Below are 144179 nucleotides of genomic sequence, written 5' to 3'. Positions count from 1 at the left end.
CCACCAGCCTAAACTTTGGGCTGCTGCCACTTCAAACATCGGACCAAGGTGTATGGTATGGATCTGGGAACCCACTGCAGGTCCCGGTAACCATTTTATTTGGTCTATAACCATCACTAGCTGAGGACATTACTGCTCCAGCTGAAAGGAGGATAAAATCTGGGAGGAAACAAAACCAAATCTTCCAACCTCGACAGTTCCTCTAGAACAGAGGTGGGACAGCATCAGTGTTAAGAGGACACAGGATTTTCCAGATGTTTCTCTGCCTTTTTCTACCCTGAGACCCATTTAAACAGACCCCCGTACCATCAGCAGAGCTTTTGTGTACGCCGCTGCAAGCCCAGAGCTGCAGCATTTCCATTCGCTTCTCTTGACCAGTTCAGCTTCCTTCCAGCCTTCTTTCCTCTGGAGCCAGAAGGAGCTCCGTCTGTATTAAGATGGCAGGATCGGGCCTTTTTATGATACTGCCAATATAGAGTAATTAAAGCAAACTAAATGAATAATTCCAGCAGATGAAAATTAACTCGGTCACATAGGCAGATAAAAGCATTGCCTGTTATTTGAAGCATCTGTGGAGCGGTACCTTTAAACGCCATGGCAACCAATGCTATTACTGAGTTCTTTTTTAGATCTCATTTAAAATGTAGGAAAATTGATGCTTTATTCACTCAGAGTAAGGTGGGTTTTCTTTTTTTTTTTTTTTATATGAAAAAAAATTTGAATCTGGTATGGCCCTGCTTTTAACAACTAAATCCCTTTTTCTGTAACAGCTTTTCTCATCCTTCCTCACACAGCTTTTCCTTCTCTAGCTCCCTGCAGGTTGACCATTTAACCGGCACCAAACATTCCCCTCCCAGAACCACTTATTGATCTGTTTTCTACTCTTTAACGTATCCTTTCCCAGCTCTAAGGGCTGCATCTCCACTCAAGGCTAAAAGCACTGGCTTAGTTTGTTTTCTTCTTGGTACCCAATTCTCTCAACAGTCCACAAATGCCGCATGTTTTTCATCAATGAAACAATCTTTTGTTAATCCTGTTTACTAACTTACACCCAAATATTTCCCTTGGCTAAAGGACAGCCACGCCATATCCCCTTTCATACACTGCAGGTGCTGGGAAGGGTCTTCCTTGGCAATCAGACAGTTCTGTTCTCCCTGGTTTGGATGGGTGGGTTATGGTCAGCCATTTCCTTTCAGACAGGAAATCTGAAATCTTCCTTACAGTATAGGCATCAGCAAATATACAGAAAACTCTGGTTTCTCGCAGACTGGTCTAGCTTTAAGCACAGAAAGACTGAAGACTACATGGGAATCACCAGGTGGGATCAGCCAGCCCAGGCAAGCATCTAGAAACCAGTTCCAGAAAAAAAGCTAACAATTAACATCTGCCACAGGAATATGCCAGCAACTCCTCCCTCATACTCTGCTACACGCATTTTCACTTCAGCTCTGCTGGAAAGCCCTACGAGATTTAAAAAATGTGTGAGAATTGCCAGACTGTATGAAGCCTCTGGCTGCTCCTGCTGCAGGACACCACGCAACTTCAGATCCGTCAGAGAAAGGCTGCAACATCCCCGCAGCAGGGACAAGGTGATAATTTTCTCATGAGAAAAATGCTTCATTCCAGCCACTAATAAAGTTTACTCCATAATTTGATGGATGACATAATAATTACCTTCCAAAATTTGCTAACATCGCCCTGCTGGATGTTCAACTACAAATCTAGTCTCCTTTTTATCCTTGCTGTATCTTGGCCCCAGTGATGTTCCTCAGGACAGCTTTAACGACCCTGCTTCCATTCTGCTTGCTGTCATGATCTAAGTGTTCACATCCTTTTAGAAAGGCCAGAAACCAGCCATACCACTAAAATATACAGGAGGCAATTTATATCTGACGCATCTAGCTGTGAGATGCAACAGAGGCACCACGCTCCTGAGTCAAACTGTTCATTAAATGACTTGTTCAATAAATTTAGCTATTTTTCAGCTCATTAACTGCCCCTCCAAAAAACAGATTAATTTTTACAAGTTTGTTCATTACTCACAGCTGCTGTTTAATGTATCCAAGAGTGTAGACTATTCACAAGGTGGCCGTAGAGAGAACTTAAAGCGTTAGTGGCTATTTGGAGCTCTGTATTTAGCTCTGTCTCTCTGTTGGGTATTGATCTTCTCAGCCAAATTAAACATTTCTGATTATTTCAAAAGTAATGTTTTGATTGGTCCTTACTCATATTCTGCTTCATCAGACGCATAGATAGAAATCACCGTTTCATGAAAAATTACCTAACTAAACTTCAGCCAGACAAGTGTCCATGAACAGTAAAATGGAGGAGGAATGAGTCCCCAGGTATTTCTGGAGATCGTAAGACTCACCTTAACACTGCCACTGACTTTCTAGGTGATGTGAGGCATATCATTTTACCATTCTGCTTCTATTCTCCACATTTAGGACGTATAAAAGATCTTGACTGTTGCATAAATCAGTTAGGATGATAATTCGACCATGTGAAACATTAAGTAAATACCAGGTACAATTAATGGTGTTGAACATATTAAATCCATAACTCTTCCCACCAAAAAGTTTTACTTTGAACAACCTTTCCACTGAATTGCTTATTGTAAACGTGCCATCACAGGAAGGGCAGGTAGTTAGATCCTTCTGAGGAGTTTAAATAAACAAGTAAGTTCTGCAAGCTATTTCGTTTCATGAAATTTGGCTTCATCAGCAAATAAGTTACAGCAAAGCTTGTACAGATCCATTTGGTCCTCAGGAGAGTTAAAACTGCTGCATAGTCCATGATTTGCACATTTTCACTCACTTAAACATAGAAGTAATGACATTTTCTACTCCATTCTATACACTTTAACTTAAAGCAGCAAAGGCAAGCTTTGAGCTTTCAGCTCAAAATGTCCCTTGCCATCACAGATACAGCAACAGAAATTTTCAGGGATGCAATTTTTACTTGCTGGGTTGCCTTTTCCACTGCCTATTAGTGCAGAATATATATTTTATATATATCTATACACACTGTTGGGAGTACACGTGCTCAATCTAAGATGAGGTTTAGACCCTTCACTGCAAGGTTTGTGAAGCATTGGAACAGGCTGGCAAGGGATGAGTCACCATCCCTGGAGGTATTAAAAAAAAAAAAAAAAAGCATAGCTGTGGTGCTTAAGGACATGGTTTAGTGGTAGACTTGGCAGTGATAGGTTAGTAGTTGGATGTGATGATCTTGGAGGTCTTTTCCAACCTAAATGAAAATATTTTCAGTAGCCAGAATTGTCATACACGGTACCAGCAATTTTTGTTCAGAAACAGCTTGTTTACCAAATGAGTTATTGCACCCAACTACCAGCAACACCTTAAATTCATTGTTAGCCTTTTTATTTTTTCCCTTTTTTTTTTTTTTTTTTTTAAGTTGTTTAATTTAGTGACCTAAAATATGTTTGCAACCACCAAATGGAAGAACAGATGAGTTATTAAAAAGATTTTAAAGAACTGAGGAAAATTTAAATATTGTACTATAAGCCAAAATGCTATCTTCACAGACACCATCTTATTAAAATCTGAGAAGCAGCCCTTTTAGTACTATTCCTTCTATTGCTATATGAAAAAGTGCCTACGATATCATTAGCTTTCAGATTCACCCACTTTGTTGCTTCTATGTCAGGAGTGGCACTCCTCCTCCTACGGCCAAACAATATATACTCTATTTACATCCTTTATATTGTGTGGGCTCATATAAACAGTTGGCCAATTTTTGCCCCGTAGTAAGTATGCCATTACAACTGCGAATCATCAAACCTTTCTCCTCCAGAGAATAATTGTCCTTTGTGTCCTTAAAACTGGATGTTTTTGCTAGAAAGTAACATGCTTTCAAGGAGCTGGCTTTGACCCCTTGACGGGGGAAAGAGGAAAAAAACAAAACTCCCACTGACTTCTGTATACTGCTGGTGAAAAAACAGGATGTATGACATATTGATATTTGTTTCCATTTGAAATTGAATTAGAGTACAGAATATGCAGTAAAAGGAAAATTCAAGAAGGTTTCACTCCAAAAAAATACTGACATATCTGATTGTAAAATGCCTGGGACTGTGCCCATGGTGGCTGTTAGCTGCATACCTTCTGTCCTCCATCTCCTCTTCAGTCTGGCTCTGCTGCAAGGCTGCCATCTCCCAGATGAATCACTGACACACCAGTCCTGCAGCTCCATGAGAAGAGAGAGACGTCCCAGTACCAGGGGAGCTGTACATGAGCTGGAATCCTTGTCAATGGAGAGGGAGACACCCATCACTAAAAATGCATTATCTCTGGCAGCTCGTGCTAACATTGAAATGAACCACAGCATCTCCTTCCAATATTTTCTGTAAAGAAAAAAAAAAAATTGTCAAAAATCAGAATTTTCTTCTGAAAATATTTTGACTTTGTTGAAGTAGGGGTAAGGGGTTGCTTGGGGACTTTGCATTTGAAATTTACAGGAAACTTGCACCAAGTGAATTCCCAGCACAACAGCAGCAAAAGCAAATAAAAGCCACAAAATACAGGAAGGCATCCTTCAGTAAGCTGGTCCAAAGTAATTTATTATAAACCCCACACACACAATCTTATAATATGCATACGTTTTTGTAGCACAGAAACTCACAGACATTGCTGATGTGCCCATCCTTTTTCAAGGCATTACGTTAATATGCAAGTCAATCACTCAATTACTTTTGCCATCAGGTGCACACATCAGTTGAAGTTTCATTACAAAGAGACTTCTATAATAAATAATTGACCTCCACAGAACAGAAAAGATTTCATCCTTTGTATATAGAGCCAAGCTGTATGGATGCCCTTAATGAACTCCACAACTGCACTTAGACAAAGTAGAAAAGTTCCCATAACAATTAAGACTCCTATGCCCAAAGCAACAAAACAGACATCAGCTGAGGTAAGAGAGTGCTGAGATTTTACAGGGACACTGCAGGATACATAAATGGTTCTCCACTCTTCCCCAGTCCTTGATAGTATCTACCTCCGCAACTCTTTACTCTCCATCGACAATTTGCAGAATACATTTGGTTTATGGAATTTCCAAGATTAAATTGCACCAGGAAGTCTTGGTCACGCTATTAAAGTGGTACTTGACCCTGTTGTTTCCATCACTTCTCAAGAAGGAGGTATATCTTTCAAAGACTTGCTATTGCCAAGATGCCTTCGCCAGGATCCTCATTTTAGGATGCTCATGATACAGGAATGTAATCTGATGAGACCAGCAACAATATATATATATATACACACATATATATACATATACAAACACACACCAACTACCTTTTGGGCCCCAAAACAAACCAGTTTAGCTATCAGAAACAATGCATCAGACAATAACCAGCCTTTATATTCACATACTCAGAGCATGCAAGAAGGCAGAGATGTCAGCAGGATACAGGTCACAGGCTGGGTGGAGAAGGCAGGGAGCAGCTCACATGGAAAGAGCCGGATGAGAGGCTGAGGGCTCCTCCTCACCTCCAGAGAGAGGTCACCACCTCTCCGGCAGAAATAGGTCTGATTCTGCCCTCGGCGCAGTTCTGCAGCCCTCTGCACCAGGCTGTGTACCGCCTTGGTGCCTAAGAGCACCTCGGCTAATTTCCCTGCCTAATTCACCGTCTGACCACCTTCTTTCTCCTTTTTCTTTTTAAATCATTCGCTTGGCTTTCTGCTGCTGCACACTCACAACCAGCCCTGAGGAACAGGTCCCTTCACAATGGGATTTTCTGCCCTGACAGCTCGCTATAAAGATCCTCCTCAGCCTGGCTCCATAGTGTCTGTGTCACTTCACATTAGAACTTAAATAATAGGAATAAATCAAGTAAATGAAAATATGCATCCTGAAGGCCTAACGTAAGTGATTTCATCCATTTTAAAAGCCACCAGCCCTAATTTACCTTAGAACCTTGCACCTTCCTTGAGGGTGCCTCTGAAGTACCCTCTGACTGATGTCCTTATTTTTAGTTTTGTAGCAGAAGCCAAGGAGAAATTAAAGAAATAAAATGGAAAAAATAATGAGAGCTCATTTCAGCTTATAATGGTATTTTCTCAGGTGACTAAACATTCATTTGACTTTTGGTAGTGTTGAATTTGTTCTCCATTAGGGCAAATACGATTTGGAGGCTAACTTGACCTCTGGAGTGTAGAATTTTTCTTTATCTTTACTGCTGGCTTCAGTTATTTATCAGGTCAGTGTGTGCTCAGATTCCAGGAAAACTGAGCAAAGAAATGAAATTAGCACTGCAGACAAACACAATTGGAGGAGCTGGCTGTTGACTCAGATGAGCAATTTCTTTCAGACTGTCACTAGCCTCAGTACAAGATGAGATGTCTGTCAGAGTCCAGTATCTGTCATCTAACGGTTCATTTCACTGTATGACAGGAATAAGAAAAAGCATTAAAAAAAAAGTCAAGTCTGCAAGAATTTGCAATGAGTTCCTACGAGTACCTACTCTCTTCTGCATGACCTTACAGTGTACAACTTCCATGGCAGAAGTCTTAAGAGAAGAACTAAAGTTTGGATATATATTTTCAGGAAATAAAATTGCTGTGGAAAAGATGCCTAGTAATAAATTTAATGTAGAAGAAACAAATGGTCTTCTAGAAAGGCAAAATCAACTTTCTCTTTGAAGAAGAGCAGCAAACTATCTGTGAGAGGGAAAATGAGGGATCGCTTTCAGATTCTGTAAGGAAATAGATTTTCATGATTTAGGTCAGAATATTCGTTTATCTCCCTGGCACATCTGAGTCCGCGTGTTGGGTAACGGCTGCATCAAGGTTTAACCATGCCAAGTGCCCTGCTCCTCTCCTGGCATTGCTTAGATTACCTTTGCCACAGCCCCGCCATAGTGTACCAGTGAGTTTGCACCGCATCCATAAGGGTTAAGAGATTTTGCTAACTAGAGCATTGCTAACTTATTTAGCAAAAAGTCATCCAGGACAAGGACCTTGCTCGAGTCTGTTTTGCTGAGCATTCGCATTATGAAGAGAGAGACTAAAGTGGGTTGGAAAGCTATTAGCAATCCTTCCTCTGTCCCCTGAGAAACACTGAGCCAGATTCAACAGGGCTCAGAAGCTCCATGATACAAGTAAAAATGGCTTCGAGCTGCAAAAAAAAAAAAAAAAAACCCTAGCAGGACTCCTACTCTGTCAGTGGAAAGTGCTCCATTTAACAAATTCAATTCTTAGAAATGCAAAGTGCAAACTAGAATGGTCCCTGCTGAATAAACGGCACAACTGGTGAAGTTCAGCCAGCCTACATGAAAGGTGACATTTTGCTGAGAAACGTTTCTTAGAAAATGAAGGATTTGGGGTGATTATTTTTTCACAGATCACAAGGGGAATTTCTGCACTAGTGAAAGGTGCCAAAAGCAGCTGCAGATATTCGAATGCTATTTATTGCTCAGCTTGAACAGCAAGCAGCAATGCAAGCCTCTTGGAAATGTCCTTGGAAAGGCTATTTCCAGCGGCGAGCAGGAGCTGCAGTTCCCAGTTCCATCAGCATCCATCTCTGGGAGGGGTTTGCAAACACAGGTGCCAAAAGCAGCCTCTGCAGGACATGGACACAGTCACACAGGAACAGGGGGACAATACAACAAATTCCACCTATGGGGGAACAAAGGCAAAGTGTTTGCCCATGCACTATCCAATCCTGCACGAGGTGGACTCACAAGGCAGGGGCCAGTGGCAGGCCCAGGGTCCTGAGCTGCCGCCCTTTGCTGAGCAGCAGGTTGAGAAACTGCTGAATGTTTGCTCCTTGCTCCATCTCACCCTCCCTCACCTTAGAAGGGGAAAAAAAACAAATGAAGCTGTGGCCACGAAGAAAAAAAAAAAAATCACCTTCATTAATTTAAAATAATTTGCATACATTATTTCTGAGTAGCTGTGCTTTTTTCAGTACGTGTTAGTTACCTGCTTGGCCCTGCTGTTAGAGCTGAGTGGCTCCTTTAGACGTAGCACTTCCCATTTTTGTTTTTTGTTTTTTGGTTTTTTTTTGAGGAGATACATTCCTATCATATCATTAGCTGGATATCATATCCCAGATCCCTCTTCATTTTCAGTCCTACCAGCAGTAAAAAAAACTGTCACAGTTTCTACACGATGGTGTGTCCCTATGCATCAAGTATACTCAGCTGTATTGTTGATGAATAGGAAACATCCAGCCTTCTTCAGCGAAGTGCCACACATGGGAGCAGAGCCTTTTCGTAATTAATGCTGAAAGGACAAGGGGATCAGCTCAACTGCTGCAGCAAGGACCAACACATGACAGAGCTTTGTTTGCTTTTCCCACTTCAATGGAAGAGCAATAACTTGCTTGAGAACATCCTGTTCGGGACATTGGAGTGATCATACTGGCTATTTCAGCATCCTGTCCCCTCAAACTACAGCAGTGCATGGAGAGGGAATGGAGAGAAGAAGTGTAAGAACCCATACTCCAAGGATAGACCCAGAAATAGCAGAAGGGGAACAGAACCAGCAAATCCTGAAACTGGGATGGGTGCTTTTTTAATGCCTTGCACAGAACTGAGGATCCCTTGCAAAGAACCAAGGATCCCTTTCTATGAAAAGACTAAATTCTAGCTGTTGTTGTTTTTTTTTAAATTAATCTGTGAAGGCTGCTGTTCTGCTTTGGGTAGGATTTCTGGTTGATAGCTGCTCCTTCCAGTTGTTTAACAATTTAAATTACAGTCACAGCGCCACGTCTTCATTCCACCGGTCAAAGGATTTTGCCTCCCACAATGAATTAGAAAATGCACATTAGGAAAAAGCTGGCAGACAGATTATTGTGATTATCTTAGCAGCAGGTATTTAAAGCTCATTGTCGCTAAAGCTCCTTGCCAATGCCCAGATTCTTTGTCACAGTCGTAAGGCCTGTGCTGCTGGGACAGTCTCTGACAGACACCTCCACCGGTGACGGCTCTTGTTTGGACTTTGCGAGTGCAGCTCAGCATGCGCTGAAGTGGTGCCACGGTGACATCGGCCGTTCATGGAGAGGAGACGCGACCTGCCATCTGCTCATCTTATATTTTATGGTCTTTAAATTGCGCTGTAATAATTTCCTGGCAGTCATCCTGGAAGGAGAAACAGGCAGCGTGGGTTCAGCCAGCCAGCAAGGCAGAGGTGAGCAGAGCTTTTGGGTACTGAGGAGGAGACTTAGTTGAGCATCAGGTGTTAGGAAGAATATTTCACAGTATATGTGGCTAAAGTGGGAGGAAAGAAGTCTTCTGGCACCTGTCTTTCTCTTCAGTATTTGTTCTCTTTGGACAACATTGTAATACAAGGTGTTTCTGAAGGCGGACACTCGGGGACACTCAGGACAGGTGCAGTGACAGAGCGCAACTCCTTGGGATTCTGTTTTTTCAACCTTTTACATCACTCAATTATCTGGAGCTTGAAAGCTTCTTTGCTCTAAAACTGCAAGACGTACAAGACAATACAAGGTGGTTTAGGGCTAGCTCTGATCACGGGACCACCATCTTGCAGTACCCACCTCTGAGGTTTTGCCCACCGAAGCTGCACCCCCAGGCCTGGGATGAAGGGTGAAGCTCCAGGTGAAGCGTGACAGCCAGGCCTCCTGGGCGCAGGAGGCTGAGCCAGAGGATAACTGCGGCTACCGAACACAAATAGGTCAAAAAGGCAGCAGGAAGGGCAGGACACCGAGGCCTGATGAGAAACAAGAGGAAGGCTGTTTGCCTCTGCAGGCTGCGGTGGCTGCACACACGAAGAGCCACGTGCTGCCGGCAGCTGTCCTCCAGGCAGGAGCCAGCATCCCAGGGGTGGCGGGAGGCCCTTCGCAAAGGGAAGGTACTGGGGTCACAGGCTGAAGTCAGACAGACCAGATTATAATTTCTTCCCTTTCTGTTATTTTTCCCCATTGAACAAATTAATAGCGATTATGAAAGGTTAAAAACCAAAGGTCACATTTTTAAGAAGGAGAATATAGAAGTAACTGACTTCCAAGGGAAAGCACTGTTATTAACAGTGCAGACGATGCAAGCGCTGGAGCCAAGCCTAAGGAAACGTAGGATGCTGGCAAAAGAGTGAACTCATTTGGGGCTCCTTTAATTTTTAATTTCCTCTCTTCTCTGCAAAGGCCAATTGTCAGCTCTTAAGGATGGGAAAAATATGTTTGTTTGCTTATCAAGTCAGAGAGAAAGAAGGCTTCCTGAGGCATTTTTCCAGCGGTACCCAGCGCAGCTCCCCACGTGATCCATCAGTGACTGGGTTACTTGCAGACCTGCCCCTCATTAATTCTTCTGCTTCTGCAGGTCAGCACACGTGGTGTGCACAGATTCAGTCAGTGCCTGCCCCAACGTACCCTACTCACCCCCATAGCAGCTTTGGTGGCTACTCCACACAGAATTGGTGGCTCTCATCTCCTGGCCTTTTGGTTACACAAGGTTGTCAAGTCACTAAAGATTTTTGAGGCAAATTCTCTACCAATATAGATTAAGTTTTCCTTGGCCTTTTGTTTTGCTTTTAATTAAAAAACACAGAAAGGAGGTAAAGAGATCAGATGATCAGTCTTGATAAATTAAACTTCAATTAAAGCAAAAACAAATCCAACAGTAATTTTAAAATAACTTCAATATTTCTGTGAAGACAGACCACAATTTATGTTCCAACAGTGGCATGGACAATAGGCATGATTTTTTCTCCTGTTGTACTCAGACTTCACATCAACCTGCAAATGAATTTGACGGAGAAACCACTCAGGTTTCAGTTACCTTCACTCACTGCCCAGCTCTGGACTTGGAGAGTCCTTCAGACAAAAGGCTCCATTTCTTTGCAATAACCTACCCAGCAGCCTGTTTCTTCCTGAGCCTCGTTAAATCCTGACCTGGAGCTGGTACAGAAGGCTGTTTGATCACCATGCATCACCTCCTCTTAGCAACGATCCGCAGCACCACATTTCCCTTCCACAGGTATAACCTCTGTTCAACAAATTGTATTAAAATTAAAAATAAAATAATAAAAAAAGAAAACACCATAAGAAAACATTCCCTTGTATTTATCTTTCTATCTGCATAAATCAGATGTCCCTCAGCAACTGAAAAACGTGAAGTGGCAGAGCATGCCACCACTGCTCTTCTCAGGGTATGGACATCATCTCACTAGCAAGAAAAAGGATCTTAATGTTTGACCCATAAATAAGGCTCCAATTGAGTCTATGAAAGAACATCAGATAATGACACAACTACTTGACATATCCCACGTACGCTACAGCAACTATTCAAAGGACAAAATATTTAATCAGAAATACATTCAGTACATTTAGATTAATAAAACAGCAGTTTTTCTTTTGGCATCTATTCAAACTGAAAATATGTTCTTCAGACCTCAGCTCTGGTTCTTTTATCGTTATTTAAAATACCAATCCAATAGCCACTGTATATTTTTAGTAAGGCTTCATGAGCTAGGACAAAGCGACCTGCCATTACACCCTGTGTCCAAAGACCACTGCAATAAATATAAGTTTCCCAAACCAATTGCAAAAAATCCCTCAGTTTGGGCTTGTTTCTCCTCCTTTTTGTGTTTTGTTTTGCTGTACATTCTAGGTTCACGTTGGAACAAGATTTTATCTCATACTGATGTAAAAGAATCAAGAGGAAAATAATCGCAGTGTCACCCCGGGGTAAGGCTGGCATGGGAGAAGACTCAGACCCAACAACTGCAATAATAACGCTCAAGTTGAGGGCTCTGTGTGGGTGCTTCTGAAGCTGAAGTGGGCTCTGATAGTTCAAAGGAACCCCCTGCAAGGACCAGCTCCTCCATTGGAGCTGAGGGTGTTTTTACCACAGCCTTTGCCCATTAACAACATCTGGCTTCCTCAGGCAGGAATTCAGGTGAAGTTTATCCCCGTTATCAAACAACTAGAATCAAATCAGTAATAAAACCAACCCCGACTGACAGCCCGCTGCTCTTCAGGGGGTTACAGCACCTCTTGCCAGCTCCCTGCTGGGCTTGGGGGCAGCTGGGTTAAAACAAAGGCAGGGTTTCAGAGGGAGGAGAGGCAGATGTAAGTGGTGTGGCCACTGGAGTGGGACCAGATCGCAACAGGTGCTGCCTCCCGCAGCATCGTGCAGCTCCCCCAGCCAGCAGTGACACCGGGAAATGCTGGCATGTGAGCTGCTCCTGCTCAGCGAGACTCTAATTTCAGGCAAATGAAGAAAAACGCAGAGCGAGGCCCCACGGGTTGTTGTAGCTGGGATAACTCTTTACCTTTCCCTGCCAGAAATGTCAACACAAACAGGGTGAGCTACGAACTCAGGAGAGCTGCTGGTGTTTGCCAGCTGGCTGCATCCAGCTTCCTATGAGATGTGATAAGAGACACAAGGCGCTGCCTCCCGTCAGCCTCGCTTGTCTGTCAGCCTCACTGCAAGCAAGAATTAATGCTCTTTATAAAAACAAGGGCATTTGTGTTACTTCCTTTTGGGAGGAAACAAAGAAACAGAGAGCAGTTTGCCCTGTTCCCGCCTTCCAGATTTCAAGAAAACAATAGGAGTGAACGAGACTTCAATGAGAGGCATTTGGTCACTGCGATGTAGAAATTGCCTGTATTGTGCCTGATAAACATTTAAAAAGAGAAGTCAAGGAGTGGGACTCAGCAACGGCAAGTGAGCCTTTCCTGTCAGATGCAGAGGGAGCTCCAAGAGGGTGCTATACACCCCTGCAGGGGGCTGCAGCACAAAAATTGAGGATTTCCACCACCACCCCAGCACTAAACCCCTCCAGTAGACTCCAGGGCATCAGGCCATACCCTAAATTACATGTTGTTTTGTTCCACATCGCCATCCACTGACGTCCTGTATCCTTCCCAGGGTCATCAAGTGTGCCCCCATCTCAACAGGCGAGTAGCTTGTGATAGAACCAACTGTTCGAATGAATGCATTATTCCTGCATTTATTAATTTGGACAGTTAAGCTGTAAAGGAAATTTACAGCTGGAGGTAGCATCATTTGTTTGTGCTTATATTCACAGAATATGCTATGGTGCACTGCTGTCTTCCTAATAAATCAGCCCAAACCGCTGCTGTTCTCACACACCCCGATACGTTAAATGCAACAGGCTCTTGTGCATTCTCCGGCACAGAGGGTGTCTCACATTGGCCAGGGAGATTGCTCCAAATGTCAGTGGAAGTCAGCAATCACAAATCCCCGAAGCACTGAGTGTCCCTGACAGCGCACGGGCAGCTGAGCACCACGCTGAGCTCGGTACCTGCTCCAGCAGCGGGAAGAAAAGCGCTGCCTGGAGGGCAGGAGCCCGTGCAGGACGGTGACCGTGCAGCGAAGGGATTCCTGGAGCGGCTCCCATGATAACTATTAAACCACAAAACCTCATTTTGCAGCAACGCTGGTTAGTTTTCCAGGAACCAGCCCTTAGGAGCTGCGGCTCTCTCACCAGAAGCACAGAACAAGCCATCCTTCATCAGCCCACGCCACAGTTTGGACCCATGAGAGCTGCTGCCACGCGCAACGAGCCAGGCTCACCCAGCAAAGCACGCTGCTGCCGTGCACACCGCACTGCCCGGCGCCTCCACCTTCCCTGCCCCTTGGGAATACCACAGTGACCCCCCCCAGAAATCACAACCAGAGCATCACACCGCTGCTGGGCACCTCCACAGGTGGCTTTGGAGGGAGGAAGATGTCTGTGGGGCTAACACTGCCTGCCTGGACCGACCCGTCCCCGAGCAGAGGTGCTGAGCCAGCCAGGGAGGGTTGCCCCTTCCTCCCAGCACGCAGGGCAGCCCAGAGCACCACCGAGTGCACCCCCAGGCTGCCCAGCAGGCAGCGAGCCGGGGGCAGAAGGCCGCCTGCTGCTCCCCCCTACTCCGCAGAGGGAAGCCCAGCCCCAGCCCCAGCCCCAGCCGGGTCCAACGCTGCCACCTACCGACCCTGCCCGGGCGGCCACCGCAACGCTTCCCAGGCCAGGCGGCGGAGGCAGAAGCTGCCACCGAGCCGAAGACATTTTAGGAACAAGAGATCTCCTGGGTTTCGCTGACTGCCGCCCCTTGCTCGCTCCGGATTTAGCGGGCATCCCGCAGACACGAAGCAGGTCAGCGAACAGAAGTCAGCCATGGGGACGGGCTGACAGGCACTGGGATGCCGGGGTGCTTCAAAAAGCCATGGTACCATGTGATGCTCTCAGCTTATTAACCCAGAATGAACTAATTGTTGTTGATGCCAGCGCAGTTGGTCTGGGAGCTGTGCTCGTTCAGGACAGCCAAAATGTGGACAGCGCGAACGCTGCTGTGTATGTGACCAGGCGGGCTTTAACAGGGCAAGGGGGGGGCAGTCAGACAAGAGACAAGAAAATCAGCACCAGTCCCACCTTCATCAGCCGGTGCCCGCTTCTGTGTTAGTGGGGCCACAACACAATTCTTCCTAACGAGAGGAAGAACGGTGTGAACGCAGGATTTAGAGCACAGAGGAGAAAACGCTCCAGCCAGCCTTGATACCAGGTCAGGCAACAAAACCACCACAGCCGGATACCAGCAGAACACAATAAAGCAAAAATGGGCATTTTTTTCATCCTGCACAGTCTCCCAGTACAGCAGGCGGAGGCACGCAGACAGTAGGGCCCGACAGCTGCCCGCGAGGTGCTCAGCCACGGGACCGCAGCGATGATGGTGAGGGCTGCCAGCAGCACAGCACCAAGCCCGGCCCTCCCAGCTTCTGGCGGTCAGCAATGCCTGCTGCTGTGCTCGTGCCCCTTTCCCAGCCCCTGTGCCACTGCCCAGCTGGCCAGGCCGCTGGCGATTTGGCAGTCGGGAGCTCTGCCCTTACCAGCAGCGCCAGATACAAGGCATGGGGCCAGCCCCGGTGCCACTGTCCCATTCTCAGGCTGCCTTGTACCTCGGGTCCTGGTGGCACTGCGCTGAGTTTGCTCCCTCTTCCTCCTCAGTCAAAGGCTTGTCTCTAGTTTTGCTCCTCCGATCTCCTCCCACTCACATTATTTGGGAGTTTTAAAGAGATCTTTCACAGGGGCTAATGCCGCCCTCCCCAGCACACGGCCTGACTTCACACAGCTGCCTCCCCTCCGCAAATACCCACAGCGAGGTTTAACCACCCGCCCTCAACTCCTTGGGCTCAACCCCTCAAGAAAATGAGGGCTCAGATCTGAACCAGACATCTCAGAATTAAAACACAGATCGACAGCAAATTTTCCGCCACATCTTCTGCTGGCTTGTGGTCCAGAGTGAACGGCAGCCTCCCTCTGTGCACCAGCCACTGGAGGAACCGGGCAGTTCGGAATTGCAGCCACGCGTTGTGAACTGTTTGTTCTAGTCAGACCAGGAATTAGTTAGGCAAGAAACTCACAAGCAATTTTGTTGTAATGAACCGTTTGAGAATTTAGCAATCTGCTCACAGGCCATTTTCAGACAGAACAAAAGAGGAATTCATCCAGTAACTTAATTGCAAATTATTTTCTCATGTGTAGCAGAAAGACATGGCACTGAACTGCAGCTCCTATGCAGAGCTGTCAGGGCGCTTCGCACACAGGAGAGCAGCCGTACGACTGTGCTGTGAGGGGAGAACACTGCTCTGCTGTAGAAACGGAGAACAAAGGATGGGAGATAGATGCTAAAAAAGTGGCTAAAATAGCCAAAGGGATAAGCGACCCAACTGTGGCGTTCAGATAAGGATGGCCCGATAGATATGTGGAAAATTTTTTGTCCTGGGGTGGGGAACAAAACTGAGACTTGGTCCTTCTCCAGTTAATCCCAAGAAGCAAGGTAAAGATTTCTACATTTTTACATGCAAAAATAAGCAAAAAAAAAAAAAAAAACCCACAAATGGAGGAGTTTCATATGTTATCCTGAATTCTTTGTTATAGAACTAAGTAGATTTGTAAAACGTTCTAAAATGGAAATTTAGAATCCTAATTCTGCAATTTCAGATGGTCCCCAACAAACCTCACTTGGGGAATCTCGTGGAAGCCAGCACTTTCCTGTGATGTCTCTTTCCATAAAAATTACTGTGTTCTTGACCGCTGATCCCAGGGAAACCCTCACCTCCCTCCCTGCTCACTCTGCACCATGCCCAAGCCTTGTAACCTCAAAGGCAGCTGTTCTTGCAGGACGCTCTGCTCAGAGCGCCAATCACTCCAGGTCTGATCTGTTCTCCACTTGTCTGTTCCTCGAGGCCCACAGGGCGTTTTTCTGCTCTTTTGCATTTTGGCTTCAACTGTCTAATGCACTGCAGCAAAAGGATCAGAAGAAATTAATAATTGATAGAGGAGTGTCAGAGGGATTGGGCTCCAGTACACAGCAGCATCCTCAGGCCTCCCAGTGCAACGTGCCCTGAGGACAGCCACGGGGCATCAGCCTCCGACCCCGAGGGCAGAGCTCCCAGCCGGGGCGAGGTGTGCAGAGGAGCGGACTCAATGCAGCGCAGACACTGCACGCAGCCCCGCAGCACAGGAAAGCAGCTCACCCAACTCCTGCTGCAGACAGCAGCCCTGCAGAGGAGAAGCCTGCCAAGCTCTCTGCCCGCTGCCCCGCAGAAGATGCAGTTTAGGGGCACAGCCTGCCCATGCCAGGGTCAGGAGCACCCTACACCCGCAGGCCTGAACCACCCGGCCCACGACGTTTCAGCTGAGCAGTCAGCCCCAGCAAGGGCTTTGCTCTTCTCAGCACAGTCGAGGTGAGACACCAACAGACGTGCCCGGTCTCCTGGGCTAGCCAGGACTGGTGGCTGCAGCTGGCTGCGATACGCGCAGGGCAGGTTACGACAGCTGTCAGTGCTAACCACCCAAAGCAGCTATTTACAGCTTCTCTGAACTGTCAGAAACAGCGAGCCCTTAGAAATAGTTAGAGCAAGTCCCTCTTCCAAGAGAGGTGGTACAGGACAAGAATATAACAGTTGTGCTCACAGCTTTGTGCAGCAACACAAGCCAGACCAGATGCAGCTCAGTTGCTTTTTTTTTTTGCTTGCTTGGAGAAAGAGGTTCGTTCTTCCTCTGTGTCACTGAGGCCCACTCACTTTCTAACGTGATAATGCCAGCCTGGTGCTGAGCAGTTTTACAGAGAGGTGACACCACCACAAGCACAGCCCAAAGGGCTTTCGTACCCCTTTGCAGTGATGCTCCAAAGCAGTTTGGCTTCATTCAGGCAACTCTGAGCAGTGCAATCCAAAACATACATTAGGATCCCCTGTCTAGTCCAATTAAAATTCTTCCAAGATTTCCACTGTCAGGCATAAAATAGAGCTTGCATGGAAAAGTATTCACCTAGAATGCATCCTTACATTTAGCTTATTTTCAGAAATGCTCAGCTAGAACATCACGTCAGAGGATCATTATGCTTTCAGCAAAGTTAAGACTTCAGAAGAGGCTGTTCTGGTGTTTTAATCGCCTCCTCCAGTTCCAAGGTCCTATTGTACAAATAAAATATCTTCTAATTGTGCCACATAAATTAACTCCACATACAAAAGGGAAATCAAATACTTCAATTAAGGTTTGTGAGGTACAAATATCCTCATCTAGATTAGTTCAAAGTAAGCTCAAGACTTGGAAAATCGTTTTCATTCTTTATCTCAGCATAGGAAGAACATCTTTGAGATGGGGATGTGGGGGGATATGTGCTGCTCTAGTGATTCAGGACATCCCCTGCACTTGGCAGAAGCACTCAGCCTTCTGGTCTCAGTTCCCCATGGCTCCTCTGCACCTGGACGCCCACCCCAGCCCCTTCTTCCTCTTCCTCCCTGCCCTGCTTCATGCTGAGGCCAGCCCTCCTTGCCTTCCCCTTGCTGCACTGAAACCTGTTCATGCCCAAAGCGCTGCTGAGGAATACTGGGGACAAAGGTTGTTGTCCTTCTCTCCTTGGGGTCAGGGCACAGGGTGCTAAGGTTTGAACCACCTCTCACGGGACACATCTCCCCATGGACGCTGTGGCCGCCTTCATCCACACCCAGCTCCTCTCTCAGCCCCTTGGCCATGCACACATCAGAACTTATCTGAGTGAGACCACTCAGGAGCTCTCTTACCACTTTGAGATTAATCCTACAGAACTCAATCCTTGACCCAACAGAACTCCCAAAGTGCCTACAGCCTTGGCTAAGGTTCCTATACAGCCATCACCTCAACATTCCCAGCTCAGAGAGAAATCCAGTGGTTTTCTGAGGAGCTACCACAGGACTATGTCAGAAACAAAGCACAGACGACATCCGTAGTCCAAGATATTCCATAGATTGCAATAAACCCCCAGAATTCAGCCCGGTTCTGGCTCTCAGAGCAGCTGCTCTAGCAAGGCACTCTCAGTGGCTGCTTAAAAGCAGAGTAAATTCCAGTTGTCACACCATCAGCACAGCCGATTGAATTAGAGAAGCATATTTATGTGCCTAACAAGTTTGAATCTGCAGAAAAACCTGCTGGGAGTGATTTGAAAAGACTAATGAGACTTTTCCCATCAGCGGCCCGGTATACTCTCCTTTAAAGGTTTATGAGCATGTCATTTAGTTTCACTACAGCTTTTGCAAAATCATTAATGAACTTGTGAAAACAATTAGAGAGATAAAAGGGCAAGAAATGTGTGTGTTAGCTCAAAACCTGTGATAATACAGAGCAAGTGAAGCAGAGAAGAATGCACTGCTTTGAAGGCATCAGACAAGATCCTGATGTTTTATGCCTGTTAAAATTATCATTCCTAGCTTTGCTCCTGCTAATCCTAAGGTGGAAAAATATCTTTGTAGAACATGATCTTGGAGTTTCTGTCGCTTATTAAAACGAGAGGGACAGCAGAACCATCTCATTAGAGTAAACAGAAGACATGGATGTCAGGCCATATAACTGCACCTCATTAATACCTGCATCAACTGAATGGCAGAGCTGGGAATGCTGTAAGGACTGGACCTGACTTTGATCTTTGGAAGCTACCTTTGAATAACTCCCTGCCAAATCATCCGCACACTGCAGAAGAAAACAGACTGTTGAAAGGGAGAAAAGCCCTAGAATTACAGGGATCTTTTCTTGCTTTGGGTGCTCATGGGTTATTTTGGCCTGCAGACCCAGCCCACACCACAAGCAGTGAACACACTGACATTTTTCCCTTGGAAAGACATTTTCTCCTCCTGTGCCAAAGGGAAGAAGAAAATTACACAAGTGAGAACAGACATGGAGGTAGTCCATCTCAAACCAGTTCTGCTTTAGAGCAGCACAATCCCCCCACACAAGCCACCCCAGCTGCCCAGCAGCACGGATCTCCCATGGCTTCAGGCAGCAGTCTGCCTGCATCACCACTCGAGTGCCAGCCCGTCCTCACGGGGCCGAGGGGTTCCTGGGCGGTGGGGAAGGGGCTTCCTGGTGGGAACCACGCACAGGACGGAGCAGAGCACAGCAAGGGATTGAGCTGCACAGCAGCTGCCAACCTCCCTCCAGCTATCAAACTGCTTCTCCGCCAGCTCCCAGCTGCTTGGCAGCCCCCAGCGTGTCTCTTCCAGCAGAGACAGAGCCTGCTCCTCAGCTCAGCGCCTGGGCTCCACCCACGAGCATACACCTCTCCGTTCATATCGATCTCCATGAGGAAGGAGACACCAGGCTGCAGTGACAGCAAATGAGAAAGCAATAACTAACTTAACTCCTACCACCTTTCTCCTCTGTACAGCTACTGAGTTCTTAGCCCTTTGCAACTGGCTGTGCTTCCACCCAAGTGATTCTCTTCTTCACTGGTTTCTGATTGGTTTTCTGGAGCTCTCAGAAAAAGAAGTGCTAACTTAGAAAATGGAGACTGCAAGATTCACTTCGTTCTTACCTTGGAAGCACTGCAGGTTTGGCCATCTATGCAGCAAAAATATAGCTAAATATAGGTCAAAAACAATGCCAGTTCTGGATGATTTGTAGGCTAAGTTTGAATGTTAACTGCTACAGAAAGTTGCTGTCTCTGGGAAAGTCTGCAAACAAGTTCTTTCTCCGCACATTAACGACCTGCAACTGGCAAATGGGATCACGATAGTCTGTCCCATCCCAGCCTGACGAGTTAGGTAATGTCTGGAAAGCACTTGGACCTCAGGAAGGAGAATTTCAGCAGTTTCACTTCTTAAGTGACTAACTCACTTTTAGAAACAGAGCTTGGCTGCCTCAGCCGTGGCATCATTTCTAAGTGGTTTAACCTATGTGCTGGGCTCTCTTCTCCAGTAGCTGCAGAGAGTTCCAGTTCAGGCCTAGAGTCGCAGAGCCTGGGACAAAGACAGAGCACTCCTGGCTGTGAGTCAACCCGTCCTGGAGAAAAAGCAATCTGTACCAGTGGCTCAGAGTCAATATACACATGGAGAAAAAAAATACTAGGATGTGTCTGCCATCCCCTACACCCACACTAATTGGACTAAACAGAATTGATCCACAGCCCAGAAAAAGTACTGGAAACCTTTGCAATGACTTCAGGGAATTTGAATCCTGCTCAAAAACTCACAGGTTTTGGTGGTATGAAACCCCAGCTGGAGTCTTCTGTCTCTAGGATATGCTTCTAGGAAGAGCTGCATTGTGCCTTTTCCTGCAATGATTGGCATCTTGCACAGACTGCCCTGTGCACAACAGCCGAGACTGCAATCCCTGCTGCCACTCCACAAACCTGTGCACTCGGATATTTGCTCCACTGTATTACAATTTGGCCCAGTCCCTGCGTCTGGCAGGGAAAAATGCATTTAAAAGTTCTACACAGCAGCCATTCCTCCTTTCCATAACATGCTCCAGTCTTAATTGCCTTGTTTGGATTCTCCTCTCATCCCTCAAACCTTCCTGATGGGAATAAAACACACAGTAGATGACAACTTTCAAGTAATTTTCATGTCACATCTGATAACTGCTGTAGTAAGGTTATTGATACTGTTATTAATTCTTTCATTTCAATTTTCCCTATACATTTCTGCCCCCAGCAAACCCTCAATATGAAATTATTTTCTGAACTGTTTCCAGCCTGCTCTTGATGTTGCTCTCAGAACGATCCGAAGACAGATAATACAGCTGTCATTTCTCAAGGCTCCCCTGCCATGCTTTGATAAAACCCATATCGTGGTTTTGATGGTGCCAGATTTTACAAGCCTATTAAGCTGTCTCTGCCAAGCGATGGTTTTCCCTTTACAAGCCCTGGGCTGACACAGAGTTTCCAGGCTCTCCACAATGTTTAACGTCCCATCTCCACCCAACTGCCTCCCATTTTCTCTATTTTTTTTTTTAATCTGACTGCCCATTATACCAGAAGATTCAAGTGAGGAATCCAGCATAGCCACAAGGAGCAATTGCCTTATTTGTCCTCAAACAGGATGACGAGGAGAAATATTTGCATTTAAATAGAAAAACATAAACTCCTTTATAAAAAAAAAAAAAAGATATCCTGCATTCCATTTCTGATTTCTGTGCCTCTTTTTTTTTTTTTCCCCTAACAAAGAGATCTCCATTCACCAAAGCATTTAGCACATATTTCAGTCCCTCCTAAATCTGATAAATTAGAAACTAAACACATGCCCAAGCACTTCATGGAAATCCCATCAGCTCTAGTGAGAGTCAGCCATGCACAGACAGCAGAGACGTGGCACAGGTGGGAAGAAAGAGCTGCTCACTCCAGCACTGCTTGGTACTGTCAGACATTGGCTGTTCTGATGTGCAGATCGGGTCTCACAGGTCGTATCTGCCCTTCTGCAGCCCTCCCAGATTTTGCTCACGTGGGTCACTGCACAGGGGAGCAGACGAATTAAATCAATCTTTAATTAAACACTGACTCCCCATAACGTTGCCCACTTTGAGTTTTCAAGGGCTCATCAGTTCTAGTGGTAAGTAGCCAAATAACAGAGTTCAGAGAAGGAAATATTCATCATAAACAGAGATGGCTCTTCTGGACAGCAGCACAGCCTGCCCACAGCAGATGGTTGCTCTGAATCACAGTCACTGGCTTCTCTCTGCAACTGCCTATAAAAGCTAACAGAACTCAAACAAGCCATCTCGGTGGTACCCTAATGCCTTCACGGTGGGCAGCAGACCCAGCTTCCCCTCCACGTCCCCATCCTTCTCCTGATACGCAGCAGAATCCCAGCAGAGTGAGTGGGAGCAGTTCCTGTTTCTCCACCCTGCTGAAACCCAGCCAAGCCTGAAGAAAGCTGGTTAGAAATTTTCTGATGTTGACAAACGTCAATTAAGTTGCAAGCAAACTGTTTTGAAATGGAGTCGTGGGGAGAACTCTCTCATCTCCATGAGCACTAGTAGCACGCAGACAACTGACCTGGCAGAAGACAACAGCTTGGCAGCCTGTGCCGATGCCCACGAGTCTTGCAGAGCCCCAGCTCCCACAGCCCCAGCTGCGGCAGCAAGCACGTGCTGCACGGGGGTGCTGCGAGGCTGCACGTTTGGGAACCAAAAAGACATGGCTGGATTTGCAAGACAGAAAACAATGATACAGAGGAGAAAACAATGATCTTGGAAAATAATTCTCACTTAAGCTCTCCACAGTGCTGATGCCGATCTTGCAGAGCTAAGTGTTGGGCAGCATGAGGGCAACCTCGATTTTGTACAAAGACCTGAAAAACCCCTAGGGGAACTGCATCCAGACCAAAGAGTCAACTTTCAGAGAATGAGAAGACACAGAAATGAGTTTAAACAAAAGCCAGAAGAAAACCAGGACCCGGAGAACAGAAAAAAACAGGACCTGCTGAGACAGACATAAGGTATTTAATGTGTCTGAGCAAAACAAAGGGACAACTCAATTGATGCTCACAGGTACTCGCACACAAAAAAGATAGCCAGGAGTAATCCTCACCAAAACAGGACCCAATGAGCAGAAACTGAAGTCAAATACATTTAAGCTTGGAAATAAAAGCTTGTTTCCCAGCAGTGAGAGTAATTAAACCATTGGAATAGCTTCCCTGGGGAAGTGGCAGACTTCCCCCCCGGGAAGCATAGCACTGCTGGGCAATACACTTTAATCTGCTTCATCTGTCCCTGCAGACCCGCGCGTGCCAGGCAGACATATCGCAGCGGTCCCCTCCCACACAGCCTGCCACAGGGCTAAAGGCCCTTGGCTTACATCTGTCCTGCTGGGAACCAAAAGCACGAAGCCAAGGAGCTCCTTCCCAAGCCAGGGCTTGGCTCTGGCTCTCCTGGCAGGGCCTGTGGAAACCCAGGGACCTCCAGACCATGCCAGGCCCAGAGCTCCCAAGCTCTCGGCTAACTCCCAGAGCAGCAGTTTCCACCCCCAAACAGGGAGCCTTGGTGCAGGTATCCAACAGCTCCACCGCACTGCAAAGTGCTCTAGTTTTTCCCCTCTGCCAGGGAGTTTTGAGCTGTTCACTTCACATTCAGAAACAGAACCTGCTTATTTTATCATATTCTAGTCAAAAGATCTCTAAGAGGACAGTCCGTTGCTGAGAGGATCTCCACTCCCAGCCGGGCAGTCCGTGAGCAGAGCTCACCTGACAAGGTCCCTCCAGCTCTGCAAGCACAGAGCCCAGAGCTCCGAACTGGCACGAGCAGAGAACAGACTGAGACAGCCACCTGCACCATCTATCGCCAGGCCACAGATCATCCCAGAGCGGTGTCACAAAATGGGCTTGGTTTTCTTCAACACTTTGCACTGGGACTGGGACCACACTTTCCAACCAAACACATGGGGCACCAGACCAGAAACCCATGGTGTGAGAAGCAGCACCAGCGTGCCTTCAATGCGAGGGTGAGGCAACACAGCTCTCTTTGAATTCTCCCCTCCCAGGCTTTCCAGACACCTGGAAGGGGGCAGTTCAGCAGCCAGACAACACTGCTCGTTCCATTCATTATACGTCTCCAACCAAGAGACTTTGCTGCAACCTGGTAAGCACCTGAACCCCATTTGCACTTGCCTGCACATTGCTGACTCCCCAATAAACCACCTTAAGATGGTGAGGACACCGAGTTCAGTGGCAGTTGTTTTCCAGCACAGAGAGGTGAGGTCAGTATGGTCTACCTCAGATCTTCCAGTGCAATGTGAGCCATTTCTTTTTATGCACTGCAGGCGCCTTTCAAGCATACAGTAGGTTATTTTCTAACGAGCTGGAACATCTTGCTTGATGAGATCTCTGTTCAAATTGTTATTTTCCTCCAGCTGGGTCAGAGCTTTTTGGCTTTGGCACAACAAGAAAAGCACACACATTTTCTGAGATTTATGTATTGTAAGGACTCAGGTGCCCACACGGGCAGAAGCAGGGCTCAGCCATCCACCCTGCTCTGACAGGTTGCTTCCCATTCCTACTAAACACTGCCTATGAGGGGACATTTCCCCTGCCTCCACCCCGATCCCACCAGTCTCAAGGGAGCAGTCACGGTCCTTGCACTTGTCTACAAGAGCACTGTCACACCCACCAGGCAACGTGACGGAAACACGGCATGGTACAAAGAGAGGAGCAATGCATGCATGAGGTGCACGGTGCAGATGCTGCTCCCAAGAGCAACCAGCAGCGTGCAACGCAGCAGTGCAGCAAGGCTGCAAGCGTCGGTGCCAGATGAGTTCACCCGTCACGACTGACGGAGCTCCTTTCAGCACTCGGCCAACGTGCAGTTATTTGCTTTTATAACATCCCTTGTTTGATGACAAACCTACCCACGCTGCTGCTTCAAAAAATGAGATGTTTCACAAATAGCCATGCAGCGCTTTTATCTTCAAAGGCAATTCCCAGCGAGGCCACCGTTTCCACTCCACTACTCTCCCTCCACTGCCACCAGGTGTCCACCCTCCCCAGCACGCAGGGAGCAGCAGATGTGAGGCAGACCACATTGTGCAATCTGTTAGATCAGGGCTAGAAAAACAATAATAATCCTGCCTGAACTCATGAATAAACAGACTGGTTTAATTACGGGTATGCTCTGACAGAAAGAATTTCCCATTCAAGCCTTTCATAGCACTCTCCCAAAAATACATGAGGACCTCAAGAATATCAACACGTGTATCCTCACATTACCCCGATGGGCAAAGCAAAATCCATTTTTACAGAGGATAACCTGAAGTAGGGTTTGTGTTTTGTTTAAAGAAGTCTGAGGCCTATGATTGTCTGCCAATCTCAGTGAAGTGACAGCAAGAACCTGATGGTGGAGAGCTGGACTTTCCATCCCAGGCAGGCAGCATATGGCACTCGTGTGCCATATTCTGCCCAAAATGCCATGGTGCTATATTAAGTTTTGTGCTGTAGTGCTTGATTTATAACCAGGAAAAAAAATAAGAGGCGATTCCTACCTCTTTCCATCCTCCTGGCCCACCCTCAGACTATTCAGTACCTAGACTGCAGAACACAGAAGCTATCCTGTCTTTCCTAGCCATGTTCCTTAAAGCCACCCAGCGTGCCGGCTCTGGGCGGTGTTGCAAGTCCCTGCAGACCCGCAGCACTGAGGTTACTGGATACACCCCTTGGTTCACTAGAAAGGCTTAAGGTCAGACACCTCTACAAGCCTGTCCCACTGAACTGTAGGAAAACTGCTGTCCCTTCAGGCACGGAGACACGTGAGAAGACAGCAGAGCCATCATCACCTGACGGATTTAATTTTTACTCATGCTGCAATTTCTGCTGTCCTCTGCAGGCAGCCCATGCATAAAAGAAGAAATGCCAGACAAAACCTGAGTATCTAGGGAAGGAGATAGAACCACCGCTACCAAAAATGCCCAAGATAATGCTGCAGGGAAGGGGAAGCCCTGAACAGGCCCTGCAGAGACAGTGCCCAGGTGTGCACAGAGGAAAGCAGTGCCTTATTCACCAAGGATTCAGTCACCCCTCACCCTGACTTCACTGAGGTGTTCATATGCCACAGGAATAGAGAAATGGGAATCTGGGTCTACTTGAAAGTCAATGGTCAAGTAGATAGTCAAGTGAAAGCTAGAGCAGTGCTTCAGCTGGCATTTAGGGGCTGGATGTATGGGCTCTCACCCATACATTGGAGCACCAAGAGCAAAGAGCGGGACAAATGCGCTCCCTGCACCTCATGTTTCTGGCCAGGCATTATTTTGTGGCCACTGCCACCTCGTGGCGCTGTCACTGACAGAGGGGCCCAGAAACAATGCGGGGACTCCTTCACCCCCATTACAACTTAAAACAGAGGAGCTCTCTGGGCTTCACAAGAACATAGAAGCAAGAAGAGACCAGGCTTGAGTGTTTTTACCTGGCTGAAACACCCTTGCAAAACACTGTCCGCCTAATTCCAGGCCCATTAATTCAGCCCAGGCCTTTGAAGCCCATCCCTGTCCACATAGGTTCTGCTTCATTCAAAACAAACCTGGAACTAAAATATTCTCTGTGTTACAGTTTCTCCTTTAATAATAATAAATAATAAAAAAAAAGGCCTGGATATAATTGAAGTTGTCTGTTCTGGCAGGTGGCTGATAACAAACAACGCTCCTATCACCACAAAAGTTGTCTGGGGCTTACTGGATAGTACCTCCCTGCTGGTAAAGTGTGATCTGCTTTATTCCTGCTGCCTCTTGCTATCTGAGAAGCTGGTCCAACCAATTTCCATCCATTACTGCTGCCCACCAACAGATTGGTTTCTTTAGGTCCAACACCAACAGCCCAGGCTCAATGATCCAGGCACCCCAGGTACAGTGTGCACCCGCAGCCCCCTCTGAAGGCTGACATTTAACACCTCCAAACTGCTGCTACAGCCCGTTTGCACACAAAGCCAAGGACAGACTCTGCCCATGTCACCAACAAGCACCTACTGTGAGGCTACATTACTTTCATCGTGAAGGCAGGCCCTGGTTCTCCCTGCAGACTGACGCTCAAATGTCCTCACAGCCTTCCAGCTGGAAGTCCTGTTTGCCAAAGGTGGCCAACTACCACTAATGAGTCTTCCAGGGCAACTTGATCACCAACCACCATTACAATATGAACTTCTGAGGACTACCTTTAAATTTTAGGTCTTAAAATTCAAGGCCTAGTGCCATTTGTGCATGCTTTCCACTATGTTCTTAAAGAACACTGTGCACATAAGCAGAGTGAGGCCTAAATCAACACACACAATCAAACTACAGATGATATTGCAAGAAACATCTCCTTGAAAGTGACTTTCTTCCTTATAGGGGAAAGAGAAAAGCTGAGGTTTTATTCTTAACAATCCTGAGCTTCCCTTCCCCATAGCTGAACAACCACTTGACACCATTTGAAAAGATCCAATGCAGAGCCCTTGTTTTCATTGCCTGTACACAGTCCTTTGGAGAAGGATCACCATGGGTTAGTCCAGACAGCACAACACATTTCCACCTGGGACACACAACCTTCCCCAAATTTCCCCTCTGCAACTTCAAAACACTAGCAAAGGTGGTGTAAAAATTTGTGTGAAATGTGCAAGCTATACCTTTAAAGATGAAACACCTGCTTTCAGGTGCCAGACAGAAGACAGACCCATTTCTTACTCCATCAGGTACAAGCAGATCTGGGAGTACATGCACTGAGCCAGCACCCCTGCATGCACACAGCCTTAATTATAACTTCAAACTGCCTTATCCCCACCCTCCTGCATGTTAGCAGGAACCCTTCTTCTCTCTGCTGTGTGACCTCTGCCTATTGTCTGTAGTGACATCTACAGTAGCTTTTGTTTCCCCTGCTCTGTAGGCTGGTTCCTAGAGCCTTTTCATACTTGGAACGTGTCAAGTAAATAGAAACACTGACAGGGAGACTAATTTAAGCATCAAGGAACCAAACTACCATTAAAACACTAACACGCACAGGAACACATTCTAATATGCTAAGGAATAATAGCCAATCTGAAAAACAATAGGTAATTTTCTTCTGCCTCCTGCTCTTTTTATGGTTCATACTACCTGCCATAAGTAGCGATTACAGAGCCCATAACGCGGCATGGAGGAGAGGAGGCGGGGAGCCCAGCGTACACTACAAAACACTCACCCTCAAACTCTGCCCATCAAAGGGAATTTAATCTCCAGATGTCTACCATTTAAGAAATATCAAGCAAAATGGTGCGAATAGACTGCAAAATGCCTTTTTTTGCCATTATACTCACTACTGAGGGAAAACATTTTTGATGGGGTGACCTTTGCATTGAGCTGTGTTCATACTGAAATGCATTTTGCAGACCGTGAAAAAAGCAGCTCTTTTTGACAGCTGAACTCAATACATAGGAACTATTTAAGAGAAGCTGCTTTACAAACAGCAGGCGGCAGATGACAATTAGTTTTATTCTTCTATTATGGTACTGATAGGAAAAAAATTATCTCCATTAGTCACAGTGTGCTTGATACTACAACAAAGAGAGACCAGACTCTCCCTGTCTTCTTTCCCGTATTTTATTTTCTGTGTCTGCCCGCATCGCCTTAATTCCATCCTACGCATACACTTACATTTACTCTTCTGTCTGTTCCCAATTCTGTCTCCCCTGGGTTTAATTCAGCCCTAAATATATTGCATATTGAAATGTGTTAAATGCAAACCCTAAACTATAGCAGAGCATTGCATTACTCCTCGAAGACCAAAATACAACGCTAAATCCAAAGAAGACAAGCACTGAGAAGGAGAAGTAAAGCAGCACAGAACAATCCTTTTTACAAGATTATTTTCTTTCAAAGCCTCACCTTTTACCTCACAGTGGTGACTCCAGCAGCTGAGGGAAGGCAGGGGCCATGGCTGGACCCAGACCAGAACCATTACTTCCCTGGGGGGAAGCCAGTTTTGCCGTTCCTGCTTAGAGCTAGAAGTTTTGGGGCAAACCAGCATTTGTGGCTGTACACAGGGAACACACAAAGGGCCAAGCCCACCAACACCCCATCAGAACCCCTCAGAAGAAGCACCAAGACACCCCACCACACCTCCTATCCCGCCTGGGCCCTGCCACCATTACATGCCCCTCCTTCACACAGCCACCCCAGCCCCACAGGGAGAAGAGCCCCTCACTCACCCATCCTCACAGCTAGAGGTGGTAACAGTCGGCAGCTGCCCTCCATCTCATCACCAGCCCGCCAGGAGGGGCCAGGCCCAAGGCAGCCCAGCTGTGAGCTGTCCGCACTGAGGCAGGGCCGGCAGCCATCTTAGCTGGCGTCCCTCAGCTGCAGTGCCCTCCTCAGCACGGCCCTGTCAGGCCGCTGGGGCTGGTGGAAGCTCTCACCTATTTACTGCCAAACACTGGGATATTTAATTCCTTCAAAATATTCTCCAGAAATGCATCTTCCTCCAGCTGGTTAACGGCTTCTCACTGATGGCCCAGTGTGTGAGGAGAAAAGCACGTGGCTGTTTCGGTAGTGGCAGCATGGCTCTTGAAGAGCTCTTAAAGCTTGGCGTCTATGTAAACATCTTTCAGCAAACACAAAATCATGAAAGCCCAAGTCTGGTGGTGATTGCTGAGACAAAAGAGGGAGAAATGGGACACTGAAGTGCTTTTGGAAGTAGAGCTGCAAGAGCATAGGGTATCGACGCAATGTTTGCTGGCACTTGTGCTGTATATACCACAAGGGCCCGCTCCCTTTCCGTGCTCATCATGTTACCGAAAATGACAGCCAACTGCTTTTGGAAATAAAAAGAAACACAGACAGACTTTGCACCCACTTCTGAGTACCATTTGGGGAAGCACATGCATCTGGTGCCTCTCTGAAAACCCAAAAGGTGAGGACAGGGCACCAGGACTGCAGCTTAGCAAAGAGGGAAATGTGCAAAAGCAGCCCAGCACCGCCAGTCTGGGCCCTCTGCACGAGGCTGAGGAGGGCCAGGAAGGCAGCAGTCTTTGTCTATGGAAAAAAAAACAAATGTGGGTGTTGCTTTGCCACTCAAAGGCCTGGCTTTGGAAGCACCAGCTCCTACACAGGAATCCCCCAAACCCCACTATTACCCTGATCTGCCCCAGCTGCCAACCAGCACAAGCATCACAGGCGGGAGCAGACATGGATCTAGAAATGCCTCACCAGTGCTCAAGTATTCCCATCTCCCTGTCATTCCCAAACTAGACAAAAGGATTAACCCCACAAGCATGGACACCACTCTGAGCTGGTGTCCTCACTTGTATCCAGTAAACCAGAAAAAGCTACAGCACACACTTGCGCTTGTTGGTGTTTTGTTTCATAACTTGTTTTGTTTCTTGTTCATATAAGTGCATAGTAAATTTCTTCAGTGATAAGCTGAATTTGAGAAGAAAGAGTTTTCAGTCTCAGGCTGGTCTGGGTATGCAGCATCATTTTGCTTCAGAAGGGACTAATTTCACTGCCCCATTTGCAGAAAAGTGACCGTTTTCCTCAGCTTGTCAGACACCTCATAAGAGTGATGGAGCAGAGGCCACAAAGGTGGCAGAAGAGCATTTGGTGTGGTCTAGGGCCTGAGAGCGCTGTGTGAAGCACCAGACAGTGACCCACAAAGACAAAGAGATTTACAGAACCCATTCCCATCCAGGCAAGCGTGTAAATGAAAGGGCAAACAAAACTAATAAAAATATATATCTTATAAAGAAGTTATTTGGCCATAAATGAACACCAGGGTGGCAACATCAGGCACGACAGTTCCCAGATATGTTTTTTCCTGAAGGTCAGGCAGCCCTTTGACTAATAAAATTTGAGAAGCATGCCTATAAAGTCTATTCCTGCCTCTGTTCTCTGCCTGCAGAGAGAATATATGTGCACGAGCCTGTATTTCAGATAGCTGTGGCCAAGGATAACTCAAAAGATCTTCCTGATAAAAATATCCTTTGTTGTATGGCAGTTCCCAAACAATGATTTTGGTAGAAAATAGGCACAGTCACATGAAAAGCTACACACAGGATACAAAAGGCAACAAACAACAGTATGTGAATTCAGACTGTTCTTTAAACATTTTAATATCAGCTGAAGCATTGAAAATGTGATCAGCATATAGTTAGGAGACAGTTCTTTGCATCTAAAAATACCATGCCAGCTCTGGAAGAGAGCAGTCATCAGCAGACAGGAAAGTTACATAAGCCTTTGTGTGCCATTGTCTATGAGAAGCAAAAGGGCCCCAGGTGCTTTCTTGGTGTGGGAAATAGCACATAGCTTATCAAGCAGTTTGATTTTTATGACAACTAACGTAACAAATCCATCAGGGTCATCCTGAAAGAACCACAAGACGCAGGTATTCACGCTATACATTGGCCTCCTTTGATAAAAGGCCAGGCATCACCCGTAGCACTTAAAAAATAATACCTATTTTTAAATGTACAATCTCCAAATAACTTCGTAAACCCTGAAGTGAGAAACAACATTTGGGGCCAATTTTGTGACTGCTTTGCATGAGGCCATGCTCCCAATACAGCAGAAACAATAATGAACTCCATGGACAGCTTCCAGTTGGATTTACTGGGCAGTATTGCCTCTCGGAGCCATCACAGCCTGGCGGTGCTTGGATCTGTGCCAGTGGAAATCTTCCCTTCAGTTGTTTGAGCTTTGGATCACGACTGACTTGCACAGACCTTTAAATGTGAGCTTCAGTGAGATTCACGGAGAAAGGTGAATGCAGCACATATTGCCTATTAAAGGTCACTGGTTCAGGGACAAATTTGAGCAGGCAGCAGCCAAGATCAGACATTATCCTCAAGACTGACCGTAAATTACTTTATCCTTCAGATCAGCTAAAAGCAAGGACCTGAACATCACCTAGACTGCAAGGGACACCTGAAATCTGGGTCCTTCTCAGGCCTACACAGAGGTTTTTATCCTCCTTTCCTTTGTGGCTGAGGAATGGTGAGCACTGGCACGGCTGCACACCAGTCCTGCTGCAGTCCCGACTCAACCCCATTCCCCACACCCCCATGTGCTTCCCATAGAATCTCTGTTGTTGTTCCATGCAGATGGCTCTGTTTTTACTTAAGGCAATTCCATGCCTTTCATTGTGTTTTTAATGCTCATTTCACCAAGATTCACTCCCACAACTGTGCTTTCTGGCTTCTTCCAGCTTTTGTCCTTTATTTTTACTGCTGGAGTCAGAGATGATTATCTCTAAGAAAAAAAATTCAGCTGAATTATGCTGATGGTAAGCGCTGTTTCTCCTGCTCTGTCTGATTTTCCATGCAAGATGCTTTTCGTACAGCTTTAAGTGTTTTATTATTTGGAAATTGGTAGCCACACCTCCAAGTCTCCCTCCTTTCCCTGCTGTGGAAAGCTCCAGCATTGCTGCAGGGAGGGGCTGTAGCCTCTGGCTGGCCTGGATAGGAGAGGACCACAGAAACATTCCACAAACACAGGCTGCTCCGGGGCACTGTCACCTCCTGTGGAGGCACTGAGGTGGCTCTGAGCACCTCTGTGTGCCCCTGGAGGCAGGGATCTTCCTGCACCAGGGCACATCTCGCTGAGAGGCAGCAATAGCAATGCAGGCTTGCTAGAAGCAGCATGTGCTCCAATGTGACACGGAGATAGATCCTCGAGCCATCTCTGTTGCTGCCGGTGCTGGGAGGTGGCCAGGCAGTGGGGAAGCATTGCTGAGGTCCAGAACTGAAGAAGGATCCTGATATCACCCAGAATCAGCATGAGTCAGGGGTGGACAACGCTGTCCTTCTAGAGCATCCTCTTCCCCCTGGCACGAGGTCTCAGAAGATGCTACATGAGTCTCCAGCCACAACAAAGGTCCTCATGAGAAGCACTTTGCCATCCTTTCAGGCAGAAAGAGCCAAGCCCTCCCCAGCTGTGCTCTGTGTTAGACCTCCCCACGTTTTCTTCCCAACGCTGTTGATGTCTACTCGCTATTTGGACCACCAGTTCTCAGCTGTTTCTTCAGCCACTTTTCACGCATCCACAGCAGCCTTGCTGCCCTACCAACCTATTGCATAGGACCTGGCAATGATGTAAGCCCTCTTACATCACTTAGGGGGCTAGCACCCAAAGCTAGTAGAGCAGATGACCCTGTAAGGGAAGGAAAAAGCATTAAAAGCTTCCCCATGTTGCCACAGCCTGCCAGCAGGTCCATCGAGGTCCATGTCCCCTCAGCTGGCCATGCTGCCCAGGCACTACAGGGGAGACTCATCTACTTCAGCCAAATCACTGCTGTAACCCAAGCATCTCGGTTTTTATTCCCTGCCTACTCGTTGGATCCCTGCACCAGTATAAATTACCTGCTTATCTCACAGCATGCTGAGAAAAGGCAGCTTCATGCCCATACAAGACCTCCATGCAACAACCCATGGGCTTGTGAAATAATATATGGTCAGAACCATGAAATAGAGCAAGAACTATTGAAAGCCACTGCTGGATCAGCTTTTTTTTTTTCATCAAAGCAGCAGGTTTTTTTGGTAATAGTTTTTCCCCCTTTTGGCATTTCCATTAGAAAACCAACAGGGGAAAAAAAAGGAAAGGAAAAAAACCCTCAACAATCTCTGAATAAAAGTTATAAGCAGCCTGACACCTAGTAATGAGATATTTCAAGCCATGGCCTGGCACTTTTATAGTATTTCTAAACTATGCACTCAATCAAGTGAAGTTCGGAAGAATGGAAAGTCTGTTACTCCCAGGCATATGTCTTAAGGTTTTTCATCTTATGCCTCAGCAATGGAAGAATACAGTACAAATAAGGCAGGCAAATAACTGGCAAGTAATTACTTTTGCCACACTATAATTATTTCCCTCAACAAAAAGACTTCCAAGACAGCTCCTGACACAGCCAACCTGAGAAGCTCTTGGCTCCTCTCATTTGAAATACTTCATGACTTTTCTTAAGAAAACAGAGCTCAAACATTCCCTTTGTCTGTCCAGCCTGTTGTCTTCCCGTCCCCAAGCAAATCTGCAATCCACTAGCCAATTTCACTCAAAGTTTAAATATGGCACTAGAGGTCCAAGATTTTCCATTTCTGCATGTTCCCATGAAATCATATGCAGAAGAGAGAAGAAATCCTAGTGCCACTGCAGAAAAGCAACTGGAAGAGGGGTACCCGTGGAGCCACTTGTCCGGATTTGTCCAGAAGCTGTTGCAAAGGGACCCAATGCCCCACACTAGTGTGGGCACAGCAAGGTGCCTGGCTGTGGCAGGGCTAAGCTCTGCTCCAGAAACCTGGAAACAAATGGCAAGTATAACAGCAAGGCCTCATTGAACCAGGCAGTACTTTTAAGGTTAATCTCAGGGATCAGGCCAAAACCCTGCAAAACCAGAAGGGGCAGCTCAGCAGCGGGGCTGCCAGACCCCAACACAGCCAGCAGGACTCAGCGGGCTCTGGGCACGCGCACAACAAGCACCTACCTCCCTGTGGGGCCCCAGCACCGCTCCTGGCTGCTGAGCACCAGGGACAGGGACACCTGAAAGCACCCAGAGAAAAGCAAGGCAGGGAGCAGGAGATGAGGAGGTTCCATCAGCAGAAACACGGGCAATGGGCACACTCAAGCAGCCAGCCGTATCTTCATCAACAAACTCCACTTGGAGCATCCAACTCATCATAAGACTTTTTTTTTTTCCCACAAAAATATTTGTTTTCTCAAAGCACAGCCGTGCCTAGGCCACTTGCTCAGCTCTCCCGCGTGATGCCATCCATTGGTGCTAATTGTGGAGACAGAAAAATCATCCGCATTCTGCCCATAATGATCCATTGTTATTTTTATGCATGCACACACAGACACGAGTAAAGAACCCTTCTCATTTCAAGCTGTGCTATTATGCTAACTACAGAGAAATAAATATGCCACACTGTAGCTAATAAGTGTCATTCACATCAGTATTTATTCCAAACATGTTTCCCCCATCACGTCTGCTCTGCCTGGAACTGCTCATCACTAAAGAGGAGACCTTTCTTTCTAGTGATTTAAGCAAACAGGAAAAGTTAGCAATTAAAGCACTCTTTTGTACAGTTTAACACTTTTTATTTCGGCTATGAGGGAGTGTCACCTGCCATCACGGTATCTTTATTTTTGAGCCATTACCTACCAGCACTGGGCTCTCATTTTGCTGATTTGCAAGTTGGGTTCCCCCACCATGCCTGGGTGCCCACCAAGCAGGTAGGCTCAGGGTCATTTTTACCCAAGCCCTGGTACATTCCTCATACTGCTGCCACCACCTCCCTGTCACTAGGACATTGCTTAGTGATTCCCTTGCAGGGTTACTTCTCCACTCTTCAAAGGCTTGCTGGCAAGGACTGACCGTCACTCAGGGAAAGTGTTTTAGAGCTGAAAATAGGATCTCCTGATTTTTATTTTCTCCCAAAACAGTCTGCCTTGCAGGTAGCAGATGACTTCAGCGGTTCTACCACAATTGTCTCATCTTTTGCCTGACGAAAACTCAGAAATTCCCTTTGCCCGGACTAAACTATAATTATTTTTTCGTTTTTAAAATAGAACCAAGCCAGAAATCTTCCACCTGGACAAATGGACAGATCCACCTGCCCATCCACACCAGAGCAAGCACCAGCCTCTGCAGAAACACAGCTCCTGGATCTGCAGCCTGCCCAAATGAAGTAAAAATGGCTTCAAAACTGAGGACAGCAGATGCTCAACTCAGGGGCTGATGCTGAAGCCCTAAGAAGTGAGTCCCAAGGACTGAATGACAGCCAGCACTAATTACCTGCTCAAACAAACTTGTGGATTGTATATTGAGGATCCTGTTAGGCAAGAATGTAGCTGAGCATGTTGCTGCAAGCGAGGAGACAAGCAGCCATGGGAACTGCAGAGGTGTAGGGAGAAAAGAATAAAAATGTTATGGGGAAAGTGATATTTTTTTCTTATTATTAAAGGCTTGATTTAAAAAGGTACTAAAAGGTATTAAACCCCCAAATTCTCATTGATTTTCCTGGACTTTACTTTTTAAAACAAACTCACTGCATGAATCAACAGACCAAACTATTAGGTTAGGCTCCATCCATAGTTAATGAGACTGGGAAGTTCACCAGGGGTGGGTTTCAGCAGCAGCTTTTGTTTTAAACTCGCTCATTGACTGCTTTTCTCCTGCTGCTCCCAGACATAATCCTTGCTCCTTCCTGCTCACAGCCTCGTCCAGCTGAAAATACAACCTCTACGCTACGTTTCTTCGCCACAACAGAACAGACAAATCCCACCCCAATCTAGCTGTGGAGAAGACAGCCAGATGTTGCACACACGTTTCTATCCAAGACCACTTACCAAGTGTTTTGCTAGCCCTGCCTTTTTCATATTTTCTTGTGTTGGGGCAACAGGGACATCTAGAGATCACAGGCAGAGGAGTGCAAGCTTCTGTAAAAACAGCATTTTCTGTGGAAGTGGTAGCACAATATGATTACAGAGCTGGAATAACAAATAAAACTAGTGCAATTTGAAAGAAATCAACTCCTGGTTATAACCAATGGGACTCGTGGCTTGCCCCAACGCAGCACTACACCCAAGCTGTGAAGAGAAGCACCCCCCTGGCAGACCAAGCTCAGGTTGGGTCGCTCAGTGCACATACCCTGCTAGGGAGCCCTGTCCAAAAGCAGCTGATACAAAAGGAGTGCAAATGCAATGAAAAGTGCAGCACTAGTAGACATAACACCTGATAAAACTTAGCTAAACTAGACTCGGTACTTGAATCCTGCCCTTTCAATTCCAGTGCATCCCTGAGAGCATCCCTTTGAGCTGTTGTTTTCGAACTGAGGCATTTTCACATGACTTTCTTGCTGGATCCACATCTCCGCTGGTGGAAGAAGCCCAAAACTCTTCCAGAGCCATTTCGCTGTCACCAAGTTCATGGCATGTTAGTGCAGATGCAGGATGTGAGGGGTGAGGATGCACAATGGGACTGTCACGTGGGGCCAGTGACACCCCACAAATCCAAGCCTGAATATTTCATTGTCCCTGCAGGGTGCTGGGACTCCTCCATGAGCCATAGGAACTACAGAACTGCGAGCTGCCAGGGAGGCCTTAGCACTTATGAAGAGCACAATCGTTCCACATGTAATATTTTGCAAGCAGTCGTGGACACACAGCCTCATTTCCAATCAGCTACTGGGTAGCCAGATACATCTGAAAGCTGAGCATGAAAACAAGTATTGCTGCAGTGCAACAGAGTGCTGGGCACCAAGTAATTACATCTGCTTTTAACTAACTCAAAGAGTAAAAACTTCCTTCAGTTTACTTGTTTTTATATGCCTACAGCCAAACTCACAAGAAAAGTCATCATGCAGCACAGAGCAGGTAGAATACGCTACCTATTTCATTACAATATGCACCAAGCCTGTTTGCTTTTATAGAGCGTTCGGCATCGGCTTTAGCAGTGTTTTATGTCACTATAAAAACCTGAGTGGTGATTGCTGATCTCAAGCGCCCTGCATTATGCTGTTGCATGGCACTAAAATTTGATCAACTACAACCGTACAGTGACTGTAGTCCTGGTGGCAGCCCAAGAACAAAATACACATCCCTGGAGGTTTGTCTTAAGCAGCCACAACCAGCACATGAAGGAGCAGAAGCTGGGCTGCAGGACACACAGCACGGCTACAGCACAGACAGCTACAGCTAACCCAGTACAGAAAGCAATCTTTGATTACCTTGTTAGACTGAAACTTGTCATCAGCACGTACAAGACTTTCATAAAGGGGTTTTAACTTGCTTGAAGCTTTTTGTGAGTAATTCTTGTAGCTTTGCTCTGCTTGTGAAGGTGGCTTCACCACTACACTATCTTCCTGATCGTACTCACACCTGTACAGCACCAAATGGGGTAAAATTCAACAGGGATGAGGTCTGGTGCCTTTGTTACACAAAGTCAGAGAAGGTAACCGAGTGTCTCTTCTGGACTTACTTCCCAAATCAGATTTTAGAAGGTGAAACAATTATCCTAACGACATAAGTTTTATTTTCCCTAATTTAATGTGGTGTGCATTTTTGGCCTGCTGTTTTCCTTCCTCCAACCTCAGTAAAACTGCAGCTGGAATGTGCGGCAGGTGGCGAAGTAACCCCATTTCCATGCTTCAGGAGAACTGGCACACCAAGGAGTCAGCCCTGCGGAAGCATCAGAGGCCAGCTGAAACTGGTGCTACACAGGCTGAGCTTGATGAAAGTACTGTCACATCACAAGTATTGCATTTTTCCAGGTTGCAGTTTGGTTGTTAATCAAGTATCTGCTCATCCTTTCACTCCAGGTAAGGCATGGGGAAAAAGCAGCCCCAAAGACATTTTTTCACTGTTGTTTTTAAAGCATCCAAGCAAAGCGCACATCCTAACCACACGCACAGCACCGAGTTGTATCACAAACTCTCACAACGTGCGGTCCCATCTGTTTCTAATAGACACAACAATCCCGCCCTTCTCCAGCTAACGGCGGTGCCTCCCAGCCTTCCCAGGAACAGGCCCAGACACTCAAACAACACAAATGAGCAGGAAAAGCTACCACTGTTAGCTGCAGCCTGTACAATAGGGGATGGAAAACCCTCCTGATGTTCAAGCAGCTGGTTCTGGAGATCACTGACCCAGACAAAACAAGCCCCTATACACAGGAAAAGCTGCCTCCGTTTTGAGACCCCTGTGCTTTTGCCTCCTGGTGCGTCTTAAAAGCCCTCCTCACTGACCAAACTCTAAAACTGAAGACTATCATGAGCAGCCTTCAATGTTTTCTGCTGCTTACTCCAGCTGCAGCCACCATCCACCACCTCTGAAGCATCCCCTCCACGACAGCTCCCAGGCCCTTCAGAGATAAACAGAGCCCCCTCTACTCCCCCATCAGGTTCTCCTGCACATCTCCACGACGTGCCCAGCACTGCACCCTGTTCCTGCACCCTTCACTTGGTGCTCCCCACACCAACCACAAGCAACTTCTGACTCTTTCACTGCCACAAAATTACTACTCGGTGCCAAATCTGCTGAGGCAAGTTATAAAGCCTCATTTGTTATTTCAACCCATTTTCTCTCCCTACTTTTGGTAGTGTAGCAACATGCGTACTTGTCTGTCACTGCTAGGTTTTGTCTCAGCTCCAATAGGCGTAAAAGAGTCACTAAAATAACTGCAGACATCCATGATCGAGGTTTAATTACTGCTTGCATTTCTGTGCAAATAATTGACACACAAGTTTGAGAAACAGAACACCCACGCTCCGCTCAACTGAGCTGACCGAATTACCTGTTGCAGAAAACAAACACAAGGGACACAGAGGAGAGAGGGCATTTCAGTGAACTTATGTCACACACAAGGGTTTAACCTGGTGCAGGATTTTTAAGGTCCATACTTATCTCTCATATTATCTTAAATTAGGCTCTGTTGCATTAAAAAGAATACATTTCTTTGTAAACCCGAGTACAGGCCTGGATATTTAGCTCTGTACAGAGCAGAGGCTGGCAGCAACACCAAAGCCCTCTTAGGACTCCTCTCAGGACAAACTGCCTTCAAAGACTCCAGTGATACAAAGGCAGATGCTGCCATCTGTTGACAACTTCCCACTGCAACAACAACGATGTATTTCTCTTAATGCACGGCAGGCTGTTCAAACATGTTTTATTCTGTTCTTAAACAGCAGCAGAACAGGAAACAGCAATCAGCATCAGGAAACACTGATCATGTATCTGACAGCACGAGCGTGGCTGGGCTGTACGGGTGATGGATCACCAACCCTCTCCCAACTACCCCCCTTAGTAAGCAGTTTTCCTAACTCAGACCAACTTCTGACCCCATATCACCACGTGGGGCTCAGGCTGCTGCTGCTTACTTACCTTGTGGTGAGGCGAGCAGAGCAGACAAGGAGGCACCACAGGCAGCACAACGTTGTCACGCGCTGTCTGCAACGCAGCAGCAGCCTCTCCCGCAGCACAACAGCTGGGCAAGCAGGCACTCTGCTGTCCTGCTCGCACAGAGCTTGGCGTTGAGTTTGGGCTTAGCAAGTAGAAGCAGCACTCTAGCCAAAAGGCTAAGACCTCTCTCTACATCTTGAGGGCATGGAGGTGAAACAAACGCTTACAGATAGCCAGGGCAGCACCAGAAGTAAAACTGTTAAGAAAGGGGCTTGCAGCACATGCACTTTCTGCAGCTGTCACTCACTCTGCCAGTTTTCCCCATACGAAAGTCGACTGCATCTGTCCCACCAGAGTCTCCTCCATCAGCATCCCCTTCCACTCCGTAGGTACCAAACACCTTCTCTCGAATTAACGCTTTGCTTTCACTGCCAGTTGTGACCTGTACTGAACTTTCGGGTTTGTGCCATGCTACCTGTCACCTCTCTGCTAATGCTTCTGTTACCCCAAAGGACAATGAACTTTTACCTACAAACACTGCTTTCCCAAGGCATGCAGCCTCAGCTCAGAAAACATCACTGAGGCTTAAGATACCACTTTCAGGTTTTAAACACCTGAAATGAGAATTTCTGCCAACCCACATAAAGCAGCTGCATTCCAGGGCACGTCACAATCCTGGCGTCAGCGCCTGAACCCCACTTGAGAAGTTTCCTGGACCCCAGCCAGCAGTCATCACCCAGGGGCAGAGAACTCTCACCAAAGAGCTGCAGGCAATGTACTCAGAGAACATCTTAGGAACTCAGACCAGCTGCATAAGCTTCCACATGTGGCAACTCAGCATATAATTTAATTACCTTCATTTGATACACTGAGGAAAAGTTGCATCTGCTGCTGCATGCTTCCCTGCAAGTCTTTCTGTTCATACTGGAGCTTTCATTTCCATTTTCTAGTTCTAAATAATAGGAGTTGCGCTGGCCTGTGGAAGAAGTTAACACAGATTGGTCAGCTGAGGGTATTAGAAACACTCTTGCTTCAGAAGTCTCCGTGCTGGGGTCCTAACAGTGAGTGTACTTGTGCAGTAGCAAAGCACATAAACACAGGTAAAATTATTCAGAAAAACTCATGTGTTGTCACTAATTGGTTTAAAACATGAATGTCAGGGAATCACAGAACCATCATAAAGGGGCTGGGTTGGAAAGGACGTTAAAAGTCACCTATTTCCAACCACCTTGCCATGGGCAGGACACCTTCTAGCATGTCCTTCGAGGAACTTGAAGCCCTAGCAAATTCCTCTGAAGGAAGCCTTCTTGATGCATCTCTGATCTTCTTTCATCAGGGGTCAGGAACATTTGTTCTCTTCGGGCCTGATACAAATCAAGATTTTATAAACAGGAACAGAAGAATCTGAGTAAGATTTTCAGGGTTACTTTAAGCAAGAAACCTAACAGCTCAGCTTGTATGTGCAGTCAATACTGCAGAAGTACCCCTGCTGTGGGTGCTGAGACAACAAAGAAGTACCAACATAGTTTGATTTTGCAATAAAAAGGACCAAGTGTATTTTTTTCCTTTGTAACAACTCTGTAATATCTTCAGCTAAGCAAATTTGTCGCAAGTTAAACCAAGAACCATACTGATCACATCTGTGTGTTCTGATGCCATCTGGAATTCAGACTTTGCGACCTTTAGCTGAATGTGACAGACAAAGCAGGAAAACCAGCCTTTTTAATCATTTCCCTGCTCTTCCCAGGTCAGTTGCAAGCCCCTACTACAGGACACTAGTGTACACCATGCTATTATTGTAAGCATGCTTTTGCAGTTCACTTGCTAGCTTCTTGTTCCTCAAAGATCCACATTAGGCAAGACTGTATGATTGCCTGGGAAGAATTGAGACCAGTTTGTTCATCAGCCAGCCATCACATCCTCCTCTCCTCTGTAAAAAACAACAAAAAAAATAAGACTAATTTGAAATAGGTTACGTAGTTACAAACTATAGAGTTTAAAGGGTTGTGCCTACAAGCAGTTGCTTCCATCCCAAGCCTCTCTGAAAGCTTTGTGAGGAAGCATTGCCTTCAAGGCACAGTACATCTACCCAAGGAATTGTACTCCTGACCAGAACTTATCATCAAGAAGGAAAATTGTGTCCAATGGTTTCTATCAAGAACCACAAATTCAAGTTGTTCTAAGCTGTTGAAACAGGCTTGCTACGTTTCAATATGAGCATTCCTAACAAACACTCCAAGAAAGCAAAATAAGGCACAGATTTCCAACTGTTGTTGAAGAAGCCTGCTTCCCATTCTCTACCATCTGCAAGCAGCTCTTCAGCAGCACTCATCTGCTGCGTGTGCTGCTTTTAAGGAAATTTGCTGGTATTTCTGTATCAAGCACACTACGCTGTCACACATCACACACTTAAAATGAAGACAAACAACTCATTCCATACAAAACACACTTTCTTCCTCACTATGACAAGTGACTTACAGAAATGCCATTTTTTTGCAATCATGCAAAGCAGCTGCACAGCAACTGTCCTGCCCAAATTCTGATGTTTCAAAGGACTATCGAACCAGAAACACAAAGGGAAAGGGACAATTCACCCTTATACCTTAATTACTCTTTAACACCGTATGATTTAAGAATTCTGTGATCTAAAGTCAAACTTCAGTCATCTAACTACTCCACAACCCTACATCTTGTAACTTAATACGTAATCTTAAACCTCAAGCAGTAAATAGTTTCTGGCGAGGAATCTTCTATTATTTGGCCAAAAAGTGAAGCTATGGAGTTGCACTTTTGTAACTGTGGTGACCCACGTATCTAAGAGCTAAGAGGTGATCTCACCAGCGGGTATCAAAGTACAGTTTAACACAATAATTTCTCTACTGAGGATATTCTGCACAACTACCTGTAGCCGTCATCCAAAACAAATGGTAACTATTAGAAGTTTGTTGTATCATTAACAGAAACTAAAGCTGTAACCAGGAATGTGTGGAAACCAAGTGTCATTTGAAGTACAGGCAGAGCTTAAGCACTGTTGAAGAGCTTTCTGTTACAAGCACTATTGCAGGTACCGTTACAAGTCATTAAAATACCAAGTGGAAAGACCAGAGTCCATTTGAACAATTTATTAGTAACCTCTTTTACAAGTTTTAGAAAAAGAATCCCAGGATTTTGCCTCCTGTGTGTTTTCGCCTAGCCTCCTCATGGTCCATGATGCCAGCTGAGGTTGTCAGAACAATGTACCTATTAAGAAAGAACAAACATTCAGTTTATTGTCAGTTTTGTCCTGTGTTCATGCAGAGCTGATGGCACTAACTTCATTTTTGTATTACAATAGTAAGATTTGATTCTTTCAGTAAGAGCCTAACATGGCTAAGATCATGTTATCAATGAAAAAGGAACTTCTCTCACAACTCCGAAACACACAAAGCACGTCCACAACCTTCTGTTCTCCAGTGAGGTTTACTCACACGTTCCTACCAGAAGTCAGGTTAGCTGTTTCAGCAGTAGCAAGTAACAGTTCTCAGACAAAATCTTCTTCTATTTCATAGACATTTTTCCTGGGAGCAGGTAGAGTTGCCATGGTGCCAGACAGCTCAGCTCTGAATGCTTTGTCACTCACTGTTTTGAACACTGCTCAGCCTGATGCAGATGAATATCTGGACCCAGACTGACAACTGAAGCAGCCTGAGTCATTTCTAATGCCATCATTTGGATTATCAGCATACTTCAAACATCTTCGTGTTTGAAAACCTCCTGTCCTACCACTCTATAAATACTCTTGAAAAATCTCCATATGACAACACATGCTAGTCAGCTATGTAGGTACAGCTCAACTAAGCAGCTTATCACCAGAGCTTTAAGAAGAGAAATGACAAGGAACTGTTAATCCTGCCTCTGATGGGGCAGAGTGGCTGAGCTACTGCAATTTATTACTCTCGACTTAGTGAGTTTGGGGAGGGAAAAACATACTGTAACATCTGTGTTTCAGAGGTTCAAAACTCATTGAGTCTTGCACCACTTAATATCTTATTCAACTTGTACACAATCAGGAAGTGTAAAGTACTGCAACCCTACTGCAACTCAGTCATCTACTGACTTCCCTTACTCCTCTCCCGTCTCTAAAGAGCAATTCATAAAATTAAAATGAGCAACAGAAAAATCTTGTTTTCTTGGTAAACTACAGAAGTGGTGAAACCAGGATGTACCAAAGCCAAGCAAAACAAAAAACTGTTCTTGGTTCATAGTGCCCCTTTAGAACTGGTTAAAAGGAGTATTTGTATGGAAGTTGAATTTTTAGGCTCTTATCTCCTTTTAGACTAATGAGTCAAGTATCACAGGACTCTAACTCAGGCAGTATCAAAGTGTAATTTAAAAAAAAAAAAAAAATCAGTTTCACATATGCCAGCCACGGATTCACCTCCTCTCCATACTCACCCAAACTGACGCGAAGGCAGTAGGTTGTTCTGCCACTTTTCCAAATCCTTCAGCTGAACATCAAATCTGGGACTGATTACACCACACTATAAAACAGAATTCCATTATAAACTGGAGAACTGTATAAAGTGCATTTTGTACACCTGTCATTCTAACTCATTATATGAAAGAATTAAACAACTGCAATTAAAATATTCTGGCAGCAAAAGATTAGAGTATCAAAAGCATGTATCATCACTGTAGTACGAAATAGCTTTCTCTCAGAGAAACCACGTCTCACAGTTCAGCTTTTATTTCCTTAGCCTCACCTCCTTCCTCTTGCCTAAACAGAGTGACACAACACTGCTGCTAAACAATTTAATGACTAGACCTGGGAGAGCACAAAAGCATGCTATAAACCATTAAAGATTAAGTAGTATCCTACTTCATCAAAAAACTGAGATTATTCAAGGACAGACTACTTCTAATCATCATATGGAGTTAGCAAAAAAACAAAACAAAACAGAACAAAAAAAAAACACTAGGTTTTAAACAGGGAGAAAGTAACACACACAAAGTTACCAGCATCGCCAAGTTAATCGTATTACTTATTGACCATAACCACGACTAGCACCTCTAGTTACCTCACTGGCTCCAATTTTCTTAACTTCCAAGAGCCAAACAGGACATCTTACTGCAGTGATGGACATTTTCCTGAACCAAACAACTGTTCTCTTATTGCAGCTGTTGAGAGAAACATCACATACAGCTGCACCCTGCAAGATCTGCTACAAAATCGTCCAGAAAGAGTTCAAGAAACACTATTCTCTAATCTGACACAGATTATTTTTATGACAGACACATAAAACTAGTAAATGGGGGTTGTGTCAGATTCTTTGCCACTACACCGAGGCAATTTTCAGCTGCATTATCTGTTCATCATGGAAACAGACCTCAACATGTTTTTGCAAATTAACTTTAGCTTTCTTTACTTAAAAACCACCTCTCATTCAAATAGCTTAACTAGAAACAATGGCGCACAGCATGTCATCACAGAAGTAGAAAACTACTCAATATCTTAAGTCAAAAGCATTACAAAAATGCCAAACACCTAGAAGTACCTCGTACACCCCAGGAATTCACAAAGCACTAATTAATGTAACATTTACCTTTCTCTCAACCACAAGCAATGCTCATCTGGCAGCAGCAGGGGGGGTTGGCTCTCACCATTTACAGGTATTAAACATCAACTGGAAAGCAACTCACTTGCTCTCTCCTATGACAAAAGTCTCCTAGATAACTACGGCATCAAATAAAGAGAAATCACGAGATAGCAAGGAAGTCCTTAAGAGAAACACATGGTACCTACAAGCTGACTTCCCCGAAGATGTGGCACAAAGATGTGGCATGGTGTGTTTAACAGAAATGTAATTAGCCAACTGAACTATTATGAACCTAAAGTTTAGTATTTGATAACTACTGGTAACACCGATATTACTCTCGTTTACATGGACTTAATTAAATACCCTCTTCTCACGAGTAATTCATTCAGAATTGGAGCAGACAAACAAAAAAGCCTCATTTAACCATCCCCCCAGAGAAGTGAATTCAGGAAAATGAATCCTACCTTGTTGAGTCTGCCTGTGAGATTGACAACGATCTTCCCAGCTCTGTGATCGTCAATTATCTCAAATTCACCAATGTAACCTAGAGAAGATCAGAAAACGGACAAATCAAAACATGGTAACAAGATACAGCACAGCTTGCTTGACTCACTTCAAGCATCTTAAGTCAAAAAAAAAAAAAAAAAACAGCACCGTAACACTACAGCATCCGCAAAATTCCAGAAGTTTTTAGCAATTATGCTTTAAGTTACTTTACGTGTGCCTCTGATATGGCTCAGTTGCACCCAAATATCAATTGCTGTCTTTAGTTACACTCTGTAAAGGTGGAACCCATCTGAAATAGTGGTTGGTTTGGTGTTTTCTTCTCCAGAACTTGTCCTGGACAAGGACACTTGTGGTAGTTCTAATGTTTGGACTTCCTTTATAAAGAATACTGTAACAGTATGTAAGAAGTAATCAATAAACTTATCCCCCCAAAAACAATTAACAGCACACTCACCTAGAAACATGCCTACGTTCATAATTTATAATCATTTTAGAACAACAATTATCACCAATTCACTGTGAAAAGTCTGAACAGAACCAAATCAACTCCACAAGATGCTCAAGTTTACCTGAAAATCTCAGTCACTAAAGCAAACCAGACAGAAACCCTGAACCAGATCAACATTAGCACTGCGGGGTCTCCACTCACCATGTTTCATCATCACAGTTAAAAACCGGACGATTACTTTGGAGCATGGTCTGATGAGAACTTGGCGTTTCCCACGTTTCTCTGCATTGTTGATGCTTTTGAGAGCATCGGCCAGTACGTTCATGCGCACCATGGTGCCTGGGGGGAAGGAGAGAGCCAGTTACGTACACCAGGTTTCCATCAGGGCCACACTGACAGAAGGATGCCTTTCTAAGGCTGATTTTAGATCTAAAAGACCTAAGACTGACAAAAAAAAAAAAAAAAAAAAAAAAAAAGTTGTGCTAAACCTCAAAAGGCATTCTGAAACAAAAAAAGCAAGTCGATACACACTCAGGTGTGCTCAAAAGAATGCACAGCTGCTGTAACAACTTGGGAAATCTTGGGAAAGAAAAACTTGGGAAAGTGTTGTTTAAACTTGAACTTTACCAGTAAGCACATGTGAAGTTGTGAAGGCCACCACGAAGACATGTCATCCGTGTGACATCTCTCCCAGGTGAGCGTTTGGGGTTTTATAACCCAGTTACGCAGTATCAGCCCCACTCAAGGACCAGCCCATGCATGGCATTAACCATGCTAGACGCTGCTTAGCTTGCTCACCACCAAAGGAGTTACAGGACGACAGTAACGCGCGGCTCTTCCACCCAGGAGCATGGGCACCAGTTCTTGCACTCCGGGGACGAGGACAAACGCCCCGAGCCGTGCCATGCCCACCGAGCCACCCCCAACCGAGCCAGAGCGGCCGCAGCCCCCCAGGCAGCCCCCAGACCCAGGGGCCGCTCCCCGCGGGCCAACTCCCGCCGCACTCGCGGCTTCAGGCCGGAGCCGGGCAGCCCCCCCCGGCCCCGGAGCCGATCGCGCCCCCCCCGCCGCCCGCCCCGGGCCTCCCCTCACGGCCCCGCTTCCGCCGCCTCCCTCAGCGCCCTCCCGCACCCCCCCCCGGCTCCCCGCGGGCTCCTCAGAGGGCCGGGCGGGGGCGGCGGCGGCTCAAAGCGGCCCGGGCGGGTCGGGGGCAGTCCCCGGGGCCCGGCGGGGCGGGCGGGGGCGGCGGCAGGGCGCGGATGGCGGCGGCGAGCGGCGGATGGCGGCCGGGGGTGGCGGCGGCGCCCAACTCACCGGCGCCGCAAGATGGCGGAAAAGGAAGGGGCCGGGCGCGCCGCGCGGAGTTATGGGAAGGCCGCGGCCGCGGGGTGGCGAGAGCGGCCCGGAGAGATCTCGCGAGAGCCCGCGAGACCCGGGCGGGAGGCAGCGGCGCGCGAGGCTCGGCCCCTCCCCATTGGTCTGGAGGCGCTTCCGGGGCGAGGCGGCTTCTCGCGTTCCCATGGCGACCGGGACGCTGCCGCTACGGCGGCCCCGAAGGGGCAAAAGAGGCGGCGTTGCGTGAGGGCGGGGGCAGGGGGCAGCCCTGGAACGCGGCACAGGGCAGGGCGCGGGGCTCCTCCTGCCCGCAGCCGAAGCACGGGGAGGCTCCTGGAGCACGGCTCCCCCCGGCTCCCCCCGAGCTCCAGGGGGGCCCCGCACGCCGGCAGCACACAAACCGTCACCCTCAGCCCGTCAGCATCCCCATGGCAAAGCTGCAGCAGGAGTTCACGCCGGAATTTACACCTCCAAAGGAACGCACGGCTCCTGCTGTAACGGAGCTGCCTCCCTCTGAGCCAGCCCCAGCACGGGGCAGAGGTGCCAGCAGGGCTCCCAGCACCCGGCCCCCGTTGCCTTTTGACATGCCCCATTTCTTCCACCAACAGCTCGTGCCAGTTAAGCGGAGCACTTCCCAAATGAATCTCTGCAGCTGAGATCTACTCCAAGATTCACTTCCTGAGCCTGACTGTCCACAGCCCCGGGGGCTTCCACCAGTGTTAATTAACCACAGGTGGCGTTACAGCCTCACAGCCCGCCCCCCTCCAGCAGGAGCTGGCCCCACACCACCAGGAGCTGTGCGGATCTCAGGGAGGTGCTGCAGGAGGATGCAGCCACGCACAGGACTGCCACATGACACAAACACCACTTCCTCCTCCAGTTCCTCAGATGCACACACGGGATTTTTTGTATGGTCAAAGAACAAGTCTGGAAGAAGTTTCTTACTCTGTATTTGCCTATTCAACAGGTACAATACACCAAGAGTTCATTTTAAAACAGTAAACTTTTAAAATGCATTAACACAGGTTTTAGCTTTCCAAAGAAAAAAAGTTCAGTTTTTAAAAAAGGAGGGAGGTCATAGAAAAGCACAAACAACTCAGGCTTATTTACAACAGACAAACTTAAGAAGTTCAGGGTGATATGGTGTACAGACAACATTCATAAGACCAAACATGCTACATGGCTCTGTGACAACAGCAGTTTTAGAACAATCAGCTGTTAAGGTAACACACCTTACCTCATTGTCTACAGTCTCAGTGCAATAAATTGAGGTTTACACTACAGCTACAGAGCTACAATTTATATATCCAGACCCCAATCTAGCAGATGATCTGGTCTATGCAGCCAGAAAAGCAAACAGACAACTAGCTCACCTTCTGCCCCAGATGTGGGTACTCCCCCCCTCAGCTATGATCATTCCTACCCAGCTAATTGTGCCCCTTCCACAAGGCTCAGTAGTAACAAGCTTCCAAGAAGAAGTTTCCAGAACTTTCATACTTGCTGTAACTACAAGACATTAACCAGTGAAGCTACAGGTTATGAGAACGCTGTCGCACACTACAATCGGGATGGGGCATTTTTGTAAGGGGCCTCTTCATTTGCTGACAAGACTAAAGCTCCGCATGGCAAAGGCCAGGATCCTTCCTATGAGATAGCTGCAGGCTGCAGAACCTTAACCTGGACAGCAAAAGAGAGAAACCCAGAGCAGCTGCTAGTGACATTTTGACTTCATCAGGGAGCCAATTAAAAAAAAAAAAAAAAAGCAAGCCAGTGAGCAATACTACTTCTATTATCTTATGTATACATTAATTCTCAAAACTCTTTCCAAGGAAACTTTGCAAACAGCAGTCAAGTCTTCATTCATTTTTCTTTTCCTTGTGCTTGAGAAGCTTGTTTATCTCCCTTTTTGCCATTCCAACATACTTCGTAATGATCCCATGCTGGTTTAATCCAGGAAACAGCAGCAAGAAACTCACTGGAGAAACAAAACCAAAAATTATTTACTAACCCTTTAACAAGCTTCTGTCACCTTGCAATTCCTCACTTCCTGTAAGCCCCACTAACTGCTGAAAAACAAAAATGAAACCCCAAGCCAAAAGAAATCCCTCAACAAATAATCAAGTTTTACTTCTACCAGCCTCATACCATTTTAGGAAGCTAACAAACTCAGTTTTGCTTTGTACACTACACACTTACCAATGAGATAAGTCAGAAAGAGGTTGTGAACTTGCTGTCCAATCCAGGCAACCACAGCAAGGGAACAAAGCATGGTCATGAAGTACTAAAACAAGCAAAGAGACCAGTTAACCACAGATCTGTTGGGAATTTTCCGCCTTCCCCTCAGCATTCAGCAACATGTCAAAGTTTAAAACCTGCTAAAGTTCCCAGGTCATGCCCATGCAATACACGCAGCCTTGTTAGCATTGTGATTAGAGACTGTCTGTACATTCCCTTTTATTTTCAGGCCATCACTATTACAGTAAAGCAACTCTTTTCTATCCCTCACACCTTGCTATCCCCACTGGTAAAACTTCTGCTTCACTCAGAACCTGAAGCTTTATCCTCATCAGTATACTTCATAGCTCCTGTACTTACACTGACATGTTAAGGTCTTGTTTTTCAGGCAGATGGTGTGCAACTGAACACACACCTATTTTAATGTGGTCTTTACAGGCTGTTTCTAAAAACTGAAATATCCAAAGAAACACAATTTATATTTTAAGATCAAGAGTACGCTTCTAATTGAAGCAGTATTGCAATTTTAAAGACAGGTATCCTGCCACTCAGGGTTTGACTAGCGTGTGTGACTGGCATTAAGCCACAGGCAGAATCATTGGTTCCTGCTTCAAGAATACTGGTTTATTCAGACATGTTCCTTGCTAAAGAACTTCGGACTAAACAAAGCAGAGATCATTTAAAACCAACTCCCAGAACTCATTACCATTTTAGGCTTCTCTTCCTTTATTGTGAAGAGACGTTTCCACCAGCCAACAATTCGGCGACGAGACTTGACCAGGTTGCTGCAAATTTCATGAAATCTTTGCTGCTGTTCTGTAGTCCTTTTTTTTTTTAAAAAAAAAAAAAAAAGACAGGAATAAGAACCCAAGTTTTCATCTCTATTTTTTTTTTTTTAAATCTCATACTATTTCCCAGCAGAAAGAAAAGTTGTCCGATACTTATCCTGACATTTGCCCCACTTCATTTTGTACCCTATTTTTAATAGAGCATTGTCTCTCAAATCAACTCCGAAAGAACCACTGAACCACCCCTATTCAGAACAGGAGAGCACTGCTTTTAATTATTCAATACCAATGTGCATTCCTTTAGTACATTAGGCAAGAACATTTATCCACTAGTCAAAGCAGACTAGAATTTTTAAACACAAAATCCATTTCAAATATGGTTCACCTCCAGTGTACTGTGTTCATAAGCCCTGCCCTTCTTTGAAGTTATTTCAATCACTTATGATCACATTATCAGTCTTAAGATCCCTGGGCATTACTTCATCTTCATATTTACAGCTACTACTTTTTCCAAACATAGAATACAATCCCCTTCATATTTTTAGCAGAACTAGAATCTCTAATGGACCGCAAAGAACGCACCCTACGCCTTCAACAGGAACAATAAAGACATATTGCAGTAGTTACATTTCAAAAAAAAAAAAAAAAAAGCAAGACATTTTACATGAGTTCTCACCTCATATACTATCGACATTGTCAATTGCAAGGACTACATAGGAATCATTTGACATTTGCGAAGTGGTAAATACCCATTTTGCTAAAATTAATAATTCCTTTACACTCAAGCTATTTAAATTTGAGCTTTTCTTACCATTTATTAGAGCCAAAGATCCTAGGTGCAAGAGCAGGAACAAGATAATCAGCCAGACAGAGGAACATAACAAAACAGGAGACACCTGAAAGAACTGATGGATCCAAGTAGTAGATCATCCTGGAAAAAAAAAAAAAGCAATAAACACTCAATGTATTCAGCCATCTCAACAGATTGGCTAGGGACTTCAAATAGTAGACCTACCCCTTTGAAAAAAATTGAAGCTGGACAAATTTGCTCATCTTACTCATGAAAAGAGGTTTAAGCACTGTACTTCAACTTCATTACAAGGAAATTCAGATGAAAAGATCAAAATATAAATTTTCTGAATGCACTTGAACATAAAGTGCCGCAATACAGAAAGCACAATATGAAGTTCACTGCAAGTAAAAGTTCATTATTGCTCTCCCAGAAGTTGAGAAGTTGAGTTTGGGATGGGGATGAGTGAGGAAACACGTGAAACAACTAGCTAGGGTGAAAGCTCTCATCTTGTTGGTTCTTAAGTAAATCACAGGGTCCAGATACACTCCAGGCTGCTATTTACTGCCTCACCTGCGACAGCTAACCAAACCTGTTTCAGACAAGGAGTCACAAGCCTCCAAGCAGGACAGTGCTGTGCTCTTATATATGAGGTTTGCCACCATTTAAATGCAGCTGTACAGGTAGTGGACAAGAACTAGCTTTTCTCATAAGCGTGTTAACATTCAGTTGAGTCCTGTGTAACTTATTTGCACTTTGCAGAACTTCTTGAACAGTGAAGAAAGACAAACCACTGCAGGGCCAGCTTTCTACACACCTGGCACAGTGCTGCTGTGCTGAACATTCATCTTCAATACAGCACCAATTAAGAATTTGAAGCTGTTCTATTTCCTTCAACTATTATTCAACATGGTATTTCCTGCAGTCACATAACTTTTTAAAATTACAATTACTTTTCAAAATTACTTTTCAGTTTCATTTGACTTCCACCCTCCTCACCTCTCTTGAGGGCCATAAAATTTGCATTAGCCAGAAGACACTGTTCCTACCTCACCTTATTCGACATTCGTACATGCCCTCTTTTCCTTAGTCCAATAGCGCATGCAGCTGCAACTCTCCAGCTGGTTGCAGGACACTTACCTGTACAAGGTAGGAGCCACCCTGACTACCACCATGTCACACAAAGGCAGGGACAGGCCTCCAGCACGCCCATTTTGTACCCCCGACAAGTTACGTCCTCCCACTTTGACTCAATGCTGCATTCAGCCTGTCATTCTCTTCTCTTCCTTTCTCAAAGGAGACAATAGAATCTAGGAGGACCAAGTTGTGTAAAACCAACTGAATTTGTCACTAAACACCACAGCAAAGACACAGAATAGCTAGTAAGGAAAGTTTGCCCTATGGAAGCAGGTTTTTCCTTATGACCATAATGGTATTGCTGGTGGCTTAGGGAAGAAGGCCAGAAGATGATCAGATCTGACAAGCAGAACACACCAGTGAACAGCACACAGCTGAGCATGCTGAAGAGCTACAGCAACTCCGCCTGCCAAACAGCTTTTGCAGAAAGCACCATCCCCCCAGTAGGATGTGACTTGTGTTACTTCCTGTTCCCAGTTCTGGGTTTTTCTTTTCAAAGTTTACATGCATTCAGAAATAGAACTCGAAGAGCCTATGTGATTGTTTTAAGACATCTTTGTAGTCTTTTCTTAGCAGTTTTGCTATTAGCCATGAGCAGTGCTCATGCTCTCTCTATGAGCTACTTACAGGAAAGAAAAGGAAACAACACTCATCAGCGCAAGAGGAAACCAGGCTCTCTCCCAGCGAAGAATTTTATCAGTCATCAATATCACTTCTCCCCATCCTTGCAACTGCTCTTCCAAGCTAGCAGTTTCCGCAGCCTACACAAAAAAAAGAGAAGAAAGTGTTATTACTAATCAGAATCAGATTGGTTCCCACACAAAGTAGCTGAAGAAAATGTCAGAGACCCCAGCCACGAATCCAAGTAATTAAATTATTAATAACACGCTAAATTATGACACAGTAGAAGGGAAGTAATAGTGTATCTTCCCAGGCTAAATGCTACCTCCTCACAGATTTTATCAAGGTGTTCTCCTTGAATATTTCCTCAGTTAAGTGAAAAGTCAAGTTTTAAAGCCCAGCTAAAACCCCTCAACTTTTAATTTTCAACATCAGGAAAACATATTTTAAATAGCTCTCACATTGCAGCATTTTCAAAGATAACCCTAACACCGTTAATCAGTTTTCTAGATGCTGTCCAACACTAACATTTTACTATGTGGAAGATAGTTGAAAACACTCAAGTACAGCATGGAAAAGTTATCCAGCTGATCACACTTGGCATGCAAAGAGAAAGTTTTCCTACCAGTTGCCCACGACAGTGACCAGGCAGCCTTTAAACTGCTGTTCCCATATTATTCCTCTATTCCTCCCCACGCACCTTTTGCAGAGAGGCCCTGCCTGCCCTGGCACCAGCTCACTAAGCAGTTCACCTCAGGTGTGCCACATTTAGCATGGCTTAATAGTTTGCCCTCAGGGGGACAATGGATCTCACAGATTGCAAAATCCTCATAAACACAAATGGAGCTGACTGCCCCCACAGTAAGGGGTAAAAAGCCATGGAGACCTGCACATGTGCTGTGCAGAGATAGAGCAGATGTAGTTCTCAATCACATGCTGCTCTTATCTTAAATGAGCTGACACCACTAAATATGGACAGCTGAGCGCAGCTACCACTGTAAGACATAGTTTATTTTTGTCACACCATCTGAATTATTTGAAAACCACATTTCAGGGCAAAAAGAAAAAAAAAAGATCAGAAAGCTATCTCACAGACTGCTGAATACCCTTCAGTCATTATATCTTCCTCGTGTTATAAACACAAAACCTCATACAAAACAGCTGCTTTACTCCAGAAATCAGTTTATGACAAGCTGGTTTGGCTTTACTAACTCCAGCTGTATGCATTTATCACAACCAAGAGAAAATTAATGGGAAGCATACCAGGAGGTAAGAGCGTTATTGATCATGGTCAGGCTACCACAAGTCAGCTTCTGTCAACACCTAAACACTCCTGATGGGCAGGATCTGGCACAGTGGTGTTTCCCCCCCCTCCCCTCCCTTAATTAAAAAAAGCTTCCATAAGCGTGAACTGTTGTGAATAGGGCATCCGCTCCTCTAGGATACTTGAATCCGAAGCAGACTTTTCCTGCAGAAGCTCAGGCTTCCCTTCCACCCCCAGGCTGCTAAGGGTTTCCTTCACCCCTTCCCAGGCGAGGAACAACAAACGCAGATAAATAACGCTCTAGAAAACTTCCCTTCTTCACCTTTTGCTTTTTAATGCCTTTCCAGCACCCACGCTTACAGTTACAGACATAAAGGCGTTTCTTTAAGCTTAGGAGCATTTCAGCTCCCCCAGCCAACAGCCCGGCCGCTGCCCCCTCCCTCAGCCCCGGCGCTGAGGGGACGGCCGAAGGAGCCCAAACACAGCCGCGGCCGTTAAACGGCACCACGAGCACCCCGAGCAGGGCAGGGATCGCCACCAACTCTCGCCCGGCAGCCCTATCCCCTCACCAGCTGGTAGGCGCTGTTGTTGTCGCCCTCCGCCATCTTGTGCCGCCCTCCTCACACCGCCACCCCCGCCGCCTTTTGTAGCCGCCGCAGCACCGTGTCCGCGTTCCGATTGGCCAGCTCGAACGCCGCGCGGGCCAATCGCCGAGCCCTCGCCGCACCCACGCCGCAGCCGGTTGGGCGGTGAGGTTTGAAGCGAGGCGGTTGACCAATCAGCGCGCGGGGCGGGCGCCTCCTCCCTTCTCTCCGTCGCAATGCGACGGCGGCGGCGGGCGGGGCCCGGCCTGAGGGGCGCTGAGGGAGCTCTGCCGGAGGCGGGGCAGCGCAGGGGCTGTCAGCGCTCGGCGCGTGTTTGTAGTTTAAATCTTTGCCCCCCCAGCGCCGGAAATGTCGTTTTTAAGAGGCAAATAAGTGGAAGGTTTGGGGTTTCGTAAAATTCATAGAGTCATTAGGGTTGGAAAAGCCCTCCGAGGTCCAACCACCCCCTACCACCAGTGTCACCCACTGACCGTGTCCCCAAGCACCACGCCCAACCCCTCCTTGAACGCCCCCAGGGACGGTGACCACCTCTGGGCAGCCCGTCCCAGCGCTGCCCGCTCCTTCTGACAGAAATGTCTCCTCATTTCCACCCTGAGCCTCCCCTGGCACACACCGAGGCCGTTCCCTGTGGTGCTACCACGAGAAGGGCGGCTCCTCTCCCCGGCACACAGGGCTCGAGGGCGGGTTTGGGGCTTAGGACGCGGGGGGCGCGTTGCTGAGGCAGCGCAGGGCCACGGGTGTCTCAGCAGCGAGCAGGGCAGCAGGAGGGCTGCGAGGCAGCACCGCGCCCGGGGGGGATTCCTGGGTTACCACACAGGAAGGCTGCCCGGCTCTGACAACCGCAGCTGACCCAGCTGGGGTAATTGCCACCTGTCCACCAATTTTATTTTTTTTTAGGTCAGTGCAGCATGAGAACAGACATGGGAGAAAGGCATTAGGATATAAGTATTTTTTTCTGACACAGCTTCCTCAATGTTACAGTCACACATGCTATGAGCTTAATCATAGTCTCTGCAATGCAGTGGCAAACGGAGAGCAAAAAAAAAAAAAAAAAAACCACATTTTTAATTATTTCCGGCACAAAAATTGCAGTGCTTTTCCAGCCCTTCTCCCCAGTTTCATGGAAAGGAAAAAATGAAGGAGAGAGAGCAGGCTACCGTCTCAGATGTACCATCTACTTTAACATGTGCCTGTACTGAATTGTTTGATCTTTTCCCAGGTTCTCTTTGGATTTGCTCAAGATTGTATATAAAGAACAGATACATGATATTTTTGAACATCTTTCAAATTCATTTGCATGTTATTAAAATCTAAGAATATCTTAGTGTACTGTTTTGCACTAAGAAATGGTGGAATCCACTCTCAAAATCCATAATTGCACCACAGCACAGCTCACACAAAAGCTAATTTCTAAAGCAAGTGATGCCTACAGTCATTTTGATGAAAGTATTTGAGAAAGCATGGTCTCAAGCAGAAAGCATAATGCATTGCCTTTACCATTCCTAGGAGCATTTGCAGCCTCCATAGCTATTTGATATAACCATCCAGCTCCTGGTTTCACCCATCTGTATGATTCTCACTGAAAAACACAACTACTTACCACCGAAAAAAAACAGGAACTTCCATCATCTTTAATGCCACTGTCAGATTCATCGTCTTCGAGCTAGTCTTTCACATGCCAGCACCTGAATCAGTTTCCCATCCAAACTTTCCTCCCATTCAAGCGAACCCCTGCAGATGCCATTTCCTTGTGTGCTTCTCCGTGACTGAGGGGCAGGTGGGACAGTGAGTCTCACGGGGTGCCCTTTCCGCCCCAAAACAGCAGAGCTGCACCAGCACACTGCACTGAGCAGAGCATAGGGTCCTGCCCTGCTGCCCAATGCTCCCCAGCCAGACTGGTGGAAGCACAGTGTAAAGTGGGCATCAAGCATCACCAACGCTTTTATAGAAACTTCATTACAAAAACTTATAGGATATTTTCTCATTTTCCTTGGAAAAATTTTAGGTTTAACCAAGTCTGTACCAGTGTGCCATATTGTCACCCTTCACCAAGAACATGGCAGCTCACAAATGCTGACAGTCACACTAACTTCTAAGCATGTTAGGTGTTTAGGTGTCTCTTCAATGTGAGCTAGGCAAATATAAGTCTCTGTAGAATCCTGTTTTAATTTAGGATTTGTTTTATATTAAGCATTTTATTCTCCCCCATAACTTTCAAAACCACAAGTAGTTTGACATAAGGAAATTATGAATACACATTTTATTTTTTAAAATTTTATTAAATTACGCAGTAAAGAACCCATCTCCACACAAGTGTTTCATTTCTGGATAGCAGAGGTATAATACATGAGCCACAGGTGAGTGCATTACCCCTCCCTTCCCCCCAGCTTCCAAGAAATAAAACAGCATGTATAATACACTCTTGTTACTCCGGTACTCCAAACAGATTGTTCATAAGGTCATTTTTAACTGAAGAAAAAGTAAAAAAGGACCAACAGTGTAAAGTGTCTTGTTCTGCATATGAATGTTCTTCACGGCAACATTCCAATACCTTCTTTCTTGCAATACTCGGCATGGCAGAGGGTTCAGGACAGTGGAATGCATTTGCAAGGGTATTGTTAAATATAAAGCCTGTGACTTCCCTAGAGTTATTCAGGCAATCAGAATGCAAAAAAAAAAAAGGCCATATGTCTGTTGAAAATTCTTACACTTCAAAGTGCATATCCACAAAAAATTGGCAACAGAGTAGAAATTGAATCCTAAGACCTACTGAGGAGGCAGAGCAGTTAGTCAGCATAGTGCAAATAATGAAAATAATACAAGTTCTTCTACTACTTATGCCTGGTGTTAATTTGTATTATCTGAAACTAGCCACACTTTCTACTCAGATGAACTGCTGCAAATCCATTCAATTGAATGAATATGTTGCCAGTAGTGAGCTTGGCTCAAATCCTTTAATACTTAAATTTTGATTGAAAAAATGCTGTATTTAAAGTGTGCTTTTACTCTGAAAAGTGACTAAAATGGCATAAAGGATCTTCCCATACCTCATTCTTCAGCAACTGTCTGTAATGAACTCACAGAGTTTACAAAAGATAAACACTTTTCATACATAGCTATGCAAATTTATCTTGGTTGAGAATGCCAGTGTGGATTTCTGCTTTAGCTATCAGCACCTGTAAGATTTTGTTGTTGTAACTGAATTGTTAGATTTATTTGCTGTAAGAAAAAGAGGTTGCCTTTTCCTAAAGGTGTCCCACTTAAAAAAAAATGAAGCAAGAAGTATTTTAGACAACTCTCAGACAAGCAAGACATAGATCTAAGAAGATGCCATTTTTAGAGAGACTTTTCTGATCATAATCACACTTGGTGTGCAGAACTGATTTGAAAAAAACTTGGTGGAAGATTCGCTATGGATGCATTATTGAACAACCATCTATAAAAGCAATCTGGCAAAGCAAAATTACTTTGCAGAAATTTTTACAGATCTGGTTGAACAAAAAATTGGAGAGTCCTTCATTTCCTGGATTATATGTATGCCCCTGTGAACTGAAGCACTATAATTTACAAGTGTGAACTAAAAGTATTAGGAAAGTGAAGTAAAAAGCGTATCACTCTACCTCCACCAGAACATCACTTTATTGTTTATCTGTCATCAACAATGTAAAACTCTACTAGATACTCTATCCTGGTTTTTAAAAAGGTAAAGATTACATTGGATTAGCTACGTCGTACGAAAGAAACTACAGCAATCACAGTAGAATGAGATTGGAGGGACAATTTGAATTACAAAAAAGTGTACACTGCAAGCAGAGGGAAGTGCACATTAAATCAAATGCCTGTAGGATTCATTACTTTTAAATGCACAGTGACAATTTTGAGAAACTGTACATAATAGAATCACAGAAATGACTTTAAAATAACCAAAATTACATTTTGCATTTGACCATCCAACTCATAAGTAATCATTGATGTTCCGTATTTTCAGTGCTTTTGGAAAATTTGTTTACCAAACAAAATTTAAGTTGTTAATTTGACTAAACTGTGAAGTAGAAGGATTGAAATAAAAAGTATATTGGAAGTACGCCTAACCTACAAGAATAAGCCAAGAGGGGTGTATGCAAGGAGAGGCTGGGAGGGAAGAAAGAAAGGAAAGAGGAAAAGGGAGAAGAGAACAAAGGCTTTTTCTTCTATCTCAGAAGTTCTTCCAATGCAGCGTATTTCTGATATACAGCTCTTTGCTTTCAGTCCATTTCTGAAGTTTACGTTTTGTAGCCTTTTTCCGTACTAACTGGTCAACTCAACCAGCACTGTTGCCAAGCAACAGGAGTAACAAGAATCTGAATGCATCAAATCTTCCTTGCTGTGATTTCTTCATGGCCCCATTTTTTCTGTTTTTCTTTGAACAGGGTTCGGTGTTTCCTGAATTGTTCACAGGGTCAGGTGGAATTGAGTTCCAAATCACTCTGCGGTTTGTAGCATCCCGATTTCTTTCTGCAGCTAACCCCCAGACACGTTTGCAGTTCTTCCAGAGCAGAAAGACAAACCGTGTTGTTCAAGCGGTGAACGTGCACCCTTGACCTTGGGGGTTGCAGACCATTGTGTTTAGCGTATCCCTGAGTGCAGCTATCCTGCAGGATTCACTTCCCAGTGCACCGAGATTTCCTAGGTTTCCTCAGATTAAGCCCCAGTATGCATCACCACCGACTGTGGTGCGGCTATGGATGCCTGAGGCCGAGTTGATTCTGGTGGATGTCTGACCTCGCTGAACCAGACTGATCTGCTTTCTCCCTACTCATACCCAGGCAGTCCAACCTTCATACAGCTGAGCCAAGTTATCTAGATTAGTTGCTTCCTTAATCACAAAGTCAACCTATTAAAAAGGTCAAACAAGTAATTAAAACATGCTTTTTTTTTTTTATAGTGCTTAAGCCATCTTAACATTTACTGTAAAATTTCTTCCCCTGCAAATACAAAATTTCAGTAAGAAAATCTATAGTCGCTGTAAACTTACATAACTTTCTGTATTCCAGATAAGAAATAAGAATTTCTACTGGAGGAGCAAAAAGAGATCAAGCATCTCATTCATAACCCCTATACTGAAAAGTCACAACATTCTCAATTTTATGGGTCCTCTGAGAACTTCTCAGAGAGAAGCATTGCTGTGTTATGCCTGTGAACAGATCAGTCTTGTCCTTCACACAGCTGTACAAAACTGATACTCACTGGTTACCAAGAGCTATGTAACAAATGTTAGCTTACTCGTGTACAAAAGACCATTTTATCAGATTCATTAGATCATATAAATCTGATACAGGAAACAAAAACATTGGATAAAAATGCAGCAATACATGGGAAAAACATACCTTCACTTGCTTTGGAATTTAAATAGCATTTAAATTCCAAATAAAATTTAAATATCTCTAAAGGGACCACAAAAGGATTTCAGTCTTTAAGACATAGTTCATCATGCATACACACATACTTACTATCAAATATTTAAAGCAAGGACCGGTACTTTCCAACTAACCTGTTCAGCAACAGACATTCTCCTGTTGGGATCCACATCTCGGCCCTCTAACTTGGCTTTGACTCTCTTCCACACGCTAACAGCATATGAATTCCTTTCCTGCACAGCTAAAGGCACAAAATAGAATTCAATTTTACATTCCTGCATAGAAGCCAACTGAGGAGTTTTTGCTGCTGTTGCCCACGGTACTCCTTTATTTACCTTTTCCTGTTTTAGGGTCCCTGGCTGTCTTTTTGGGACTACAGGCAACACTTTTGCCAGTTCCTGGGACTGTGCTCGGAGGAGTATCTGCTGACGTGGCAAGATTTTTCTGAATTAGCTTTCTTGCATTCTGTGACATCACCTCTGGCTGAGTTTTCTGCCCCGTATTGCTACGTACAGCTGTGAAGGAAGTTAATAAATCATTTAAAATAGATATTAGATACAAAAAAGCACAATTAAATGTGTACCAAATGCAGTTATCAATACTTCACCATAAACAAATGCACTTTATATGTGTAGTTTAAACTGTGCACCGCTTCCCTCTTATCATTTTCTAATTTATTTTATAATTTCTTCCACTTTACAGAATTAAACAAGAGGTTTTATTCTACTGCAGAACATTTTCATTAAGCATGTTTTAATGGGATCTTTCAACCTCTCAAACTAGATTGTTTTATACAGTTCTAAAATGGAGTTATTGCTCTTGATAGAAGTCAGGAACTTGTGTTTAGTCCAAATATTCAGAGTAGAGTAAGTTTTTAAACAGGAAGAAATATGTACTTCAGAGGAAGTTTATTCATGTTTATAACTGCAAAGAAATTAAATTATTTTGGACACGAATACATTTGTTGGGTGTCAGGATTAATTCTCAAGTCACTATACATTTTAATAACTTCAACAGGAATTGTAGTTCAGTTTATATATATGACAACAGGTTCTGTGTATTCTGGGCTTTGTGGAACAAATCCAGATCTCAAAGACTAAGACCAAATGGTGCAGAATGACATGAATTTTATAGGCTTATATAGTCTAATAAATTTTGAAATGCAGTCCTCATAAAAAGTTAATTCCCTCTCTAATAGGAATTCCTAATATTTGTACTTCTTCAATATTACCTGCAGCAAAGGTTGGTTGATATGTAGCAGCTGATGTTGGGCTTGAGCATTCATTTGATGTATCCGTGACTAAGGGTGATGCAAAACTCACTAGATTATTGTAGACACTAGAAAACACAATGGAGTCGATAAAAACACATGGAACTAAAGTTATTGAAAACTCAAAATGAAAGTTATAAGTCAAACTTAGCAAAAAGATTTCTGTATTTTTAAGACAACCACCAACTATGTACTCCTTGTTGCATTTCTGCTATATGCAAATAGATTTAAATAACGTCTTCAGCTGACAGAAGGTGACTTTCTTACCTTTGGCTCTGTGTTTTTAGTTCTTTCAAGGTGGGAGTTATTTCCTGCAGCATTTCAACATGTTCCTGACTGCGGACTTGACCCATAACCTGAACTAATGTAAACAGAACTGTCTGAATATTATCTTGCCATGATTTATATTCACCCAAGAACTGCCTAACACTATTCTCATAGGGAACATCTTCACCATCTGCCAAAGCTGCTTCTTCATCCTGCAACAAAGATGTGCAAAAAGATTAAGTACTTGCTATATCTTGGCAAATAGAATGAAACTGAACATTTGTTAGCCTTATCAGTTTGCCATTTGACTACAAATAATCATAACTTTCAGTAGCTATATTTCAAAACAAATTTGAAAATGATTATTTTCCTGATGAAAAGCCAAGAGGATTTTAAAAGCATAAAGAAAATCTTTGAACAGATGATGAAAAAGGGTTTAATTTAACCAGAACCCGATTAACCTAACTCCAGAAATAAAAGCTTCATAACATTTATTTAATCTTTAAAAAAATCATGTCTTGAACTCCACATGCATGAATGCATTTCACTGTTTTTATATACTTCAAAAAGCAAAGTTACTAGTGCTATTTTTCTTCAACTGTACTGACATGGTTTTGAGCAAAAAGTTTAATAAAGTTTCAGGCATACCTTTGCCATAGCTTTCAGTAGATGCTTGACATCTCCAAGTTGTCTATTATGACCCGTGAGCACAGTTTTAATACTATCCACCAGATTCTGAATTGTTTCACAAACTGTTTCTATTTGTTGTTCTCTCTCTGTCTGTACTGTTCTCTGTGTAGATATTTCTTGGGTCAACTGCTTGTGAGCTGAGTGAAGCCATTCAGAGCTGCCAATAGGATGTTCAAGACCAGTGCCCTAAAAATAAACAGAAATATTTCTGTATCTCTATCCAGAGATAAAATTCAATTACTGTGTCAGTGCCACTGCCAAGTGTTTAGCAGGTGATGGAATAGCTGCATAATCTACAACCCATTAGGAGGTACGCATAATATTAACTTCAAATGAAAGACAACATGGAGAACTCTTAATTATAGCAATTCTGTAGAGCTACATATTTTGTTTTGATTTTTACTCACCACTCTCTGAAGTAACCGAAGCTCCAGGTCAGAGACTGAGCTGTTGAACTGTGATGCAAACGAACACATTTGTTGACAGCGTTTGAGAAGTTCAAATAATGCAGCATCAAGATTTAAGGCTTCTGCTGTTCTAGTACGTAAACTTTCAAAATGGATGATATTACTGCAGAGGAAAGTAACCTGAAAGTCAAAGCAAGAGTGAGAAAGAAGACATTCCAGTTAAGCTGCATATTACACAAACTGTATTTGTTCCATATCCTTAGGAAGGAGAATTTTAAATATAGAAGTAAAGCCCCTCTGTTACAGTAACAGTATCATTTCAGGGTAATCCAGCCCCTTGGCAGCTCTCCCTTATATGATTCCCATTGCTTTTAAAGTGGGATTCCCAGAAGTATTTGGTTATCTGTGCCTCCTCTTTAAATGCTGATTAGGCAAAGTATCTGCTACATAAATCAGTTAATCTCAAATAGGAAACGGAAATTGAATGCACTTATCAAGTGTGTACTACACATATAGTACCTGACTTGCTCTTTGACTTTCTTTCAGGACAAGGTTTCTTCTTTCAGCAATAGTGGCATCAAAATCTTGCAAGACTGGTGCCAGTGCAGGATTAGCACCTCCTGCCCATTTTAAACGCTGCTCAATACTTGCTTCAAGTGCTGCTAGTTTCTCCTGCAATGGGGGAGGAAAAAAAAACACAGGCATATATCAATATGTATCCACTATATCATATTAAGACTAATTTAAAAAGAAATTATGCATATGCAGCACAAGCAGATACATTTGCAAACCCATATACTTAAAATACGGAGGCATTCATTAATGACCAATATTAGCCTATGCTGTTTAAAGATTTATTTTCAATACACATCAGAACTGGATTTGATTGTTATGGAAATTAAGTCACCTGTCTACATTCTACCCAGCCAGAAAAGAAAACACACAAAAACAAGTTAGAGTAATCACATTTCTAGATTAAAAATTAGATAAAAATTCAAGGAGTCCTAGATTATTTTACAAATAAACTTCAAAAAATTATTAAAGGATCTTCACAACTAAAATCAAAATTACAATTCAACAAGCTAAACAGTATACATATATATTTTTAAAACAATTAAACTACCTATGTTGCTGATATCCGAAAGTCTAAAAAGATGAGTCAAGCCAGAGCATACAGAAATCTCAATAGAGTAAGCGATTTGCCCGGACCTACAAATGAAGTTTCTGACACTTGATTGCAACAGAAATAACAGTAAGGATGACTTAAGTCTGATATTCAAAGACTAGGTGCATATCAGCCTTCAGAATCAAGTGGTTTTTTATGTATCAGGGTTTTTGCTCATGAAATGGTATTCCAGAGAGAATACTGTGTATTAGGAGACAGCAAAACCAAATAATGTAGTAGTACACATAATCAGTGCAACACTACACAATCAGAGCATGACAAAGTAGATTGGAAAAAACAATGAAAATACCACAAATTTGTGCTTTGAGAGCAAGAAAATCCAGAGGTGGCAGATAATCTTGCAGCAAGCACATGGTTAGAGTCACACTCCAACATGCTACTGAAAAAACTCCCCAGAAACAGCCGTACCTGGACTGTTGCGATTGAAGCTTCAATCTGACTGAGTGTATGAAGTTTCTTCTTCATGCTGGCTAAAATTGCAGAACGAGGTGGAGGAGTAACAGAAATGGCTTGAGGGCGACTAATAAGGAGATCTTCATGTTGCCACTTTAAGAAAAAAAGAACAACACTTGACTGTCAATAATTGTGAAGCAAAGTATGTTGCAATGAGCAAACAGTAGTTCTAGTACTCTGGCACACCTTTTAAAATGCTCTTATAAGAATTAGGTGTCAGAAGACAGAACCAGAACATTTAAAATTTTAAAACATTGAATACTTAATTATGTAAGTAGTTGTGATCCATGTTTTGTTTGCTTGGACACTCTGATGACCATTAATCAGTCATTAACTTAATAGGAGTTGTTTACTCACATTTCTTTGATCATCAATATTTGGAAACAATTTACTTGTGATGCATAACAACCAAAACAGACAAATTTTCTTACCAGTCTATGAAATGGCTTAGTAATCACCTCGGACAAAGCCTCTGACCTTAACCTACAAATCACTATAAAATCAAGATCATTGATATTACAATACAACTGGATACCAGCATAAAGTTCAAGGTATACAATGGTATTTAACTAAAGTCTCAGAACAATGCTTTCAGGATCAGTCCTGCTACTATTTATGTTTTGTAATGAGGCAACCAGGGGAGCAAGGAGAGATTTCACACATTAAGACTTAGAAGAAAAGGAAGAAGATGACATTCAGCAACACATACCCTCTGTTTTAAGCAAGCTCCTTCTCTACAGTCATATTCTATATTAAAAAAAAGGCAGGAGGGAATAGGACAATATTGCTAGTACGAAAGCAAATGTATTGCTTTTTTTCTCCTAATAAAAGACTTAATGGTTACTGAAAAATTGTATTCACTTCAAGAGAATTTTCACATTTGTATCTTACAAGACAGGAAGTCTTCCAAAGAAACTAGCTGTAACACTTCTCCTTACATATTTACAGAATAGTCTAAAATCTGAGTGTGATAAAATCCATAAAAATACTCTAAAGCTCATTCAACAAAATATATATTTCCTGTACTGCTTAGACACAGTAACAAAATCTCATTTTCCACAGGTACAATCTGGAAATAAACACATGGTGTAGTCTTACCTGGAACATGGCAATATGCAACTGCACTCTCTGAAGACTGGTCTTGCAAGATGAAATACTAGTTTCAAGTCTGCGCACTAGATCATGCTTCTTCCACGCTGTATCATATGAGCTAGCTAATACTGTTGCCCTGTTCATCACCAGCTGCGAGAACTTGCCAATTTGGATATTGTGCTCCACAGCTTTCTTGCACAGGTCATCCACAGAAACTTTGCTTTCTGCTCCAAAGTCTTTAGCTTCTACCTGAGCAATGATATCTACACCCAAAGCACTGATGAAACTGCACAAAGTAAGTCCCAAAGCTTGATTTGGAAGGCCAATTAAAAGCTGTCTCACAAAGTCAGCTGTAAAAGCCTTGATTGGTTTAGCCATTTGGTCTTCACTAAAACAAGAATTTCTATAAAGGGCTTTCACATTGACAATCTGTACAGGTCCATTTACTGCATTCTGGTCTTCAAGGGAACTGATTCCTTTTAGAAGAAAAGAAACATTTTTGTTATAAACATTGGATGCATCTAGAAAAATATTATCAGACATAAAACCAGCAAGATTACAGGAATTTATTTTTAACTTCTAGGTACTTGCCATATATGAAAGGGGAGTTACAATATAAGTGACTCTCATTTTGTGTTCTCCTCTAAAGAAAATGGGATGAAGAGTAGACAAAGTGATGCTGCGTATTGGTAACATGCACTTACCTGACAATGTTTTTGAGAAGGTACCACAGAGTCTGAAGAATTCTTTAATTGTTTGTAATCTCTTCAGAAAGAAAATTTCCTCTAGAACTTGTCGATTGTTGTCATCATCAAAGAAGTTAACTTGAGTGCTGCGGGCTTCCCTAATTATGTCAATCTTACGCCAAGCAACAGGTATTTCCATCTTGTTTAGCTGAGCAATGTAAAGGAAAAAAAAAGTTCTGATTTATAAAACTCTAATACTCCTGGCTTAAAGAGTACTTAAAAAAGAACAAATCAATACCTTTTCAATCAATAAACCAAATGCAGTTTCCACTTGAGCAAACATTCCATCAAATGCTACCAAAAGCATCTGACCAGCTGACATTTTGGGAGTTTCATCAACAGAACCATTCCTTGGCTGAATCAGCTCACCATACTGCGCATGAAGTACTCTTAAAATAAAGATGTTTTTAAAAGAAAGAAGGAAAAATTACATGTTTTTACTTAGTCTCCAACAAATAAACAGAAACAGGATTTTCTCAAACTCATTGTTCCTACAGCTAGAGCAGTTCAGAATTAAGCTGATTTTTTCCCTGGGCTCTTTGTCCTCCCCTTTTCCATATGATTCTGCACATGAGTTCTAATGCTGGACTTGTGAGAACAGTCAAGGATGTTATGTAATACAGGACTGTATTAAAGAATCAACTATAAAGTCAAATGATAGGTAGAGGATACAGTCTACACTTCCTCTGAGCATGGTAAAAAAAATTAGGAATATTAAATAATGCAAATATTACCTTTCCTTCCTTAAAAACAAGTACTGACTTTGACAATGTACACATATATAATAGACTGAATGACATATGGGCTAAAAGGGTGGAGGATGAGATCTTAGGTTATGGCTGAGATGGTTTAACAGCTTACCACTCCTGAAAGGATGGTCTTATCCTCTCCCTCCCTTATATCACTTCTGACCCTCACCTACCAAGATGAGCAGGCTTGCCAACAGGTTAAGCAGGAAGAAAATTAACTTAGAGGGAAAATAATAAATTGTTTTCAATTGGTATAGCAAACTTCATTATACCGCTTATGGAGCCACTGTAACTGTCTCAGAGGAAGCAGCAAGACCACTCCTTTAACTCAGCAGGAAGCTTTTGAATCAGCTCAGTTGACCAGCAAGCACTTTTCCCAGAAAGGTACTGTCCCACATTGTAAGATACATAGGCTTTTGTTTTGTTATTAAATTAAGTCACTGATTCATTATGCAAAAGCTGCTCTCCAAAGCTCCAGATGAGAGGAGAATGCCATAGCTGCATAGTGTCAGAGTTACAAGCTCTCCTTTTCACAGGTTTCTCCCACAAACTAAGGGACCAGTTTCTATTTCTAGCATCCCTCAAAGATTTCATGCAAAATCCTAACTACAAATTATGGAAAAAGTCAATTACCAAACAACTCAAAAGTCTATCTTAAGTAGATGTAAATGCTCCTCTTACCATAAACTCTGTTTAGCCATAAAATCTATGCATACATGTGTGTAGATAAATGTATGTACATGCACCCAGAGGAAACGTACACATTTTAGATGCTGCACTTTGCTTAAGGTATTTTTGGGCAAGAAAAGTCTGCACTTCAAACAATCAAATTCAGACAAACTAACATGATTCTACTGTCTTCATTCTCTCTCGTACTAAAAGTACGAAATTACTTACCTTGCAACATCAATGTAATGAGTATGTGTTTCTTCCTCTAAACCCATAGCTGCATTTCTTAAGTAGGCTTGAAGAGATTCAACCAGCGTTTGCAAAGGGACCCCATCAGTTGTTTGTTCAATAAGGTTATCTAATTCATGGAGCATACTTTCTAAAGTATACTCTCCTTTCATTAAGCACCTAAGCGCTTCAGGAAAAATAATCTGCCGGAAGTTTGAGTTCAATTCCTGTTGGAAATTCAGCAGGAAAACATAAGAAATCTCCACTCTTCAAAAAGTATCATATGCAACAGCTTTCTAAATTCAGTATTACACCTGCAGTAAATATCTACAATCTAACATGAGGTTGGTCAGTCAAGGGTCTTTTTTTTTTCCCCCTCATGAACAGTCAGGGATATTGTTCTCTCTAAATTTAAGTTTAGCAGCAGATTTTAACCACAACATATTAGAACCCAAACTAGCGCAAAGGTCTAACATTTGCACAATGCAGCAACAATTACTTCAACAGCAACAGCAGCAATACCTTACAGCAATCCTCAGCAGAGGATTAGTGGTGTGTAGACCAATCACACTTGGCAAATCAATTTTATAAAACGACATAGTTGCACCATAGAAAAGAAAACGTGAGCAAGTTAAGTTACTAACTGCATGATTTGATAAACTGTCTGGACTAAGCAAGGAAAAATAATAAAAAGCTTTCCAGAGCTTAGAAGGCCTAGAAGGTTGAAGATGAGGGAAGAAGATATTACAGAAAAATAAGTATCACCTGAAGTGAGATGTATACTCCATTAGCTAAATGAACAGCTTCTGATGCTTCAACTGGGTTAGGAATATCCAAGTCCTGGGGTACAAGATGACACTGCTTCAGCAGCTGCACAAGGCATGTGACATTCCCACTCATGCTGCAGAGCTCCTCCAAGAACCAGGCTCCGTCTCTTGAAGTTAAGTCAACCAGCTGCTCTCCAGCACTAGATGCTGCACCTTCCATCATTAGATTTCGCCTGGACAGATTATAATAGATGATCTGTCTGATACTGCATTCTCCACATAGCTATGAATATTCCTTTTACGGGGTCTCAAGCATGAATGCATACAGAAAAATTCAAAACGGGCAGCTCACCTTGTCAGCGTACAAAGAGCAGAGATGATAACACTTGCTAAGCTCAATGAGCCCTCCTCTCCATTTTCATGGAGGAAAACTTTTATGCAACGTTCAATTTCTTTCAGCTGCTCTTCACAGACAGGTACAGTAACTGCTTCCTGTTTCAAACGCTCCACCTGCCTGATAAGCCTGCTATTTATATCTGCTGCATAGCGCTGCAGAGTCATTTCTGTTGCAGTTATGAACTGGCACATACTTGGAGGTGGCTGAGGAGCGTACTGCATTTCATACCTGTAAAGCAAAAATACAATGACAAAATTTGCCCTTCTCAAGCTCTAGCATGTTGCATTCTGCTCTATGGGGAAGAAAAATACTCCACATCTGAGCAGTTACTATATCACCTCCTTCATATCAAATCTGAAATACCACAGCAGTTGACGGCTACCGAAGTGACACTGTCATAAATTCACTGTGCACCTTATTTCAAAATTATTTGCAAGGAGAGGCCAAACAGTAGTCATATGGACAAAGGAGGATCAGAAGGTAAGGAATAGGAAATAAACGTGTTTCTTGAACATAATCTAGATCTTGCAAGCTAACCAGTAATAATTCTGAACTGGCCTTGACTTCAGGAGGAAAAAAAAATGCTTGAAAGCTTGACATGAGAGGAAAATAAATTTTAGTTGATTTAAGTGATTTTTAAATACTGAAGTTCCTAAAAACCCCAAATACCACTACCCTAAGGCCTGTTTAATACAGGATAACGTCACTGGGTTTTTCTTTCTGTGGTAGACAGATTAAACTCCAGAACAGTATTTTTAATGCAGTTTTTTGTCTCTCCTCAGACTTCCAGAATTACAACTTAATCTTGTTCTGCTTTATAATTAGATTAATCCTTGCAAAAGCATTTAATTGAAAAATTGAAATCCTCAAGTAGCTTGACAATTAAGTTCTTCAAACAATCCGTTATTCTGCCAACTTACTTCCTAAAGATATCCTGACAACGCTCTATTGTCATGTTACAGATAAGTTCTTCCATCCAAGTTTTCCACTGTTCTATTCGGTGCTTCTGAAACACAGCTTTTGGATACTGAAGAGCCACTGTTGCATAGTTGTGCAATTGTTCAAGACAACCACGTAGAACAGATCTTCTCTGCTGCAGAAGAGCACCAACCTCCCCTTCTAATTGCTCACACTGACTGATTAGATGTGCCTGGCCTGCATTTTGCAGAAATGCTGTTGCTGGTACATAACTTGGAGGACCTGTAAAGACAGACGTTTGAAAATTAGGTTTTACTTATCTTTGAAACATACAAGTTTTACAGCATACAAATACTAAGCATTAACATCATTAAAAAAATAACAGTCTTTTACCTGTGGTAAAGGAGGAATTAAGATTTCATATTGGTAATTTTGATCTCAACACAAGTGAGTAATCTCATGTACAGCTAGGGCAAGATGGACAAGTTGCTTCAGGCAGCTAAGAAGAGAAACCTTGAAGTGCTCTAAATCAGTCTTTGAAGCACTCCATTTTTTCATTTCATATACACAAGTCTTTGAGTATCCTCTAATTTAAAGGCCAAGTCTCCTGATATTAAAGTCCAGTTATTTTTCAAACCACTAAGACAAACAAAGAAAACCACCACCACCACTTTATACCTAGGTCCATTTGCGTGCTGATTTCTTGAAGCAGACTTGCAAGTTGTGTTGCCTCTAAGTTATTGAAAGCAGCTTGGTAATGTGTTATCCACTGCTCAAATTCATTCAACTTCACCTGAATTGCTTCCTGGACAGCTCTTTGTTGAGTCTGCAATTGTGTGTGCTCAGAATACCTGAATTAATGAAGCCAAAGAATCAAGTACTACAAGAAAATAGCACTTAGATATATTAAATACAAAACTATACTGAACAATACTGCACTAACTTGTTGACCAGAAAATTAATACATTCTCATCTATTACCTAAAAGTGTTGTTAATAATTGTGTTCCTACAAAACAACTGCACATGCATGTACACTTCCATGCAATTTTGAAATCATTGATCAATTTCAACTAAACTTGAAGAATAAAGTTAAGAATTACAAACAAATGCAAGAACTTTTGTACTATATATCAATAACGCATTTATTGAAATATGCATCTATGCAGTTAATCCAATGGTAGCCAGCTTTCAACATATTCTGTCTTGCCTTGTGAGTCAAATGTGCAACATGGAATGGCAGAGGTTATCCTGATGGAATTATACATAAGGTCTAGGACGTAAGAATGTTCATCAGGAAAATGGATTTAATAGTTCTTCTGTAAAAGGAACAACTTGTTTACTGTAAAAATAGCTTTTATCCAGCTATTAATCTCTTTCAAACACATATTTTTAACACTTAGCTTACAAATACATACTAAACTAACAACTACATTACTATTAGATTTCCAACAGAAGCCCTAGCTCAAATGTACCTGTGCTGAAGTGTGTGAGAGGGATGATCCACTCCTTCTGCACCTTCAAGAAATTCTATCTCCTCCAGTAGTTTTCCTTGCAATTTTTCTACATCTGTCAACTGTTCTTGCAGGTTCAGATACTCTTCTAAACTACTGTCCAATTTTGGAAGCACAGCCAGCATTTCATCTCTGTTCTTAAACCAGTTAACCTATAAACAAGATACAGAACTTAGAGAACTGTACTTAATTCAAACAGTAAGAGAAAATGTATGACAGCACTTAACTTCAGTGATGTAGTTCATCTAGGACTACCTCCAGTGCCACAGGTCTAAAGCTTAAAGGAAATTATTTAGATGGCTCTCTCCAAGCATCTATTTTTTCTACCCCTAGCCTCAGGCCAAACATTAAAAAAACATGTTTTATAGTTAAGCACACAAAAGGGAAAACTAAACACTGTCAAGTTCCATACAAGCACCTCCCTAAAAAACAAATGCTGTTTAGCTCAATAAATTTTGTCAAATACTTCTAACAAATGACCACCTGTTTCCAGCACCCTCAAATACAAATAAACCAAGCGTGAGCACACAGGCTACTTCAGTTATGTAATCGAAAAGCATTTTAACGAACTCACCTTTATCTCAGCCACTCTTGAAGAGAAGAGACTACGTGTAATATCTCTTTCCATTTCTCTTTTGCTTTGTTTGTTTTCAGCCTGCTGGCCACCACCACCATAGACAGCTCCTGCAAATCCTGCTTCACCTCCTGCTGTCCAGTCCACCAGAGGATCATAAACAAAAGCTTCAAGCAACGTAAGCAAAGTCTCTCTCCCACGCCGCATGATATGAAGGACCTGTACCATGTATTTTAAACAGACTCATTTGATTTGGAGTTATCCTTGCAGAGGAGTGGAATTTTGCATTTCAAGTACCATGTTTGAATAGCTACAGATATCCATCAATTATTCCTAAACACCTCAAACACAGAAAGAGCACCACAGTACATACAAACACAACTAACCTGTACTAACATCACTAACACTAAAGTTTGCATTCTAGCCTCCCACACAAACTCTAGCAACAGCCACTTGAAGAAAACTCTTTTGTTCAGAGCTTTAAAAAAAAAAAAAAAAAAAAAGAACAACCTTCTGTCACATTTATAAAAGAGTCCTGAAAAACTTCAAGACATTTAATCTTTATTCGTTTGGTGTCAAACAGTAAGAAGATAACCATGCTCATGTCACATCCCTTTTGTCCTCCCCCCACTACCTTTTTTTAAAAGTACATCTATAAGGCTAAGCCACAAAACAGAAAACTGTCACAGCCACAACTCTTATGAAAAGCTACCTTATCTACTTAGCATGGATGAGAAAATAAGGAAGATAATAGCAAGACTGAAAACACCTTTAGGGAAAAAAAGCAAGCCCTGGAATGCATTTGCTAAGACTTTATATTAGAGCTCAAAAAAATATTCCCTTTATGTGGCATGAATCAGTATCTTCTTAAATTCCATTCCGTCTGAATTCTTTTAGTAAACCTGAATATCATCAGAAATTTACCAATAATTTTAGCTACTTAGTAGTAGTAATTCACTGAATTTACATAAAAGAATATAGAGCGAACAGTCTAGTTTTGGGCCATTACGTTTTCTTCCAAGTTCATCTTAATCAAACTACTTATATTTGATGAAAGTGCATATTTAGCCAAGTATATATTCCAGAAGGGTAAATCAACCTGGTTATCAAGGCTTCTATTAAGCATTCTGCTGTTGATACATAAAGGTATCTAAGACAATATTTGATAGCCCTCTTTTTTTTTTTTTTTTTTTTTTTTTCCAAATTTTTGAGCTTACCTGTTCACAAGAAAGCCTGAAAACCCCTTCTACTCCTGTCACTCCAAGTGCTGTTTCAATATTGTGTGTCATCCGGAATGGAACCTTCTCTGGTACCCTAAGGCTTTTCCCTTTAAGATAAAATTTTAAGTTGTTTCTTTTAATTACCAGGAAAGGAAACCTTTTATTAGAATAACATAAGGCATTTTTTTAAATTACCTTTTTCAAAGCAAACATTATAATCTATGTGGACAACTTCTCCTGTAGTCATATCTATAAGAACATTATCCAGATGTCTGTCTCCAAGACCAATGATGTAGCCAACCATGGACATAACTGCAGTGGATCTTGCATACGACTTTAAAGAGAGTTTCAGGAAAAAATTATTTGTGGGAATCCTCTGCCAACACACTGGACTGACTACCATCTTAAAACATTATTTTAAGTGTAAGACAAATCAAAACCAACTTTTTCCAAGCTGTTTTCTATTTGATATCTTACAAGAGTTTTCATTTCTTAGGCTGATAAACCTAGTTTAATACTGCAGAGCTATCAGGTATACACCCACTTTTTATTCCAGATGGTACAACTACAACACTTCCTACCAACATTTCACGTTACTTGAAACTTCAGCAGTGCTAGCTCACCTAACTCAGAAGCATGAATTGATTGAACACATCCCAGGCCTTTGTTGCCCCTCATCCCATTCAAAGCACAACCTTTAAAAGGCAACAGATAGTTGTTGTAACTTACCTGCGTAACTCTCCACCATTCATCCGGTGTAGTACATGATGACCAGAGCTCTTTAGCTAAGAGATTTGGGGGAGTTGCTTCCATCAGTTCTTCTAGAACGGCCCTCATAACATTCAAGGGCCAGTCCCGACGTGACACATCAAGACTAAGCCCAACAGCCTTTAAAGCAGGTCCGATTTTACTGTAGTAAAGTTCACTGGGCCTAGGCACTATTCCAGGATTCTGAGGAGTCTGATAAGAATCCTGAGCCTAAAGGAGATTAAAAAAATGTTAGTTTACATATCACAGCTCACATTAGCACAGAGAAGTTTCCAGCATTCCACATGAGAATAACATGAAATAAACTCTAACAACAATGACTTCTATGGCTCAGAGAATTATTTTCAAGTTCAATAGTTAAAAAAAAAAAAATCAAGATACTGAAAACACTACATTTTGGCCTAACTTTACTCTTGCCAAGGTCAATTTTGGAAACACCACCATAAAAACTACACTGAAAATGGAAAAGGAGTGGAGAATGAGATATGAAATTAAAACAGTTTAAACCAATTTTAACTATTTGTTTGAAAACAGTTCTCCTTGAATTATCATGACAGAAAAGTATATATTAGATACTGTAATACATACTGTAATACAAGATATATACGCAATTTCTTTGACATCTGGTAAAATCCCAAGAGATATAAATACACAGAACCATTCTGCTTAATTGTGAACAAACCCCACATCTTTTAAAACTGTGCTGTTTAGAATTGCAGAAGCAAATGAGAATAAATGCTGCCCTTCTGATTTGTCCTGGATGTCAGAGAATACTGCCATTACCTTTTGTGCTTGTAAAGCAGCTTCCCGCTGTTGCCACCGCTTGTAAAGACCAAACAAAGGTGTAGCTCCATCCACCCACTGGATCAAGCCAGATCTTGTTCCCAGAGGTGTCACAGAGTAGTGCCTTGCATGGAACCTCGGTGTCTCTTGACGGTTAATGGTAGCAAACATTGTGTTCACAATTGATAAGAATTGCATGATTCTTTCATCTAGATGCAAGTCTTCCAGACCTGTGTTAATTTAATTTAAAAGTTAGTTTCTAGGCAAGAAGAATACCTTTCCTGAAGCTCAAAACTTAGTATTTTTTGAAATCCTATTTCATTTCAGACTCTGAAAAGCTTTATAAATTAGGCAGATTAAGGGTGAGTTGTTCAGCCTAAACCAAAATGTTGACATAGCATTTACATACTAGAATTGGTTTATCACAGCTGTCTGTGAACAGTACACACAATAACTAACACAGTGAATAGGTCTTTCCCTCATGGGAAAGGCAAGAAGTCTCAAGAATTCTCTTCTGGGTGCTACCTTAAGCTTCTGGAAAAGTGTGCCCAGATACTTTAATCAGTGTGCAGGCAAAACACACTGATGCTACCCTTGAAAAAAAGATCTGAAACAACCCTGACTTTCAACTTTGGAAGGCAAAAATCTTTAAATATGTATATATTTAAATATATAAATATATATGAGGTAGAACAAAGGGAAGAGTGAGCAGATGGACCAAACGTTTATTCTGTATTATGCAGGTAGATGCAACCATGCATCTTTCCAACTCCAATATGGTCTGTGTCGTTTGTAAAAAGAAACAGTAACTTGTATGAGAAAAACAATTTCTTACCTTTGAACAGATAAGGATAGTTCTTCCCATCTGAACCAAGGAAAAGCAGCTTTTTAGGTTTGGTTTTGGTAGGCAGAATTGTGATGGTGTTGCCCACACTATGAATTGTGACTGTGTCTCTGGTTGATACTTCTCCAGGGAGTGCTATTTCAGTGTTCATCATGGCAGCCAACCAAGGACTGATTTCTTCAAGCCGTAAAATATAACTAGCTCGTTTCTGTGCTCTTTGCTGCAAACTTAGCATAACCTATTACAAAGAAAGTTTTTGATTTAGGTTGAGGTTAACCTTAACAGCTAATATTAAAATGAAAAAAAAAGACATCTTATTTTCTCTTCCAGAAAGCATGGAGATTTTCTGAAATTGCTTTTCAACCTTGGCACCCTATTAATCCATTTATAGCTTAGGATGAAGGTGACAAAATCTAAGCATCCTTTAAGCAGCAAGTGATAAGCACCAAAGTCACAGTAAACCAAACTCCTCAAGAAGTTTGCTCCTGAATTTCAGTTGTGGACAAAGACAGCAACCTTCAGCAACATCCTGTTTATGTATCTGCACGCCTGCTTGTTCTGCAAAGCAGAAGGAACTACAAAAGAAGTCTGTTTGCAAACAAGTTTTATCAGGCTTTTTTTAAAAAACATCGGGTTGGCTATGGATATCCATGTGGACAACACAAATACATATTTGTGGTAGTTTGTTAGGGAACTGAAGAGAAAGAAGATAATGTAATTGACCAAAAAACCTGAAGCCCACTGCCCTTTTTTACTGACAGGATCCCATACATCAGAAGATGGAGAATTTTAAAAAGTAAAATAATTACACTGGCTAGAGAAATGCAATAAGGCAGACATTCGAGGCATCAGTACCATTCATTATAGAGTTAGAAGTCACTGTGCTTCAGCGTGAAGCATACCTATGATGATTGCAGAGGAGACAAAATTTCAGGCAGCAGTTTTGAAATGCCAAGACAATAGCAATACAATACTACGGAGAGATACAAGAAGCACATGCTGCAGTAATAGTGTGGAGAATCTCTACGTTATACTCTTAGTCTGCGTATATAATACCTCTTTAAATGGGAGCCAGCTGCTTCCAGGTTTAGCAGGATTCAAAGGATTCTTAAGTTTCTCTAGTGCATTTTCAATTGCTTCTCCGTAGTTATCCTGAAACCATTTCTCATGAGGAGTTTCCGCAGGAGCTGCAGTGATGCTCCGTACATGTTCCAAAGCAAATACAATGGGCTTCATTAGAGCTGTATGCTTTTCACGCATGATTGCTATCTTCTCCTCTCTATTAAAAAATAAAAATCCTTTTAGCTCCATTAAAACAAGTTACTTCAAAAGCAAAGCATTAAAATAGAGTGCAAATGAGACAGAATCACAGAATCATCTAGGTTGGAAGAGACCTCCAAGATCACTGAGTCAAAAAATTATCCCTCTACAATGAGGTCTTTAAGAATGACCATCTTAAAATGGAAAGCAGTATTTATTTCCACATGAAATGACTGTTACATGGAATCATAGTTTGTTTTTCAAACTGAAATTTTTGAGTTGTTTTTTTTTTTTTAAACCACTGGAGACCTAAAGGAGAAGCCCAGGGAGTTTAAAGCATCCTAAGGAACTAATTATCATTATTAAAAAAGCTTTTAACTACGAATTCCTGAAGATGTACCCCACCCTAAAGAAGGGGAAGAGGATGACTGATTGCCCTGTTCTCCTATCCCATTTCAGACTTCACTGTAGAATTCAAGAGGTGTTTTTAAGCTTAGCCAAGTGTCCAGTGAATGGCTTTCTTCTTCCATTAATCCATTCACAGGAGAACCCAGATAAAGACCTGCTCAACACTGAAAATCAAAAGCAAATTATGATGTTCTGTGTACTCCAACGATGTGCATTTACTGTAAACTCCAAACAGGTCTCACCCATCAACATGTTTGTCCTCATCTCAGCTGAGTCATAAGAAAAACTGTGGAAATGGGGAACTATAGGATCACAAACCACAACTCAATACGCATTGGGTTCTAACACATTATTACTAATGAAATCCCAGCACAGGCTCACAGACAGACTCTGTTGTTGCTTCTTGTTTCATTGGAGTACTGGATGTATGCAGCTTCAAAATGCTTTTGAATAAGGTCAGTAGCTTACAAAGCAGCAGCTAGGACAGTAAAATTTAGGAGCAACACTTGATCATTTTTTTGATAATATCCTTCACTATCAACAATTTTAGTTACTATTTTTACTTGAATTATGCAAAAAAAAAAGACCTACTTCCTTAGAGTGTTGTTGTTTTGGACCCTCTTGACTTCATCTTCCAGTTGTTGAATCCTTCTGAGGACATACATGTGCTGCTGCAGTAAAACTCCCAACCAAAGTTCATCCCACAAAACTGTAACTCTGCGCAGCTCAGCCACGAGCATCTGAACCTGTATAAAATAAAAATCCAATTACTTTTAAGAAGTATTAGTATGACTAATCATTGTATATGAACAACTTGAGAAAGATGACAGCCAAAAAGCACCTAAGATGCATCAAGTGCTTTCAGCAGCCCTACACAAGTAACACAAAGTACGTATTTTGTGGTTCGAAGTAAGAGCACAAGTAACATACATTTGGTTTATTTACCTGCAATACCATTGTTGGATTTGCAGCAGAGAGTTTCTCAACAATTTTGCTGTAACAGTCTTGCATCATTGCTTGATCTTCATTTAATCCAACCTTTGTGTCATCCTTACTGCTTTCTTGGGAAGCTGGGGGGCTCCCTCCATCACATTCACCACCCAACAGTTCTTCTCCTTGAATATTACCTAGCAAAGTAGGAATGGCAGAAGGAAGCTTGTTCCCTACATTTGGAAAAAAATGGAAATAAAGGATGTTAAAATATTACCTACATCAGGTGATACTTCATTTAATATCAGAATCCCATGTTATATCATGTACTTGGCCAATAATTAACAATAAAATTGAGAACTTATTTGCCAAACTGGTAAATCAAAATAAAAGGCTTCAGAAAGGTTACAAAATACCAAAGTTCTTAAGATAGAAAGTATCAAAGTCACTGAAAAAAAATAATATCACTTTATCCAGTATATTCAACATGGCTAAAATATTTTTGAACTTTTGATTTTTCCTCCTTACCTGAGGCCTGGGATTCACTGCTAAGTGAAATAGTTCCCACTATTGCAGGATACAGGATGAGATGCGGAGAATCTTGAGCCACTCGACAGAGTAGGTTGCAAATACTTTGACGAACGTAAACTTCTGGGTGATTGAGGCGGGAGAAGAGCTGAGGAATAATACCTTTATAAACAAGAAAAAACACACTGAATCATTTCTGAACACTGCAAATGATACATTTTTTAATTTTTGTTTTTTAAAAGCCTCTCATGCATTAAGAGAATGTAAGTGTCTAGTTTCCCAAAAGCTTCTCTTGGCTTTAAATAACGGTCTTTCACAATGTAGGCAATTACTTGCTTTCTCCTTCAACTCAAACAAGCATGACATCAGGTGAAATTTATAAATCCTTTAGTCAAACACTAGAAATTCAATTTCACACATTACATGTTTTATGATTTTTCAAAAAATAAGGGAGTCACACTAGTAGTTCCTGAAGTTAACGTAACCGGATGTTTCAAATGAATGCCTGATTTTGCAATAGTAGACCTCCTCCTCTGTTGCCTTCTAAACTTTGACTCAATAATGTTCTGTGGGAAAGTTCCTGATCAATCTGAAACAGTAGTGCAGTGACAGACAACTACTGAGACATCTGGCTTTAGCCACATATGTTTCTCTGAACTGTAGCTGGGGAAAAAAAACACATTATTTTGAGTGGTAAAATAATGTAATACTTCACAAACTACATTTTCTTTCTCCTTTCAATGTCTCAAGACAGGTGGAGAATCAGTGCTGTTTACATATTCTACAATCAGAATGCATGCCAGAAACTGGAAGAACACCATGAATAAAGTTATTTACTAGACAAATGCTTTCACTCCATGAAGTTTAAATCAAAGTTTTATGAAAGTGCAATGAATAACTTCCTGCTTATATTTAGTGAAGGCATGAAAAAGTAATTTAACAGCTAAGTAACATATACCTACCTCTCCAAGGAGCAGTAGGTGTAGTTTCTAGCCCATGCTCTAGATACTGTCTAAGTTCCCCAGCATGTTTTACAAGCAGCCGCAATAGTCTTAAGGTTGCCATCACAATAACATCATCAGTGCTTTGTTCAGAAGTATTTCTTAGATGCAGCCTAGGATCATCTTCATCAAGTGGAACCTTGAATGAAAGAAATACTTCTGTAAGCTAAGTATATAGTCATATAATCATTTAGAGATGTTTGCAACTGAACTTCGCTAATCAGCACGACACTAACCTGACCAGCATTGAGTTTGAGGAAAGTAAAATATGCACTGCAGGAGAGTTTATAGAGACTGAAGATTCTGTCTACAACTTTCCTCCACACTTTAATTAACCCTTCTGTTGCATTTTCATCAAGATCTGAAAGCCAGGGACAACTTGTTAACAACAGACGCCATATAACATCCACCATATCATCTTCTTCATTGTCTTCATTTTCAGTGATTTGTAGAGTCATATCTTCATCCTAAATGCAAATAAAAAGAGAACAGATTTTTGACTAAGTCTCCCAACCTTTTATATAAGCACATATTAGTTGCAAATCCATTTTTTTGTTTGGGCAACGCACCCAATTGCATTACATCACTGTCCTACCACAGTCCTTAGAACAGATGAGTTGCCACTTAGTTAACAGCTGGTTTCTTAGAAAACTTGTGCATTTATCTGAATTTTAACTACAAAGCAGTTACAAGTGTTAATACGAATGACAGCTAGAGGTAAAATAAGTTTCACAGCAAAGTTGAACGTTTAAGCAACCAAATTTACACTCACTTGAATCCCAGCTGGACGACACACTGCCTGACCGAGAATCCCATAGATTTTCTCTCTATCTTCCTCCGTAATGTTGTCTGGAAGCAAGCTCTGAACCTCAGATTTTTCCCGGGGCAGCAGACGAACACCTTCTCCCTGACTGTAACATGTAACAAGTTATTGATTCCCAGTATATTCATATTTGCAGAGCCCATGAACATTGTATGTAAAGAACTTCTTTAAGGATAAATCCTCATCCTAGAGCTCAGAAATAAATTTTTTAGAAAGGGCATGAGAAAATTACTAGTTCCCTGCTCACGTGTGTCTTCTGACTGCAGAGAACTGTAATAATAAATACAATGCTAGGTTTTATCTTAAAAAAGGAGAATCAATTATGCTGTATACATTTAATGTTAGAATGAATTTACCTGGCATTATCAACTACTTTACGGCCCCATCTATAAGCCCAGCTAGCTAGGGCTGCCCAAGACTTGGCCACTTCAGGTGCCTGTACTGAAGACAAGTGATACAGCTGTCCCAAGATAAAGTCAGGTTCTCCAACTCCAATATTTACTGTAACAAAACAAACAGAACGACATATTTTATGATGTAAAACATACTTCTAGTTTCCTCAACTTACAAAACAATAGCGAAGTATTATAAGTACATAGTTCTTTTTGGTCACGCCAGTTCCCAAAGAGTCAAAATTTCCAAAAAAAATTATTTTTCAGTTCTGACATTGGCTACAAAACACCAGTTTTCCATTTGCTAACAACCACTGCCTGTGCTCTACAGCTGTTTTCTCTTTCACAGAAAACAATAGATTCGTGACATCTAAGTGCAGAAAGCAGACTTCCATGAAGTACCTAAGGCAGCGTGTATGTTTACTTGCATATTTAATTTTCTTCTTCATCAAATCAAAAAGCACCAACTACTTGATATCTAATAACAGTTCTACAAATTCTGACCCTGGAAAAGAGGTACTGAATTATAGGTTAAATCCACTTTTAAACAAAGAAAGAATTATCTTGACATTTGAAAAGTCTGGCAAAAATTGGGAATTAGAGTGCACTTGATGCAACAAGAAAAACCTTCAGATTAAGCATAGATTAAAGATCACAAGAAAACCTAAGGTAAATACTTCTCACATTTATCAGAGTTTTCAAAATGTGTTTCAATGCTTAACCTAAAAGATCTCCTCTCATTCAAACTTTAACAAATGTAGAATCTGAAAGGAGCCAATCATAAAAATATTTTATATCCTTCTTCTATAAACAAATTCCAGTTTCTCGTTCAGGCACAGAATGACAAAAATACCAGAAGATATCATCTCATATTTTCTTCTTGTTACAAGTAAGTATTGTTTATTTTTATTTTTTAAGTTGTGGATACTTGCCTATAGACAGAGGCACACTGTTCGTATGCACATTAGTAAAATAAGTACATAAGTGATGGATTGCTCATGCTATCAATATAACTGGTGCTATCCCTTACTGGAACCATCAGTAACTATTTATCAAAAACCAAGGAAGCAGGAGAACACTTCTACCTGTAGATTCACTTTCAATCCTGGGATATTCTTCTTCTAGTGTATTAACAGCTGGGAGATCAATCAAAGTATATATGTTTTTAGACAAGGTAGACAGACCAGTGTGATTCTGCTGCTGTCGAGCTCGATATACTTGTTTCAACTGTCCTGAGATTTCTTTCCATTCAGCTTGAATCCATTTAGCCAGTGTAAGAATAGATTTAGCAACGGCATATTCAGCCTTGGCAGATTTGCAAAATGATATGGCACAAGAACTCAGCATTTCCATGGCATGTGTTGACTGACCTGCACATCATGAAAAGTGTATTTTCAGTAGTGTTTAACTTGATTCCAAACAAGTCTGAAATTCAGCATATTTGGATACAGCTTGTAACAACATAGTTTACAGTGAAAGTCTCTTTTAAAGTCAAAAATAGAAAGTAAGAAAGGATTGTTTGAAGACACTTTGAGACAACAGTTATAGGATGAAAGCAATTCCTAATGATACTGTCCTATTATGATTTACTCAAGGTCAGGGAAATTAGCCTGGTTATGAGGACAAGAAGATCAAGGATCTACAACAATTAGCAAAAACTCACCTGCTGTGTATAACAATTTTGTTTTCTCAATATCAAGTTCAGGACCCCATTTTTCATCTATCTGACCTGGTGCAGACAATTTTTTAAAGTGCTGGACTAAGTCTTGTGCAGTGGTGGTTTTTCCTAGCTGAACTTCACTGCATTGAGCAAGCAATCTTGTAGCTAGGGCAATATTTCCTCGCTTCCGTGCAAATTTTGCTGCTGTTAAGCCCAGCTCCATTAGATGACTCTTAATTGGGACTGTTGGTTCTGAAGAAGAAAGCAAGACATTCTAAACAAAGTTATTAAACAAACAATAGTTGTACCTGCAGCATAGTTTGTCCAATACGGCCAGCAGTTAAAAAAACTTGCTCAACCCTTATTTCCTAAAAATTCTTTAAGAAATTTCAACTATTTCATTTTTATCTAGAATATTTATCTCCTCTGAAACAAATAAAAACATATCCACAGACTGTCTGCTGGACAGAACTTTTGACTACAAGCAGTCTTTTCAATTAAGAAATATATCTGATCAACATTTTACTTCCATTACCTTTTAACAAACTGCACTTTTAAATCACTTTCACAACTATTTTAAAAATCTCATTGATAATATTGAGGCATTCAAAAGTGAAGCAATTAAAGCATGAAGAGATGAGCAAGCAAAGCTTGATTAGAAGAACAAATGCAGAACTTTTTTTAAGACAGTGTCTGCATTACAGTAGTAATTGAAATCCCTGGATATAATGCAAAACACTTACAAACCTTGAATTTAAAAAGGAATCTAAATAATACAAAAGGATGCAGATGCAGCTTTTAACAGAAGTTTTAAGTTCAAATTCTGCATTTACCTTTTGTAACACTAAAATAAGAGCTTAAATACCTTTAAGTTTTTCCATCAATTGATTCTGGTACACCGTGTACCTCAGTGCATGCATCCATGGTCTTACGTCATGCTGTTTGCACGACCTCAAAGCGTCATTGAAGAGAGGTATAAGACAGTCCTGAAAGAAGCATAAAGGTTGTATAGTTGTCACAAGAAACATTTATTAAGATGCATTTTCATTTGTTAAAACCAAAGGCCATTTTAGTTCAAAGTAAACTTTATCATCTCTATCTGTAGCCAAATTGTATCATTAACAAGTAAAAAAAAAATGAAGTAACTTTTTAATATTTGAAGGTTACTTTTATTTTGTTTTTAAAGCTTTGTTAGCTGTTTTTTAAAGAGGTTGATGTATTTATTCTAAATACAACGTAACATTCTTACCACATAGCTGTGATTTACTGTAAATGCAACTGAAAGAAATGACATAGCTATAGAAATAAGTCCAACTCAAGTTGAAATTAAAAAAAAGTCCACGGATTTCAGAAAACTAAATGAGACCTTTTTACAGTGTGATTGACAAGGGTCAAAGGAACGGGTCCCAAGTTAGGCTAGGGAGGTTTAGATTGGATATTAGGAAGAACTTCATGGAGACAGTAGTCAAGCATCAGAACAGGTGCCCATGGAAGTGGAAGAGTCCCCATCCCTGGAGACATTTAAGAGACATGGCACAAAGGGACGTGGTTTAATGCTGGGACTTGTTGATCTTGAAGGTCTTTTCCAACCTCAACAACTGATTCTACATTCCGTACTCAAAACTTCACTACATGACTATTCAATAAAAAATATTACTCAAATTTAGGTTTTAAACACATAGGCGTACCTCTGATGTCAGCCTGTTGGATACAGTGTTTTCTAAAGCAGAAGAACAGTACAACTGAAGAGTGCTCAACACCGGTAAAGACTGAGACACAGTGAGTGTGGAAAGTCTTAAAGGTCCAATAGCTATTCGTGATGTTTGCTTTAAATACTTTATAACATTTCTGAAATAAAAGTTATTAGAGCAGTTACTTTCATTAAACTATTTAAGAGAAAATGATTATACCAAAAATACTGAACACAAAAGCAAATTCAACATCTTAATTTGCATGATGATGAAATCTTGCAAAATCATGCACAAGTTACAATATGATACTACTGTTTAAACGACAAGAAGCAGAACTCAAAGAGCTAACAATCTCCAAGTTAAAGATCAATTTATGTCCCTCAGCCTAAGCTAGAAACAAACAATACCATAGATGCTGAAGTACAAAACAGTGTATGTTTTTCCACAGTTATGTTTAACAAACCAGAACAGCTTTTTACAGTAAAGATACTGTAAAGATACATTCATAGCACAGCACATTTTAACCTACTCAGATATTGACTGCCACTTTTGCTCCTGTTCTATGTGGTTTACAGCTGTTGCCAGACACACTGAACTTCTCAAAAGTTGTACTTCGACTGCTTTTTGAAGTTCTCTTGGGTCAGGACTTAGCATATTAGGAAGGAGCTTCTTCATGTCTACAAAGAGATTAAAAAATTGGAAACAACCAGAACTGCCAAATGTTGCAGTTTAAAAATGCATTTTTGAAAGCAGGGAACTTTGGAAATAAACCATTTTTGTGTGTTCACATTCATATTCATTGACGACATGTTACTTAAAGCACATTAACTCCAGAAAACACAGATAAAAAACACAACCTTGTGACAACATTTAGAATTACCATGGCCAATCATTCTGAAGCTTGATTCATAAAGATTACAAGTCAGTCCACTGAACAGAGCAAACTGCATTCAAAAGTTTCAATTTGTCATTTATACATACACACATGAAAAAAATATTTCTTATTTGAAGTAATATACCTATTTTTTCTTTGGATCCTCCTGCAAGTAGGTTGATATTTTCTCCTGGCAATAATTCTAGTTGTTCAGTGCATTCAGCAAGTTCTCCAGACTCAAAGCTGCTCAAAGATCTGCAATTCAATGTTTATATGTTTATTTTCACAGTTTTTTTCATTCCAGAATCTTAATAACTTATATTCAAATTAGCAAAAAATAAAGATTCAAATGAAAACCCTGAAGTTTTAACAGAGCACAAGTGACCAATTCTAAGCAAAAAGCCTGGTTTTGCAAAACGAAAGGCAATAATACTGCACCAAATGGTTAGATTCCCTCTCTGAATGGAAGAAAATCCTCTCCAGCTAGGCAGCTTTTTGTGTTATCACACCATATATACTACTCTTCAGGAAAGAAAGGAAAGTCTAACCATGCAAGACTTTTAAAGGCAATAACTTTTTCTTCTTTACACATAGAAAAGTTTTTGGATAGAATGTCATGATTTTAACTCTTGAGTTTACATTAAGCTGAATTTGCAGAAATATTGCAATATTGTACATATTTTACAATAAATTGTAAGTATTATCTTTCAAAAACTGTACCGTGACGTGTATTTTTAAAAGTTAAGTTGTTTGAATGGATTCATTTTCTGCCAGTAGAAGTAGATTACGTTTGCTAACTTTTACCTCCAGAGATGTTTTGCTTAAACAATAAAAAAACCTCAATAGTCAGAAAGCCACAGCAACTATTCGTAATATTAACAAGCCATACAGATAAGCATATTTTTCCCTCCTAAGGATATAATATTTTTGTATCATAACTCTACTTGAATGACATCGCTTCTAAAAGACACAAAAACTTAAGGATTTCAGTAATCTAAGATACAGTTGAATAACTTGATTACATTCTTACTTTATGTAGTTAAAATCTGCTTTCAGATTTATTGAGGTATTATTAGTGCTTTTCTTCATTTCATGGACCATATTTTGCCATTCCTGAACAGCAGACCAATCAGCAATGGAAATGTAACATTCACATGCTTTGTTACCCAAGTAATTTATAACTTCAGGTGAAGAGTCACTTGGCTTAGTCAGAACAGTTTTTCGACTTTCTCCTGTGGAAAAATATAAATATATATTTGAGAGTACGTATGCAATTTCCAAATCTTTTCTCAAGAAATATGTTTTTATTTAATGTTATGTAATGGTTAAATATAAGAGAAGCAAGATTTTTTTTGTGTTTGCTTTTTTAAACAGATTGAAAATTTTCAAAGGAGGTTTTGGAAAACTTTAGTCCATATCTCCAAAAGAGTTTCAAAACAGGAAAACAGAAGAACTAAATTAGGAACAAAGAATGTCTCTTCTTAAAGATGAAACAGAATACTGAAGCAAAGTCTCAATTTGAGAAGCCCTTAATAAACATCACAATTACAAGATTACATCATAAACACTTAGGCTTAAGCTATGATGATCTAAATAATTTGGAATTAAGCTATAAAAATTAAAATATTTTACTTATTACTTTCAATTTCATTCAGCTAGATATCTTTATTGCAAAGCCTCATGTATAGATACTACTGGTTTCAATGGAATTAAGCAGTTAACTTCAACTGCAGACAGAAACAGCTCTTTAGATTTAAGAATTCAATGCTATAATTGCTATGTCTGTATTGACGAATGCTCTACTTCTACTTTTATACACATACTTTTCAAAAGAAACTAATAATACTCACCATTCAAGGAATGCTTTGGGCTGGCATTGTTGACACTATTTGAATTGGCCAACTTGAGAACAGTTTTGTCAAAGCCTGTTATGCAGCAATCCACTCCTGTCATGGCACACAGGTGCTCCTGGTATTCCACAGTTGCTTTTTCAAACCTTAAGTGATTTAATATTTTAGTTAGCATTTTACAGGATCGTTTTTCTTCTCTGGTAAACTGAGTATATTTTAAGCAGTTCTTTACCCAAAATAATGTGTCACCTTCAGCAAAAGAGAGGTTGATTAACAGAATACAAGTTGGTAAGTTGAATTTCCAGGTTTTAAAAGAGAGGATAAAGGCTTTTCCATTCAGATTTAATGCCAACTTCAAACGAAGCACAGGCTGAAGGAGATGCACATGTTAAATTTGAATATTACACCTTTTACCCAAATGTGAGTTAAATATTATTTAATAGATGATAGTAAAATTGGGTCTAGGACAACAATTCATCTTAAATTTGACATTTTTGAGCAACTCCTCATGTATTATTACAAACCTGCACATTATTTTAAGAAAATTTACAAAGATTTTAAGAAAGCTTACAAAGATAGGAAAAATACTTAAAAATACTAAAACCTCAGGTGTGTTTGTTAGCAGATAGCAGCTAAATAATTGTGTCCTTTTTTCATTTCACACAAGAGACAGTATACATTGCTTTAAAGAGATAACTTCACAATTTAGGCATACACTGTCTTGAACACTGACCCACCTATTTGAATCAGCAGCCAAAGATTCTACTTTAACAGATGTAGAAGCCACTTTTTCAAAACAGACCTAAAACTGTAAAGCATCTCCCTCTCAGCAAACTGTGTCAAATGATCAGATCTTGCCATGCACCAGAAAGTTCAACAAGCAATATATACATTAATATTTTGCAATGGAAGAAAAGGAAAATAGTATTGCTATTGTCATATAACTGAAACCAGGACATCTATGTACAAGAAACTAAGAAAAAAGAGATTATGGGAATTATCAGGACTTGAGTATAAAGGATGTTCACAAATTATCTAAAAAACAATGCCTTAGGTATCTTTGAAAAACACTGACTTTAACATGGAAACTGTATCAACAACATTGATTAATGCCACAACTTAAGATTCAGAAGTATGATTAAGCATAAGAAATAGTCCAAATTTGTAACATCCAATTATCTGGAAGAAAAACTTACCGCCCTTCTGCTTGTTGAGCTACAGAATTGATCCAGGCAAGACTCTTCCCAACTACAGCAGAAGACCAGACAGCTATACCCTGAATAGCTTCAGGACAGTGAAGCTCACATAATGCTTCTACCAGCATCATAATGGTCACTTCCAATTCATTTCCCTAAAACAAATACAAAAAAACTTCAACAAATCTTATATGGAATGAGAGTTATATGCGTAGTTAAATGCTTGGAAATGGCAGGGCAGTACTTCACTTCACTATAGAGGCATATAATGAAGTGTTCTGTGTATCCATCCATTGCACTGTTTTTGGAAAAGCACAGATACTCAGGGAAGAGTTTGTGCTATGAATTCCCAGCCTGAATGTCAGTAGTTAGCAAACACTGTCTGGTGGGTCTACTGCTATATAAAAACAAATACAAGAATTCACAAAGCAGCAGGAAGGTAATTAACAGCAAGCCTTGTTAAAGTATTTAAGCAGATCAAGTCATGTACTGTAGGAACTATTCAACTTTTTAAAAACACATAACCACTTTATTCCCTCATCCCACCCCTGCACTTATCTGCTGCTTACTTCATATAGGAAACATTGCCTCATGATACATCCCCTTCCTGCTCAGAAGAGGGAGTCAAGGACATTACCACAAGACTCCTCACATTAATACAGCAAGAGCATCAAGCAGAACTTTCTGCTTAAACAGGAACCACTCAATTCACATTCAATGAACTGTATCATTCATTTATGTGAAGTATTTGACCAAATGCACACAGTACACCCTAACCTCTAACCCACATTATCACCTAAATGCAGAAATCTGTCAGAACAGAAGCATGAGTTTAAAATGTTGCTTTCGAGTAAATACTGAACCAGATGTTTTGTAAGAGATTCTTAATAACTGATTACCTCAGCTTAGTTTTTATAATATAGTGGGAGTATTTTCATGACAGTCTGCAAAATTTGAAAAAGATAGTACCTGAGATAGACTGTTATTAGTTTTCATTTCTGTGAGTAAATCAAAACCATGTCTGACTGTCACAGCAGGCTGGCCAGCCAGCAATCCAACTCTCATGATGGAAAGTCTAATCCGCGTCAGCCAATCTTGGCATGTCTGGCGATTAGTATAAAAGAATGTCCTGATAACCTTTTAAAACAGGAAAAAGTAACATTTTCACAATACTGTTCATGTGTATGAATCAAAATAATTACATTAAGTACATAATATTTATAAACACCAAAGTCATAACAGGTTTTGCTGCTGCAATTGAATTTTCAACTGAGGGGTGAAGAAACAGATTAAGTTCTGCATTTTCAATTTTTTGATACAGGCATTCTTAAATCTTGCACGGCTTGCAACTGGCCAGGCATATCAGCAAGCTAAAAATCTTGAAGTGAACTAACTATAAATTATATTTTACTGTCACACTGAAATCTGGTAATTAACTGATTTCAACAGTGAAGAACGTTTTACAGCTGATACTATGCAAAAATGTATGCTGTTTATAAATACTTCAAATGACAATCTGGTCTCAAATAATTGTTTCTTTATACTGCTGATAACCTACAAGTTAGACGTACTACAGAATTGCTTACTATTGTACCTCTATGCAAGTTTATGCACCAGAAATAACTCGTTTTCGCATGCTTTCTCAGAATAAAATTACGAAGCCAGACAAATTAAGAGTCTCCAACTTGCATTAGAAGATATTATTCTCCTTTAATAAGAGTATGAGATTAAATGCTAGCAAACAAAGCTTAACCGCAGCATCCAAAAAGTTCCACAGTTAAGACCTGGACAACCCTGAAAACATTGTTCATTCAGTAGACTGTTTCAAGTAACATCAGCACCGTAAGACAGACAAACCTTGGGTGGAGAAGTGAGAGCGTTGGCACATCCTTCATATGCGTTGTACATCAATTTTTCCAAGTTTTCCAGATATTGTAAAAGGAGAACAAGCCGAAGCTGGTTGCTACTGTGTCCTTCATCATTGTCCGCAGTAGTCCACTGGCTAACATCTTGATCTGGGTTTAACGTATGGGCTGCAAGGCTCCTAATAATACCTATGTATTTTTACCAAGACATGGAAAAAATTATCAAATATACTTTAGAATTGTTATCTTGTGACACACAAAGTAAAATCTCTCAAAAATTAATAGCACTTATGCAACTGCTATTCTGGCATTGCATCTCTTGATACATCAGACAAATACATGCTAAAAATCTATAATCACTGAAAAATAAAGCCACTGCCTTGGACATGAAATTCTTTAGCTGCAATTTCCTTACATAAAAGGAAATTCCATGAGAATAAGCTATATTCTTTACATTACCTTCAATTGTTTGAAATGTATCTTGGGCTCTACCCAGAGGAGTTCGTAACTTTGAAAGAACAGTAAACTGAGCTGCCTCCCAGACAGCCCATTGCCAAAGAACAGCATCAGTCTTCAACAGATTACGAGGGATGGTTGGTTGATCTCGCTTATCTAGCCTTTGACAGCTGTAGAACAGCCTTTCTAACCAATTATCTTTCCTGAAAAAAAAAAAAAAAAATCAGAACAGAAGTTCATATAGTAACAAGATTGTAATGTACACAGATCACCTATCTATTGCTGTCAAAATCTCTCAAGATTGTTTTCAGCAGCCATGTACATAATGCAAATATTTACAAAATTGTGTATTGAGGGTATTTATAAATACTTAAAGAGAAAGGTAAAGAACTGAAAGCAATGTAACTTGTACAATAGTTATAAAATTTAAACTAGTTTGGAATTCTTCATTATCAATTCAACATCAATGAATTTCAGTTTTAAAAGAAGTTCTTACCCAGTTCGATGAGAGCTTCCATATAAAATAAAACTAATGACATCAGAGAAATCCTGTGGATGGAATGTGTTACTTGGAGCTTTGCTCATGTGACTTCTTATAGCCAAAGAAATTTCTTGTATTTCTGTGTGGGTACGGTTACTGCAGGAAGAGGGGGAAAAACAAGTCATGTTATTGAATAAATCTGAAACAAAGTTATGCAAAAGAAGATATACATATGCATATATAATGACTGGAAATAAATATACTCTTTGGTGATAAGACACAGTGCTTTTAAGAGTTCAGGTCTTTGAGACAGACTGCAGGGCATAGTATTGCTAAAATTCTGAATAACATGGACCTTAGAACTATTCATATTTGCTGCAAGAAGTACTGCACTGTTTATCAAATTTGTTAATTACTTTGTGTAATAACTACTGTTCTTAAATCTGCAACACAGTAGAAGAGACATTAAGACATCTTGTTATGCATTTTGATTTTAAATTTGGAAAATATGGTAACGTTCACCTAGAATTTTTCAGGTAACTTTCATTAAGAAACCAAACCATTATCTATACTGAAGTTAATCTGAACAACTTACCTCAACACCACATCTAAAGGAATTGACTTCAGAAGTTTTCCAAAAGCTTGCCTTACACGAGCACCACTATGTACTAGTTGAACACGACACACATCAACACATCTGCATCACCAAAAGAGGGGAAAAAAAGGTCATAACATTTCCATTAACAGCATAATTCAAACCACATACATAATTCTGTGCCATTACCTTTGTAAAAGGTCATCTGGTAGGGACGAAGACAGGGCATGGAGGCTACTACATGCTTGAAGACAAATATTCACATCTTCCAAAAGTGCTGAATTAAGGAATTAAAAGGAAAATGTCACTTGGCTTGAATTAGATAATTTACACATTACTCTGGTAGTAGAGGAGCACCTAGACATTTTTACAGCACAGCTAGTATAGACACAGGCTTTACGCTTTATTTTGATTTAGTTAACTGGTTTTACTGTACCAGGTAAATACTTAGTAAAAGAAAGTCACTTGTCTTATACGTTACTTATGTGGCCTATTCTGACCAATGACAAGATTAATTTCCTTATGGCCTCCATACACTGGCATTATGCATAGTATATTTTCAGTAAGAAGAAACTAAGATCAAGTTAGTTAACTGCAAGCCTTGGGAAGTTATTGCTCTTGCTACTACTATAGGAACAAATGCTTTTGGTACAAGCTATTTCCAGGATATTTTGAGATCCAGAACAATATAACAAGTTATGGAAACATTCCACTGTTTTTGATTGAGTAACACAAAATCTTACTTGCAGGATTTGGCACATCACTGATGGTTTTGGAGATTAACATCACAATCACAAAGTATTATTTTAAGAAAATAATCGTTTGCCTAATAGGTAGGGATGTGTTTAAGAGAAAGGACAGAAGGAGAGTAAGTCCTTGTGCCACACAAACCAGAGGTACCCCTAAAATTAATCATATAATCACAGTCACTTATGGAATCATGCCACATAAAAGACAGTTAATAAATAGAAGTTAGTTCTATCTTACTGTTTGCTAAAAGTCCTTTACAAAACTTATGGAAAGATGGGAGAGAGAATAAAGGTGCATATGTCTCTGATTTTTTCATCAGAACAGCCACTTCCAAAGCCCATGTCATTAGTAGTTTCCTACAAAAAAGGAAAAATATTAGTTGCTCTATGCAGTTACAGAAAGCTATCTTTCAATATACCTTAAATTACACTTCAGGTTACAGATCAGCATCCTTTCAGTAAAGTTTGATGGCTCTGCTTTTAATGTATAGATCTTATAGTAGTTTCCATTTTCATAATTTTTGTAAATAGAAGTGAGTACCTATTTCTGCTCCCTCCTCCCCTCCCAGATATTGTTATTTGTGTTTCATAAGAAATACATACTTCATTGGTTAAAGTTACCCTAAGCTTTACAGACAAAAATAAGACCTATTTTCTGAGTTAAGATATTCTATTGATAAAAACACCTCCTGATTAATAAGAAAATGATAGTTACCTGGTATCTTGAGTAAGGTTATCCTTCTTAAGCAGTAGCCCCAAAAGGTTTAGTATGATTGAGAAATGTTTTTTTGTTGCTGTGGTTACAGTACTTATAACTGCTCCATCAAACAGAGAGGGAGAGGAAGAACTGAGGCTACTGGATATGAAATGGTCATGCCTGGATGGCAAAGAAAAAAATATTAAAAACAAAATGAATACTTCATCCAAACGTACAAGAGAAAAAGAAAGTTGTAAAGTTATATATACACACAACATTATAATAACATTATGTCAAAACTCAAGTATTTTGATGCTTGGACTAAAAGAACAAAGCTGTAGTTTTACATCAGTCCATGCAGTCCAATAACCTGGTTTCAATGGTGGCTGATGTCAAATGCAGAATGAAAATTCACCCAAAATGAAGTATGTACAAAATAACTTTAGAACTAGTGTAATTCCTTTAGTTTTGACAACATTAACAAGGTCCAAAGTGTGCTTAAATCTGTTGTTTGCTTTTCATTGCCCCTCCTAGTAAGCAAAATAGTAACCAATCTTTTGTTATTCACTCTCAAAGTTCTCCCTCAGTTATCTCTATTCAAACCCAAGACTCTTAATCCCCACTTTGAATAAAATGATAAATTTTAAGGCAGGATACACTTTATTAGCATTTATCTACAAGTTATGAAAGTAAAAACTGATTAGGCTAGTTTGGGCAAAACCTTAATGGCAATAGTCTCAAATTTATCCCCCCAACAATATATTCCATTCAAGTAAGTCTATCCTAGTCCTCTTAAAATACTGATGAATTATTAGTCTTCATACCTGGAACAATGTGAATATAATGTATACAGTACTGCATACTGGACAGCAGGAAAATGAACTGCTATGTCACCATGAACAATCATCAGATTTTTACTCAGTAGTGCAAACACAGTTGGTGAAAGGGCCCACATCTGTAAGAAAAATTGCAACATAAGCACAGAAACATAATAAATAGTATCTATTTTGAACTGTAGCTTCCATACTGTTAATTTTTAATTAATTTAATTAATTTAATGTATTCTGTGACAGTAACTCCATTAATTTCATAATCTTCTCAGTTTAAAAAAGGGGAAAGAAAGTAATTACAATATGTTAAAAGCATATTGTTTTTATTTGGAACAAACTGTAACAAATATTTTCACGTGGCTGATATACTACCAGCAGACACACTGAAGATGATTTTATCTGTCTCGCTTTTCACAAAGTAGAATTACTCGGACAATATTGTAATCAATCTAAGAATCACCCTGGTAAGACACTCTTCCCTAGAAACTACTTTTCATTATGCACAAACTAGATATAAAAACCACCTGTTCCATTTCCTCTAGGTTTTAATTCTGGACATCTTTTACTATAACCTACTAGGGAACAAATACGATCATTTTAATCATACATAAGTACTACTAGTGGAATATATTATGATATATTTTAAGTTAAAGTGAATTTGTGCAAGAAGTATTAAAAATGATCTGTACAGTTTTTACTCACCCCAATTAATGAATTTTTAGCATTTCCAATGGTACTTAGGGCACTGAGGTCAAATATAACAACAAACTTTGCATTATCCACACTGAATACATGCTTCTTGAAAGACTCATGCTGGATTTCAGAACAGGCCTCGGGAAGATGTAAACTATAGAGAAGACTATTTAGGGCACAGGTCATTTCTCCTAGAATCAACCTGTAAGCAGTCTCCAAAACAGGAATGTTCTTCAGGCTCAGAACTGCTTGATATACAGCATGGGCTGCTGCAACAACCTTGGGAGTATGAAATAAAGAAACAACTGATTAGTCCGAAATTATCTCCTGGTTTCAGCTAGAATAGAGTTAATTTTCCTCGTAGGAGCTGGTATGGTGCTGTGTTTTGGGTTTAGGATGAGAATAGTGTACATTGCATACCATGCAATGTCGTACTGAGCAATTGTATGGGGTGGCTGGCCAGTGTGGGGAGTGGGGACTGCTGCTTGGGAAAGGGCTGGGCATCAGTCAGCAGGCAGTGAGTAATTGGAATGTGCATCACCTGCTTTGTACATGTTATTATTACTATTATTATAATTATTGTTTCTCTTCCTTTTCTGTCCTATTAAACTCTTTATCTCAACCAACAAGCTTTTTTTTTTTTTTTTTTTTTTTTTTCCCCAGTTCTCTCTCATTGTGGGGGTAGGGGACAGTGAACAGCCAACTACCCAGCCGGGTTAAACCATAACAAATCATAAAATATATTAATTGCCAACACAGAATTAAAAGCTATGATTCTTTATCTATGAATAGCCTAGTCTGGTACTCACACCTGTCTTCATCTCTCTGTAATTAGGTACTACTCACAGAATCCGTAGATAGCTTTATAGACCACCCACATAGTGCACACCAAGTATGAATGCCACATGATCTACAGACCTCTCTATCTGGTATGACAGTAAACTTACCAATTCCTTATCAAATCTAAATGCCAAAAGCAAGAACTAGCTACATCTGCTTTCTCATAGCTTATTTAAGATGAATAGAATTTTCCAGCTTAAAAAATACGTTTTAAATGCATTAAGACTGTTGTAATACACCTGTAAAGTCACTCTTACCTCTTTTTCCTTATGATAACGGAGTACAAGTAGTTTAGACTCTGGTATAAATAATTTCTCTACAAACGAAGATGGTAGCTTTGTATTTATTTGTTCAACAATCTGGAGATAAAACACAAAATAAATACTTTTAACTATCCAATTTTTTATTACAACACAGATTATTGAAGTTGAATCAAAATAGTTTTTCTAGCCTCTATATACTATAGCTAGAAAAAAGTTTCCCAATAACACAAGTATTTTGTATTTTCTTTCTCAAATGCACATGCAGAGAATTACTTTCAGGCTTTAACATGACAGCTAAGAGAGAAAATTGCTTGAATAACCTGCATCCATATGGGCTTTCAAAACTTATGACCTACTTTTAAGAGCTATGTTTTCATTTCTCAGGTCACACCATAAGCAGATATATAGTAGATAAATAGAACATATTAGCACTAAGGTTCTGAAATTCATCAGATGGGGGTATCAACTGCAGAGACTGAAAGCCAAGCAATGCAGAGGAAAAAAGCACTCATACTAAAAACTAAAAGCATAACAACCCAACAGCATAAACAAGCTAGCAGCATAAACTACATTAAAGAATTAAAACAGAAGGATTTCTTGCTTGCGGTCAGGAAGAGTTTTAAATAAATAAAACATATGCAGAAAAAAAACATTTTGCTTAAAAAAATAACATTTTCTAATTATAACATTAATAATAATAAATAAATACAAACCAGTGTCAACAGATTCAGTACTGAAATGATATAATCAGTGCCACACGTCTGACAATTTTCCATTTGATCTAATCCATATGTAATAACCATGTCACAGTGTATAGTCATACTTGGATCTAGACTACCAAGTAAAACACCAACACATTCATTGGCAGCTGTGAGTACTGCTTCAGAGAAGAACACTTGGTTTGCTGCAGTCACACATCTCATTACTCTGTACAGAACCTAGAAAATTAAGAAGAACACCCCTAAATTAAGATCAATTTAAAAAAGAGTAACTGCTTGCTATTTAATTATACGGAATTTCCATTTGATATCCTATCTCATAATATCTGCAGCAAGCTATATTCTGTTAAAAGAATATTCTGAATAACGTACATCATGGCGTCACACCCCAAACGTGTAAGAAAATAAATGTACCTTTGACTGCTTGGTTTCTTACTCAGTTAAGGGCTTAGATAAACCTTCTTGCATCACCAGAATCCTCTGCAGATTAAGACAAGTTACATAACTGTCTTGGCTTTAATTGGGAAGTCCATACCATTATTTATCAGAGAAAGTTTTTTTGTCCCTAACAGAACTCTGTAGAGGAATATATTCCAATTGTGTGGCTATTGATGGATGAGCTGCAAGATTCTTTGTTTAATCTATTTGGAAGTCATTTACACACTCTACAAGTCCTGTTACAGAAGGATAGCAGTGACTTTTCATGTTTTACTGATTTTTCACTATTCTATTGTACAAGTTCTCTCTAGAATAAAAGGGCTTTGCTGTTATATTTGGCTTATATGCAATTTCAGCATGAATAAAATAAAAACTACGTTTTATACATTACACAATTTGAATTTGAATAAATGGCAACAATATGGTTACAAAGGCAAGTAACACAGACACGAACCCTGCTACACAAAATCAAAATGCCTACACAAAATTGTTGGTTTCTGCTACATATGATTCCAATATGCCACTGTCACAACGTATGTCTTAATATTTAATACAATTCCCACAGCGTATTTCTTCAAGGAAATACATTTGCTTAAAGCTGAGAATACACATTTATAAACTATCAAACATGCACACAACTCAACATAAATAAACAGTAAAAAAACAAAACAAACTGTCATTGTATGGCAATAAATCATGTCAGCAACAAAGAAAAACCAAAGCTTGAATTCTTACATCAGTTACATATGCTTCCGTAATTGGAGGTCCTCTAATTGGGCTGAAGCGTTCCCCAATACTCCTCACCACAGTACTGAACACCCGAAGAAGAGCAGCCAGTTTAGGCAGGGACACTGAAGGAGGAGGAATATCTTCATCTACTGATTCTCCAGAAGCCACATGGCTGAGGTCCTACAGTGCACATGTTTTATATATCAGTATACATAATTAGCAGTTATAAGTACTTCTGATTATTTTTAATCACAAATTTTATTTTTTGTATGTCTACTTCCCAGACACATTATAGATACTACAAAGTTGTAAATGTATTTAGACAACAACTTCACAGAGACAGGATAGAGGCACACAAAGATAAGCAAGTCACTGAACACATGGAACTCTATTCAGTAGTTCAGCTGCTGCAACAGAGTGCTCTTAGGCTATCTTGTAAATGAAAACAGAGGTTTATTTATAAGCCACTGTAGCATGTTCTGCTGCAACAGTTGCCTGCACACTTTTACCACTCTCCCAGACAATTCCCAGCTAGGGGCTGGCATTGGGATGTTTGAGAGGCCATTCCCAATACACTGTTTACATGCAGCCACCTTCATCTGGAGACTGAGTTTACTACCAGGCTATCTCATGCCAGCTGGCAACAGTGCTGGGAACCTTCCCAGAAGTGCTGATCTCATTACGACAGATATTGTCTACCCCTCTGCAAAATAAAACACACTAGCTTGAACCACCTTCTCCGTGATTTAAGTTAACATGTTACCTTAAGGCTCTTCCACAGGTAATATGCACATTGTCCAGTTCAGTGGACAAGCTGATAAGCACTGATTTACTGTGCTAACTTAATAAGCTAAAGGCTAAGTGCACATATAAGTACACTAGCAGAACTGAATGATTTATTCTGCTTTTAGTGAAACAGACTGCGTAGGAAGTACAATCTTACCCATAGAATCTGCAGGTAAAAACAAGGCAATTTTGATAGCACTTCTGTTAACGTATAGACTGTAGCACAATCTAGTTATAAGCATATATACATGAGCACACATACATTAAGATCCCTTCCAACAGTCTTGGTTTAATGACAGCTTCATACAACAGAGTTTATATTAACAAGCAAAGGTTACAGTGTCAATGCAAAGTATCTGTTAATTTAATATTTTTTTGTTTTCTAACAGGTTTCAAAGCTCCTGCTACATTATTTTCTGCACAATATATCCTGTTACTTTGTTTAAAAAACAGGTTTACCATTAAGTATGGAAGCATTAAGAATCTCTTTCCCCACCAATAGTCACTTCTTCCAACAAACTCTGAGGCAAAATGTCTTCAGGTTTTTAAAAATCAAAGTATTCCTGTTTCACTAATTACTTTGATATACCCAGCTCCCCAACCTCATCAGGTAAATATGCATATTCTTACTATAGGCAATTAATAATCTAAGTGCAAGGAAAGAGCCTCAAGTTGGGCCAGGGGAGGTTTAGATTGGATGTCAGGAAGAATTTATTCACAGAAAGTGTTTTGGTATTGGAACTGGCTGCCCGGGGAGGTGGTGGAAGTATTAGCCATCCACGAGCATTCCAGAATTGTCATTCTATATACACTTTGAATACGCTCTGAATTTGATCCTGTTTTCCCCAGAAAAATTCTGTAATTTCCTCTTCTATAAATGTAATACATCCATAAGTCACATCTATGTATTTATTTAATAAAATTTATAACAGTAAACTCTGATGTATATATAATAAAGCCTTATTTACCTCAGCATATGCTTCCATATCTTCTAAAAACTGACCCAAGAGTGTGGTAGAAAAAGTAAGATCAGCCACCCAGAAGGGCTCCAAGCTCTGCAGCCACCCTGTATCAAAATACCATGCGGATTAAAACAGGGGTACAATTTAATATATAAAAATGACATTTTTGTAAAGTACAATATCTTTACCACAGCATATTCTGCAGGTACATCAAAGATAAGCTCATTTTTTCATAGTTCTTGAGAATTAAGACCCGTAAACCTACTAAAAGTTTTTAAGGAGTCACACAAAGAATTGACGTTTACATGTAGTCTGAATAAACATCCAATTTTTCCATCTACAACATGAAATGGCAAACACAAATTTACTAAAACATTAGGAACAAAATGTATTGTTACACAGCCAGAAACTCATGTTGGTTTTGTCAACTTCCACATCAATAGGACCCAACCTGTGTAAGTAAACCCACACTTCCTGCAAGCCAGACTGGACATGAGCAGCTCTGGACAAACTCACCGGACACCTGTTGCGTCAACGAAGGTTTCTGAGTGTGATCTATATGCCACCCAACCAGTATGTCCACTGTGTCCTGAAAAGCAGTTTTGGGGAAGGGAAAAAAAGAAGGCTGGTTACCCAATATGTTACAACAGCTCTTCTAACTAAGAGAAAATGAAGAGGACATATTAAGCTTACCCTAAAATTGGTGCTGAAAATGTGTGGGTAACATCGGGACACCAAAAGTATGCACTTGACACATTTGCACAGTAACTCTGGTGTATCCACATTTTCTAGAATGGACTGCAGGCTAGTCATTACAAGCTAAAAAGTAAAAGCAAAGCTATTAGACATTTCACTTCATTAACACACGTGAAACAGTCACAATGTAAAGACATGGATTTACTCAACATTCAACATTTTTTAGCAAGCTACTTGAAGTCAAACTTCTCAACACTCTTTTTGCTGGGAGGAAAAGAGTAAAAAGCATCACATATAGGGCTTTGAAAGAACCAATTAGTTGTTTCTGAGTTTGTTTCTCCTGCTGAACCTTTTTGGCTGTGGAACTAAAATATTAAACTGCAGCACAGACCTGAATGCAGTTCTACACCCAAAATAAGACCCTAGAACTAAATCCATGGGATCAAGTATGCATGCATCCTGTTCTGTCCTAGATCCAGAAAAAGTTCAACCTAGACACGACAAATAGGAGGCGGCAAATCAAAGCAATTAATACACTGCGTACCATTCCACTTTTTTTTTTTTTAATGTGTTTGTTGATGTTTTTTTTATTATTCTCAACAAAATTCTTCATCTTGAATCTGCAACATACACTAAAAAGTATCATCGAATTACGTACTAAGACCTGACATTTTCTTCTAACAAAACCAAAGAACTCCATTCAAAGTTCCCTGCCAGTTTTAATTACACTTATGTCAACATAGTATTACCTTTTGTTCATTCTAGTTTAAGAGTTAATTTAAGCATTGCACTGGAAAAATCATTAATATTCCTGCTTAAACTTGTAGTCTTACCTGCATTAAAGATGAAAAGGCTTTCTTTTCTCCTACAGTCTCTAGTGCTTTGTAGGTTGCACACAAATAAAGAAGTTTAACTTCATCTTTTGTGGATGAGCTGAATTTGCTAAAAATCCATTTAAAGATCTTCTCAGCCTCGTAGCTCAGAGAAGCACAAAGAAGGCCAAGACAGCAAGCTCCTTCCTGTCTCAGTTCTTGAAGCAATTTGCTACTGTATTTTTGGGGAGAGAAAAAAAAAATGAAGAGTCTCCAGACATTAAAGCAGAACAGAAAAAATAAAGAACAAATTCAAACATTTTCTCAAGCAGAAAAATACATGCATAAATGAAGTTGCTTCCAATTTAGCTGCTACATTGACTATAAAGTTAAAATAAAAATGTGAAATAATTTTTCAATGATATATTATTTCTATGAAATAAATCAATTTAAGTAAAAGAACAGAATAAATTGGCCAATCTACTTGCAACATGCTATTCAAGAAAAAATTCTTGTTGTACAAAAACCTTAAGACCAATTTAAAAGCTAGATTACCACTGCAGCATAATACTACACCTAACCAATTAAATGTAGGTGAGAATTCATGCTACCTACAGCATAAAAGCGACACGTGTACAATAAAATTCTCTCCATGAAGTGTACTCTAGACAATATAATAGTATCTTTGGTATGCCTATGAGTCTTAGCTTTCCTCCACTTCTGTCCCATTAATAATTTTTGTCATGCCCACGCAAATTAATGCATCCTTTAATCTTTTTGATTTTTTGGAAATCAAGAACTTAATGCCATTGCTTTTTTTTTTTTTCTTCTTTAAAACCTCTAAACTGCTTAAATTTTCTAGCTTACCTTTCATTGAGTACATCATGAATGGCAGTCAGGATATTATCCAGTTGTTTAACTAGTACCTATAATATAGGATACATAAAAGGCATAAACATCATAATGCTACAATAACTTGTGCAAACTAGGTCCTGTTTACACCCACATTAAGAACACCGCTGGCAATTCTGTTTGCTAATAGAATGCTATTATGCTTTCCATAGCCACTGCAGACTAGGAGGAACTATATTAAGCAATACTGCAATATTATCCTACATGTTGTATTTCATATTTATTTCCAGTAGCCACGAAAATACACTGGCAGCCTGCTATCGAGTCTTGTTCTAAATTTAGTTCTTGTTAATAACATTACATCATAAACGTACAACTCACCATACAGCTCATCAGGAGCATCTCCTGAAGACCTAGTCTACATTAGTAACTGAGTGTATCAGCAGAATATTTAATTGATCTGATAATAGCCTAGAGTATTAGAATTTCTCCTTAGGCAACACTTACAGAGAAATGGAGTACTATTTTCTAGGGATGAAACATTACTGATGAACCACTAATTCTCAATAAGCATAACCAATTTTTTTCTTAATACACACTGAAAAAACAATAGAGGTAAGTTGCGAAACAATACATTTAGCTACAACGCTATTACAAACAAGGTACTATCAAGAAGCTCTTTTGACAGGTTAATTAAAAGATCTGTTCTCTTTTGTTTAGAAAAACATTAATCTTCTAACACGGTGATGTTATTTAATTTTTGTTAAGTTCTGAGCACTGGGAGGGAGGGAGGTCCACATACTTGGCCCCTCAAAACTCACACGGACATTTTAAAAGCGTGCCTGATGTCTGCAAGGGAGGCTACAAAAAGAGGGGAAAAAAGACTTCTATACAATTTAGAAGCTGGAACACAAGGGTATTACATGGCAATGGCACTGCCTAGTTACTTTTACTACTTCACTTTGTTCAACATACCTACATTTTGACCCCAAGACCAACAAGAACTCTGTTAAACTAAATTTAATGATGTAAAGAACTGCAAGAATGACTGCTAGGTTAAGAACCATCCTTTATGAAACACTACGCTCAACACTGTGGGATCACTTGATAGCTGATCTTGTTCTCATTAGCTAGCTGGGAGAAGTTTTAAAAAGTTTGTGACAAACTTTTAACGTTCTGCCTGCTCATGAGTACAAACGTTGTCACCACCAAGTTAGGCATCAGAATGGCAACTCCTGCATGTCCCGAGAAATGAAATAAAAATGAACCTAAATTACAAAAAAAAAAAAAAAAAAAAGAAGTGTTTTGTGAATATAAGAACAATTGTTTTTAAGAAGAATAGATTTTGAAAACATTTACTTTCTAAGCCAGTGTATTAACAAAGATTTTGTTTGAAATCAAAGCTGGACTACTAGCTAGGCTTGCATATGGTCTGTCTGCTTATGCCTATGTGCACAGAATCCAGGTCACACCCTTTGGAAAACAGCAGAATTGCCAATGGTCAATTAACTTAGAGTAACAGAAATAACCAAATTTTAAATATGGATAGAAACAGTCAACTTTTGCAGACAGATTTTAGACAGACAACTAAGCTATCACAGCACTGCCTCCAAGCGTGCATCAGGGTATTTAAACTTGTACTTTAAACTCCTGCTTTTTAAATAACACGTGGGTAACTCTTAAAGTCGTTGTCCCCCCCACCGTTCCCCTCCCCCAAAAATAAAAGGAGAGGTGTCAGACAAAAACCTCTTAATACTTTACTTCAAGATAAGTAATATTAAATATTCATATCCACACTGGGATATACTTTTATCTCCCCTGTATCCTTCAGAAACACTTGAGGATATTACAGTTCAACAACCCATTAAAAACAAAGGTCTATGAAACAGACTGACTTTGTTCCTCCCCTACAAAAGAGGATACACATACAGAGGTGGCTTTTTATTTTCTCATTTTACACAATGCCCAAAAATCATGGGCTCCCTTTCAAGTTTAAAGGACTCAAAATATATATATTCACCACCTGGAACATTACATCCTAGTTTTTTCCAGACAGCACATTGTGTTTCTCCTCAGATGCTTGATAAACATCAGGAATCTTTAAGGATTCAGGGCTTCCTTACTGATAAATATTGGCAACATATCTACTAAGATGATTACTATAACCAAGATGACTGAAAAGCAGAAGCTGGTACCAAGCAATTGTTTTCAAAAGATGCTGCAGTTAATTTTTAATACCCGTAGACAGAGTTTAATCTCGCAAATTTCAAAAACAGATGGCCAAATAGATAAGTATGCATCAATTACTGAAAAACATGGGCTGCAACTGTCACACTTACACTCCTCTCACTGTAAAAGTATCTTCTACACAGATATTGACAAATTCACTGCCTTTAAAACATCAAACCTGTAGCATCAAATCTCTGCAACACTCCCAGTGTCAGAAATTGTTCCTCTGTCCAAAAACAACTTCAATGGACGCAAAGTGTTTTTTGTATCAGCAAAGCCTTAGTGAAGCATAAGCCAATGATGTTACACACAACAGACAGTTTAACAAAGAAGCTGCCCTCTTCCTAGAAAAAATCTGTATTTATGAAAATTCTGCAATATTCCTGTTTCTTAAAAAGCAAAACAAGAAGTAATTTCTTTTCCATGAGATTGCAGCTTTGCTCATGAAAACCAGTAACATGCTATCAGACTTGCAACCTGAATCTGGACAAATACCCACTACAACAGCTGACTTAAAACAACCGTACACATGCCTTGAACTCAAATTACCAAAAAGATGTCAAAGTGATGTGAAGCCTCCTACTCGTTCTACCAGTCTCCATCATAGCTATGAGCACACACCATGTCACAAACTCTTCCTATTGAACAGTTATTGAGAAAATATTACAACAAAACAGCACCATTCACTTCTCATGTTCTCTGAAGTTAACCTCTACTTGCAGTACCTTTATGGTTCAAAGGCTGACAGGTAATGGTCAATTAATTGACAGTTAATTGCTTTGAGCAACTTTATTCCAGGTGAGATTCAGATTTAAGTGAACATTACTGTAAGACTAATTATAAGAAGACTCCTCGCTTGAATATAAACCATGGAATCAAAGTATTTTTTAGTATTTCCATTCTTCCTCTCAAGAAGAGATATTGGTTTGTACCACACAAATAATCATCCTTCCAAAAATGAGGTGTCATATTTACTCCAAAGGATTAGACTGACTCTTATTCCTTGACCAGCATACAGGAAGCTACTGAAAGAAGCATTGATATTCATCTGAGGATGCTACACGAATCAAATGGGGATAGCATGCTCCTGGATAAGACAGTATGAGAATTTCTCCTGTAACTCAGTTTTTGTATACATTTAGCCAGAAAGCTCAGTAACTATAAAACGAGCTATGCATGAGACTGTAAATATATCTGCACATTTTTAATTTAAAATACAGAAACAGCTCTTGAACAAGATAACAGCATGTTTGGTTTGCTTTTTCCTTATTTTCTTGGTAAAGGATCTTGAAGGTATTTAAAAGACCAATCAAAAAACCAAACAAATGAATGCCAGATTTACTTCTACAGCTCACATACTCAATAGGGCAGTTTGTCTTAAATAATCAAACAATAAAAAGTTTACTGAATGCCAGAAAATGAACAGACAATCCAGGAATACACTTTCCTGGATTGTATATAAAACATACCCCAATACTCAAATTTTAAAAACACAGTTTTGTAAAAAGCTCCAGTGCTGGAAAAGTAAAACCTACTAACCAGTTTGTTTTCTGGTTGCTGAATGAATTCTTTCAGTTGCTTTACAGTAGCCAGTCTTCGGTCTCTGTCGTCTTCCCGAGTAATCCTCCGAAGAAGATTTGACAGTCGAGACTCGTCAGAATAAGACAACGATCGCTCTGAAAAAGAAAAGACAATTATTTCTTGTTTCTACAGTGTTCTATCAACAATAGCTATATTGCCTGAAATGGGCATTTACATACTCAATAAGACTTTAGTTTATTAGCTTTTTTCCTAAATTACTATAATTTGTCTTAAAGCTAATACAAGGAAAATAAAAAAACAATTTAGCTACCAAAATACTTCATCTCTTCCAGCAGACAGACTAGCACCTGACTAGAATGATTTAACCTCATCAAGGTTAAAACGGATTTCTAGCTGAACATATGAATAAAATAGTTCAACAAATAATATTTAAAGCAAACCTTTTGGAAAAAAAAAGAAAGCAAGCTGTTTCTTGAAGCAAAGAAACAGATTTAGGCTCAAGCGACCACCAAGAAATAGCATTTTCTCTGTCATTTTGGCACAAGAAAACAGATTACAGTTAGTCTTCTGATACCTAGAAGGGTTCTGCTTTGAAAAGGAAAATATATATACTTGATCTGTAGAGGAACGGAAGCATATATCTGTGCAAAGGTGCAGTGGCTACTCATTAAGTCTTTTACTTTAGCGGATCATAATACAGGAGAACTAGCAGCATCCCAAGAAAATGGAAAACAGCATCTTAAGAAAACACTTCCTATAAGTTGACCAACAGAGCTACTCATACTAGTGAAGAAGGTCACAACCCTATTTCCCTGATTTACATACCATTTGCAATACATTCTTCCTAAATTTGTATGAGTAACTCCTCTCCCTTTTTCACAAGAAGGAAGCAAGGTTTCTTTTCCAAAGATTGACATTAGATATTTTTGTGGTGATAAAGATCAGAAGATTCATGGAACATGAAGATTTTCTTAGTCACTGTGACTATTATGAGAACACAGAGGGCTACCACAGATGACTGATCTCTCTGCTATGTAACACATCAGTCATTCCCACGAGAATACCTTCTGCATTATGGTCATGAAGAATATTCTCAACCTTACTTCCAGGTCTTTATTTTTTGAATTTTAAAAGAGTACACGAATAAAATCAGCTTTAATAATCTGTTTCTCACCAGGCATCAGTTTAAGCAATGAACTTTGAAGACACCTGACATTCTGAAAGATTAGGGAGGCTTAGCAAACATTAAAATAGCAAGATGAGTATGAGGATCAAATATACATTTTGTTCCTAGCTAGAACATCTACATAAGACATGCTGAGATGTTATCTGACAGGTACGAAAAGAGCTTGTTTCAAGATGTTACTGATTTTACAGAAGACTAAGGCATTCATATCCACTGAGGAAGAATTACGTTTATTTTCCCTTGCTTTATCTTGAAACTGCAGTCTTCGGTAGTGGAGGAAAAGCTGCGTGGCTGGTGAGAATCACACAAGGAATCATGATCAGAAGAGACATCTTCTGAAGCTATATTTGAGGTCTTCCTGAGTGATGTTGCCATCCCAAGAACTACAATCCACACTAGATGATTGCTCGCATCTGAGGATCACCTTTTATTTCTGCCCAGAGTTCAGCTAGCAGCTGTAGCTGAAGGCTTGCCTGCCAATGGTCAATACATAGCCAAACTTCAGAAAAGGGGAGCTGGACTCATATGGGAAAAAGAATTCAAATCAGCCTTGGAAAAGAAAGAAAAGGACTGCTACAAATGACGCAGCATGCCCAGTGGTGTCCCACATCTATCATTTTCTTGGTAGGTCACTAGACCTTTAGGGGAAAAATTGTATTTGTTTTGAAAGTTCAAATGGAATTGTTTGGAAACAAAACATGCATAAACGAGAACAAAAGTTCTTTAAAAGCTTGGTTAGGGTGGAAATTAATTCAGACTACAGTACACGTAAAATGTGCAACTGGTATCCATAAATAATTCCATGCGAACAGTCTAGTAGGAAAATACCTTGTCATATATTAAGCTTTCATTCAGTAAGCTGAACAGAATCTGCATGTCCTTCACTGCTACGCTGTCCACATATGAAGCCTCTGAAAACAAAACGATGAATCTATCCTTGAACAACTCAATGCACTGACAGCCCCTCAACGCAGTCCTCTCCTCTTCAAGAAAACAGATGTGGCTCATGAGAAAGAGAATTGCCTACTCTGCAGTGTCTCCAGCTACACTCTGCTGAACGCTACCCTGGACCACAGTACGTGTCACCTGCCTCTTTTTTAACTCCCAGCTTGTGCTGACCCCTGACACTTCACAAGCGCGAGGGAAAGTACACCAGCACGAGCTGGATTAGGTCACTAGATCTTGCTCTTGAAGGGCAAAACAGGATACAGTGGTTTGGAAGATACTGAAAGCTAGTATTACTATTTTTTTTTTTTAATTATTATTATTAATAAACAGACTCTAGATCTTCGCAAGTTATCTCCTATCCCCTGAAAAATGTTATTTGGCTCTTCAGTTTTAGAAGAGCCAAATTTTTTGTTAATTTTTTTCTGAATTAGTCCAGTTTCCTTGAAACCTTGAATTAGTTAAATCCACATCTTGCAACTTTTTAGTGTTGTCTTCTCTGTGTTTATCTTTTTGCTTATAATCTCTTCATGGAAAACTGTCTAATTTATTTTGAAAACATTGCAGTGTCCTACATTAAAAAAAAAAAAATCCTAAAACCAGAACTGTATAAATAAACCTACCAAGGTTACTGGTAGAAGAGAGACATTTCACTGCTGCTAGAACAAGACATCCTGTTCAAAACTCTCTACTAAAAGCAGCTTTTTTTTTTTTTAAATCAGTTGCTGCCTGATAAACATTGACATTACTCCATAAAACAATAACCATTAACTGTCTGTTGAGCCATAATCATGACCTAAAAAAAAAGAACAGAAAAGAATACAATAACCATCAACATGACTGACGCTATCCAATCAAAGCACTGGTCAATGAACACCTGCATAAGACTTCCATTTTGTGAAAAATCAGCAAAGTGTCAGCCATATGACAACTAACTCACAGAAGACAGCCATTTACATTTAAACTTTCTGAATGCGCACACCTATCAGACAGGAAAATATACAATTATTTTCAGAGATCAATATAAAATATTTCAAAGATCCTGTTGCAACATAATCCCAATTTACAGAAGCTATCAAAAAAATCAAAATGACTTACTGAAACCTAAAAGCATCATGAAGACACCCCAGTTAACAAGGAGACTCAAAATCTGACATCTAGAGAAGGACAAAATACATATACAAGCATACAAGTCATAGGTAGTGACTTCAGCCATACAAGATTAACATTTTACTGATTGAAGAGGTGCTCACATACACAGAACACTGAATTTTCTGCCAATACTAACAGCAAATTCCCCCACAATTCCACTACTAAAAGTATAATTTATACTTAGTTATGTTGGACAATTCTCTTTCCTCTGCACGTATGTGACTTAAGACACTAAGTACACTGAAAAAATTTAATGTGAAGATATCAGAACAGGATTACAAAATGAGAATTTAACCCATTCCAAAGATCAGGCCTTTGAAGCAGTCATGTCACTGCTTGCACCTCAGTTCCTCCACCTGCAAAGAACACTGAATAGGCTTTTCTTTCACCTCTAGAATGTAAAACCCCACGTCCCTGTATGTTTAAAAAGTATCTGGCATAGAGTAGTCATAGTTTTTCTGTCAGTGGCTCAGCTACCACTTATAAATTATAAGTGATGCAATAAATGACAGTGCTTAGTCATAACTGAGTTTCTATTTTCTTTCAAATGTCCTTGGAACAGTTTTTAAGAAACAAAACAAAAAAACAACAAAACAAAAAATGCCCTCCATGATTTAAAGCCAAACTGTGGGAAAAGTAAAGCCTTTCTTCTCAAAATACATGCCCAGCATTCTTGCACCCTCTTGCAAGACCCTTCCAGGTTCCCTTTCGTTTCCTCCTCTTCTGCCTTCAGCTCCTCCCTGGTCTCTAATCTTCAGCTGAGCAAGAGGTAGCACGAATTGTGGCTGGTTCAGGAGTACACATGCACTGACTAATCAGCTAGTACGATGCGATGACTGTTGACCTGCAGGCCAGTGAGAACAGATAATGGCTGAGCTCGCCGTTAGGCATTTTCCCACACTAGGGACTCTTTATTGGCGACTTTTTACCGAAGCATCAATTTTCAACAAACCTAAGAGCATATTCACTGTCCTGGAGCCCTTGGTCTCTCTGCCAAGTTTGGCCACATTAAGGTATCAAAAGCTTTTAGAAGGAAATTGAAAAACTGATAGTACAAGACTTCTAGGTGAGAGGTCTAACCCATGCAGGAAATCTTGGTGTAGGGAACAGTAAATATACCTTTCTTTTAGCCTTTCTGAAATTCCATTCCTTACCTTTACAGAGAAATAAAACAATTTAGAGTTTGTTTGTTTTTTTTTCCCCTTTATGTTTCTTTTAGAAACATTTCTGAAGATGACAGTTTCTGTCAACATCATCAAATTGTACATTACAAAAAAATCCACATAGATTGCCTGACCATAATCAACTTTTCACATTCTGAACACGAGAAGTTGCCAAAGGAGAACCACCTTTTCTGGAAAAATTGTAGAATCCTTACCCTGTGATTTCCTCATGTCTTTTGTGGCTAAAGCACGATTCCCATGCGGAACACTGGTAAAATCAGGATTGGTCACATTGTTAACTCTCAGCTCTTGCCCCAACGACTTCCGACCATAAGTATTTTCCCCAGATCCTCCATTGACACTGTAGCCACCTGTGGGAGAAGCAAGGTGAGATTAAAACAGGCTAACAAACTACACATTTAGTAGGGTAGCATGTTCTGAGTTATTCAGTTCATTCATATGCAAAGCAACAGTCCTAACCTCTACCATATTCTTTAGTTTCCCTTTTCACTTTCACATGCAAAAATCTTTTTTTTTTTTTTTTTTTTTTTAAAGTTTCCAAGTCACACATTTGGAATCTGATCATTCTTTCGTGAATATGAAACTCTACTGCAATAGCTTTTTTAAAAAATAGTGTTTTTTGTTTTTTGTTTTTTTTTAATAGATTTCACTGTAGTTGATGTTCTTATTACTTTTCACCTTGTATTTTACAAGGCCTTTCACATTGACCTGCTATTAAACAAGGCCTAGATGTATTCACTTATTTCCTCTTTGATTATGCAAATCAAATTTCAATTCTGTTTTCATTATAAATTCACAACACAGCATCAGTAAAATGGCCAAAATAACAGAAAGCTTTGAGAAAGTCATGGATTATTCTGATGATGACACACAAATTGAACAACTTTCCTTGAACACACAACAGTCAGTATTTTCACACATTAATACTGACATTATCATAAAAAATTGCATGCAATCCTACATTCTCCCACTTGAGATAAACATAGTAAATCTTCAGTAATGATACTAAATAGTAATAAGTGTGTTGTTCAGAGTAATGCAATCGTTTTTACTCCCAGATCCCCAAGTATCTACATACTCAAATGATGAAACCGAGTTGTTTTTTTTTTTGTTTGTTTTTTCCCTCCAGTCTGCCACACCACTTTGAGGGGCAGGTCCTTCCTCCACACTGTGGAGAAATAAAATTGCCCACTGAACCTCTTCAGTACTTCCCTCAATGTGTTAGAGCTCACGTTTGTGGCCAGCTGCACAGCCAGCTTTCTAAAGTGCCCTCCCTGCTTGAGGCAGTGAAAAAATCATCGAAAAAAAATGAAACCTGGAGCAACAAAAGATATGCAAGACTTCTTTCAAAAAAGGTATTTCCACAATTCCACCTGCAGTGGTACATAAAAGTAAGCCTGGGGGCAAGGAGAGGTGGCTCTGTGTAAGAGGAGGCAACCTTCTGAGACTGAAGGATGAATAAAAACATCCAAACATCAAGGTGAATCTGGATTTTATTAGATGTAAAAAAGAAACGTCATCTTGAAGGCAAAATTTTCGATAAAAAGAAGCTGAGAACTATCAGTAGAAGTTTGGGCAATTTTACACTCACAAAACTGCCTTACCATTACAGAAACTCCTATTCAAAATCTCAGTTATAGTTACTTACACCTACAGTAAATATAATTTATGTTTATTCTGATTTACAACATTAAACTACATTTTTAAACAAAGTAGCACGTATGCCACCTTAACGTTATTTTGTCATAACAAACCAACACCACCCTATGAAGAAAACAACATCTAACAGCAATAATCGTATTTATGAGTGTACAGAAGAATATCAATAAAATTCAAAGCAACAAAAAAATTAATTTAACTGGAGACATCAGATAATCATGCATTCAGAGTGGAGACATCAACTATCAAAAATATACATGCTACCAAGTACAGAGAGAGTTCTTGAAGTTATTTCATACACTCCCTCTAGTGCACACAAAAAAATCCCAGTTGTTTTTGGATTCTTGCTAAGGAATTGGTATTTGCTACAGTATTTCTGACATTATTTGAAATGAATTAAACCAAACCTGCATTATCTCTTGATGTATACAGAGTACATTTTTGGTAACAATATCAAACATAAAATTGCCATTTTTTGAATAATTAGAAACAGCAGGGCAATAATTAGGTTTCTAGGCATTAAGGCTGTAAATATCACATTATTATTCTCTTCAGACAGTTATCTGCTGGTCTGAAAAGTTTTTCAAAATCTTTAATTAAAATTACTCTTAAGTTAAATAAGTCAATTTAAATATCAAATCTGAGACCAACTAAGAATACAATGAGCTATGTCACTTATTAAATTTAGCAGAAATACACAGATACTACAACATGGATACTAGCTTTTTTTTTTCCAGTAAGGATGAGCACATCATATAGCAATAAAACCAAAAGGCAGAAAAATGATGCTGAAAGAGAGAATATCTCATCTTTATAAGCAAACCCCAGGAGGCCTTTGATTTAGTTTAAAAAACTTACATCTGCAAATTCACCTGTCTTATTTTGTAAAGTAAAGGAGAGAAGACAAAGGTGAGAGATCTAGCTGCAGTCTTCCACTAATTAATGTGAAAGATGGTTTAAAAAAAAAATAATTTAGAGATGCAGAGCAAAAGGACAGGAGTCAACAGTCATAAATTGTAACAAGGGAAATTTGAACTGGATATGAGAAAACAATTCTTTACCAGGAGAACTAAACAGGCTGCTAAGGGAGAGTGCAGAACTGCCCAGCCTTGGGGATTTTCAGAACAGAACTTCCAGAAATGATCAAGTTGGAAGTAATTTTTATTTTCAATACCAGTAATTGGAAAAGTTTCTGAAAGATTCTATGTCTATTATGACATACTGTCATCTAGAAGAGAAAAGCTAAAAGTTCTTAAGATGAAAACTCCATGTTGGCAGACTCCAGCAGAGTAACTGAAAATTCTCAGTTAAAGGCACTACTTGGCATCTGTAAGCTTACAAGTTTCTCCCCAAATAAAAACGAATTAGAAATACCTGAACTCTGGTTTTACAGTACAGAATATCCTAATCATCTCTTTTCAAGTCACAATCAAACAAAATAGCTGAGATAAGGTGCTGAGCTAGCAGAGCATGCCCTGTAAAATACAGTACTTGAGGGAGAGGGAGGTACATTTTCTTCTCAGCTGGCACTTCCCAACATCTTCACAAAAAACTACCTTACTGAACTCGTATAAACCTTACCATTTCACTATACTCCTACCACATTTCTAAGTATTTAAGAATTACCTAGCATGTTTGAATCACAGTAGAACTCTCCACATTAGCAAACACACTGATAAATAAATGTATCTGCTTTCTAATAAGTTTCTCTGCTAAAATTAACAAGCTCTGAAGGTTCACAAGGTATGCATATAAACAAATACCTGTTTCATGCTCATTTATCCTACTCACAGAACTTATTCCTTGTAAAAAAATAAATTAGCATCACTGCACTCAGCTGTAACTTTCCCTGAGATGCAGAATGCAGTTGTTTACAAAAGTTAGAGTAGACAAGATGGGGGAGTGTAAATGCTTCTGAGGTTCCAAAACAAAAACTTCACACAAATATTACTCTGAGATCTGGAGTTCACTGATCCTGCATGTCTGAAGAAAACGTGGCCTAGAAAGTGATTGTACAAGTAAAAAAATACTCATATTTCATCTCTGTATTAGAATTCAGAATACAGGTTTATTTTTCATAATGGATACTATTTTAAATTTTCAGCTGTTTTTTTAGAGAAAGTATTCCCCCCCTCCCCAAAGAAAAGACAGGCAGAAAAAAAGTAGAAGTTTCCATTCACGACAAAACACAGATCTGATCCCCAAACTAAGATTCCAATTTGCTTCAGTAAAGCTGCAAAAATTGTATATCTGAGTAGTAGTCCATTTAATCAGGCAGCCCATTTTCAATACCAGAAGCACTAGACACTATGCAGGAAAAAATTACAGCTTCCAGACCAGACATACCCAGAATACTACTCCTCAGGAAAACGTGCTTAATCTGCTAATATACTATGACTTCTCTCATATTCTTCTCTTAATGCAATCGCATATTGTCTCACCACTCACATCAGCCACAGCTTTTCTTTGATCCCTGATAAAAGGGGATTGTATCAGCTCACTGCATTTTTATTTTTATTTTTTTAAAGGAAATAAGGTTTCTCAACCATTTCAAGTTTACTGCCTTTCTCTGAATGTCCCCTCGTTAATTACACATCAAACAGCAATCTGTGTACCTTTTTCTTCATTCTGTATGTCAGTGTGGACTCTGATATCATCGTGTCTTTGTCGAGACACCACAGCTGAATTTGAGGGTTGTAATCCATAGGAGGCAGAACTGCCCCGATCTCTGGATGAGGAGTATTTTAAATTGTCCTGGTCAGCTGATGCACTGTCAGTTCTATAAAGAGAAAAATATTTTTTTTTATATATGGGTATAACAGGAGTGGGATTCACATTTTCACTTTTAAAAGCAACATACTTAAATGACAATCCCAAACGTATCTTCCTGTGTTAAAAAATGTGCATGTCTAGCCTGCTTTTTAAAAGGTGACCTTAAATTCACATTGGGATTAGAATTGATTAATTAATACAACCGCATGCAAAGGAAATGCACTCCAGTGTGTCAGTGCCATGTGTCAGGACATTCTCAAGTATATTTTCAGTTAAATGTCCACACAAGATATAAGGACAAGTTACTTCCAGAAGGGAAAAATAAAATACAGTTAGGAATAGCTCTATACCACACTGTCTGCCGTTTGTGGAAGTCATTACTAATCCACAGATGAACATTTACATAATACAATATGGGCCTTCGTGAGCAATGCAAAACCAGTTAGTAAATGGAGGTGTTACCAGCATGTAACTGATCATCAATATAGAAATAACTTTTGAGCTTTTGCCAAAAAAACTGCAAAACAAGAAAATAGGCTTTACTGCGGAAAAATGTAATGTAAATTAACAGCTGTTATCCTTTAGAACAACACCTGCAAATAAGTGATTTAAAAAAAAAAAAAAATCTGCATGAAGCTTAAACAACTCATATCAGAAAGCCAGTTATATCCCAGAACAAACTTACAAAGGACAAGGTGAAAATTATGAAGACAACTGGCCTCCCTGGACAGACCAAGTGATTTTGTTTTTTAAAATACTGTTACTTTAACGTAGTATAGCATTTGTATGCACGAGATTTCAGATTTTAAATTAAACCAAGCACCATAAATTCATTCTTTCAAGCAATACTGGAGGTTTTACATTAAAAACAGTAAAACAATACCCATCCGAAACAAAAATTGGCAGAATTTTGTACATCTCAGATATACCTGGAAGCACACTATTGAAGTTACAGCAGTTTGTGTGTTTTGTTTTTTAAGCAAACTCCAGAGCTTTGGATAGCTCATACAGTTATTTAGCAAAAAGCAGGACATGTAATTCCTTTTTGCTGCTATAAATTCACTACAAGTTCTTGGGGAAAAAAAATATTTCATTTTTACTTTTTAAAAGAACACTGTGTTTAGAACCGGTAGCAAAACTCGGGGAAAATGAATTAAATACATCTCAAGGCCAAAAGGGAAAAACAAAGTGAGATAAAGATTTTTGAAAGCTACTGGTACTTCAGCTATCTCAAAGGCCTCCTGTTTTCAAACACAGCTCTTGCTCTGTACGACTGGAAGAGTAACATCATGAGGGTTCATATTTGCAAAGACAATTGAAGAAAATCTCCAGGTATTTTACTACCCCTTTGAGAATGTTAAAGATGATATACTATCAACTTGGACAAGGGTTCAAAAGAAGAAAATTGTACTTCTGCCCTTTTCTCTGAAGCATCAAGTTCAGATCCCAGATAAAACTTCCACAGTGAAAGGCTGACCCTAGGTTCGCTTGGCAGGTGCAATTGCCTTTTGCTCTTTCAATATAGACATTAAGGCTATTTCATTCGGCAGTCACCCTGGCATCACAGATACTGGTCTGTCGACCACTTGCTGGGACTACTGCATACAGCAGGCTGCTCCACTGGAGAGGCAAATCCTTGCTGCAACTCTTGGCTCGTGACAGTCAATCAGGATTGCAGAAATACAGCTGGACCTTCATCACTCACCTAAACTATGTTGAACAACCAAATTCTGCAGGGTTTCTTCAAATGGTATGAGCTTTAACTGTGCTTACAGCGTGTACAAGTTCTCCTACCAGTTACACAGCCCCCAGATTTTTTCCCTGCACTGAAACCTCGAGGGACTCCCAGCCCACTTTGAGGAAGGGCAGTCTCTTACAGAGAACTCAACTTGGTTTAGCCTTTCAATGAAAGGCACGGACAGATTTGCAATTAATAAACTTAAGTACTGATGGGTTCTTAATAGCATACCTCCCTCCCCAAAGAGCATTGCTTTTTTTCTTTAGGGTGATGTGCTGTATGCTGTATCATCTCCAACTGCCAAGCACAGCCTGCAATTCTCAAGGCTGACCGCGAGCTGATGAAGCATTCAGCTCCATAGACTGCGTGCCCCAATCAGCTAGAGGACAACACGTGTTCTCAGCTAACCTCGGCACTGCCTTTCAACAGTCTGTAGTATTTCCCATTGTGGCAAAGTATGTAAGGGCATTGTTTCTCTGGGAAGAACTCCACACTTAATTAGTCCTGTCTTTGGGAACAGATTTCTGCAAGCTCACAGCTCATCACCCAACCAAAAAGGTGAGTAAGATCTTATTTAAAATACATCTTTTCCCTGCCACGTATCCCTGTAAGATACACTAGTTCCCACCGAAGACATTTTTCCCACTACAACAAAGGTGCAGTTTAGATAACCAGCAGTTTCTGCTCTTTCTTTACGACACAGAAAGAACACCCCATGGAAAGATATCGCTTTCCACAGAACCAGGTTCTGGGACCCAGCTGGCCTCCAGGATCCGCCATGACCTGAAGGGTTCTGCATGGAGAGAAGCCTGGAGTAAGATTCACCCGCTGCAGGCACCCCAATGGACACCAGGCAACACGAAGGACTGTGCTCCTGGCTGTGTGCTGCCTCCCAAGTTTCAGCAGGGCATTTCTCCTGCCCACATGGCAAATCTTACACTGCGCTGTGCCAGCCGGCAGGTGAGCTTACGGGACAGACGTAACACTCGCTGTCCTCTTTCAAAAGGCGTCTGTGCAAACACAAATTTATCATCTACATACGTTGATGCTGTCACTGAAGGGAACACACACAGCACACCAATAAAGTCAACACAATGCTAGCAACCGATGAGCAGAAGTACAAACACAAGCATGACATTAGACAATGCTGGAATGGGAAACTGCAAGAATGAACATGACATTGAATTGAATTGTAACTTCAAAAGCTCAATTGCCACTTCGTGAGATGCTACTTGGCTTTATTTTCACTTAAAAAGCTCTCACTGATGAAGTGAGTTTTCAGTTGGGCCTGGTGGAAGACTTCCCAACAGCCACCAACACAGGCCCAGCTTTCTGCACAGGCTGTTTTCACAATGTCACTTACACAGAAGGGATCATGTTCAATTTTCCTGGAGGGCAATTTTTAACTTGGTTTTATCTGTCAGGAAATAGTTCTTCTGCCCAAATATACTGAAATGGTCGCTGCAGTTCCCTCAGAGAAGGCCGCTTTATTTTCTGTAGTTCCGAGGACACACAATAGGAACCCTACACACCCATTAGTGGACAAGGCCATCCGATCCCATCAGAAGTATCAGCAAGGTTTGACTACACCAATTTGTACAACTGAAGAAAGCATGGCTGAGAACAGTTAGCTTAAAAAAAGTCTTTATCTAGAATAAGCAAAAATAGGCTGATCAAAAATACTGTTTCTTTGGTTGTATGGAAACCTTGAGAATTTGGGTCCAAGAAACTTGTAACAAGCAATCTGCCATAGTGTTCGTTATCTGTAATTCTTTCTGAGCGACTGTACCATATGGATATTATTTTGAGACAAAAACTGCTTAATTATTCTATTCTATTTTACTTTATTTCCAAGTACACACTTCAGATGAATGATTTATTCTGATACATCTATCGTGTACTAGAGATCTTATTTAAGTCAGTTTGATTATTTGCCAAATTTATTTGCTATCGTGCCCATCAGTTCTTCACTACTTAAAATGTTTATCAATAAAACATCGAAAACACAGTGACTGTACCCACTCAAATTAACAGCTTCCCATTAAGTTCCCAGCCCTCCTTCCACTGGTGTGCAGAGCGATGACAACCCTCTTTCGCTCTCCCCCCCTGCATTTACCTATTTTGCCACACTCTTCTCGTATTGCTTGAGCCAAGCCACCAAGCCTGGCTGAGCCCACCCCAAAGCCTGGTTTTGTTTCTACTCCTGTGCTGAGAGTAGTTCAGCAAAATTGTAAATGGCCACGTTTACTCCTACTGAAGTAACAGTGAGTCCCCTTTTTTCCTCCTGCAGTTCTGCCACCTGCGCTACTGGACAACGACCTGCGGTCACAGCAACTTTTCCAGCGGGTTCTCAGGCTACATCACTGCTGCTTACTGAGTAGCTCACCAGAATTCCCTTCTGTCCTGGGATGGACATTAGGAGGGCAGGTCAGGGAAGCATATTCTGTCCTTATTCTTCCACAGGCACCTTCTGATAGCCCTTTTCGGGCCGGTTAAATCCCTGGCCTGCTCTTGTCTGGCTGCTCTTGCCTGGAAGCCTATCTGCTCTCCAAGCTCCCTTTGCTTCCCGCTGACACACTTTCGTGTTCTTTCATCTTTCGCACATCTCAGTCTCCCCTGGCTTCACATTAAAAACAAAGGCTTTCACATTACGAACTTCGGCTCCCCCATTTTACCAAGGAAGAAAAAAACTAAACAACCACCCCCCCAAACCAAAAAAGCTCTTTGATCTCATACCTTCCCACCTTATCAGCATATTCAACAAACTCAGATGTGAAAGGAGATCAAGAATTACTTGTTACCGGTTCAGAAGTGAACCCATTCCTGTTCAACATCTCCCACGCAGTCCACTGCACCTCTTCCCGAGGTTTCCCTTGACCTTTTCATAATCACTGTCAAAACTGATACTGCAACTCATTCTCTAGCCATAAACTTGCCTTTGACATCTGGGACTGTGTGGTCTCTCTGTGTACATACATACACATTAAAACTCACTTCCTTTTTTATTGCAATATACACAGTTACTAGTTCTTGCTTCTTGTAAAAGACACACCTCTGCCCTTTACAGTCACAGAAAACAAACTGCTCCAAACACTGTTTTCTTAGCCCATTTCCTCTGATGGGTCTCTGCACTCCCTGCTGATACCTCCTGCTCTGACTCATGTTGAACACGGGGAACTTGTCCAACATCGTTCTCCTGCTTAGGAGACAGCTACCTTGAAGGAGAATCATATTTTCCTGTCTTCTCTTATGATTTCTAGACTGGTGGGGACCTAGAACATAACTTGGTTTGGCAGGCACTGTGGTAACAGAAATTAGGAATTCCTAGCACTGACTTACATTTCACCAGAAGGATACACTGCATTTTCATGAACAAATTTCAAGACTGAATCTGTGTCTAATAAGCCACCTCCAGGTCTTCTATCACATGTGCAAGACTTTCTTTTTCTCTTCTCCACAAACACCCCTGCTAACCTGTATTATTGTTAGAGAGCCAGAGGTCCTGCTAATTAAAATCTTATCCCCTTTTCTCACTTTGGCCTAAGAACAAGAAAGTCATGGCGCGCACAGCGCTTGCTACCCTGCCACCCTCCACTCTCCCTCCTGGTCAGTACTACAAGTGCGTAAGAACTGTTTTGCCACCCAGAGCATTTCCTATGAAAGAGAAGCGTTACTTATTTTGCTATATAATCAATCTTTAGTACTACATTGAATCTACTCTGCCATACCTTGACCTTTGCACTGACATGAAGTTATTTTTTTCCCCCAGAAGTCATATCAGGGAAAACACGGGACAACCTGTCAAATAAAAAGGAAAGGGAAAAGAATGAAAGGTCTAGAAAGCTGTAGAGATTGGAAGAGGTGGACAGGATCTCATCAGGCTTTCTCAAAACGAAGAAAAATCCACAACCACTGCCTTATTGTTCTGTCACATACACCCAGAATTTGTCCAAAAAGCTTTGTGTTGCTATTAATTTAGGGCCTGGCACACCTCTGGGCACACACTAATCTGTCCATATATATGAGCACAACTTCTCCCTCCGTAACACACAGAGGATCTATCAGTACACACACCACAGTAAGACCAGTCCATATGCATCTGACAGATACGAATTAAAAAAGAAAAAATCGATTTCTAATCAAAAACTACTCTCCCTTAGAGAACCGTCCCAGCACCAACTTTCAGTTTGACCATTTTCACCCCAAGCCCCAGTGCTTATTAGCATTACTAAAAACTGAGAGGAATCTAGACCTATAATGGCAATTATCTAGTCACTTTTACACACACACGAATGTGTCTGAAAGCACAATCCATCTGATAATACACCCAGGCATCAGGAGTTTCCTTCTCTGCCCACAGCAACTTGAAACAACTACAACATTTTTCATTATTTTAGCCACGTACATCCCTTCTTCTATGCCCTGAAAAAAAAAAAAAAAAACATTTACCAGCAGTATCACCTGTGCTAAAAGAAACTAAAAGCCAACAGAAAAGAAAGGGGAAGGAAACTACACTTGGATATATGCTGCACTGGGGGGCTGTCCAGGAGCACATTCAAAACAGAAGAGAAACACTCACTGCCCAAAGCATGGGACAGATCTCCTTTCAACAGCCCATGTGAGTCACTTAAAAATTAGTTAATGCCAAAACAACAAAGATTAAATTAATCTCTAGTTCAATCTTAAAGGTTAGCGTCGACTCACAGGTCCCATACAGCCAAAGTTACCAGTTTGAGATTTAGAAACCCTACGCAAAACACAAAGAAATGTGAGATCTGTTTGGGACCGGGTGAACACTTCTAATTCCTGGGTTCTCTCACCTGACTAAAAACCACAAATATTTAAAGGAAGGGACACAATTGAACTCTTACAAGTATTAGTGAAGAGGTGCTTCTCCACAGGAGACCTGATTACACAACCTGATGGAAACAGACCTAGACCCCATCCACACACCACCAAGTTCCCCCTCCTGCCACGCTTTCTGTAGTGCTTTCAGCTTTGTTTCTCATGTGGCTTTTCAGATAATTATTTTAGCAATGCCATCTACAGCACCTGTACTTGAGAGTTAAACTACAGCATGAGGAAAGGAACAGAATCAGACACACAGGGAAGAGACTAGCTACTTAACCCATCCTTTTCGCCACACAAAGCATTTCTGCGGCTAGGTCCTTATTCTCACCCCTAACGCAACTGAAACCCCCGCAGGCAACAGTTTACTGGAAAAAGTCTTTTTTTCTAGACACTGCAAGACAATTTTAGGCTAAAACATAAAATCTGTGACAAGTTAATGCATCCAACCAAGGAGCATTTGTAGAAGCCATCCACTGCAAAGACACAAGGTGTACACCCAATTTCTTCCACATGGGAACTGCAGGCGAATGGGTAGTTACCAGAACTCAGGCTGCAGCCCACAAATCTGAAGCAAGGCAGTAGTTAAGGAGCAGGAGAGAGACCAGACTGCTACATACCAAAAAATCTTCACTAAGAATTAAATGCTATGTCACTGATAAAGTTTACTCCTTTTAAGTGTGGAAAAAGTTATAAAATCATACAATATCCCGAGTTGGAAGGAACCCACGAGGATCATCGAGTCCAACTCCTGGCTCCACACAGGACCACCCAAAAATCAGACCCTATGTCTGAGAGCAGTGTCCAAATCCTTCCTGACCTCTGGCAGGCTCAGGGCCGAGACCACTGCCCCGGGGAGCTGTTCCACAGCCCGACCACCAGTGACAATTCTTGTTCTAGCACCCAGCCTGACCCTCCTGTCACAGCTCCATGCCGCTATGGTAAGTTATGTGACCAAGCAGCTCAACAGGAGAAGAAATTAGAATTTAAATGACCACGACACGCACACCATTAAGAACCGAATACTCGAGTCCCTAGCATTACCCCTGGAGGTGGCACCGCTAGCTGTTCAACCACAAGGCAAGCTGCTGTCATAGTAAATACCGAAGTGACATCTGTGTTTCGCAAGATCTACCTTCATACCCACCCGTTTTCCCCAGTCCAAATCACACGTGGCTGGGACTTGTCATCGGTGAATACGTTCCCAAGCGCATGGCCCTAAGTCTGTGCTGGCAATTTTAAAAGCAGGATCCCATATCACACTAAAGTTTCAAGAACAGTAAAAAAAAAAAAAAATAAAAAAATCCCCAAACTTCCACATTAAAAAATAAATAAATAAGAAACACCAACAATTTCTCCAGGGGAATGCAGACTATTAAATAGCAATGCTGGGTGGCACAGCAAGCACACCGGCACGGGGTACACCCGAGGTGATCGAGGCCCTGACCACGCTCTGTACACCTGACCGAAGATGTCACCAGGCCGGGAGTTTCACTTACTACAAATTAAAGCACCGGGCACAAACACACCTTTAAACCCAGCGCATTGCACAAGCTCCCACCCTGCTCTCCTTACAGCTCCGCCACTTTCCCCAGCTGAGGAAACAATAACCCTGCGCTCTTTCGTTAACCCGCACCAGCGCTCCTTCAGCCACCGAGAACCAGCCTGCACAAAGCCCCCCCGAACCCCCCAACCCCTGTAGGCCCCCAGGACCCCCACCACTACCCCATGACCACCCCATGCCACACCAGGACCCCCCCCCCACCACAGGACTCCCCCCCTCGAGTCCCCCACCCCATCTCAGGACCCCCACCACCACCACCACCCCAGCCCCCCTCCAGATTCCCCCTCCCCACCAGGCCCCCCTCACCCCACCCCAGCCCCCCCACCCCTCCAGGATCCCCCTCACCCCTCCCCAAACCCCCCCCAACCACACGGGGACCCCCGCGGAGCCGCAGCCGGCGGGGTCCATCTCCCTCAGCGCCCTCCCCGGGACCCTCCCACGCCGGCCTCGCTGACAGCCGCGGCCCGGCCCCGCGGCCCCGGCTCCCGGCGGCGCTGCCCGGCTCCCGCCGAGCCCCACCGGCGCCCCCCGCCCCCTGCACAACCCCCGGGGCCGGCCCGGAGGCCCTCACCCCCCCCCCAAGCCCCGCACCAGGCCCGGCAGCGGCCGCCACCCGCCCGTAGGCCCCGCAGCCAGGAAGCGGCCCCGCCGCCGCCCCGCTCCCTTCCCCGTCCCCCCCCCCCACCCCTTCGGCCTCCCCGGGGGCCCTGCCCGAGCCCGCAGCCCCGCAGCCCCTCGCGGGGCCGTGCCCACCTGGGTTGCCAGTCATTCCAGCCCCGCGGGTGGTAGTGCTGCCTGCTGCCGGTGCCGCTCAGCCGAGACCCCGGGGCTCTGCGGCTCATTACCTTGCCCGAGACGGCATGGCCGGCCGGGCAGCGGCGCGGGGCGAGGCGGCGGCGGCGGAGGACGAGGAGGAGGAGGTGAAGAAGGAGGAGGAGGAGGAGGAAGGGGAGAGGCGAGGCGAGGCGCGGGCGGCTGCTGCTGTCTCACACCGCAGGGAGGGGACGCGGCCGCCGCGGCTGCTCCGGCTGCTGCCCGGCCGCGCGGCACGCCGGGATGGCGGACATGGGCCGCCCGCCCCCTCCGCGGGGCAGGCCGGGAGCCAGGCGGCGGCCGCTCCGCCCTCGGCCCCGCGGGGACGGGACGCCCCGACACGGGGCTGCCCCGCGCCCCAGCGCCGCCTCGAGCCCCTCAGCGCCCTCCCCCCGAGTCCCTCAGCGCCCCCCCGAGCCCCTCAGCGCCCCCCCCCGAGCTCTTCAGCGCCCTCCTCCCGAGCCCCTCAGCCCCCCGGGGGAGGCGCCGGCTTGGCACAGGGCAGCGCTCTCCCCTCCTTCAGCCGCGAGGGTTGAGGGGGGGGGTCGCTAAGGAGTGAGAGGAGGCAGCCCCACAGTGAGGGGAGCCCGGGGAGCAGAGATGCCTCGGCGGGGGCTGCTCGCAGCCCGCCGGTTGTGAGGGGAGCCAGCCCCCAGCTGGGGTCACTCCTTCATGTCCCCATGCTGTCACTTCTCCCGGGGCTGCCTCTTCTCGCAGATCACTAGTGATCGGGCTAGAGGGAATGGCCTTAAGGTGTGCCAGGGGAGGTTCTGGTTGGAAATGAGGAGACATTTCTCTCAGAAAGTGCAGTCAGGTGTTGGAACAGGTTGCCCAAGGATGCGGTGGCATCACCGTCCCTAGGGGTGTTCAACGAAAAGTTGGATGTGGTGCTTAGGGATATGGTTTAGCGGGTGATGTTGGCAGTAGGGTGACGGTTGGACTGCTTCCCTCTCTTCCCTCACCACTCACCCATGCCCAGGTTTGTCCCTGTGAGGACATCACCTATGCAAGGCTGCCAGGCAAAGTCTGATGCTTGGCACTGGTCAGCAAAAAGCTGACTAATCCCATACTACTAAGTTTCTCATTTTTCCAGCTGCCAAAACGTGCTTCAAAAGCAGACCAACTACACAGCCTCCTTCGAAGCCAGAATGGCCTCTGTGTAAAGCAGCTGCCACATTCGCTGGGAGGGTGGTTGATGTACGCTGTGTTGAAAGCCTACCTGTAAATTGGGAAGGCAAACAAATCTGAGGAGTGAAAGAAGTCTCCACGATTTGTTAGATATTCTGGACACATTTCCCAAAACATGATGTGAAGATTGTCTCAGGCATATTTTCATTTCTCCTGCAAAACCTGAAAACTTCCATGAGTGCGTATGATAAACCATATTCCTGACTTCAGAATATTTCCTTGTTTATGAAAAATTATAATAGCTTAGTCAGATATTCAGCAAAGAGACCTGAGTAGACTGAACTATTTTAACTACAGTATCCTAGATTTGCCATTGCTGGAGGACTGAAGGAGCCTTTTTAATTCCTATGTGCTTAATAAGCCAGGGTTCTGCTGGTGCCTTGGCTGAGACAGATGGCATGCTGCTGCCTCCCTTGGCTTCTGCTGGGCAGCCATGATCCCACTGATACGGGTCTGTTGGCTTCTAGTCCATAAGTAATGCTTGCAAGACATGCACAGATTTCAGAAACAGTTCCAGGACAAAAAAAAAAAATATCATGAGGCTTCATTGTGGCACAAGTCCTTTTTGATACAGTATGACCCAATGCCCATCAGACTACACTTCAACTGTCATACGCTTGTATATCTTGATTAAGTGAATTGGTTTTGTGAAAAGAATCAATTCCACAGGCCATGATAAATAGTTTTATTTTTCTTTTTTACAATTGAGATGGACAGCCACAATTACACAACACACAGCAAAACTAAGTTTTCATAAGTATAGCAACAATATTTGCTGCAAAGTTACTCATGCTTTCAACAAAATATAACAGATCCTCAGCCACTGGTGATGCAGCAGGAGGTTTTTCTTTTTATTTCTTGACTGAGTAGTATCCTAATGGTAACAACATAAATCACTTGTAGGGAAGGTAATATCAGAAATGTATTTTTAACTACCTTTCAAGCTGATTTAGCGAGGGGAGGCAAGAAGGAAAGTTGGCACAAAATGACCAATAACTGCCTGCATATAGCAAGAGTTTAAGAAACACTGATTTATTGTTTGGTACAAGAAATTTTGTATCAGGAATCCTGTATTTTAGTGGTGAATTTGCTGCAGTCTTGTGGTCTAATGCAGATCACTTCTGAGTGTAGTTGTCTGATGGATCGGTGATGATTAGTTCTCTTAACTGTTGTTATACACAGCCTTAAACACGTAAAATGCTATAGAGTTGCCAAATGCCATTAAAGGCATATTTGATCTGTTTCTACAAGGATGATTATGTTGTGAATTTCAGTAGTACAGATAATAGTTAATATTCACATCATGATCTGTGGCATAGAGCAATAATTATTTGTATAGCGCTTTTTCAGTTGCAGATTTCACTCAGCCACTTTGCAAAGATGGATAAGGCCATTCAGGCACCACTTTATGGATGAAAAAGCGCAGGGAGACCGAGGTCTGGATATTCAAAACTGCCTTCTAATTTTCTGTCCTGAATTTTGGGACTGCAATTTTAGATACTTAGGGGCCAGCACTGCCATCAGTTGAAGCTGCTGGTCCACGAGTCTCACTAAATAAATAAGTAAATAAGATGTCTAAATCTGGACCCCCCCCCCCCCCCAAAAAAAAAAAAAAAAAAAAAAAAAAAGAAATGTATGGACTTAAAAAACATCCTAAATGTCAGAATGGGTCAATGACACTCACAGATACACCTCCAGTCTCTCTCCCAAGTGTGTGCTCAATCCACTCAATCAAACGGTCCATGTCCATCATAATGAAGAACTCTGGAGTGATGGAAACTGTGAACCACACTTTTCGTAGTTTATAATTCACAGTAGTGATTTCTCTAATATATAAAAAGCAAACTGTATTAATCTGAGTGTTATTTTTAGTTGGAATAAAGTGTAAATTGTATATATTTAATGTGCCTAAATAGGACATTAAGCACCATATTGGATCTTTTACCCCTTTCTAGTTTATTTCCTTACTGAGCAAGTATGTCTAGAACAATTAGCTAGTGATGAAGATTACAAGTCACTTCTGGCCCTTTTCTGGCCCTTGGCTTGCCCTGATCCATAACAAAGCTACAGATTGAGAAGAAAGAAAAGAAAAAAAAAAAAAAGAACCAGCAGCCATGAGAGGGAAAAAGATGCTATTTCCTCTTCTAGAAATAGGACAGAAGCCAAGGAGCAAAACAGTACTTAACTAGAGCAGAGAAGGACCAGATGCCAAGATCCTGTGGCTTGAATATTGCAGATGGATGCCTCCTAAAAATTATAAAAGATTCCTCGAACAGTTGTTCCCTATACCTGCCAATTCTACCGCTTTGATGGTAGAATCCTGTTTTTATCAGTAACCCACCAGATTTTCGGTTGAATGGCCCCATACACCACCAGCTCACTGTTCTCTTGACATTGCGGACTCAAAGCACGTGTTATGTGTGGCCAATCTGTACAGGCATGGAGAGCCCAGGGTGCCCAGAACATATTGTACCGGTGGTGCAGGCACAGCTCATCAGCGCATGCACAGGAGGTCCCTCAGGACTCCTACTGTTCTCTTCATTAAAAATGTCGGCAGGTGTAATTATCTATGGAGATAGTAGTGCTGAGTGAAGGTACTGTGTATCACGAGCAAATGGTGCAATCTGCATTGGGGTTTACTTTGCTTCATCCCAAAATGCTTTTCTTCCTTCATCTTTCAGTGTGTATTAATACAGAAATACAAGAGAAAATAGTCCCCAAAGCAAGGTATATTGAACCATTCTAGGGTTTTGTGTTGAAAATCTTTTTAATTAAAAATAAATAAATCTTACATTTTAGAATTCCCTAATAAATGCACTGTGAATGGAATACTAACAACAACAAATGTTTACCTTCTTTTCTTTATATAAAAGACAAAGGAAAATATTTTACCATTCTGAGCATTTATTAAACTACTTTGAGTGTAAGTGGGATAGCACATGGAGCCATCTGCTCTATTTCCTCAAGGTCTTTTAGAGGATAACTTTTACTGAACAGCATTCTTCTACATCAGCGCAATAATTATAATGAATTAAATTTGTTGCAACTCACATTTTTGCTTTACTGGATTTCTTTAAGGCTATTATTTTAAGAGGTGAGTGTTTTACTTCTCTAGGTAAGGTAGCATTAGATACTTCTGTATAGAGAATATGAGAATATATTTGAGTTCCTATCACAGATGTTTGTTATAGTGTTGTTACACTACAGACTACAGAAGTCCTTGGTTGTGCATTTAAGCTGTTTCTTGATGCTGTTTATTATCTAGATGTTTTGCTGTTTATTATTTATATGTTATCTTAAATGTTCTAGACACTGCTCGCATACTATCAGCAATAGTCATCAGTCACATATAATACATGAAGTGAGCATCCCATTTAAATGAATGGTACCTTAACAAGTAGTCATTCGAGTTATGTTGACCTGACAAATCCATAGCCTATAACAGATTTAGGTCTTGAAGTATTTAGGTCTTGAAATGTCCAAGAAAAAATGGCAGAATAGTAAATTTTGTTCATATTACGTCTGTTAAATTTCAGCCAGGGCAAAAGCAGAAAGACAGACAGCCCAAAGTAGTAGTTTCCATGCTGGTCCTCAGGAGAGCACAAACTGCAACAATTCTCTTCAGAGTTTTGGAAATCACACAGAATGCCTCAGAGGAAAGTCATGGTATGCATGCAGCATCTTATGTAGTTCAATTGACAACATCAGAGCAACACAGTTTAAAAAAATTATCAACATCTCAGAAAAATCAACCTCTTTGTGAAACTATCTCACATCCAATTGGTAGACAACTCTGGCTAAGGATCAAGTATGCTTCTACTCACGCCAAATAAATGCGCGCCACGAGCAGCAGTCCCTTCTCTTCTGTTCCGTAGGGCTCCGACCAGACTCCCCTTCCTCTGCACTGTACCCAGGGCCCTGCCCAGGGTGTTCTCTTACCTGCTGCAGGTTAATTCATACTGCTGCAGAAGTTGGCTGTTTTGACTCTTAGTCTGGGGAGATTTGTACTATTTGCATTATTTCTGGGGAGCCTGGACTGAAGCTTAATGAAAAACACGGCATCCTGCAAGAATGAGAAGCTGAATCAGGACTTATGAGAAATTGCATATTATGAAATGCTGCACAGAGCTGGAACAGAGCTGGCGTTAACTGTACTGCACTGCAGAAAAAGACAAAGTTGGAGCAAGAAGCAGTTTTCTCTTACTGTGGATGCCAAGAGTACAAGACTTACACAGTGAAGTCCTCCTCAAAAATTAATAGTGTACTTGATGCTGTGTTACCTTTCCAGTGAATCTGAGAGCTTCCATCTGGTGAAATAGCTGCCCTCCCACATGAATTTTCATGCTCAGTAAACCCAAGTTTGTATCATGTTTGCTGAAGGGGCAATTTGAAAGAAGTTGCCAGGAAAGTATCAAGCCCTTAAGGCATAATAAGCCTAGGGAAATTTGTTTGGATGGTGTAATGAATCCAACTTGTTAATTTAGCTCAGTTTGGTGCTGATAGCAGAGAGCTGTGAAAATTAAAAGAAAAATTGGTCTAAGAGGTGTTGTACGATTAAAAGCAAAACACTCAGTAAACTCCCCCAAGGTATTTGTCCTTTAATCTTCTCTAATTTTAGTTGCTTTTTCCAGGCTTATTTTCCTACCTGTTTGTTTTTTGTTTTTTTTTTTCATGTGTTCCAGGTCTCAACATTACTAAGTCCATAGCTCTCATTTTGCTTGAAGTCTCTGGACAGGACATTGGTGTTATCACTAGAGACGTCACTTGGGGTCATACTTTGAGCGACAGCTGGATAACCACGCTTTATGACAAAACCAAAACAAAACAGTATCAGAACACAACGGGGAGGAGTCATGGGGTGAGACAGAGAGAGATTTAAGCAGCAGATCTGCCAGAGTACACTGCTCCAAGCTGGGCAGCCTTCCATGGGACTGATTTTCTATGTGAAATACAACAAGAGCATCTGCCAATTCTGCACACATTTCTCAAGCCCCACTCAGCTTTTCTCACAGTCCTGAAGAGTGTTTTGGTGGAAACACACATGTCGAGGCTTTTCACTACAGAGCTGGCAGTGGGCGTAACCATTATTAGCAGCATTATTACAGCATGGCCTGAAAGTTGGTCAAGGGACTACATAACTTCTTCTTCCTTAAGAAAGCAGACAAAAATCAGCTTTTTTATGCTACTTTGCATGGTCATGAGCTACAAGGACATCAGTATGGGCTCTGGTGGACAGATGTTCCTGGGGCCACAGCCACCTGGCTCAATCCAGAGCAGCCCCAGGAGGGCTCAAAGTCTCCCCAGGGGGAATTATGGTCCCATGAACAACCTGATTGAAATGTCACCTGCATAGCTGTTATTGCATGTTATTCTTGTGAGGAAGGCTGCAGCCACATCTGAATAATGACACAATGCAATTCAAACTGAACCAAAAGAGTAAATTGTCTCCCACTGCCAGATACATTCAGTGCAAAGACTATACCAATTTAAGCCGGCAAAAAGCTTGGTTTGAGGGAGGTGTCTAGCAGTAAATGAAAGAGAATCTGATTTCCTAAATAACACACATGCATCGTAACCACCAAATCATCTTCCTGGAGTACTCTATCTAAATCACTACAATTTCCAGCTTCTGCAACAGCAGCCTTACAAACCACAGCTTCCTCCAATACATGGCTTTGACTCATCCCCAGGCCAGGATAAAAAAAAAAAAAAAAAAAAAAAAGTAAGTGGTGTTGCTCATAAAAACTCTACATTATTGATATTCAACCTCACTTCTGGCTTTTTCCCCTATTTACTGGTTTTGATTTGGGAACCCTCATAAAATTCTCTTAATTCAGCTTTTGCATTTTTACAGAGAAAACTCCAAAGGTTTAAGCGGAAAGAAACAGAAGAAAAACAGCGGATCTCATCATGCTATATTTACATGTTCTTTTAACTCCTTTTGGTGATTTACACCTAATTGATATTCCTCAGTCCCCACTAATTTTAATCTAAAAACATGTTATTCCGTAAAACTCTGTATTTTAAAGCCTTCAAGGCAGAAGTGACATCTTTGCTTATATTTAGCAGAGCAAGACCTTGACCTAGTTGGGATCTCTGAGCACAACATAACATTAAGTCTAATAATTCTCCTACAGAAGAGCTCAAGAACCTGGAGACAGTGGGAGCCTCATCATTTGGAGCAGAGTGAGCTCATAAACACAGCCTCTTCCTCCGCCCCTTTGTTTTTCTGCACCTTAATGGGCTGCCCAGGGAAGTGGTGGAATCACCATCCCTGGACGTCTTTAAAGGATGTTTAGATATTGAACTTAGCAATATGGTTTAGTGGAGGACTTGTTAGTATTAGGTCAGAAGTTGGACTCAATGACCTTGAGGTCTCTTCCAACCTAGACGATTCTGTGTTTCTGTAGGCTACGCCGCACTTTAGTCCCATTCCTTGCAGCACAGCTCCCCTCCTTGGGGTCGCAGCTCCTGGAGGTGATGCTTGTGGCAGCTTGCAGTCCTTTAATCCATAGGACCTTTAGCAAACATGACTGGCCTTTCATTCAGCTGGAAAGTAATCAGTGACATAAATTTATTGTTGTCTGTCATCTAAGTTCCTCCAAATTCTTATTTGAGATATTAATTAGATTGTTTTCAGTCTGCAGTTTGTAATTACTTAATTCTCTCAGCTCCTTGAACTCATTGTTCCTCAGTCTTACATATACGGAGACCATTCAGAATGAATAAATTTAACCTTGAAATAATCAGTAGTGCGCAAGGATAGTGCTTCATCATGGTGCTTCTTCTTGTTTTTGCTTGCTGAATATAAAAACAGACAATGTTTTCCTCGCCCAACTCATTCATTCAGATGTTTTTGTAAAACACTGACGCTGGGAGCTGCACTGCATTTATGCCATGTCTGACGTGCCCATTAGTTAAACACCTACTCTCCAGATAAATGGATTTCAGCTTCATGTGTGCAGACCCAGTCCACCAACCCCATAACGACCTGCTCACAAATCCATAAATCTTTTCACCAACACACGGTACCAGAGAAGCTAAGCATTTCGTCACGGAGGAGAAAACCCATGATAAGACAGAAGAGTGACACCGAGAAATGCAGCAGTACAAACCTCAGCTGGACAGGTAATTGTTGCTTCAGCACAGGTACCACTCTGAAATGTAGCCTACATACATATGTGTACATTTCCACTCACACTACCTGGAGCAACACAATCAACTTTAAATCTGGAATACAAGTTGTAAAAACAAAACAAAATGCCCACATCTGTTTGAATGATATGTCCTCTAAATTTTGAGCTTCATGTAATTAAAAATGACACTGCAACAAATTACAAAGCATCCTATCGTTTTTAAGATCTACTGAAATCAGTCCTTCAGGGGTAGATTTTTAATGTGTTTCCCTCCTCTTTTCACTCTCTTCTGCCTGCGAGTGTCAACTGCAGCGTGGTGGCTCCCTGAGGATAACTCAGGGCATGACTCCTAGACCAGCACTGCAGGGTGCTGAACATTGCTGACACGGCTACAGTCCAGTGTACATAAATGCAGCCCGATGCACATCACCATCTTAAAGTGGCTTCACATGTAACTCACAGATTTTTTTTTTTCCAATCAGTGAATAGAGAGAGATTTGCATAAGGGGCAGGATACATGTAATTCCTCTTCATTCCCCAAACCCTACTTCATTACAAATCACGTGCCTTAGTAAATATGTAAATTTAATGTATTTTTTTTTTAATGCCTGAATTGATTAATTACATCATTTTATTTATTTAAATTATTTTAGCAGGGTTCAGCTGTTCATAATACCTGCTGAATATTTATAGATCTATATAGCACTAAGGTGATGATTTGGAGGATATCTGGCTCCTTACAGATTTCTGGATATGGGTTGGCTCTGATTTGCCTGGGAGGGTAACAGAGTTGCTGTCCTCACCTCAGAGCCCTCCTGTGGTCTTCTAGCCCAGTACCCGAATGACAGCGTGTCTGTTCCTGAGTTCCTGCAGGGCACAGACTGACATATTAACATAAACTGAAGTTGAGGATTATGTTAATATGTCAGGCTCAGCACCAGAGTGGGGAAATAGGGCAGGGAGCTGGGAACTGCAGCCTCAGCTGCCATCACTGCGAGAGCTGCAGAGCTCAGGGGAGGAGCTGGAACTCCCACCTTGAACGTGCAATTCTGTTATTGTACAGGCTGCCCTATTTGTGTCTAATTTTTGCCTACTCACTTGCATATGGATTGCAAAGGGTCTTTTCACAGTATTCAGTCCCTGTTGTGCTGAGTCGTGAGGATTCGTCTCTGGTGTGTTCAAACCCACTGCTTACTGACCATCAGCCCAGCAGTGCCTGCTTTTATAAACATCAGCTGCTGTAAACCCCAAATGATACCTTTACTTATGTCTTGGTTTTCTAAGTAACAGCCTACACTTTCTTATGAGCCAGAGTGGTTTAAATGCACGCTGCCAGCGCACAGTTCGGTTTCTCTGGCCGGCCCCTGCCAGGCTGTTGCTGTTTCCTGTGCAACCGCCCCACCACTCACTGGGGGTCAAAGCACCACAACTGTACTGACATCACCCCACACACTGCCCTAAGCAGGGTGCAGCCTCTGCCTGCAGCATCAGGACACTGATGGTCTTGGGAACTGGTGAAACCAACTGGCAGATCCTCATCCCGCTGCGTGCCTCCCTCTCTCCCACCCTGCAACATCAGCCTACAGAGTCGTTCTGTTTCACTCTTTTCACCATCGTATTTAGGCATTTTTCCTTGGTTTCATCTGTTCTGCTTCATGTGGCATCCGTGAAGGACCATCACACCTGCATTCTCTGCCCTGATCCCCGAGTCCACAAGCTTCTCTGCTCTTACCCCAGCAAGTTCAGCCCCTCTTGCTGTCTGGAAGCTTGTCCCTTAACAACTTTTCCTGTTTTTACATACTCCCAACATGAATGATTAGGAAATCCTTAGTGTCTCCAGTCCTACTGTTCTCCTACACCACACAAACACATTGTTCCTTCATCTGCAATGGCTTCTTTAGCAGAGATAGCAACGACACGAGAGTTCAGCAGAACACAAGCTGACAACCTGTAGAGGGTTTTGTATTTGGACAGCCATACCAAGTAGCCAGGGTAAGTCTCTGAATGCCTTCCACATGTAAGGTTTGCCCCAGCCTCAGAACTGGCTCCACTGAAGCCACCCTTTTATAGCCCAGCCCTTAGAGTTGTGCTGTACCAGTTCAGAAGGTCTCAGCACAGACGGCCCCTTGTGGAGCCAGGCTGGGCAGTGCAGGTGAGAGGCCAAAAATTAAAGAGCACTCCTCGTTCTGAGCAGTGAGTTATGAAATACACATCCCTAGTGGGGCGCTGGGAGTTGCTAAATGAGTTTCTGATAGTCTCCATAGCAATGGAAAAGCATACTAAGATGAGAAACCACAGAGAAGATGTATGCCAGAGATAGGTCTCCTTGACAACAACCGAGGCATGGGACTGAGAAGCTAAAGCTGGATCCTCCCGTCCTCCCCTGCCGCGGTGACTCAGGACGCTGTACGGGGGCTACTCTAAATAAAAGCAACAAGCACCAAGACAAGAATAGATGGAACCGCTAACACCAGCGATAAAACCACTCATTTACACTGCTTGGAAATGTGTGTGTGTCTGCATGTCAATTCCTTTGCCTACCCAGAGATGTTGTGTATTAACAAGCTGCAAAGTCAAGTATACAAAAATTGCCAGGCTTACTATAAAGCCCTGCAATCATATGCATTCCTCCTGTTTATTTGCCATATGAGACATTCCTTAATTACATGATCAAATGAGAATTTTCTATAGGAACCCTGCCTTGTTCAGCATGCTAGGCAGATGATGCCTACTGAATTGGTGAGTCAATATTTTGTCTTTTCCTTGTTGTTCAATAACTTGCCTCGGGCCTTCTTTATTTCATGCTATACAAACATATTCACAAAGACAGAATAAATTCCTCCCTGACAATTTCTGCAGCAGTTATTATAGCAGTAAGGTTAAACACTACCAAACTGGAATAATGCTAAAAATACTAGCTAAAAAATAAACTCCAACTACAAAGGCAAAAAAGCAGGAAGAAGCAAGCCAAAAATGTTCTACAGCTGTGCTGTTCCCCAGCAGCATTCCAGCAACCAAATGATCCAGCTGTTCCTTTTGTTCCTGTTTCCCTCCCCACTTCCCCAGATTTCAGTAAGGTTTTATGGCACAGGCATACCCAAACATCCCGCTCACATCCCTCTGCCATGCCCTGCAGTCAGCAATGCCCTGCAAGGGACTAGAATACTTGGGGCGTGTGTCTGTGTGTTTCAAAAGCATAGTTAATAACTAATACCAAAACAAAGAGGACACACTTTAACTTGGTGCTGGGTTCTCAGTGGGCATTGGCACTGAGAGCAGGTACTGCCATGCCATCTTGGGGTCATTAATGTAAAAACAAAGTGTAGATCCCTGTTTGATTCTTCAAGCAGGTGCTAGGTATTAAGACAAGTCCATACTGTGGTTTGTCACGTCAATGGCAAGGTTAAACAAAGCACAGTGTTCTCAGGCAGGTGAAGTATCACAAAGCACAACATTCTGTCACTTTTGTAATAAATAAAAATCATAGTTGGGTAGCTTGAAATTTTATTGAAATTAAATCATATTGATTTCCTCCAGCTTTCTTGTAATTAAAGGAAGTAATGGCCCTTTGATTCTTTAGGCAATTTATAATTAATTCCATTGTTATATCCTACTTTGGTTATTAGCTGCAGACTGCAGATCCCACAGGCCAGCTGAATAGCTTGCCCTCTCCCCCTCTGTCACCAGCTGACTCTGCACTGCACTGAGGATTTCAGTATTCCCTAGAAACCAAGAATCTATGAATCTTTCTGCAGCAATGTCAGCAGAGGGGTTTTTCACCTTTGTAACCTGGTTCCTAAACCAGGAGGCCTGTCGAGGAGCTGCACCTTCCTCCAGGCTAGCTGCTGCCGAACCCTGGAAGGTCATTTTGGGCCACAGTTTGCCCAAAGAGGGAAAGGGACACCAAGGTGCAGGGATAAATCCAGTGAGAGCTGGGCCTCATCCTACAGATGTAGTTGCTGGTGTAGTGCAGTGTAATCACATTGACTTTGGGCTCATCCAACGCATCATCTTCTTGTAGTCAATGTTGCTAATCCCTGTTACCTTTCTGGGGATATTTTTCAATTTCTGCACACACACACAGAAAAGTTGTTTTGTAATTAGCACAAGGCTGCAAGTGCTGCCCCTGATCCTGTAGGAAGTTTCTCGTCCAGAGACCAAGGTGTCTCAGTGCCTTGGCTCTGGCTGTGCTGGGCGCCGCATACAGACACTGATCTGCCAAATTAAAAAGAACAATGGCAAAATATGTCACCAGCTGCCAGCAAGACAGGCTGCATCGCATGAGGTGTCTGCCTGTGAAGCCAATTAAATGCACACCTCTGGAAGAGAGTTTCAGAGTGCCATCAGCATGAGAGCGAGTCCCAGAAAAGACAGCACATCTGAAAAACAAGTGAGATTTTCTTAATGCCTTTTATCCAGGTGTGCAAAGCTGGCAGCCATTACAAGCCTTGGAAGAGATCTTGTCCGTGTTGTGTGAGGAATACCATTTGCCTTGTGGCAAGAAGTGCCTCAATGTAGGCTTCGGTTTGACCTCACAGTTCTCCACGCCATGGTTTCGCCTGCTGTTGTGCAGTGCAGCCACCTCTGGCTCAGAGAGCAATAGCCCAAAATACAGCTCAGCTGGTCCCTGCAGCACAAGTAGGCAGGACACCTTTCCCTGCAGGCTGCAGGGGGCTGCTCACGCCCTTCAGAAGTCACAAATTCTCCCTAAGGCTAGAAGAATCCCATAGAGATCAATATGGCCCAAATAGCCTGGCGCAGACAGAGTTATATTTCAAGCAGACTTCAGTGATCGTTAGGAATGCTAACATGAGCCCACAGCTACCTTTTCTCTTCCCCTCGTTTTCAGAGCTTTTTCTTTAATAATAATAATAATAATAAAGAAAATATGAAAGGAGAACATTAAATATATCAACTATGAACTCAGATTAAAATAAAGTATTTATGAGTATCCTTATCGCAGGCTTTGTAACTGATAGACATTTTTTCTGTACCACATGTGACAAGTGTAACAGCAGGGTTAAATGCTGCCAGGGCTGTTATTAAACTACCAAATGAGAGAGGAAATCAGAACACAATTTCCACAAATGCTCTTAGGCTGCAGGCTGATCTTAGCCACAAGTGAAGACTGCCCCTTAGGATTACAGTTTGGGATAAGAGAGGATGCACAGCTTTTCACCCAGCAGTAGGGCAAAGGAATTGAACAGGTTTTTTTGGTTGTTGTTTTTGTTTTTTCTCAAAAGGAAAACCCCATCCCCACCCCCGGAGGTCAGACAGGGAATTTGTCCCAGCAGCTCCATTCAATAGCACAGACGCATCCTGCAGCTCTGACACATGTACCTCGCTCTTCTGTATGATATCTCTATCAATTCCTCTGATACACAACATTTATTTTTACTCTAGGAAAAAAAGCAACAAACAAACAAAACAATAAAGTGCCACAGGAAAACCAGCTGAACTTCATACTAGAGGGAACTCTGAACAAAACACAGTCCTGGCTGAGCTCATTTTAAACAGCATCTGGATCCAAATTTTTCAAGTCATTCACATCTTCAGAAAAAGCCAAGCTAAAAACCCTTGAACAAACATCCCCGTCCATAGTGTGCAGCTCCAAGTCTGAGGATCTGCCCCGTCACAGGGTGCAGGATTGAATAGCTTCCAGTGAGACAATGAGAAATGTTAAACAAGAAACAGAGTTGGAAAGCAAACGAGCATAAGTGAGCCAACACGCTGCCTGTCAACTATAAAAGCAATTTTCAAACTGGTGATGGTTGAAAGTAAAGAAATAAATGCACGTATTTAACAGACACAACAATAGCACTCCTACCTGACACGAATTCAGTGCAGCAGTGGATGACCCTGGGGCTCAACCAAGCTCTGAGGGGCTTCAGGTGGTAACTTGTGACAGATGATGATGATTCCTCCCCCCAAGAAAGCCAGCAGCAATGCACAAAATGGTTCCTCAAACCAGAAACACCTGGTGCTGGCCAGCCCACTGACCATGTTCCTATCGAATAGTCCACCATCCACATCCTTGCCCCCTTCCCTGATGTTGTGCCAGCTCTGGCTGCAGGAGCGCTCCTGTGCTCGTGGCTCACAGCCCGCAGCTGAGCCCCAGGGAGTGATGGATGCAGGCTGGACAGGCAGCGGAACCCATGCCAGGTGCCCCTGTCTCTGCTGGGTGGTTTTCAGGGCAAAATGCTGGCTGTGCTAAGAAAAATCATGATTAATTCAGTGGAGAAAGATTTGAGGAAAGTAGGAAAGTTCTGAAGAAAATGGTTGTGTTATTATTTGGTCTGTCTCTTCTAGAAATCTTCCCTGACTCGTTATGTTTGTGTGGGTGTAAAAGACAAGTCCTCATTTTTCACCTCCCTGGTACTTTGGGGTGGCAGGGATGAGAACCTCTGCAGGCTCCCTCTAACGGGAGGAGGATGAAATAATCAGATTTTGCCAAAGCTCACCTGACTCCATCCACTGGAAGGCTGTAAATTCACATCCCCTTATGGACCCTTTGGGATGTGCCCATTTTGTACAAACACAGTGCCAACATCCTGCAACGCACACATATCATCAGGGGAGAGCAGGAAAGGACTGTGAAGGGCATAACACCGGGTTTCCCCAATGTGACATGCTGGCATGTAAAATGGGACAGCAGCCACAGGCAAAACAAAACCAGCAACTAAACCTTTACAAATTCCTTTCAGTTCTTCAGTGGAGTTGGGCAAATATTGCCTGCACTACTGCAGTATGGTTCTCGTAACTCTGCCCTCAGCCCAGCTCCTCATCACCCTCCAGCTCAAGGGTGTCAAAGCTCATCCCATTTTCCCCAATACACAGGGAAAGCCAGGAAGCTAGGATGGTGCTGAGACACCCCATGGTGCCCAGTGGGACAGGATGTCCACAACCCCAAAAATACAAGCATCAGTGCTGCCAGGGCTTGGACATGAGCAGAAACGTCCCCCTCCTTCTTCCCATCCCTGCTATCCCATAGCCTGTGCCCAGAGGGGAGACACAAGGGAATTCTGTTCCATTCTGTTCTATTCTACAAATTTCAAGGGATGAGTTTCCAGATATCATGATGCTGTATGGCAGATCCCAACCTCTTCCTTCTGTGAAGGACTCATCACTTCTACCACTCCTTGCCTTTTACTGTCCATGCCTCCCTCCTTCTCCATCAGCTTTTCCTTTCTCTCAGCCTCCTGCTCCTCTTTTGCACAGCCTCTGACCACACAAACCAAGACTTAACCCCCTTTTTATTTAAATCTTTTTTTTTTTCAGGTTTCATTTTACTCATTTCCCCTCCTTTATTCTCTCACCTCTCCTTTTCCTTTCTCAACCACTTTTTTTTTTTTTTTTTTAACCCCGGTTTTGTTCCAGGGTGCAGCCCCTGACCCAGTGGATTACAGATCTTTTGCAAACACATTTCTAGAAGCACCTCCAGCCTCTGAAAGCAGCAAGTGTTCAGAAGACTGGGGCCAGGAGGATCATCTAGCAGTCGCCACACACAAGATGCTATTACAGACCAAGGTGGTGATCCTCACCCTGAATTTAGGTTTCTCTGGACTTCGGGCAGCCCCGATGAGGCCATCATCCCACAGCACGATGCCAGTACCTCCGTGGGTGCCTGCTCCCAGGACCCATCGTCCTGCCCACCCCAGCACCCTCCGCTCCCACAGAAGCGAGCGGGAAGGGGCTGCTCTGCCATGCAGTTCTTGCTATCATCAGCAGATGGCCAAATATTACCACACATTCCTAACATTTACATCAAGAGGGCCACCTAACTGGGTACAAAACTCCTTTCCCTGCCAGAAGCGTTTATTTATAAAATGGCATATGTACACTTGGCATTTACTTTTCTATAGTATTACAAAACGTGTGACAAATGTTAACACTCATTTCCTTTCTCACTTTTGGTGTGCTTGCCAAAGTAAAAAGCACTAAGCAAACAAGGAGCAGGACAAAGCTCTGCCCTCAAACACCTAAGCATTATTTCTTATTCCAAATGGATTTTGAAATCAAGAGAAAAGCCAAGGCCCCGGGCCTGCCCCTGTGTTCTCCCAGCTGGCAGGAGGTGGCAGAGTAAAGGCTCTGTCACACAGAGCCGAGGAGAAGGCATTTGAATGCAGAAAATGTTTCATTAAAAACGTGGAAAAGGCACAGTGAGGGCTGGTTTTTGGAAATACACGGCCTGATCGTGTATGCTGCTTTGAAGAAAAGCAAGCGAAGCTCCTACTGCACTGCTGCACCAGGGCGGGGGGCCCCAATTTGGTGCTTTAACATTGCGTGGTGTCTGAAAATAATCGATACGGGCACTGGCACCAATGTGACTAACAGGAGCAAAAAGCCAAGGAGTAACCTTTCCAGCATCACCTCAGGGCATGCCTGTGCAGACGGCTGGGCTGATTCAGCCTCAGCACGTGACGGGCAGTAGCAATGAGTGGCTGTAGCTCACAGAGCACCAGGAGCTCAAGCCCCACCTTACCTAGAGCATCTGTGGTCTTTGCAGGCAGAAATGCATGGCTGTGGCCTGGGCTCTGCGGCCGTTGGCTTGCCAGATTCACCTTTGCTAGGGCTGGTCAGGAAAAGCATCTTAGCTCCTGCCTCTGCATCCCGTCATCCACATCGGTCACAGAGGACAAAGGGAGAAGAAACAGCTCTGTCACTTGAGCACACTTTGGGAGATTGATTTTCCTGAAACGCTGAGTTTCCAGTAGCTCAGGAATTGCCATTTAATGTCTAAGTGATGAAGGATTACTAGTTGAAGAATTAGTGCCAGCTGTAGGCAGACTGACGTGCCTCCCCCTTGGTGCAGCACTCTATTTCACTTCTCCTCAAGCTGCATGAGCTCTGTCCTAGCCAGCTGGGTAGTGATGGGGGTGCAGGGAAGGCTTTTGATATCACCATCACCTGCAGAAAAGGCAAGGCTGCCCCACTGCCACGTCCCCACCTTGGTCCTGGATGACAAACGTCAAGGCTGGTGGCCCATCACTCTTAGTTACATGGAGGAGGTGGGATGACTTTCTGGAAATGCATAGGACCTAATCTGTGGACTGAGCTGACAAAGAAGGTAAAAATAGAAGGTAAAATTCATACCTGGGTTCTGCCTTTTGTGCTAAACCATTAGGATTACATATATGTCCACAGGGCTTTCATCCTGGGAGCCAGTGCTCCCTGCCTGCAGCCCAGGAGGGACATGGAGATGAGGAACTGGGCATAAAACACACAGCGGGACTAAACAGGAAGAGATGTTCATAGATCACCTCCCTTGTGTAGGAACCTGGTCCCTGGCATGGATTTGAATGCTGCAGTCATGTTCTGAGACGTGAGTGCTGCAACAGGAGCTACGGCACTTCCTGAGGTTCTTGGACTCCTCTGCCAGACGCAGCCAGGCTGTGCTCACAGCAGTCAGTGCACCAGCTTGGGCTCCTGCTGTTTTGGAAACCTGTCCCTAGAAGTCCTTTCTACCTACCATAACTCATTTTAGGATTTTCTAGCTTTAAAAGAAGTCTGTCACGGCATGGAGACTTAAAAGATTTTTTTCTTCAGCTTAATGTATTTATAAGGTTATCTGTGGCTCAGCAATCTGGTTTAATCAATTTGGGCAGATATAATTTAGGTACCAAACTTTTCAATTTGAGAAAATAACTCCCTTTGTCTTCTGAGAGCCCTATTATGACTAAGAGCATCACTGACTTTACGACAAACATAATTCCACCCAGAGACACCAGCAATCTTGGTAGGCAGTTTTAGAAACATGCAATTCTATATATGTCAGAGAAAACAGATGATCTGAAAGTAAAATGGCTCACTAAAGAATAAACAGAGCATCCTGCCAATCTTTTGTGCTTCATGTTTTCTTGGTTGGCTGCAGGTTGGGGACTTCCAGAGGAATGTTTGGAGCCCGAGCCCTGTTTTGATGCCTGGCCCCAAGCAGGGAGTAAAGGGGTCTGCTGTGCTTAAGGGGTGAGCAGGGGACAGGGGACACCTAGACCTGAGGAAGGTGGGATGGAGATCCTCCCCTGTGATAGAAAAGCACATCCCCAGCCCTGCACGCCTGTGAGATGTTAGATTTTTTGGCCAGTGACTGAACAGTGGAAACCACAAGGTAATCTCCGCACGTGTGCATTAATAACCGCCTGCTCCCGTGCTAATCACGCCAGCCACGAGGCGGCTGCTAAGCAACTAAACCCCGGCAAGGAGGCACTTCTGAGATAATTCTAAAAATAGGCTCTGGCAGGCGAGACAGCGCGAGCACCCGAAGCCATGACGTCAGGCTCCTTGCTGCCACCCGCAGCCCGGGCAAGCACCTCCGGGCATCCCCAGGGACCAGCAGCAGGGACTGACAGCGGTCCGGCAGCCTCTGACACATTGCTTCTGCACATCCAGCCCCAGTCTGTGCCTAAAGGTGGGTGCAGCCCCATGGCAGCCTTTGGGGATGCTGCAGGGCACGGGGATACCCCTGCTGTATCTGTGCCTGGATGGGAAAGGATGCCCTGAGCAAATCTGATGCTACAGGGAGCAATTGGTTTAAACTGACAAAACCATGAACGTGACTGGAAATGAGAAGTGACATCTGGACTTTGGCAGAACCTGTCCTGCCCTGCAGGGCTGGGGCGGGTGGGATGGTGCTGTGGTGGGAGCTGTGGGCAGGGAGGGCTGGCTCCTCGCGGGCGATGGGCATCCTCCTCCTCCTCACTACACCACTGCAGGAACAGGAAAGTCCGGGCAGCCACCACCCACGCTTCAGGATGACTGCTGCTGTCAGCAATGCAGCCATTTCTCTCCTCCGAATACCACTTTCTGGTAAAACAGGGGCCTGAGGGAGCTGTTTCTTGAGAGCAGTAAGAGCCCCAGGGTCAAAGGAGTGGAGGCAGGTGAGCACCCCAGCAAGCAGCGGGGTCCTGTGCCACCCCCATGCGGACAGCCACAGACCAGTGCCTTCAAGAACCCCAGCAAGCACCTTTGTCATGTTTTCTCCTGCTCCATCACTTCTCCTGGGAGAGCAAGGTGTGGAATTTGGCACCAGCCATTTGGCTGCCTGCTCTTCCCAACAACTTCCTCACCGAACATAAAAACACACTCAAAAGTAGAAAGAGCAGAGCTAGAAACTTTCACACCCCTTGCAGAGGAAATGACCTCTGAGCTGTGGAGGGGGACATAAATTTCCCAGCAAACGTACTCCAGGCGTGGGTGTGTGTTCATCTCCCAAATACCAGCATTGCCTCCAGTGGGAGCAAGAGCAAGCCCACCACTAACACACAGTGCTTGATCTCGGCGCCTCTTACACATCAACACTGCTGGTGAAACAAATACCAGGCTTTGATAAAATGAGTATGTGTCAACATACTTCTGACTCACGAGGTTTCAAAGGGAGAGTCGGGAGGATCCTGTTTCAGCGCTTTTTATCAGGCCATGACACAGACATCCAGGCTGGAAATCCTGCCGTGCCCTGGGCCTGCCTCGCTTAGAGCGACGCTGAGATCTCGGTGCACTTGGAAGGAGATTTCCAAGGGAGAAGCCCTGTACCCATTCACTCCACATGCACCAGCTCACAAAACCTCTCTCCAAACCCAGGAGGAGGGCTCAGCCAAAATACAATGCCCATAAACATTTTACAGAAGGTTTCTCATCATCCATCCCTGTCACTGCTGTGACAATGTGACAAGCGTCATGCGTGGGGTGGCACCAGGATGCCCAGCCTGTAACTTCTGCTGCCATGAGTGTATTCACTGCTCCCCTCCATGGGTTACTCTGATTGCTTGTTAAAAAGCTGAGGGTTTGATACCTCCCAGCTGTGAAGTACAAAGAAAACCTTTTGAGAGATCTTGCACCGCAAATGTACTTGCCTGTGCTGGTCTGTATCTCGGTGATAAATGAAGCCCAGCACACTTGAAAGAGCTTCTTAATCTTTGAAAAGCAAACCAAACCCAATAATCCTTTGTACTTTCATTATCCCATCTACCCGGTTTCTTTTGCTCTCCTTCCAGAAGTACTGGTGTCTCATGGACAGCCTGGCCTGGTTCCCTCATGGGGTTGGCTGCACAGGGGCACCGGCACCTGGGAAGGAGAGGGGCAAGGAGGGCCAGAAAGGGGAGAAAAAGGGACCTAGAGGGACAGCCTTAGAGCAAGGTAAAAAAACAGCTTCTCTAGAACACAGGCACGGCCTGGCTTGATGCACAGCACCTACAGGCAGGTTTTTGCCCCGTCCCTCCTACCCAGAGGTTGAAGCACCACAGAGCAGAAGTCCCAGGGCAGCCAGGGCACATGGAGGGACCTCACAGAGCTTCACTCCCCACCTGCAGTCAGCTGCTCAAGCAAAGGGTCTCCCTGGCACCTCCACCAGC

General features: G+C 41.9%; 3 protein-coding genes across 5 annotated transcripts; all 3 read right to left on the bottom strand.

Moving 5' to 3' along the window:
• Window positions 1-42668: 42668 nt before the first annotated feature.
• Window positions 42669-47473, bottom strand: RPS15A (ribosomal protein S15a). The gene is made up of 5 exons (XM_032197960.1): window positions 47407-47473; window positions 46294-46431; window positions 45602-45681; window positions 43996-44081; window positions 42669-42801 (listed from the first exon to the last, which is right to left on the bottom strand). Exons 2-5 carry the CDS (start codon window positions 46424-46426, stop codon window positions 42708-42710), a joined length of 393 nt encoding a protein of 130 aa, XP_032053851.1. The 5' UTR covers window positions 46427-46431; window positions 47407-47473; the 3' UTR covers window positions 42669-42707.
• An 887-nt stretch (window positions 47474-48360) lies between these two features.
• On the bottom strand, window positions 48361-54915 carry ARL6IP1 (ADP ribosylation factor like GTPase 6 interacting protein 1). Its single transcript, XM_032197767.1, has 6 exons — window positions 54832-54915; window positions 53005-53138; window positions 51262-51381; window positions 50369-50486; window positions 49624-49708; window positions 48361-49402 (listed from the first exon to the last, which is right to left on the bottom strand). The coding sequence occupies exons 1-6, from the start codon at window positions 54865-54867 to the stop codon at window positions 49284-49286; spliced, it is 612 nt and encodes a 203-aa protein (XP_032053658.1). The 5' UTR covers window positions 54868-54915; the 3' UTR covers window positions 48361-49283.
• A 2223-nt stretch (window positions 54916-57138) lies between these two features.
• On the bottom strand, window positions 57139-123587 carry SMG1 (SMG1 nonsense mediated mRNA decay associated PI3K related kinase). Of its 3 annotated transcripts, none has more exons than XM_032197280.1 (63): window positions 123452-123587; window positions 114392-114555; window positions 110312-110467; window positions 105648-105784; window positions 101895-101953; window positions 101049-101262; window positions 100213-100338; window positions 100036-100108; window positions 99526-99623; window positions 97778-97951; window positions 96599-96823; window positions 95880-95981; window positions 94792-95061; window positions 94084-94214; window positions 93278-93439; window positions 92801-92919; window positions 92003-92090; window positions 91814-91915; window positions 91234-91374; window positions 90741-90940; window positions 90274-90470; window positions 89386-89553; window positions 88417-88571; window positions 87221-87366; window positions 86401-86602; window positions 85516-85625; window positions 85026-85173; window positions 84494-84653; window positions 83671-83791; window positions 82809-83057; window positions 82231-82515; window positions 81110-81254; window positions 80703-80841; window positions 80167-80397; window positions 79892-80069; window positions 78930-79091; window positions 78417-78634; window positions 78063-78217; window positions 76860-77082; window positions 75795-76041; window positions 74960-75189; window positions 74138-74386; window positions 73604-73742; window positions 73406-73515; window positions 72189-72407; window positions 71576-71766; window positions 70781-70953; window positions 70105-70384; window positions 69140-69412; window positions 68786-69020; window positions 68021-68247; window positions 66613-66763; window positions 66333-66522; window positions 65635-66104; window positions 64492-64629; window positions 63417-63569; window positions 62898-63077; window positions 62449-62676; window positions 61801-62012; window positions 61495-61601; window positions 60599-60778; window positions 60398-60504; window positions 57139-59740 (listed from the first exon to the last, which is right to left on the bottom strand). In XM_032197280.1, the coding sequence occupies exons 1-63, from the start codon at window positions 123538-123540 to the stop codon at window positions 59663-59665; spliced, it is 10989 nt and encodes a 3662-aa protein (XP_032053171.1). In that variant the 5' UTR covers window positions 123541-123587; the 3' UTR covers window positions 57139-59662. The 3 variants fall into 3 exon arrangements, with proteins under 3 accessions (XP_032053171.1, XP_032053172.1, XP_032053173.1); XM_032197281.1 differs by lacking the exon at window positions 123452-123587 and adding an exon at window positions 120015-120073; XM_032197282.1 differs by lacking the exon at window positions 114392-114555 and having other exon boundaries at window positions 123452-123537.
• Window positions 123588-144179: the final 20592 nt, after the last annotated feature.

This window comes from Aythya fuligula, chromosome 15 (assembly GCF_009819795.1).
Source record: "Aythya fuligula isolate bAytFul2 chromosome 15, bAytFul2.pri, whole genome shotgun sequence".
NCBI lineage: Eukaryota > Metazoa > Chordata > Aves > Anseriformes > Anatidae > Aythya > Aythya fuligula.
The sequence above is the reverse complement of the archived record's forward strand: the minus strand, read 5'-3'. Positions and strand labels throughout refer to the sequence as shown.

Excerpts from the sequence above, each read along its gene's own strand:
- ARL6IP1 (XM_032197767.1), bottom strand. The coding sequence starts at position 54,867 with ATGGCGGAGGGCGACAACAACAGCGCCTACCAGCTG. Across the intron at positions 51,382-53,004 it reads GTTGTTTCCTTTTCTTTCCT|GATGATCTACTACTTGGATC; the intron begins GTAAGTAGCTCA and ends TTTTTTTTCCAG. Across the intron at positions 50,487-51,261 it reads ATCTTTGGCTCTAATAAATG|GACTACAGAACAGCAGCAAA; the intron begins GTAAGAAAAGCT and ends AAAAAAAAAAAG.
- RPS15A (XM_032197960.1), bottom strand. The coding sequence starts at position 46,426 with ATGGTGCGCATGAACGTACTGGCCGATGCTCTCAAAAGCATCAACAAT. Across the intron at positions 45,682-46,293 it reads AACTGTGATGATGAAACATG|GTTACATTGGTGAATTTGAG; the intron begins GTGAGTGGAGAC and ends GATCTTCTCTAG. Across the intron at positions 44,082-45,601 it reads TCACAGGCAGACTCAACAAG|TGTGGTGTAATCAGTCCCAG; the intron begins GTAGGATTCATT and ends TCTGTTTTATAG.
- SMG1 (XM_032197280.1), bottom strand. The coding sequence starts at position 123,540 with ATGAGCCGCAGAGCCCCGGGGTCTCGGCTGAGCGGCACCGGCAGCAGG. Across the intron at positions 82,516-82,808 it reads AAAATTGTTATACACAGCAG|GTCAGTCAACACATGCCATG; the intron begins GTGAGTTTTTGC and ends CATGATGTGCAG. Across the intron at positions 81,255-82,230 it reads GATTGAAAGTGAATCTACAG|TAAATATTGGAGTTGGAGAA; the intron begins GTAGAAGTGTTC and ends GTTTTGTTACAG.